General features: G+C 39.7%; 4 protein-coding genes across 4 annotated transcripts in view; 2 read left to right on the forward strand and 2 right to left on the reverse strand.

Annotated features, from left to right (window-relative positions):
* Positions 1-2,853, reverse strand: part of TBP (TATA-box binding protein) — a 7,369-nt gene extending 4,516 nt beyond the window's left edge. The window contains exons 1-2 of the mRNA XM_015819044.1: positions 2,632-2,853; positions 277-608 (exon numbers count right to left, since the gene is read on the reverse strand). Coding sequence (XP_015674530.1) covers positions 277-608; positions 2,632-2,685 — 386 coding nt within the window. The 5' untranslated portion in view covers positions 2,686-2,853. The remainder of the gene's footprint in view (positions 1-276; positions 609-2,631) is intronic.
* Positions 2,854-14,567: 11,714 nt separating this feature from the next.
* On the forward strand, positions 14,568-22,900 carry PSMB1 (proteasome subunit beta 1). The gene is made up of 6 exons (XM_015819045.1): positions 14,568-14,739; positions 16,245-16,352; positions 18,330-18,411; positions 19,246-19,375; positions 20,885-20,991; positions 22,043-22,900. Exons 1-6 carry the CDS (start codon positions 14,633-14,635, stop codon positions 22,226-22,228), a joined length of 720 nt encoding a protein of 239 aa, XP_015674531.1. The 5' UTR covers positions 14,568-14,632; the 3' UTR covers positions 22,229-22,900.
* A 41,129-nt stretch (positions 22,901-64,029) lies between these two features.
* Positions 64,030-100,768, reverse strand: FAM120B (family with sequence similarity 120B). The gene is made up of 11 exons (XM_015819046.1): positions 100,745-100,768; positions 95,174-96,236; positions 94,445-94,625; positions 90,947-91,042; positions 85,823-85,995; positions 83,824-83,916; positions 69,772-69,978; positions 68,210-68,318; positions 67,522-67,659; positions 65,985-66,042; positions 64,030-64,174 (listed from the first exon to the last, which is right to left on the reverse strand). Exons 2-11 carry the CDS (start codon positions 96,197-96,199, stop codon positions 64,162-64,164), a joined length of 2,094 nt encoding a protein of 697 aa, XP_015674532.1. The 5' UTR covers positions 96,200-96,236; positions 100,745-100,768; the 3' UTR covers positions 64,030-64,161.
* An 18,452-nt stretch (positions 100,769-119,220) lies between these two features.
* DLL1 (delta like canonical Notch ligand 1) lies at positions 119,221-134,266 on the forward strand. The gene is made up of 11 exons (XM_015819049.1): positions 119,221-119,280; positions 119,965-120,297; positions 122,010-122,070; positions 122,422-122,679; positions 127,959-128,019; positions 128,814-128,944; positions 129,084-129,253; positions 129,359-129,575; positions 132,316-133,111; positions 133,233-133,347; positions 133,786-134,266. The coding sequence occupies exons 1-11, from the start codon at positions 119,221-119,223 to the stop codon at positions 133,789-133,791; spliced, it is 2,208 nt and encodes a 735-aa protein (XP_015674535.1). The 3' UTR covers positions 133,792-134,266.
* The last annotated feature ends 3,037 nt before the right edge of the window (positions 134,267-137,303 follow it).

A 137,303-nucleotide genomic window follows, 5' to 3' on the forward strand; every position in this document is an offset into this window, starting at 1 on the left:
TTGTAAACAACTGAAAGTATTTTTAAATCCAACTTAATGCATTGGCGTTCTGAATAAATGCCTGCAAGGAACCTGTTTTCAAAAGTGGTTTTGTTTTTTTTTACCAAGCATTCAACATAGCAACATATGCTACTGAAAACATAGCCATTTGGCAGCATGAACTCAGAACGCAGGTTGCCCGTCTTGCTCTAAAAAAATAGCAATATAAAATTCCCTCTTAAAAAGTACCATCATGAAATGTACAGGATCTGTGAGCAGAGTAGAACCTGCACTTACTGGAGCTGCGGTACAATCCCGGAGCTTTCGGAAGCAGGGGTGGCAGGCGTTATAGGAGTCATGGGAGTCATTGGAGAGGGGTAGAGAGGCGTGGTTCCTGGTAAAGGAGCAGTCGTGAGAGTCTGTGAGTGGAAGAGCTGAGGGGTTTGACCAGATGGTGCTTGTGTCGGTTGTGAAGTGGACTGCTGTGCTGCTGCTTGCTGCTGCTGCTGCTGCCTCTGTTGTTCTTCCAGGATAGATAAACTGTTGGTACTCTGAGCAGGTTGGGGTGTGAGCCCAGTGCCGTAGGGCATCATAGGACTAAAAATAGGGATGCCTGGAGTCATTGCACTCTACAAAATAAATACAATTTTAAAAAAATCAAAAGTCTACAACATACATGAACTATCATGAACAAGATTAGGAATCTGCAGAGTTATTTAAGGAATGGCTGTTGTATTCTGGATATCTTGCAATAGCAATAGCACTTATATATCACTTCATAGCGCTTTACAGCCCTCTTTAAGCAGGGCTTACAGAACCACCATATTGCCCCCAACAATCTGGGCCCTCATTTTACCTCATGCTCCCTCCCCTGGGATCCCGACAATTGCTCCCCTGCCCAATCCTGCTGTGTCAGGTCACTTACCTTGTGAAGATCTGTCTCCTCTCCAGCCTCTCTGTTTCTTTCCCTGCTCCTGGCAAGAGCAGAGGGAGGCCTTCAAGGCCCAGAACGGACCTCCGGAGGCCCGTGGAAGCATCCTCCAGGCTCCTTTCTGGGCGACAGCAGCCCGGAAAAGGCGTCTGAGGCTCAGATTGGGCCTCCAGAGGTCCAAAGAAGTGTCCCCCAGCCTCTTTTCCAGTCATCAGCAGCCTAAAAAAGGCCTCTGATGCTCGGATCAGGCCTCCAGAGGTCTGTGGAAGTGTCCCCTGGCCTCTTTTCTGGGCAGCAGTGGCCCGGAAAAGACCTCTAACACCTGGATCAGGCCTCCAGAGGCATGCGGAAGCCTCCCCCGGCTTCCGCTCTGTTGTTATCTGTTGCAGAGGCCTAAAGTACCGTGAGATCAGTAGCATGAGATCTCACGCCACTGATCTCACGTGTTCTTGCATTACATTAGGCCTCCATTCTCTGCGAATGCACCGAAAGCCTGGAGCAGCCAAGAAAGCGAAGGATCTCGATCTTCGCAAGTTGAGTATCCAAGGCTTAGTGCCTAGGTAGTCTCGGGGTGGAGTGGGGCGAGAGAATAACCAGAGTGAATGTTGCAGTGCCTCTGCGGTCATTTATAAGGGTGAACAACTGCCGTGGTGTGACAACATTCAAAATCATGTCCCCCCTCGTCCTTCTCTTCGTTAAACTAGACATACCCAATTCCAGCAACCGTTCCTTATATGTTTTAGCCTCCAGTCCCCTAATCATCTTTGTTGCTCTTCTCTGTACTCTTTCTGGAGTCTCAGCATCTTTTTTACATCGTGGTGACCAAAACTGGATGCAGTATTCCAAGTGTGGCCTTACCAAGGCATTGTAAAGGGGTATTAATACTTCACGTGATCTTGAATCTATCCCTGTTAATGCAGCCTAGCACTGTGTTGGCCTTTTTGGCAGCTGCAGCACACTGCTGGCTCATATTTAAGTGATTGTCCACTAGGACTCTGAGGTCCCTCTCACAGTTACTATACTATATTTTAATAGACAGTGATAAGCTGTTAATGCTGAATAATACTTGCTGGTGATGAAGGGGGAAGTTTCCTTTTCTTACCGTTTAGTTTCTTGGGGGGGGTCTTTCACTTTTTTTCTTTTTTAATATATGTTTGTATTATATTTTTATATCAATTTTATTTGATCAAAATAATATTTAATAAAACCATTAGAAAAAAATTCAAAGAATAAAGAAGGAGAAAATACTTTTTGTTCTGGTTCCAATAAGAAGGTTGTAAAGCCTTAATATAGAGGGACAAAAATCAAGAAATATGTCCATATGTATATCTGAGGCAGATAAACCTGAAGAGTTAGCTGTCAAGCAATTATTGTTCTGTTCATGCCAAGAGTTTCAATAATGAAAATTGTACAACAATAAACAGTTCTTACTGCTTTCATATCCATCACTCATGTCATTGAAAAGATAAGAGATAAGAATTAACAAAAACTTGTCCTAACCTGCAGAGAGGCTGGCATGGCAAGTAACAACCAATCAAATATTGAGCTATAAAGAGATTATAAACAAGGCTGCTTTAAAATTCAGGGAAAAGAAACAGCAAAGAAAGGTTAAAAAAAAAGTGGAATCCACAACCCATTCAACACTACAGGTCTCTAAAAACTGTTTTGAAAATTTTGATTTTCAATAAGTTCATTAGTTTATATATATATATATATATTACCTGTGGGGATGCTAAGCCCTGAGCATAGGGTGGTAAACTGTTGTTTTGATCCATTGTAGCAATCAAGTAAGTGTCCAGTCAAATGAGGATTACTTCCAGAAACTAAATCCAGAAATCAAGCTTCACAACATCTGCCTTAAGGAAGTAGCTTTCCTTGAAGCATCCCAAAAACTAGTTTGCAGTCTGTATTGACATATTTGATAAAACATCAAGTATATAAAATAAAGGTTCCAGACCTGAAAAAGATAAAAAGTCTCAGATTACTATGTTCAAGTAAAATTCATAACATACATTACTGCTGTGCTGGAGTAACTATTTTTTCACAGACAAACTAATGCTATCAAGTTTGTTGTTTCCAGCACCACAGGAATGGGATTCAGTAATTAGTTATATAAGTTAATATACACAAAATGTCAATTAAAAATCTGCAAAGATAAATCTTTGCAGCTTTCATTTAAATGTACGGTATTAGTGCAATATAACATTTAAAATCATAGCAAAAAGTACATAAGGAGAGTACCTGTTTGTGGTGGGGGGTTTTCCCAGAAAATGGGGGAAAAAAAATTACATTACCCAAGACTGAACTTTGAAAACAAAGGGTATACACATTAAAAAAAATTAACTTTTAACTTTAACTCAATAATGCCCTGAATTAAGGAATATAGTTACAGTTTGGAAGCATAACAAGGAACAGCAAATCGGTTTGTCACAGTTTGTTACTTTTATAGTCCATTGTAACTACTGAGAACAAACCAACCAACCAAACCCAGAAATGTCAAACACAAGGCCCGGGGGTCGGATGCGGCCCGCGAAGTGGTTTCATGTGGCCTGCGAAGCCATCCTGGAAACAGTGAGGGAACGGCCCCCACTGCCTTGGCCCTGGCCCAGGCCGGCCGGGAGCCAATGTACAATTTTGTGGTGGCCATCTATGCTGAAATGCATTCAGTCTTAACTCCACAAGGCCGCCTGGAACCAGCGAGGAACCAGCCCCTGCCATGTCGGCCCCGCCCCCTGGGTGCATGCTGGGGAGGTGTCACCCTTTGTGAGGAATGAAGAAATGGACCATGCCTTGGCGCTTGCTCCGGTCCCACCCCCTTCTGCCAGAGACCCTCAGATCTGCCCCACTCCTGCCCAGGCCCCCACAGGCACCCTTGACGCGAACAATGTAGAGCTGGCCATGCCCCCCCAGTAGGCCACACCACCCTGGCCACCCCCCCCCCCGAGGGCAACCGCAATGCTGATGTGGCCCTCAATGAAATTGAGTTTGACATCCCTGAACTAACCTAAAAAAGATGAAATAAATTTCTATTAACCATTACCAAACTGTTTCCAAAGAAAAAAACAAAACTTACTGAGTAAATTAAAAATACTTAAATTAGTTTTATCCTATTTTGTTATTTCACGACTGTCTAATCTACCTTCTCTTGAAGCAAATTTCTAGGCAGAAAGGATCTTGCCCAGTCCTTTCACTTATATCATGCATACAACCATTTTTCTTTGCATACATTTAGCTAGAAAAGGTGAGGTAAACACAGCCAAAGTAAGGTAAAACAAAATATTGTTACGTTTTTTATTTATTTTGTGCCAACTACTTTAATAGCAGCGATTCTTGAACCGTGTTTCATGGAGTGGTCTGCTGCAACCTTCTTGAATTCACCAGCCACAGCCTGCGCATTGTTTCAAATTGTTGCCTCAACTTATTGCCTCCCAAGCCAGAGTGTGTTCATCACCTCAGCTCTCACTTCCCCATTTTGAAGACTAGTCACTGGCTTGCAAAAACGGATTAGTGGCTAAAAACTGGTTTATTAACATTTGGAAAACTGATCGTAATAAAAAGGTCTCAAGCACAGTTCCTGACAATGAGTCCACCTGTGCTGTGTTAAGTGGCACTGTGATTTTGCACAAGCAGTTCCAAAAGAAAAGAGCAAATAGGAAATAGGATGATGAATACCTAAAAACAGGGCTTCATTGGAATGGGAACCTAGTCATTCCTCCACCCTTAGCTCCTCAACATATTTACTGAAGAATGCATTTGACAAAAAGTGTGAAGAATTTTTTTTTGTAATGCCATAAAATAATTGAAATAGTAAATAAATGTTTAATGTTTAATATTTGGTACCGAATTTGGTTTAAAAGGCCTTTAAAAATGAAGGAAATGGCAAATATGCATACATGCAACTAAAAGTATTTCTTCCCAAATATGTGTAATGACTTTAAAGACAAAAATGTAGAGAGGGCTGGATTCACTGGATGATTTTCAATTACAAAATAATTAAGAAACACTGGCTAATAAGTTAATGCCTGATTACTCCAAGTAATTGATAAACCTAATGCAAAGGCTCAGTAAAACAAAATATCAAAATATTCTTAGCAGTAACTGTTTCAAGACGTGGTGTTCTGGCCTCAAAAGGTCTCCTTTGGGGTGAGATCACTCCCAGAACACACTGAACCAGTGCTGATCTAAAGGATGTATTTTTTGCTACTGCTGAATTACCCCAGGAATAATTCACTCCAGAAAGAATAAATATAGCAGCAAAAGGGGCAAATGAATATTGAACATAGTGTCCACCCTTTTGGCTTGCCTGGGTTGCATTAAGTGAAGAGGAATTGTCACAGGCCACATATAAAATATATAATTAATGTATGTAAATCACATAACAATGTTAAAAGTTTATTATCTTGTGGAGCCACCGCATGCAGCCCATGGGCCATAGATTGGATAGGCCTGATATTGAGTGTGCATTTATAGAAATGTAGTAACCATAGGGAAGTGTTCTACATACTTTATTCTCCATGAGGCAAACTCCACTTTGAATTTATGTGACCCATACTGGACAGCGCACTTAAAGAATGATTTAGACTGATTAAAATTGGTTCACAGAAGCATAATAAGGATGATTCAAGGCTAGAATTAAGACCAATAAAGAAAGGTTGAAGGAGCATGAGGACTACAAAACAATGCAATACCACTCTTCAAAACCTGAAAGTATACCACAGAGAAGAAAATTAAGACTTACGGTCCAGAACATTGCACATAGAATAACAGATTTAAGTTACAGGAAGACATATTTTGATTTACAAAATCTTTTTCTAACAGAAAGAACAGTTTAACCAGGAAACTGATTCGCTTCACCAAATGTGTTTTAAGATAAGCCTAACCAATGATTGGAGATGATTAAATTTGAATTCCTACACAAATCATGAGTTGATCAATGGACTATGTGACTCCATCTTAGTCTAAGATTCTAACACCATTTTAATAAACAAGACTTGATTAAGTAGGCCTTTGGATTACTGTACATAGTTCAATTAAATAACTCATCTGTATGTCACTCTTAGCTAGTATTCTGAAGAATTCTAGCTTATCATGACTAGTTCAGTCAGTCTCTTTGTGGTGTTCCTTTTAGCAGAAGGTGATAAAGAATCCAAGAAATCTTTCATTGCATATTTAGCACAAATGGAAGAGAGGATCCTTGTCACTTTCTCCCATCCAGAACAAGTTATAAAAAATCAAGAACTATGTTATCAATTCTAATTTGTTACAAAGGTAGCACAAGAATTCTCTATTGCACCTACTAAATAAATCACAGAATCTATAGTTTGTTTAGTCATCCCCATTAGAACAGCCAATTTATAATAATATTCATTCCCACTACTACCGGTAGGAGAAGTCATTTTTTAAAGAATTATGATTTAACACTGCAGCAGTGAAAATGAAAAATCAAATTTAATGCTTATTCAATTGGATGGATAACTTCAATAATGATCTAGCTAAAAACCATAAATAAATCAGTACTTTAAAAATCTCTTTCCATAAATATTTCTATCTGCAAAAAATGTAATCAGAATGGAAAGGTCTAAATATCCTACCTGTAAAAAGTGAACAAGAAAGTGTGACAAACGGCAAATTCCAATAAAGGAGAATATTTCTAGTTCAGGCTTGAAATGACTGGTTTTTGGTGACCTCTGACCTTGGTTGTTTTCTGGCAGAGGTTTCAGTACCCAAACCAAATATCATCAGTGCTAGTAAGAACTGGAGTTTGCTCTCAATGTATATTCTGGTGGCATGCCCTGCTGGTGGGAGTGGTCTTGGGAGATTCTTTGGTTGGGCTTTTCGCTGTTATCTTGTTTTGCACTTCCTTGATTGGGGTATTGTTTACTTCTTGATTGTTGGTCTGATGTTAATCTTGGTATTAATTTATGCTCATCAGAGTGATGATTGCAGGTGGGGAGATGTTTTGGGTTTTTTGTTCCCTTTTTGGCTTGTTGACTGTTTCTTTTGCACAGCATGTAGATGTTGTTTATGTCTAATGATGGCCAATTTCTAAGAATTCTCTAGACTTTTTGGACTTGGCTTGGTCTAGGATGGTCAATTTGCCAGCTGAAACTATGACAATAAGTCTTAACCAATTACAAGGCAAAAAGGGAACAAAAAAACCAAAATACCTGCCCACCAGCAATCAATACCCCAAAGAGCATAGATTAACATCAGGATTAACATCAGACCAACAATCAAGAAGTAATCAATACCCCAATCAAGGAAGTGCAAAACAAGATAACAATAAAGGGCTCAACCAAAGACCCTCTAGGACCACTCCCACCAACACAGATAGGGCAAGCACTGAGGTTACTAGTTTGGGTAAGGAAACCTCTGCAAGAAAACAACCAAGCTCAGAGAAAACCAACGACCCATCAGCAAAATATTCTAAATTCAAAGGGACTTATTTCTCGTTTATGTATGGTTTTGTGTCTATAAGCAACATTAACCATAGAATTTATACATGCAGAGGACTAAATTATAAAAAGACCTGTTACACTTTGGTTACATTTTATCAATATTTGGAAGAATGTATGTACTGGCATTAATATTTAAACTAATATGTCTGTAGTTTAAATGGGATTAAGAAATCTCATGTATTTCTCTAATTTTTATCAAACACAAAATCAAAGCAAATATTAAACTGCCACAATTAAGTCTACAGTTTTACATTTAAAACAATATATAAATTTATTCTCTTATTCTCAGTTTCACGAGAAAACCAAGCATGACTAAGCTCACTGGTGACAATTAACCCCTTCATTTCCCACAGAATCTCTACATTTTGACCAATTATCTACAGCGGTTTCTAAAATATTGTAAGAAGATAACAAGAATGCTTCTAATGTATAGTAGATTCCCAAAATGGATAAGGGATCACAACAGAAGTGGTATAGGATTTTGCTTTCCTTCCCAGTACACATAAGCAGCCACCAGACAGATCCTAACTTGAATATAAGCTTAAGTAGGGAATATGATGCCTATAAATACCACTACATCTTTGAAGTACATTTAGGGGGAAATTGCAAATGGGGGTTCTCAAAGATATCAAGCAGATTTGTCTGATATACTGAACTTGAAATTCCTTTACCCTTAATACCTTTAGAACAACAATGTAAAGACATTACCAGATTTCTTTCTTTGGTTGATCCATTTACATTAAGTACTTGAACTACTATAGATCCATTGAAAACAGATTTTTGGCTACTGGGGCCATTAAGGAAGAATTTTGGAACAAGATTCCAGAGCTCCACTTAACAGAAAATTTCCCAAACGTAGCAGGACTGTCTCACCAATTTTTGAATAAACCGAATTGCACACATTGCCACCTAAATATGGGGTGACTTTGCATGCATACGTGCAAAGTCTAAAATTGCAAAAGGATTCCATTCTTAAGAGCCCGTGCCATACATCCGCGTTAGCAAAAGTCCTTCAACCATCTCAAGGCAGCTGAAAGTCAATTCAAATGACACCGAGTGAGTTTCAGAGACACAGTCATACTACTCTACACCTCTTTGTTCACCCCAGGGATATTTTTTTCTTTTCTTTTCAAGGACGAGCGCGCCCACTTCTTTGCAAATCAGTCCTACTGGACAGAGGATGAGATGTTTCCAGACAAACATGCCCGAGGATCGGTCTGTTGTTAATATACAGGAGTTACAGGCACGCCAATAGCGTTGACTCTTCAAGGTTGGCCAAACCACCCTGGCAGAAGAAAAAGCGAGGGAGGGAAGAGAAAGCAAAGCGCCTCTTCCAGCGGTTCCATTTGACAAAAGTGAACTCGACCCTGCGGGCCCAAGCAACACTCAACGGACACGCTAACTCTGCGTCCCGAAGTGACCGGGAGTGGGGTGCTTAAGGGTTTGCAACCGCTTTCGGCCAGATCTCCTCCGCTCTTGAGAAGCCCCCTAAAAAAGAGACTCTCGCCCGGGGCCGGCAGACAGAGGCACCCGCGAGAAATAAAGGCTGCCGGGCCCGGCGACTTACCGCTCCAGAAGTTCTCCCGACCTGAGCCGTGCCCCCGCGCTCGGCTCATTCGGCGGCGCACCTCTTCTGCGTCATCAAGCCAGGCGCCGATAGCCTTCACCAGCAGTTACTGCGGGCACCACATTTCTTAAGGGCGGCAGCGAGGGCGACGGTGCGAAGCTGCGTTCTAAAGTTCTGCCTGGAAGAAATCGTTTGCAGCGCCGCGCCCCAGCCAGCGCACGGGAATAATATATTCATTCATGCAAGGGGTAGGTGGGTGGAGGGGAGGCAGCAGTTTAAGAAAAATTATGAAGACCTAAAAGGTAAACGTGGAGGAATGGGGAACCCATCAGACCCATCCCTCGAGTTTCTAAGCGCCCAGGTGCAACGAGGTGGGCGGACTGCTAAAACGCAGTAGAGTTTAAGGGATCGATGAAGGAGAGCACAGAACATGCAAAGATCCCGGGACAGGCAGGTAGAATTACTCCTCTCTGTACTCTGTACTACTTATTTCAGGCAGGCTGGCTTTCAGTGTTCAGAGAAGCTATGGTGTGACTTGGTTCTGCCTATTGTATGAATTTTCTATCAGCGATTCCCATCTTCTAATTTCAAAATGCGGATCCCAAGAATTTCTAGAAAAAGTAATGAATCGGTTGAAGTCTGCATATATATCAGTAGTTGAATTTTTTTCAGGGATAATTTCTGGTTTTTGACAATGCTCCCATTTTATTCCAATGGCTTACCATAGGTATTAAGGAATGCCACCTATACGCGAGCCATCTCTTAGAACAGTCTGTGGAGATATTCAGTCATCCAGGTCATAATTGTCTCAAAAGTACTTTTTTTTAAAAGGCAACTAGACTGTTTTTTCCTTGAGGAAGAAGAACAAAACATTTTTTTCTCATCCTAAGAAATTTCATCAGTTGTGATGGGGGGAGGGATGGAGGATAGGTTCTGACCGGATGGTAGTTTTTACTGATATTTTCCTATCAGTAAAGAGGGAAAAGAAAAAGAACTAAAATATGTTAAGGAATCCCTCAAAACCTGTGATTATCCAAATTGGGCCTTCATCAAATCCAGAAAAAGATCTAGCAGGAGCTCCTCCATTTCAGACAAGAGAACAACAAATGTAGCAACGTCATTCCATATGTTGCAGGAATATTTGAAAAGTTCAGGAGAATTTTCAACCAGCACAACATACATGTACACTTTAAGCCCAAAAATATACTAAGGCAAAAGCTTGTCCACCCCCGGGATAAAACACCCAGACAAAAACTTGAGCAAAGCGATATATGCAGTACAATGCAGTGAGATATGTGCAGATCTGTACATTGGTAAAACAAAACCATTTCACAAGTGCACGACAACATAGTACATCAAACCCATCACGGCAAGATTCAGCTGTCTATCTGCATTTGAAAGACAAAGGTCACTTTTTTGAAGATGGCAAAGACCACATTTTGGATAGAGGATAGAATAGAATAGAGCTGGAAGGGATCTTGGACATCTTCTAGTCCAGCCCCCTGCTCAAGCAGGAGAACCTATGCCATCTCAGACAAGTGACTGTCTAGCCTCTTTTTAAAAATCTCCAGTGATGGAGCATACGATTTCTGGGGGCAAACTATTCCACTGGTTAATTGTCCTCACTGTCAGGAAGTTTCTCCTTAATTCCAGGTTGCTTCTCTCTTTGATCAGTTTCCAACTATTGTTTCTTGTCCTGCCCTTTGGTGCTTTGGTGAATAACGTGACCCCCTCTTCTTTGTGGCAGCCCCTCAAATACTAGAATACTGCTATCATGTCTCCCCTGTTTCTTCTTTTCTTTAGACTAGCCAAACCCAAGTCCTGCAGCCGTTCTTCGTATGTTTTAATATCAAGGTCTTTGATCATCTTAGTTGCTCTTCTCTGAATTTTTTCCAAACATTCAACATCTTTTTTGTGATATGGTGACCAAAATTGGCTGCAGTATGCCAGGTGTGGTCTTACTAGGGTTTTATAAAATACTAATACCTCGCATGATCTTGATTCTATGCCTCTGTTTATACAACCCAGGATTGTATTAGCTTTTTTGGCTGCTGCTGCACACTGCTGGTTCATGGTTAAGTGATCGTCCACTAGGACTCCAAGGTCCCTCTCACAGTTACTGTTTTTAAGCCAGGTCTTGCCCAATCTGTTCTTGTACCTTTGATTTTTCCTACCTAAATGTAAAACTTTGCTTTTCTCCACATTGAAACTCATTTTGTTGGATAGGGCCCATTGTTCAAGTTTGTCAAGATCTTTTTGGATCCTTACTTGGTCTTCTGGGGTGTTGGCTACTCCTGCCAGTTTGGTGTAATCTGCAAATTCGATGAGTTCCCCTTCAATTCCCTCATCTAAGTCATGAATGAAGATATTGAAGAGTACTGGGCCTAGGGCGGAACCTTATGGTACCCCACTGCTTACTTCTTTCCATATGGATGTAGTGCCCTTGAGGACTACTCATTGAGTATAGTTTGCCAGCCAGCTACAGATCCATCTAGTGGTGATGTTGTCTATTACACCTTTTTCTAGCTTACCAAGGAGTAGGTTGTGGTCTACTTTATCAAATGCCTTACTGAAGTCTAAGTATACTACGTCCACAGTATTTCACTGGTCTATTTAGGCACTTTGTTGCAGAATGAAATAAGATTGGTTTGGCATGATCTGTTTTTAACAAACCCGTGCTGGCTACTAGTTATAACTTTGTTTGCTTCTAGTTGTTTGCAGATCTGTTTTTTGATTATCTTTTCTAGGATCTTCCGAGGTATTGATATTAAACTGATTGGTCTGTAGTTTCCTGGGTCTGTTTTTTCTCCCTTTCTTGAAGATGGGAACCACATCAGCCCTTTTCCAATCCTCAGGTACTTCACCTGTGCTCCAGGATTTTTTAAAGATATGGTGCAGTGGTTCTGAGTTAACATCCACCAGCTTCTTCAGAACTGTGGGATGTAATCTGTCAGGCCCCGGTGATTTATATTCATCAAGGTCTGATAAGTGTTCTCTTACCATTTTCTTGCTTATTTTAATTTTTGTTTCTAATTTGTCTTTTGCAGTGGTTTTTTGGGGGTATGTTAGTTTCTTTTTGTGTGAAGACTGACGTAAAGTATGAGTTAAGCAGCTCTGTTTTCTCCCTATTGCCTGTTATTTCCTTGCTATCTTCTCTCTTTAGTGGACCTACAGTTTCCTTGACTTTTTTCTTGTTAATATGTTGGAAGAAACTTTTTTTTTTATTATCCATGATTTCTGTTGCAAGTCTTTGTTCGTTCTGAGCCTTTGCTTTCCTGACTTCATCTTTACATGTTCTGGCTGTCTGCTGATAATCGGCCTTAGTTATGTGCCCCTCTTTCCATTTTTTGTATTTGTCTTTTTTGTCTTTCAGTTTGTCAGAGAGATCTTTGTGCAGCCATGCTGGTTTTTTCTTGAATTTCTTGTTTTTCTTTTTCAGTGCTATTGTGCTGGTCTGGGCTTTTATGATTGCATTTTTTAGAGTTTCCCACGCTTCTTGGGTTTTTTTCTGCTTTAGGATTTTCATCAATGGGATCTTTCCTAGGTTTTCTCTGAGTTTGTTAAAGTCAGCTCTTTTGAAGTTCAAGACACTGGTTGGATTGTTTTCTGTTGCTAGTGTTTGTGCTACATTAAATTCCAGTATGACATGGTCACTTTCGCCCAAGGTTCCGGCAACGTCAACTCCCTCTATCACTTCTTCTCTATTAGTTAGAATTAAGTCCAGTATGGCTTTACATCTAGTTCCCTCCTCCACCTTTTGGATGACAAAGTTGTCAGCTAGGTTGGTTAGGAATCTGTTTGATCTCCCGCTCGCTGCAGAGTTTGTCTCCCAGTTGCTATCTGGATAGTTGAAGTCTCCCGTTACTATTGTGGTATGCTTCCTACATACATTTGTTAACTGGTTGGCAAAGAGTTCATCTATTTGTTCTGATTGGTTGGGTGGTCTGTAATATACACCTATGGTAATGTCACTTTTTTTCTCTGTTATATTGACCCATATGCATTCTGGAGAGATTTTATCTTTGATCATGTGCGTTTCTGTAGATAGTGTTTTCTTACATATAGTGCAACTCCCCCTTCTTTTGAACAATTTATATCTATCCATCAGTCCATTCTGTTCATGGGTTTCATCCCACCAGGTTTCTGTAATACCAACTATGTTATACTCTCCCTCGTATACTGTTGCTTCTAGTTCGCCCTGTTTGTTCCCCAAGCATTGAGCATTTGTATATAAGCATTTAAGGCTTTTGTGCCTGTGCGTGGGTATGTTTCCTGCACCTCCTGAATGTTGTTTGAGTTTTTCTTTTTTCTTTTCATCTCTGCCCACGTCATTGTTTGATTTGTTTTTTTGAGATTTATGATTGGTTGGATTGGATCATTGGTTTGAAAGAGGTGTAAAAGAGGCAATTCATGTCAGCACTGAGCAGCCCTCTCTGAACAGAGGGGGAGGGATAAGATACCACTTATCTCTAGTCTACAACACAGCGTTTGCAGCAGTGCCAAGAAGATTCCACAACCAATTGTACCCTGAGGGATAATCCTCATAGAGAGTTCTAGAGAACCAGATGACTGCAAAGAAATACAATTCTTCCATCCCCCCCTCCACACACTATCCGGTCAGAATCTATCCTCCATCCTTCATAGGGTTGCCAGGTGTCCACTATTTGAGTGGACAGTCCACTTTTTTCACATTATGTTCACTATTTTTTTTTCACAAAATAGTGGACATTTTTTTATTCAAAAGCTTCATGATGAAATGGTACGTAATCTAAAGCTGTACAGTCTACTTTTTTTACTACTTAACACCCCCCCCCCCGCTTGTCCGCTATTTTTTGGAAGCAGACCTGGCAACCCTAATCCTTCACCACCACCACCACCACCACAACTGATGAAGTTTCTTAGATGAGAAATGAAATGTTTTGTTCTTCTTCCTCAAGGAAAAACAGTCCAGTTGCCTTTAAAAAAAACACAACACTTTTGAGATTCTTAGAACAGTGTTTCTCAACCTTGGCAGCTGGAAAATGTGTGTACTTCAACCCTGAGAATTCCCCAACCAGTAAAAGATGGCTGTGGAATTCTGGGAGTTGAAATACCCATATCTTAAACTTGCCGAGGTTGAGAAACACCGTCACAGAACATAATACAATATGGTTGGAAGGGACTTTGGAGGTTTTCTACTCTAGCCCTCCTTGCCCTGATCTCCATCCTGGAAGGATATTGCATCGTTTTTAATTCACAAGCCAACAGTTGCTGGAAACGTTGGAAGCGATTCCCAGCTGCGTGCTCTTCCTTTTCCAAAAATACTCTCTTCCCTAATTATGCTCAAAGTTTACCCAGGCTGACGCCACCCCCCCCCCCCAAACCGTGATCCTTGACAGCTTTCAGCCAGCAAGATCTCCGGAGAGTACCAGTTGCCCACACGCTAGCATCCAACCGCGCTTTAGCCACGGCACGCGTGTTGTGCAAACCCAGCCCCTCTCACGGGACTTGCCTAGCATTAGAAATTCCGCGTCTCGGAGGATCTTCCCCCCTCGCCCCGTTCCGCTGAGCTTTTTCATATCCCGTCTCGTCAGAGGGGGCGCTGTGACGAGTGAGGGCGATCGGAGCCGGGTGGCAACATTAGCCGCTTCCGCTTCCGCTCCCACCATCTTGCCGTGAGACAGCAGCAAGCGGGGAACTGGTGGATTTGGAGCAACGATGCTGTCGACCGCTGGTTACGTTGACCCTGTGTTCGGGTTGCCCAGAGAGATCAGAGAGAGCTCTGCGGTGCAACGTCGCTTCTCTCCGTATACTTTCAATGGCGGGTAAGCGCTTCGTTCGTTGTGCGCCGGTGTTTTTCTTTGGCGCTTCCTCTCCCTTTAGACCAGGGGTCCTCCACCTTGGCAACTTTAAGACTTGTGGACTTCAACTCCCAGAATTCCTCAGCCAGCAAAGCTGGCTGAGGAATTCTGGGAGTTGAAGTCCACAAGTCTTAAAGTTGCCAAGGTGGAGGACCCCTGCTTTAGACTGATCCTGCCTTTCAGCAAAGCTTCTCCGAGTGAGGTTAGTTTCTTTTTCTCGCCCTGCCCTCTCATCCCCCTGTGCAGTAGGAGAATGTGCAGTTATTCTGTTTTTCCTCAAGCTCTTGTTTCTTCCATAACTTAAAACTCGTCTGTAAATCCCTGAAAGGCCTGGATGTGACTTCTAACTAAATGTATATAAAGCATGGTAAAACTCAGTAAGATCATTACAGCCACAAAGGCCATACTTTCACTTTAGAAGCAGCAGCAGAGTATAATAATGTGGATTTAGTGATGCATTAAATGTAGGGATTCTTTCAAAGGCAACCCAGAAATTTAAGCAAGGCTGAATTACCAGTAGCAACTGGTTGAAATTATCTTGTGCCAGGGCTATAGCTCAGGATTGATTTTCTAAACCCAGTGCAACGTGTTGCTTTTGACTTACAAATTCCTAAATATTTAGTACTCTCCAAGAGAAGTTTCCTTGGCGTAAATATTAATGCGCAAAGCAAGAGTGTACAGTAATTTCTGTTTGCCTTTTGGAAACTGACTAAGCAATACTCAATGGACACGCTAACTCCTGGTCCTGAAGTGTTATTTACAGCAGATTTTATTTGCTTCAGATGTCACCTTCAGTTTCCTTATATGCTGCTACTTGTTTGATTCTTTATCCAGCTTATTTAGGGAACTCTTTATCCAGCTTATTTAGGGACCTTTTAAATATAGTAAATGTTAAATGTAAAATTCAAAAGAAAGGCAACTGTTTTCCTTAAAAGCTTGTCGTCTTATTGCTTTCCATAATTTTTAAATGTGGATAAAAAGAGATTACGGAAAACTTCCAAGTAAATAGCATCTAAACCAAAAAGAGGGTATCTTGAGGCTTCAGTGTGGAAGCCTCCATCCATGCATACTTAAGGTAAATTGGAAGAATGATTTCCTGCCAATTTGAGGTGGGAAATGCACATTTTAAGGCAAAGTTAAATAGAATGAATGTTGGAGAACTTCCATAATGTTTCTAAAAAGTAAACCTCTTGAGACAACTCTCTTCTCCCAGCCCATATTGTGCCCCTATGTATCATCAGTGGAAAGTGCTGTTTCGGCTCCCCATAGCTATTGAACTCCGACTGATGTCACACATTTTTACATTTTATGGCTGTGAGCAACTGAGTATAATTCTTACCTTTAAAAAAAAAGTCTAAAGGGCACAAGTAAAACTAAAATGCTGATATGGAAGGTTCCACAGTAAATGTAAATGAATAAAGGCTAAACAATTACAAAAAAAATCAATTCTCTTTTTTTTACCCCTTCAGGACCATATTGGCAATTGCTGGTGAAGACTTTGTTGTTGTCGCTTCAGACACCCGACTGAGTGAAGACTACGCAATTCATAGCCGGGACAGCCCTAAATGTTACAAGCTGTAAGTTTGATCCAGGCTTAGTGATATTTGGAACATGCTCATAAAAAAACATTTATTTTTATTTATAAAATTTATTGGCCACTCATCTTATCACAGGGTAACTCTGGACAGTGTAAAAATATATTTATACAGTACATTAAAGCATAAAGCCAAATATTAGAATCTGATGACATGTAGGGAGGGCGGGGGGTGAAGGGGATAGAGGTGGGATCTGTTGTTATTCTATCAACCACCTCTGCTGCGTTTTTCCCCTGTTGGGACCCCAATCAACTGGCAGAGCTAATTCTGAGATGCTTATGAAAGGATAGGAGGGTTGGGGCCAACCTCACGTGGGGGGGCAAGATGTTCCAGAGGAGCAACAGCAGAGAAGGCCCTCCTCTTGGACCTCACCAGCTGGAATAATCGGGCTATGGGACCCACAGCATGTCTCCTCTGCCGGCACAAGTGTGACGGGCCAATCCCAGTGGGGTGAGACAGGCCCTCAGTAGCCTGGATCCATGCCATGAAGGGTTTTAAAGGTGATCACCATTCTGCACCAGCTGTAGCTTCTGGATGCTCTTCAAGGGTAGCCCCATGTAGAGTGCATTACAATAGCCCAATCATGGGATGACCAGGGACCGAATGATTGAGTGTAGTCTATGTTTTAATTACTAAAACTGTGTTAAAACAATCTGTTCTGTTATATACTTCTTTTTTAATTTATCTATTAAATAGAACAACAGTTGCATTACCAAAAGATTTAGCCTGTTCTTAATACTTCTACTAAGATAATACATTTTTCAGTTGCTCCAGATAGTGTATTCTTTTATCAGAGGGCTTGAGAACTACAGGTTTCAACACCCTGCAGGTCCAGTATTGCATATCAAAAAGATTGTGAAATGTGCACTGATGATGTTACCTAGTTTGGTAATGAAACATCTGCAATAAAACAACCAAGCTGAGAGAGCACCAAGGACCCCACAGTTCAACCCAGAGCTACAAATATTCTTTTCTGATGTAGTTTTTTTTTCTTCCATCCTGGGCAAAAGTGAGCACATGTAGCTTTTTATTGCTATGTGTGTGCTCACTTTAAAGTGTAACAATGATTAAAAATTCATTCACTCAGGATAAGTTTTCCTCTGATTTAATTTCATTTGGAAAAGTAAAATGCTTCACTATAAGTAAATGAAATATTTAACTTGGGGGAGGGAAAATGTATCTTAATAACTTCAGTATTTGCCAGTGTTGTAGAGTAGCACTGCAGTAGTTTAAGTCTAGCATAAGGGGCACCTTGGGTAATATTCCCATACAGCCATTAATTTTAGTATCACTCATTGTCTCTCAGTCTAAAGCAGAAAAGTCCGATAGATTTAGACCAGTGTTTCTTAAGCTCAGCAACTTTAAGATGAACGTTAACTGACTGATGGGCTAGGGAATTCTGGAAGTTGAAGTCCTCACATTTTAAAGTTAGGCTGAGAAACATTGGTTTAAATCGTTTCCCAGTTTGGCTTGGGTGACTGCTAGTGCAAATCCATTAGATTGTGCTTGAAGATTAACTACATAAGGAGTTTTGAACATCTGTTAATTTTGATTAGGATGTGCCCTTTGAAAATTTACCCTGTTTTTCTTCTGTTGGTTGAGATAGTCATTATAAGTAACAATGTGAATGTTTGAAGAAAAAACAGATCTAAAACCCCATGAATTTACAAAAATAGCAATGTGTTTCTTGTACTGTTTGGTGAATAATTCATAATTGTTGGATGTGGAAGGGACCGAGGGGGGGGGGTGTTGTTCACATGCATATAAACAAGGAGGCTTTTGTAACTTCCCTGAAATCAGTTCCTTAGTATATTTAGCACTTGTTCAAAGTGTTATTTTCTATATTTGACATAGTTTACTGCAGTATTGAAAGAAGTATATATAAAATAACCCTAGGAGAATACATTGTTGTAGTGTGTCAAAATTACTTACAATCTTATCAATATTATGTTTGTACAGGACAGATACAACAGTTATTGGCTGCAGTGGATTTCATGGAGACTGTCTTACCCTTACTAAAATCCTCGAAGCAAGATTGAAAGTAGGTTATTGTATATGACTTAGTATTGAAATTGTACTCAATTGTTACATTAATTTGATATGTTGACACTTAAATCCCCTTTTCCTCTTTATACACATAATAAATTCAGTGTTTAATTTGTGCTTGCTCAGGTTGTTACATAAGTATTTATACAACTTTTTCTGCTGAGTGCTATTTTACTTATAATTTGCATCACAGGAAGCTCTAAAAAACAGAAAATACTCAAAATAAATGTCCAAGGTTTCTTACTGTTCTTTTCTTTGCAAGCTTCATCTTTTATATTTTTGTAAACTGTCTGGTTTTATTATTCTTTAAACTGTTGGAATATCATTTCAAAGTGACATGTAGCATTCAAATGAATATGCCTGTTTAAGGAAGTTGCTAAGATATATTTCACTTGTATAGTGTTGTTAAAAAATAGTGCAAGTCACAGCATGAATTTACTTCATTTTCTCTTTACCATTAATCTCAGTTGTATAAATGAGATATAGGAAACATGTAATAATGAGTGATTGTGGCTGTTAAAAAGCTTATTGCAAACTTGTATATAAGAGCTGAATTTGTACCAAAAGTAGAAGTACAGTGCTAACGTATTTTTGTAGCAGAAGAGGAAAATTAATCTTCTGTCTTGGACGCTGGAATATGATAAGTAAATTATCAGCCTAATTTATTTTTTTCATTAACAAATTCTGATTTATTTTTCTTGGTTAGAGCAAATGAGTCCTGTTTTATTTTAATATGTTTTTTCAGTAGATATCTGCTTGCTTGGAAATTCATGTTAGGGACAATTTTAGCAAGAACATTTTGCTTACCTCTGTTGTAAATATGTTCCAGATGTACAAGCATTCCAATAATAAGATCATGACTTCAGGAGCAATTGCAGCCATGCTTTCTACAATCCTGTACTCACGACGCTTCTTCCCTTATTATGTTTACAACATAATTGGTGGATTGGATGAGGAAGGTAAGTTCCATTTGGATTCCTGTAAAAGTGTTAAGGAGATCACTTGCCCAGAGATATCGGACAATAGCTTTGACTGGGAAAATAAAGCAGTTCTTATAATATGATTCTGAAGTTACCGTTTAAAAAGTAAAAGCTTTTTAAACATATAGCAATATGTTTAGCACACATACTAATATAAAGATTATTTAAATTGATTGTAGTTGCCCACTCTAATGGGCTTTCAGTGGCTTACAAAATATAATATTAAATTAAAACAATGAAAAACATAAAACAAGGTGGTCCTGATTAAAAACAGCCATTAAAATAACATGACAGCTTCACCTCTCCAAACATGTAAATCCCAGGATAGTAATTGTGTATTTATAAATGTGTAAATCTTTAGTAGAGCATGTGGTTTCATCATAATAGTTTTCTGTTGTGGTATGAATCACATTTGGGTGGTTAAAATGCAATCCTCTGGTACTTAAACAGCCTGTGATGTTCATTTGTACTTATTCCAAAGGTGGAATTAAACTCTATGGAATTTAAAAGGGGCGAAAACCAATCTCTTCGGATATTTATGTTCAGTTCACAAAAGAAGGAGTTTCTAGTTTTCTTGAAGAGAATTTCATCTTACTAGAAATAAATACAGTTCACACAAACAAAATATGAGGTTAGATCAAAAGATGATGTAATAGGCTAGCGTAGCTGGCTTTTCTCTCCTGATTAAAAACTTCCAAGTTTGAAGAACTCCATGGAGTGTCATGCCCTGCAACAACCCCAAAAGAGAACACTGAACATGGTGCAAAGATTTCCATTTGAATTGTTATATATTCACAAGGATAGATGCAGAATTTTCTTTCTATAGATATGATGATTCTTCATTGTAACCAATTTATTATTTTGTAAACAAGAAAATCTATAGAGTTTGCACAAGATCTAAAATAACAGGCAGAAATATTTAATATTTATCATTAAATTGTAAGCACCTAGTGTGCTCTTAGCAATTGCTATGAGTCTTTGATTTAAAAAAAAAATCAGGGAAGATCAGTCATTGTGATCTAAAGTGTTTTGCCTATGTTAAAGAAAAGAAGCAAACAGACTCTTATTGTTTCATTTTCTCCATTTAGCAGTATAAATTCTGTGAGACAAAAAGTATGTGGGAACTTTACATGATACAGACTTTACATTATACTTTTACATAGTGTTAAATTTTTATTTAGTCCCTGATTTGTATGCCTTTCTTTTTGCAAGTTAGTGATCATACCTGTTCAGTTTTGTTACACCTGTTTAACAGGTATACCTGTTAAAAGTGCAGGGTTAAATTAAACTTCTGTTTAAACTAAAGTTCTGTTTAGGAAACACAAATCTTTGGTTTCCATTAGGTGGTTTAACTTGGTTCATTATTTTGTATTGTGTTCTCACTTTATTAATGACTATCATTTTGAATCAATTTTATTACACTGTACTTAACTGTCAAGTCCTTGTTCCAGCATGTGACATTCCTATACACCTATTTTACTTTTCTAGGGAAAGGTGCGGTATACAGTTTTGATCCAGTAGGATCTTACCAGAGAGATAGTTTCAAAGCTGGTGGATCAGCTAGTGCTATGCTGCAACCTCTGCTGGACAATCAGGTAAGTGTTCTTCCATTGTTGTGCATCTATTGATACAGTGATGTCTGGGCCCTTAACTCTTTCTAAAATATTATTTGGGAGCCATCAGAATAATTTTTCAGAAGATGAAAGAATCCTTCACCCTAAGCCATAATGTGGTTTATTCATTTTGGATTATATATTGTGAAAAATAGTAGGAATAAGAAAGGTAAATTCATAACCACTGACATTTTATTGCCACTCTGCTTATGGCAGTTAAAAATGAGCCTTATAAGCCTAGATTGAATAGTTTTACACAACTTGGTTTTTCGCTCTCGCTTACTAGCTTTAGGTACGGTTAAGATATTTAAATTTTAATAGCTGGAGCAGTGAAGGATTGGACAATGAGTAAGAACACACAATTATAGCTTATTGATTGAAGAGAGCTGGCCACTGCATGAAGGAATCTGAACTATGATTGGTTATTGTGAGTGTAAAGGGGGAGTGCCTTGTTTCCCACTTTTTTCCTCTGTGTGCCTTGTATGCTCTCTGTGATTTACCTCATGATGTTCCTGTTGTGTTGATTTACCTGACGATGCTCCTGTTTACCTACCTTGTTTACTCTAAATATATTTATTTATATAAAATTGGTTCTTGTCAGCGTCTCTGACTCCATTTGGACCCCAGCTGTGCAATTCCCTGTCAGATTCTCTTTGAATAAGTGAGAGGGGAATCATTTCTGCAGAGGCGTTTGGTAGAATGTGTGTGTGTTCCTACAAAACCGTGCTACAGTCTAATGAACTGTGTTCAGCCATAGACATTGGAAGGCTGCTCGTGTACAAGCGAAGAACGAAGCAACTTCATTCCTCTTAATACAACTCATTGATCTGAATGCTACTTTTGTTTAAATGATAAGAACACCTTCGCTTTTGCAGAATGTTGATTTGCTATCTTCAGATGATAGTTGTATTAATGCATCTGAACAGGTGAAATTATTATAATGTAATGCTGAATCATTGCTGTTGTAATCAACACGGTAGACTTGTTCTACCAAGCTATAAACTATTTAAAATGTTTTTTTTCTCTTTAAAAGGTTGGCCTCAAGAACATGCAGGGTGTGAAACAATTGCCTTTGTCCTTGGAAAAGGCTTTGCAGCTGGTAAAGGATGTCTTCATTTCTGCTGCAGAAAGAGATGTTTATACAGGAGATGCACTAAAGATCTGCATTATCACAAAAGATGGAATTAAAGAAGAAAGCTTTCCACTGAGAAGAGATTAATCGCTGCACCATTCAGTTAAAATGCTTGATCTCTAACAGTCATTTTTATGCAGATTGTTTACAGGTAGCATGTTAACATTTGATAAATTAAAATAAGGGGAAAAATTGATGCTTCATGTGTAATGTTTCATGACATGTTCTACAAATAGAATTTGGGTTATGTGACCTCAGCTTATGGAGAGAATCTATTCATTTGTACAATCTACAAGTTTATTATTTGATGCAGAATACAAAGAATTTCTTAAACATCCCAGGGTTCATTCCTTGTGTATTTCTATAGGCAAGCTGATTGGGGATTCTGGAAATTTCAACATTTCTAGAAGTTACATTACCTAAAAGTAGCCATGTGAATGAAGTTAAATGCATATCTATATATAATATGCATTTTTTAAAAAATGAAATAGTAGCAGTTGAGGAACTGACATTTCTTGGTACCAATTATTAAAAAAATAAGATGGATGATGTGTAATTTTCCTGTCAGCATTATACAGTAGAAGTGAGGATTTTTTTTAACTGCCTTGCCCTGTCTAAAGTCCTGGAATTCCCTACCGGGCTTCTAATTAAGTACTAGCTTCTAAGCATAGATACCAACCATATGATGCCACATAGCATAAATGCAATATATGTTAATGTATTTGATTGGCTGAAAATATATTTTAACATCTCTAATACACATGTCCTTCCCATGAAATATCTTCTAGGCACATGGGCAAGATTTAAAAAAAAAAATTGCCCCTAAGGTTAATTATTTAAACATTGTTTCCTAATGTTTAGTTAAAAGGTTCAGCAAATTATACTACGGTGCCATGGGTGTCTGCAGAAAAACCAAGGTTTTGTCAAAGCGAAGAAACTTGTATAATGACATCATAAAGCAAGTTCCATCCCTTACATACTTGAAAGCAAGTGATGAAGCAAATAAGGAAGAAGTAGACTTTGCATTGTGATACTGCAGTGTGTATTTCTTCATTTGCTTTTCTTCCTCCGTTTCCCAGATTTCCATGTACAGTGTCATGTATCTCACTCACTCTGGCTTGGGAATTGTTTCAGAATATTTTTGCAAGTTATCAGCAAACTTCTGATTATGATATTAGGGTGCTTGACACCTTTGGTAATCTATTAAGGACTGTAGATATAAGCACCCCGTTGTTGGCTAATTGCTAATTGCAGCTAAACGATGCATGGACATGGCTGCAACTTGGCAATAAAGGTCATGTTATCTGTACAGAAGAACTCCATATTAAGTCTCCAGCATCTCCAGAACAAAACTGGACAAATGGTCTGAATGCCATCATTCATCAGTGTTGATAATACTGGATTAGATTAGGATGGGCAACTATGACAACATTGCAACCTGTGGACTTTAACTCCCAGAATTTCTGAGCCAACATGCGTAAAGTTACCATAGTTGGTCACCACTGGGCTAGATCGTTCTTTATTTAACAGGAAGAACGTCTTGTATATATTTGCTTTTGTAAGTACAATATGAATGGAATTCAGGTACCTTTTACCTAGAACTTCAACTTACATTCTTCTATGATACTGTACATAAAAGCAGAGAGTAAGATATGTGCCTCTCTAAAGAGGTGGTTCTTTCATTAAAATTGGAAACTAGATTTCTGTTCTAAAACGATGGCTCATCTGAAGCTAGATAATTGATTTAAAATGCTATGTGGCTTGGCAGTTTCACTTATTCACCTGGAATGGTGAAAGTGCACTCATTTTTATGTACTAAAATCAGTAAAAGAGGTAGTCTGTGAGTAGTTTTTATACATTGGTATATCTCAAGACCGTGATGAAAAAAACTCCTTTTTTTTTTCTTTCGTTGTATGTGACAGATGAGAAAATGCTACATTCCCCATATTCTTTGACTTGTTTAAAGGCCTTGTGTTTACTATTCAAGGATAGTGCTTTTCTACCAAAGGGTTTGGCAAAGCTGTTGCATTAGTGACCATTAGGTGGCAACATTGCTATTTTAAAGTGAAGAGGTCCTGTGATTAAGAAGCATGGAAAATCTTTCTGAATGGTAGTTATCTAAACAGAATAAATAGCTCATGAAAATTAAACATACTATGTATCTATATCACTGTTAACATCTTCCTAGGCAGGTATTTTCATATGAGAATATTTGTCTTAGCATTAAGCTCTTATCGGGAAAATATAGACGGTATCTTTATTTTTCATAGATAGATAGAAATCAGGATGAGGTAATATAAATACAATATTGCCTTGAATTGCCTACCAGTCAGTTTTATTTGGTGACCCCAAGTTTTAGTATTATGGCAATGGAAGTCCAAATTTCTCCCTAAGTAGTATGTATGATTTTATCCACCTTTGCCATATATTCTCTTATTAATATGTCTAAATACCAAAACATTACAGATTCTCCGACCTTTTCTTTCTAGATGTTGTCCTTTTATACCTTGTTCTTTTCTGTACTTGATATCTTTTGGTAATTTGGAGAAACCCAGAACTGATCTTGTGGTTTCCCACAAGCAGAATCAATGGGGAAGCTAGCGGGAAGTTGCAAGTTACATGAGGTCCTTACTTAACAACAGCAACCAGGACCACATGAAATATATATCAACCTTTGCCAACCTGTTGTCACATGGTTTTTCAGCTTATGATTGTGCCATATAATGATAGAGTTTCCAGTGACAATTAGTGTTGTTAAGTGAGGACTAGTACAACCATCAAAACAAACTTTAAACTAGTTACTAGTAATTTCCCAGCTTAACCTGTTTTACAGAAGTATTGTAAAGACAAATAGGAAGGGTACACAATATGTATAAACTATTTGGAACAGAGACACAATAAGAACATAAAGTTAAAAATTCTAAAACACTTGTTTGGTGGGATTTTTGATTTTGGTTCCTTTTAGTCAGTGTTGACTCCTAGCAGTTGGCCAGACAAATGCCTGCAAATTTCTTGGCATAATTTCAGAAGTGGTTTGCTACTGCCTGCTTCCTAGGGCTGAGAGAGAATGACTGACCCATGGTTATCCAGCTGGCTTTGTGCCCTATGGTGGGAATAGAACTCACAGTTTCCAGGTTTCTAGCCTAATGCCTTAACCATTACATCAAACTGGCTATTGAACAGTTGCTTATCCTTGTAAATGCAAATCTATGAAGCTTTCAGTTCAAGTGACAAGTTGGGTATGCATATTTCAGGCACATCCCCCTTTTGCAATTCATACACTCATCTTGTTGCCTGATTTTGTTTTATTGTGGTAAAAGTCTATTTATCATACACTATTTAGTAAAATTTGAAGTTAACATTTGCTGCTGTCATAAATCCTTAAACATAACAACCTCCATCACCTAGTAATGTCCCTCCTCAAACAAGCTCAGCCATTATGATAATCAAACATAGATAATAGCCCCTGAATGACTGAAAGTTCAGCAGTCAATCTATTCTATGTAAATACCAAGGCAAAGTCATATTCTGGACCAAAGGATTCAGAAATCCCCCATTTTAATTGGTTAATGAATTTATTTTTTTGTTAATGGATCATCTTCCTAAATAGGCCATCTGATACAGCAATCATACAATGCTCTTTCATATTTGTGTAATGTCAACCCACAGAGACATTCAATTTTAATCCTAAGTAGTTTTCAAACAAGCACATGAATGTTCAAGTTATCAGTGCATAGTTTAGGATCTCAAAAAGTACTGGGCTTACAATTACCTTTGGCCATGTTCTACCAGTTGTAAGTTGGATCCAGATGTTCTCAGAGGAGCTACTGAATCAATTTGCTTTGATGTGTAGTTTTCAACCTTTATTCTGAGGAGGTAAGGTATATACAGGATTAAGCATTGTTCTCAATATATTTTGTATAACTTTAATGAAAGTCTTACAATATACATGATTTATGATGTCCAGAAGCCTATATTAGGCTTCAGTACAGTGCCAACTAACAATTTAATCAGTAAGCGATCATCTCTTTACCACAGCCAGAACATAGGTTAACATTTATCTCTAAGTATAAATGGGAAGAAGGGAACATGAATACTTTAATGTAACCTTTGAAAGCCATAGTCACCACAAATGGGGAGGCAATGACCACTTTAAATTTGATCTGAAAATAATCCAGAGCAATGAATGGGTTCATTTGTAATCTTCATTGTTCAATACTTCTCAGTGAGCATTTTGCCATTTAGCTGATAAGATTTCAGTAGGCCAGAAGATGGATCTATGTGCCCTCTCCCTCTCATCCCTCCCTCCCTCCTTCTCTCTCTCTCTCCCTTCCTCTTCCTCTCCCTCTCCCGACTGAGCAAACACGTGTCACAGAGTAGCAGCAACCCCCTGCTAGCTAAATGTGAACTAATAGTACAGCTTCAGAAAAAAAAAACCACATCTTCTTGTCATTTTGATAATTAAACGAGTGAATATATGTGATCACTAAAAGCAAAGATAACCATGTTTGTTGATGGGGAAAATATCTAAAATGTTAAACCATAGTGCTTTGGTATCTTTATCTCCAAGTTCTACAGAACCTGAAAGCTTACTGCTTCTTTTTGGTTCAATTTGTTTGATCTCAAGGTATCAAATTCTTACGCATATTCCGTTTCTCTTCCTGTTCCATCCCACATTAATGACATTTATAGATAGAGCACAGTTCTAAACAGGTCAAATAAAAATGCCTTTCCTTTTTCCAACATCATTTTTAAATAGGGCTCTTAAAGCAAGTCTTTTACAGGGTAGGATGGTTAGAATCTATTTGATCTCAGCTATAGAATGAAAAAAAATTTAAACTCTTTTTTCAAATTTATCCCATAAAAATATTTTTTATTTGAATGTACATTTGGTTTAGAGTATTATATGTGGGGTATTGTATCAGCTAAGTTTTTCTTAAATGGCAGTGGTTTGTCACAATTGATCTGTTGCTTCCCAATAGTTCCCTGACTAATAGGTCCTGTCATCTGCTATCAGATCATTTTGGATACCATGAGAAATACCTCTGAGATGTTACTGGCTGAGTTTGAAATCTTCAATTTCCAGAGCATATCACTGAATCATGTTTCCTTCTCTGAACATACATTTAGGGAATATTCTTATCTTATGTATACAAAGTTCTGATAACTACTGACTCAAATGAACTGAAAATGGGAGGTAGAATGTACCACCCTTTGAGACTGTCACGTTTTCACAGTAGAAGCTTCCTCCTGCCTCTCCTCCTCCTCCTCCCCTTCCAGACCTTCTCTACAAAAATTTTACTTAGAAATAGTAAATTGAAGTGAATTCAGTCCCCTAATAAATCTTAATATGGGAGGATGTGATCCAAACATGCAGAAGGATTAAATGGAAACCAGAGCCCTGAACTACCCTGTACAAAGACTATGGACGGTATTAAAAGTTACAGGAAATGACAACCCCCCCCCTTCCCATATCCTTCAGTCCTTCAGATCCTGGTCATTTTTGATCTCTATCTCTACCATCATTGAAAATAAGCTGTTTTTCTAATCTGAAGGGGCTTGGGGGAACTTGATATTGCCTACATGCCAGTAACAAAAGCTATTACCGTCCCTTCCATGCATGGGGTATTTCTGTTCCGATTAGATTTCAGGAAAGCCACCCTTCTCACAAATCTCATGCTTAGCAATTGGTTTCCCTTCTCAAATTTGGCTGGAAGGATCTTTTAAACGCAGGATAATGATGTGTGACATTAAGCAGATAGTTAATCCCATCCTTTAAGCAGATGTGGCAACAAACATACCAGGGTGATAAGTGTTTATTTGCTAGCTGTAGTGTAGAATCACAATCTTGCTGGTGCTACATTTACTCCTTCGGCCAAATGGAGAGGGAAATGGACAGTTTTAACAGCTGCCCAGACTAAAAGTTTCCCTAACTCCTTCCTCAGTGGCAACCTCTATGATGTTTGAATAGGTAGAATACATGTTTAAAATAAACTTTAGAAAGACTTTGCCTCTCTTCTCACAACTATCTTTTTCCATTGTTGTGCAGCATTAAAATTAGATTCAGTTTCATACCTCAAAGGATGAGTTAGGAGAAAAGGTCAGCTTCCTTCAAGGTCAAAGAAATTACTCTTCTAGCACTGTCAGTCAGAAAGACCAGATAAGTATCTTTCTTTTAGAGAAGGTTGTAGTCTGGGATATTGAGGAAAAGTTAATTTCTGCTAGTATTATAACAGATTTGGAACAATAGTGTTTATTTTATTTTATTTGCTCAGTTTCTATAGCTGTCCCTATCAAATACACCATTAAAACAATTAAAGCATATAGAAACATTAAAAGAAAACAAACTGACAGCAACCAGAGCATTAAACAGAGTTGGAAGGGACCTTGGAGATCTTCTAGGCCAAGCATGTCGAACTTGCGATGTCACGTGATGTCACGTGACATATCGTGACTTTTTCCCCATTGCCGGCAATGGGGTGGGCTGTTTCAGTATGATGCATCCAGCCCACGGGCTGGCAGTTTGACATGCCTGTTCTAGGCAACCCCCTGCTCAAGCAGGAAACTATACCATTTCAAACAAATGGTTGTTTAATCTCTTCTTTAAAACCTTTTGTGTTGGAGCACCCTCAACTTCTGGAGCAAGTCATTCTACTGATTAATTATTCTAATTGTCAGGAAATTCCTCCTTAGTTCTAGGTTGCTTCTGTTTTTGATTAGTTTCCATCCCTTGCTTCTTGTCCTGCCTTCAGGTGCTTTGGAGAATAGATTGACTCCCTCTTCTTTTGGCAGTCCCTTAGATATTGGAACACTGCTATCATATCACCCTAGTACTTCTTTTCATTAAACTAGACATTGTAGCAACCTCTCAATTGTAACAACCCTCAACATAGCCAAGATATGGACTCTGTCATTCATCTAGGGCGCCAGGCTCTGGCACAGAACCTGGTCTTCAAAGCTTTATCAAAGGCCAGCATGGCGGGGGGTCAACCTAGTATCAGATATGCCAGATGGCAGGCAGATCAACAGAAAAGGGTCTTCTTCGGGGCCCTGCCAGCCAACATTCTTTGGCTGATGGAACCTACAATATGCCACTCCTGCCAAGTTAGACAGGACAGATAGAAACACCTGGAAGAGTTGGTCCTGTAACGTTAATATTCATACATCTATCTAATGTTGCTCCTGTGAGAATACCTTGCAGCATGGTATGCTATATAGCTACCTAGATTTATTTGTTTATTCAATCAATCAATCAATTAAATTATAGAGCCACCCATCTATAACTCTGGGTGGCTCACAACATTAAAATAAATAAAAATATACACAAATACAAAATAAACAAGAAATAAAACACATAGCAGCAGAGAAACATAAAAAGCCCTCAACACAGCCAGAAAACAGCTCATGAATTGCTTCATCATATGCCCAGATCAGGAGTAGAAAGTCAGCAATTGATATTCTATTCAATGTCGTTGGGTTTTAAAATGAGTTAGTTAAAAATGTAAAAAAAAGAATAAAATATCTTTGCTGTCCCATGAAAAATATTTTCCACAATTATTAATTTTCTGAGATTTTGTGTCAATGTTAAGTAGACTGCTCCTTTTTTTTAACGATGGTAGTAGCCATGGGGATATTGTACAGTCACCCATCTTTTCTCGTAATGTTTTTTTTTCCGTTGCTGTGTGACGGATCCTCATTTCACATGTTGATAGACAACCTTCCACTATATTGGGATTGTTTGACAATCTTGCCAAGCTAAATGTTTCACCTGATCAGATTCTGAAGTCCGATTCACATTATTATCACCCCATGGGTCTAAGAACAGGCAAAGATTGTACACATGGATGAATTGCTGCAGATTGAACTAGTGGCTAGAACCAAAATGATATATAGCTATTGTCAATAGAATCAGAATCAGCATAGAGCTGGAAGGGACCTTGGAAATCTTCTAGTCCAGCCCCCTGCTTGAGCAGGAGACCCTATATCAGAGGTAGGCAACCTTGGCTCTTTTATGACTCGTGGACTTCAACTCCCAGAATTCCTGAGCCAGCATGGCTGGCTCAGGAATTCTGGGAGTTGAAGTCCAGGAGTCATAAAAGAGCCAAGGTTGCCTACCCCTGCCCTATATCAACCTAATTATTCCACAGGAAGTCAGTAATATTGCGTGATCCAGTGTAGAGCCAAATCTGAATGGGCTAGCTTGGTATTTTTAAAACTTAGCAACTTTAAGATGTGTGGACTTCAACTCCCAGAATTCCCAGCTTGCTTATGGTTGCCAAGTTTCAAAAACCCTGGGTGAGATGAAATAATTGGGATTCTATGAGATAATCTTTGCCAAGATCCAGATTAGTCACGATGATCATATCTTCCGACAATATCAGACCTATAAAAATGTAAAATAATCTGCTTATGAGCAGCATCACAAGAACAATAGAAAGGGGGGGTAAGATGCAGATACTGTATGTATGCAAAGTTCAATCAACTCTCCTGATTGAAATGACTGAACTAGAATTGCAACCTGCCCTACAAAGATCATTTGTATAAAGATAACACATCCTGTTGTAACTTGCCTGACTTTACTGATACCTGCTTGGTAACTTAATACATTTTTCTGAACTTTATATATCTTGTGGAGGGTTGCAGCTCTTGTACACAACATATGTGCTTATCTAAGGCTAATTTAACTCATGGCTTAGGCTTTGATTCTCCTACCATGAACAATAAAGTAAGCACAGAAGTTGGGTTCAGATAACATGCTAAATGCTACTTCATTGCTCAGCAAGCCAATTGCCTCTTAATGCACTCGAAGCTCAGCACATTATTTGCTTGTCGATATACTTAGAGCTTCCTACATGGGTCTTTTGGCCTTTGCTGGAAACACAATGTTGGATTAGTCAGGTTTAATCCAGCAGAATTATTCTTGTCTTTCTGAAAAGATTAAAAACCATATAAGGCAGCAAGTAACACAAAGCACTCCAGGTTAAAGAAGACAACAACTAAATAAATGGGATACGGATTCATCCAGCCTAACATCTGTGCGGTGCGCGTAGTCACATTCAGATGTATACCTTTGTTCCATCCCTAGATCTATTGTTCAGATCAAGCCAAAATCAGCTTAGAGAAGTGGCAGGGCCTCTCGTCCCCAAGGGCTTTCCTGTTTCAAATGACATGTCAGGACACATCAAGACACATCATCACATCTGCCTCTTTTGACAGAATTTCATCTGGGCCGTACCCTCGGCCCCACGCTTGCTGCCCTTTAAAATTGTATGGTCAGCCCAAGTAAAGGAAGATACGATTTCCCCTGGGGCTGCACAGTAGGAGGTGTCCCAGTTCAGGTATCAATATGTAGATGTCAAAGAGAGCAGAAAAAGGGAGGGGACAGGAGGGGGGGGATCTTTAGAGGCTCTGAAGCCAGGCCTGCCTTGAGTGGGTGCCAGAAGAAGCAGGGGGAGATTCAGAAATCAATAAGCTGATGGATCACAAGGCCTGGCAACTCTTTGGAGGAGCCGTTCCGTGCACCCGCACAGAGGCTGAACATCTGTCAGGCAAACAAAAAGCAAGCCGGGGGTCGAACAAAAGAAAGGATTATTTTCACTCAAGTTCTTCTTCAGACTCAGCAGGCAACGTTCAAGTCATTCTAGCCTTCGAGCTCTGCAGCCTTATGGAGTCCAGGCTGTCCAGGAAATGCCAAATGGTGTTATCCTAAGACAAAGGCAGGGATGAAAAGGGGAGCAGAGGCGGGAAGTTCAGAAAAGCTGCAGAATTCAACTGTAGGGTGCGGAATCAACCGAACGGAGCGCTGGCTGATAGAACTTCTTAGTAGGGACAGCAAAACTTATTTCTTCTTAAATTTAAGTCTCATAGTCTACAGTGAACTTCACTGCATATATTTTAATGTCGGTAATGCCTATAGTCTTTCCTTTTGCTGTTTCGAATAATGGTCCTCAAAGCACTTAAATTTATCTTCAATAAATTAATTGCTTTACTGAAACAGCAATTGTGTATGGATCCGGTGTTTCCCTTTCAAAACAACCAATGGTTCTAAACAGTTTGCGTTTATAGCGGGTATTTCCCCCACTATATTTGGGAAATTTCCATATATTCTTACCAAGAAAATAGTTTTCCCTCCATCATTTCAGATGCATGAAGATTTGCTTTCACTTGAAAGCAAGGCCTTTTAACTAGGTTTGAAGTTAACAGAATATGGGTTTTGCACCACAACCCTTTTTTAGCCATGTTTCCTCAGTCTGAAAGTTTGTGCGATCAAAACTTTACTTATTCAGAGCGTTTACCAACAATCCTTTCCAACTATGTAAAAATGAAAGAGATTCAGCAGGACGGGATCTTTAATCAAACTTTCCTTAATTTCACATATTAAAATAGTGGCATAGACTGTCAGGCAGCTTATACAAATCTACGCAAATTCCTCTTTGAAAAGGGGAAAAAAAGCAACCTCCCCATACATACAAAAGTATGGAATCTTGTTATTAAGGAAAACTAAAACAGTTTTTATGAAAGAGAAAAAACAAATCTGCTTTGGCTTCCACTGCATTAAAAATCAGAGAGAAGCTGAATCCAAGTGACGTTTTTGCCTCTCTTTTTTTTTTTTTGGTTAACTATATGTAGTAATGTATTTATTTCTGCACTCAGATGTGAACAACTATTTTTTCTTTTGAGTGTTGTGATATGCTTTTGGCCATATCTATCTATTAAACTACTAGAGCAGGGGTCCCCAACCCCTGGTCTGTGGACCGGCACTGGGCCATGGCATGCCAGAAACCCGGGCTGCACAAACAAGCAAAGCCCTATCCATGGGATGCAGGCACACACGAAACCACTCTCCCTTCCCAGGTCTGCAGAGTTAATGTGTCATTTTATTGACCATAATGTCCTTCAAATTGTGGAAATGCCATATAATAATAATTACTAGCTAAGTGTTTCACATTATTGATATGAAACGATCATATAGTTTAGTGGTGGCGAACCTGTGGCACTCAGAGCCCTCTCTGGGGGCACGCGTGCCGTCACCCCAGTCCTAGGTCTTCAGCTGGGTTTTATAAAACCTTTTCGCTTTAGGCCTCCACCACCATGTGCAAAAAAAAAAGAAGGTTCAATCAATCAGTCAATTTCAACTTCTCGCGGGAAAAAAAATCTTGCAAAGTTGGAATTGATTGAACTTTTTAGTCCCACCCAGTCTGCCGTTACCACCTCAGCCACGCCCAGCCAATGGGCCACGCCCAGCCAATGGGCCACACCCAGCCAATGGGCCATACCCACCCAGCACCCTACGATGCATAAGTGGGTTTTGGGTGGCAGTTTGGGTACTCAGTCTCTAAAAGGTTCGCCATCACTGATATAGTTAATGTATATGGATGAATTGCCTTCCTTCTTTTTCGTTTTGCATACTCTTCCATTGCTTGCTCATAGTTCTTTCTTGTTACTGACCTACAGTCTACATATAATTACTCAAGATGAACAGAAAAATATGAATAAACCAAGTTGGGGGGGGAGGGAAGGAGTCTAAATCTTTTAAGGGGTTTCTGAAGTTTATTTGATAACATTTCTCTACTAACCAAATCCCAGCTTACCTCTACAGTCAAACTCGTGATGTCACGTGACATTGCGCAACATATCGGGACGGTTTTGCCATTGCCAGCAATGGGGTGGGCGCGGCTTCCGGATGACGCATCTGGCCCACGGGCCGGCAGTTTGACACCCCTGCATGATACTTTTGTTCCAATTTTATTCCAACACAAAATATTCCTATTTATGTACCCTGAACTGATGGGAGGAAATGTAGAATTAAAATGAGAAAGGGATAGTTTCAATTCTGCACCAATTTTGGTCGGCTGTTGTTTTTATAGTTTTGGTTAAATAGCAGATCCTTTTGCCATTGACCAACTTCTGTTGGAAGTCATCTCATTGCAGTTTAAGGAGTGGCTTGTCAGGAGGACAAGATCTTTTACTGTCTGAAGTGAAGGAAGGGAGTCCCCTTAACTCCACTTCTGCATTCTACACAGAAAAATTGAACCGTCGAAATCTGAATAGTTGAAATGAGGTTTGGTTTTGGCAGAAGATAGCATCCTCCACTACAGTTAAAGGCTTCAGGGCAAACCTGAGGAAAACACAATTCTGTTCTCCAAGGCTTCATGAAACCCATTCTCTCTGCTATCTATCAACTTTTATCCAGTCTGAGGTAGTCATTACATTCTGTTCATTGATAGGACCTGCATGGAACATATTTGTTTGGATCCTTGCCATGTTAGGCTATCAGGGGTAGGCAACCTTGGCTCTTTTATGACTCGTGGACTTCAACTCCCAGAATTCCTGAGCCAGCATGGCTGGCTCAGGAATTCTGGGAGTTGAAGTCCACGAGTCATAAAAGAGCCAAGGTTGCCTACCCCTGGGCTAGCTCAACTACAGGTAGTCCTCAACTTATGATCACAATTGAGCCCAAAATTCCTGTTGCTAAGCGAATTTTGCCCCATTTTATGGCTTTTTTTCTCACAGTTGTTAAGCGAATCACTGCAGTTGTTAAATTAATAACAGGGTTGTTAAGTGAATCTGGTTTCCCCATTGACTTTGCTTGTCAGAAGGTTGCAGAAACTGACCACATGACCCCGGGGCACTGAAAGCATCATAAATATGAATCGGTTGCCAAGCGTCTGAATTTTGATCCCCTGGCCATGGGGATGCTGCAGCGGTCGTAAGTGTGAAAAACGGTCATAAGTCACTTTTTTCAGTGCCATTGTAACTTCGAACAGTCACTAAATGAAATGTTGTAAGTTGAGGACTTACCTGCATTGCAGGAGTAAATAGTAAATGACAGATGCTACTTTAGTCTTCTAACACATTCATAGCTATTGTGCTTGCAAGAAACACAGTTTTGTTTACATCTAATTTGGTGGGTAAAACCTTTTTCCAGAAAATGCTAATGATCATTTTGTGGGTAAGATCGACTCCCAGTGAAATACAGGTTGTGGAAAAAAAATCACTTCAGAGGTCAGTCTAAATCAGACATGTCAAACACAAGGCCCGGGGGCCGGATGTGGCCTGCGAAGTGGTTTCATGTGGCCCGCGAAGCCATCCTGGAAACAGTGATGGAACTGCCCCCTCTGCCTTGGCCCTGGCCCAGGCCAGCTGGGAGCCAATGTACAATTTTGTGGTGGCCATCTATGCTGAAACACATTCAGTCCTAGCTCCATAAGTCCCCCCCCCCGCATGGCCTGAGAGGAACAGTGAGGCTCCTCCAGTGGACCATGCCTTGGCACTTGCCCTGGTCCCACCCCCTTCTGCCAGAGACCCTCAGATCCCGTTCCTGCCCAGGCCCCCACAGGCATCCTTGACGCAAATGATGTAGAGCTGGCCACACCCACCTAGTAGGCCACACCCACTCCATCCATGCCCACCCAGTAGGCCGCACCCACCCTGGCCAACCCACCCAGCCCCCTGAGGGCAACCACAATGCTGATGCGGCCCTCAATGAAATTGAGTTTGTCACCCCTGGTCTAAATCAATTAGAAGACAACTGACTGGCAAATCTCAACTGTGGTGGGATAGGATATATAACAGTGATGGCGAACCTTTTAGAGACCGAGTGCCCAAACTGCAACCCAAAACCCACTTATGCATCGTCGGGTGCCAGGTGTGTGTGGCCCATTGGGTGGGCATGGCCCATTGGGTGGGCGTGGCTGCTGTGGTAACAGCAGACTGGGTGGGACTAAAAAGTTCAATCAATCAATTCCAACTTTGCAAGATCTTTTTTTTCCTGAAGAAGTTGAAATTGACTGATTGAACCTTTTTTTTGTACATGGCGGCAGAGGCCTAAAGCGAAAAGGTTTTATAAAACCCAGATGAAAACCTAGGACTGGGACAACGGCGCGCGTGCCCACAGAGAGGGCTCTGAGTGCCACAGGTTCGCCACCACTGATACATAATAACTTCCTTTGCACTTTAGGAAGTGACTTTCGGGAAAGCTAGACAGGTTGGTTTGTTTTAAATATATATATAATTAAATCCGCAACCAAGGCAGAGAAAAGGGGAGCTTTCTGAGCTGGAAGCAATTCCTCTTAAATGTGTTTCATGGTAGTTGAAAGGCAAACGAGTGAAGGAACTGTGAGCAGCTGGTAGATGGCAGCCTGTGCCAACAAGGGGGCAGGGAGGAAATGGGTGGGGGAGATGAGGAAGAGGATGGCATAAAGGAAAAGTGGCAAAAATGAATGATTCCTAACTGAATTATTTCTTAAAGTTCAGCTTTGTGCTAGAATTGTCAGTAACAGGGATTCACCCAGTAAGATGACTGTTGTCCTCTTTTAGGGGTGAGGGCACATAGCAAAAAAAAATACTGGGCTGAGAAATGAAAATGCTCTCACTCCCATTCTACAATGAAAAAGCCCATGGACAGCCCTCATTGTGAAAATAATATATTGGAGAGGACATCTCTCTTCCCAGTAATCTTTCAGCAATTCCCAGCAATCTGAAAATCTCTTTTCAAAGGCTTCCTACCTAATCTTGTAAGATATATTTCCTCGTTTTTTTAATCACTTGAATTTTCTTTAGTTAATTCCTTACTTAGCCTGTAACTTTCTCCTCCTTTCAATCATTATTTCTTTGAGCTGATAGACTGGCATTTGTGTGGCAACTTTGGAAAAGGCGATGGAGACCCTTTATTTCAGATTTCCTAGCTCCATAATAATATAATCCTATATATCTCAGTCAGGGACAATAATTCTAATTTAATTCTACATAGTGGAGCTTATCCTAGCTCAGGGGTAGGCAACCTTGGCTCTTTTATGACCCGTGGACTTCAATTCCCAGAATTCCTGAGCCAGCCCTATCCCTGTCCTAGATCAATGGGAATGGGATGTCACTGCATTCGTCAGGACATCAAAACATCTCTTTCTCTACAAAATAGGTAAATTAAATTACTTCGAATAAATGCATCAGTAATTTCTCCATCTTATTGTGCAATGTAAATTGCTCTGTGAAAATCAAGTAATAATTTACAGTTTAAGTGTGAATTGAATTTATTGTGCCTATATCTCAAGTCTTCTCAGCCTTGTGTCCCTGCAGCTCTGATGGGTAATAGTTATCACATTCCACATCTCTTGATATTGGTGACTGGGGATGATGGAAGCTATAGTGTAATATATTTGAAGGAAGTTAAGTTGGGGAAATTTGCTTCAAGTGATGTGCATTTTTTTCTTAATTTCCAAAATGAACATTAAGGATGTTCTCCTAAAAGTGCCCTTGCATAATACTATAAAGCTCACATCACTTAAATTAAGTAAAAGATATAGTAAAATCATTGGAAAATAATTCCTTACAATATACTGCAAGAAAATTCTTCTAGGTTACCCTATGTGGGGTGCAAGATCCATCTAATCTTAGATAGCTATAAAAAAATTAAAACTATTATGTAACTTTTTTCCAACTAAAGTCTACTAAGGTTATAAAATTCTGATATAATAGGTCCAGATGCATATTCTCTCCTAAAAAAAAATATTTTAAAAATGTAAATCTTCTCAAAGGAGAAAGAAACTCTCTAGCAGAGAAATATTACACTGTGGAGAATAAATCGCGTATATCAGCATATATATGACTAATCTATTTGAACTGAGAAATGTTGATTTATTAATTAGCAAGACCACCTCACAAACGGACTAATATTCCTTTGACATGAACAAAAGGTACCTGAGGTCATTGCAGCTTTCTCTTTTGGCTTTTAACTATATTGTGAGGAAATCCTAAGAAAGCCAACACCTTTTCCTTTGCCATCTCTCTCTCAGATCATTCAACTCCTGGGCCATATCCATATCCCACATGGGTGCTAAATCCCATCAGTAGCTCAGTCAAATTAGTATGAAAGGTGGGGGAAGGGTAGAAGCTGATACTTTGATCTCCAAAGGCTCTTTCATGGTTCATTTGAGAGGCAATGGCTATAGAAGGTGAGCATTCCCAGTTTATCCTCAGTTAGGTGTTGATGGCCTTTAGATAGGCTGGGAACATAATAGAGGGAAAATATTTACAAAACAAAGACCGGCCCAGCATTAACATTGTTAATGGGCTCTGGAAAGGATGGATGTGTAAATAATATGTAAACTTTAGCCTCTTGGGTCTGTATTCCTTAAAAAGATAGAATGATAACACTGCCTTCTTTATTCTGGGCTACCACTGACAACTCATTATAATTTATATGTGAAAGAGTAAGTGTATACTTACGCCTTCTGTCATGGGAAAATGGGTGGAGAAATGTTAAAGATCTACAGGTGCTGGTGGAGAGGAAGGTCTTTTGTGAGCAATGAGTTTGTTGAAAGAGGCAAAATGGTTCTGCTCACTTTGATATAGGAAAGTAAAAGCTGGGTGTTTCGGGACAAACATAGAATTAAATAGAATGCAATGGGAAGGACTTACCATAGTGAAAACATAGAAGGAAAATTAAGAAGATAGATCAAGGAGAAATGGTGCTGATGGGCCTAATATAAAAGTGAAAATAAATAAGATACTGAGTTGGTTTGGTTATACAGAAACAATGAATGAAGCTCATTTCCCCAAATAAATGTATGAAGCCCAAGGAGAGGGAGAAGACAGAGAAGGCTGTGGGTGGATCAAGTTGATGAAATCCTCAAACAAAGAGGTGAAAAGTTCAAGATAAAATAAAAAGCAACCTATGATAGAAGCCAGGATGGTCTGCAAGGATAGAAAGATATTAAAGTATTCATGTCTATTGAATACTAATTTTATTAAGTTCAATAGGACTAAATGGGTAGAAGCGATCACTGCTGAAGTAGCAGTTAAAAAATTTCTCTTATGAAAGATGTTCAGTAGCGTAAGTCCACGTTTTTCATATACAATTCAAATTACATTAGATTCAAATTATATAGAGATTTCCAACATTCCTTTAAAAATAGCATAAGTATTAAACCAAAAGGGGAAAACTGTAGGACAAGCTTAAATGAAGCTGTGTCAAGAAGGCATGCCACAGCTTCATTCACCAATAAACTTTGCAATATAGATGAATTTCATATATCCTTGCATTCTAAATATGTGTTGTACATTGCATATACTTCCTAGTTGGTGGGGTGTAGGCAACAGTGTGTCAGTGTGTAAAGAAGTCTGTGTAGATTAAAGGCCTAAGTTCTAGATTCATGGAACAGTATGAGCATGGTGTGGGGGGGGAAAAAGGATTTTGGTTGAACTTGTGGCATGCCGGCCAAAATATGACTGGTTCTTTTGAAGTTTGGAATGTATGAGGAGTAAAGAGCAGGATTTAGCACATGAAAGACGTGAAATAAAAAGAGAGATGCTGGGTGTCTCTCAGCATCTCTAAGAGAAATGTATTATTTCTGAATGAAAGAAGCCTGACCTTATGGAGTGGAATTGACAACTACACGCAAGAAAGTGACGGTGATGCTTTAAGTATGAATGAAAGTTTTAAACCATGTGTCAGAAAGTATCTTTGCATGTAGTTGCATAAAATTATGCCTAATAATTTAGAGTACTTCTACACCTTCTATACCCAAATTTGAAGGAATCTAAGCTGCTGCAGGTGCTGCACCAACCCAAATCCCCTCACCTCCGCTCCACACAAGGCAGGCAGGTACCTTGGCCGAAGCCAAGGGAGAAACTGGCAACACACTTGTTACTTTCATTTCTGCTTGCTGCAGCTAGGCCAGGAGTAGGCAACCTTGGCTCTTTTATGACTCATGGATTTCAACTCCCAGAATTCCTGAGCCAGCATAGCATAGCTGGCTCAGGAATTCTGGGAGTTGAAGTCCATGAGTCATAAAAGAGCCAAGGTGGCCTACCCCTGAGCTAGGCTATTGAGAGGAGTTTGCAAAACCACCAAGCTAGCATTTCTCTTACAGGTTCTGGAAGGAAGGATAAGGTAAGAGTTCTCCCAATGGTGAAAAAACATATAGTACCTTTAAAAACAAAGCAAACCCCACACCAAGCACAATGCAGCTGAGTCAGAAATCAATCATCTTATCTTTCTAACCCAAAGGCTCAGAGCTGCTAGCAAAGAGGCTCAAAATCTTGTAGAACCTATGGACTCCTATTTACAATATTGGCAAATTCAGGTTGAAAGAAGAGGATTTGAAGTCCTGATTAGGGCACTGAGTGATCTGATTAACATTTTTGTTTGCCCCTTCTGATACTTACGTGGTGCTTATTCCATAGCCCGCTAGCAAAGAGCAGAACTATCCCAATAATAGCATGTTTGCTGTCATATATCTAGTAGGTTATGGACACATTTTTGTTGACTTTAGCTAAAAACATTTAGTTAGCTGTTCCTAATCTTTTAATTCTGAGGCATCTCAGGATGAGGTTACCTGTTAAACATCTTTCTCTGAGGAAGTTCCACCAAATGGTCATGGTGCTTATTTTTGGATAAACGTGTTCAGGATTGCAGTATTAATCTTCACAACAATCTTCTGATATGTATAATATGTAGACCCAAGGACCTTGACAGCTAGCCCTTGCTTTCCCAATGCCTCTAATTCAGGCCAGTTATGCATCTGGCTATATTACATGTACATTTAATATGCAGGAACAGTTGTAATGGGCTGTATCTATTTCATTTATCATTTCCAGTATTAGATTAGATTATCAGCAAAGTATAATCTGAGGATCACAGCGTCCCGTCCTGCAAATTAATCTTAATAAGGTGAGAATGGGACTTTATGTCTTGGATGAAATAATTGTAGGAAAATACTGTGTTTTTAAAAAGCTTTGAGTATCAAGGACCCCTTATTTCAACCCTGAGCTACAAATATTCTCCTTTATCAGCTTTTTAGCTTTACTTAGTTATCTGCTGTTGTCATAGCCAAGTCTTTCTTGGGGGAGCTGGGAGAACTTTTCACATCCTTGTTAAATGCTTCAGACCACAAAGCTTTCTATGAATTCCCTTGATCATGTCATTGCTATGGTGTAAAATTGAATTACTTTTTACAATGCAAGTAGCACCCTGACAAACCATGGGTTCTTTTTTTCCCACACTTAGAAGAAGCAAAAGGAATGAGAAATAGATGGGTACAGATGAAGAGAGGGGAAACAGGATTTTCATTTTAAGGGGACAAAAAGCCTTAAATTTACCTTGAAAATGAAGATGACAAAAATTTTAAAAAAAACATTCTCAACCTCTATTGCAGTGCAAAAGTTCCTTGTTTTTTTTTTAACAAAAATTTAAAGGAAAAAAACCCCCTAGACTGTAAATGTTAGCATTTATATTGTAAAATATGATGTGCCTGAAATGAACTTAGGGGGGGGAAAGCCTATACCCAACTGGCAGCACGTTGAAGAGACATGGTTCAGAGTAACCCTGTAAATTGAACACCATTGGCCCTGTACCAATTGGAACATGGCTTGGACCTCAGTTGCAGCAGCAAAATGTCTTGAGCGAGTCCCACATGGCGTCCCTGAAATTTGAGATAAGCAAATGAGACTTTGCTTCAAGCTCTTTTCTGTTTGGATGGTTAAATGAGGTGTTCAAAAGAAACAGAATATTTTTATCAGTATTCTGTGCTCTGGGCAATTGACTCTAGTTGGTCCTGTTTGTTAATGACTGTGTTTATGATATTTGTTTTATTCTTTAATTAGAATGTTAAACAGAGTTAAGATTCTTTCCCTTCTGTATTTTTATTTAGTTTTTATTTTTTTTTAAAAAAAATCCAGATACAATTTCTTATAACGATTTTATAAATATGCAAGAATTTTAATATTCTCCTCCACCTCTTTCTCCTCCTCACAGTCCGGTCAAGATTGATCATGAGTGTCGCCTGACTTAGACAAGGTTTGAATCCCAGCATTGCCAGTTTCACATCTCAGATACCCCAGGACACCTCAGGTTTCATTTCCAGAGGTGAATTGCTCAAAGGTACTTTGGGAGATGGGACATGTGAAACTAGTCTGTCCCATTTCAGAAGTTTCTGCCACCTTCCCCTTAGTAAGAAAAGGAGAAGGGGGGGAAAGTAACTTGTACCTTTCTTTTTCTTTCTGTGTTTTTTCCTCCCCTCATCACTGTCCCCTTTGGTTCTCCCAAGGAAAGTTGTGAATAATGAAGGGTCACCATAATCTCACCTTTAAGCTTTGTAGGTGATGAGATGTTGCTTGTTCACACTGATGTGAGAACAACCCCTCAGCGGGGGAACTGTGTTGTTAGAAAGTCAAGATAAAGTTATAATGCCCTGACACCTCTTTCAGTTTGCATCCCTCCCTTGAAATTCACACAGTGAAGATGAACCTGTGTGTTAGCTTTAATTGACAGGGATGAAACAGTTCTTCTAAGCTGGCATGAGGCTCTTTTTACTAAATTTAAACATAGTGTTTTGTTTCCATTTCTCATTTCAAAATAAGATTGGGATTTTAAGGCCAGATGACCTATCATAAATCTGCTCAATAGAAACTCTTCTGTACCTGGTGTAGAATAAGAAAATAAATACCAGGAGTGGGGAGAAAGCATTGTTTCTTGTTCTGAAATGCTGCTGGTATGGAGAAGTTGCTTTCAACAGGTGATCCCTGTTGAATACTATTTCTACATTCCAAAAAACGGGAAAGAAAATGAGCTTTTTCTGCTCTGAAATAGATTCAGCTTGCGTAGAAAGTAAAAAATGTTACTATTACTTTTAGGATGGAATTTTCCACAATGTGGATTATATAAGTGAGGTCAATTAATGTTCTCCAGGATGTGTCCATTTTCTAGTCTCTGATGGATTAAATTGTAGTCTCTGTATGGATTAAATTCTCTCTTCTCTCTCAAATTCTCCATTCTCTCTCAATGCAGGCTACCTTGATGGGTCTTTATTTTGTGGGTAGCATCAGGAAGACTTCAATGTATGCTTGGTGTTTCCTAAAATCCATACAATCCATTTATATTCCATAAATTTTATAAATAAACAAACAATCAAACAAACAAACAAACAACTTGCCTTGAACGTTCAGAAAAAAAGAAAAGGCCTATATTGTTAGGTCAGGTGGTCTCTCTATTGTAGAAGCTTACGAATCTATTAAATTGACCAGCACCATCCAACGTAATCTGACAATAAACAGCTTGTGTCAGTTACCTTCTCAATTTTTTCCAGAGCACTTCTGCTTCCTTCATGCTCCTCCTTTCAACAGATCAAGCTAGTATCTTTTTTTTCCCTGTTTAGTTCCTTGGGAAAAAAACAACGAAAGAAAGAATTGGCTTCAAGTGCATACTTGGCTATTCTATGTGGCTTGAGTTCTGCTATATCTTGCCTAGGCCAGAAAAACATTATATTTTTGAAAGTGTGATATTCAATTCTGTGCTACCAACTTTTTTACTTCCACTTCCAATAATCTATTGGCCCTTGGGGTAATGGGAGGTGCAACTGGGAGCATTTCAAAGCTCCGGAAGTCCTCTATTCTATTTGGTGTGAGTCCAAAGGACAAAAAGAAGTCATCAGCACAAGAATGTTATCTAACACCTTCCAATAATGGTGATCTGTACCACAAACCTAGACATAAGGACAGGTCTGTTTTCTTCTGCATTTGTTTTAAATTCTTCCAGATGTGAACAGGGCCTAGAAATAGCTACACCCTAACAAATACATCAGAATGTAATGGCAGAAAACAGTTAAGTTTCTTTAATATGAGCAACTGATAGGAATCTCTAGTGTAGGATCATATGATTTAGTATCAAATTGAATTGCATTTCTATTGCACCATTCCTAAAATAAGCTAAAAATGATATTTTAATCTCACAGTTACACAGAATTAATTCATTTGTTTTCGGTATACACATTAGGGCTATCAAATCTGGGCCACACAAATTAAGATCACCGCTAGATAGCTACAAAAACATTCAAACAACAATTTTTTTCCTATCTAGTGGTCATCTGGATTTTTGCACCTCAGGTATAGTTGCCATTTTATACCACTTTGTAGTTAAGCCATGCCATTATTTGAGTCTGGAATCCCCATGTTTAAAAATGGCACTCTAGCTACGTATTGAGTCACAGGGTCTGTGTAATTCAGATGTATTTCAGCTCTTGATAGAAGGTCTTGTTTGCCTGCCTTTCAATATGGCTTTTGAAGTAATGCTTTTGCAGGTTTATGGAAGCTGCCGGTGGTGGTGATGATGATTTTTAAACAGAAGGGAATGATTAAAATTCAGGCAATAAATCATAGGGGAATAAAAAGGGCAATGTCTTAATCCAATGCCAGAACAATCGACATCATGCTTTAAATATCAAAAGTATTATTACACTGGTAATGATCTTTGCTGTCCAAATTCATTGGCTGCTCTGTCTTGGAAAACTCATGGGCATGGAACAAGGAATCATGTAGCCCTTATCAATAAGAGAAATTAGTAAAAATAATTCAGTCCTTGAACAAAGGACTGTTAAATTGCATATGCTACTAAAAATCACAGCACAGTGTAGAGCTGAAATAGTGGCATATATAATGATTTCATAAAGTAATTACTTGTATGCTGCCCAGAGTCCCTCTGTGATGGACGGTTTCTAAATTCAATAAATCAATAATAAAACAAATACAGGATTTGACCACTTCATTGTTGGAAGAACTCTCATCATCTGATCATCAACATGGTAAAGGTAAGTGGAGGACACCAAGTTGAGAAGATGGGGATAGATAGACCATTTGCTCAGCTGGTTTATTTGTCAGTATGAAAAACTCTGCCATTACATTTTCGGTTGCCATGTAAATTAGGCCTGCCTGTTGTGATACATCAATTAAGCTGTTTGAATAAATTAATCTGAAAATTCTATGAGGACGTGTCTTTGCTTTGGGATTAGACGGGGGAAAAATCAAAACAAAGCAAAATAATCCTGACCCAGTCACTTTGGCGGGAGAGATCTGTTTTGTGATTTGTTTTCCTCAGCAGATAATTCATGGGTTGAACATCTTTCATGCATATATTGTTGTGTTTAAATAAGGAGTCAAAAGCTTCACCATTTGGTTTAAAAGGCCTCAAACACTTCTCATAATTTAACTTAATAGACTTCAGCAATGTGCCAGCTAAACAAAATGCCATGTGCATATTGAAATGGAGCAGCAGTTTGCAGCTGACTATTGCTTCATTATTTCTGCTGATTACATATTCATCCCGCCTCATGGAGCAGCCTTGCTGATGATTTGAGTGAAAACTCTTTAAGCTGTGCCAAGTGAAATGACTGCCACACTGGCTTCAAATCCCAGTTTTAACGATGAACGTAGAAGCATAGTGAGGTACAAAATCCAAGTGCACAATCCCCTGCATTGAAAGGTATGGATGGTTAAATGGGTTTAAGCTATATCATGCTAACAGATTAACTCGATGTAAGACACACAGATCTTGTTTGGCTGTCTTTAAGACTCCATAGCAAAACAAAATAAAAAATAAAAAATTAACGAGCCAAATTATGCAGTCATTATAAGGGCCTTGACTGCCAAAAATGTTTTGCTTTGGGTCTTTTGTGATTGTGATTTCAGAAAGGGAGCTTCAAGGTCTGCTGTGAGGATGGAATCTACTCAGCAGCCATAGAATTCTTATAAACACAGCTCTGTGGGTCTCTAAATCAGGGGTCCCCAATCCCCAGTCCATGGACCAGTACCAGGCCACGGCATGCCATCAACCGGTCCGCACAAACAAGCAAAGCCTCATCCATGGGATGCAGGTAGCATACAAAACCTCGAAAAAAACCTTTCTCCAAGGAACCAGTCCCTGGTGCCCAAAAGGTTGGGGACCTCTGGTCTAAATCATACAACTGTTACTTCCCCTGTGAAGAGAGAATAGCTTTTCAGGTGTTCAGTGATTATCAATGGCTACTAGTCATGACAGTAATATGAGTCCTCCAGAATCAAAGATTTCTAATTTGCAGAGTACTGAAAATTCCACTTTTTTATTGCCTCTAGGGCTGAAGGATCATAGTGGCCCATCATCAACTACAGGCAAGACCCAGTTTTCAACAGGGTTAGAGAAACCAGGAATTTTGAGAAAGTCTTAGTGGAGAAAACCCCTACCACCAAGCATGCAGTGAGGGTTGCGTGTGTTCAGTGGGCATTTAGTTGGCTGAGCATTGTGGTTGAGATGACAGATTTATTTCTTTAGTATCTTTTCAATCTATCTTCCCTCTAAAGAGCTCACTGAGGTCTTTGAGATAACACAACAAGCCTGTGAGATGGGTTGGCCTAAAAGATAGCAACTGACCTAAAGTCACTGAAGGAACCTCATTTTATGATGCATGGAGGTTAATGTTTGGGTAGCTAACCAGAATCCCTAACATGATGTTAAGTGTAATCGTATGTTCTACAGAATAGATATACCTATATAAACAAAACTTGAGGATAAGGACAAAGATATTCTTTGATGTGGCATCACCAAAATTAGCCATTTTACTAAAATCTAGGTAAAATTGCTTTTTACATAGCCCTTTAGCAAAAGAGGATAATTTTATAATCCCTCCTTTTGAAAATAACTTGTTACAAACCCACTAGAAACAAAACAGCATGTCTAATAAAGCAAGTATATCTCTGAATCTTTGCTCTCATGGATTAGATTTAGTCCACTATAGTTTTGTTTATGGCCCAGGATCAAGACTGTGTAACTTTTTGCCCAGATAAAGATGTATAGTACATGCCCCACCTTATTTGAAAAGATTCAAGAATAGTTGTAATGTACACTTGTACTAACAAGGTGCACATACTGATCTCTAGAGCTGGAGCATAGCTGTTTATATTTTCTATATCTCTGATAATTCTGGACACAATGGAACATATTGGGGTTGGGTGGGAAATTACTAGTAAGATTAATTGCCAAAAAACTCTTTTTAACACATGAAAGATTCCCTCTGGAATTGTGTCTCTACATCACATTCTGGCAAAATAATAAGCATGAAGGTTGAGAAACAATGCCTGCTTTGGAGAAAAGGGTGGTGGCGGTAAAAGGGTGGTTGGTAAATATTGCAGACCAATTATTCAAATACCCCATTCACAGTTCTTTATTAAAGCCAGACTAAATTAGCAGGTCACCTCCCCACTCAAGTCATGTCTGTTTACTCTCAATAATGACAAAATGTAGACGACTGTCTGCTAGGACCAGGGTAGAGTTGGCACATGCATCCCAGACTAGCAGAATGTTGTGGGAAACAGAAATGGAAGCATCTTGATATATGAGAAAAAATTGTCATGGGAATTATTGTTTCTCAGTGCAACAGCTATAATAAATAGTTGCCATATGCTAAGCACAGATGCCACTTTGAAAAGCATCTCAGTGGCAGCCCAGCCAATGTTCTCTAGAGTGTCGGATCTTTTATCAAACAATTGCCTCATTGCAATATGAGCTAGTGCCCCCAAGGAAAGGTATCTCTCTCTCTCTTTTTTCTCTTTTTTTTTTTAAAAAAGCTTTAGCTACAGAGCATACTACCAGTTTAACATGAGTGGCAATGTTCTGTGGGCTTTCTATAGAAACTGAAACGGAATCATTTCAGCAAGGTGGAAGATGTTGCAAAACATATTCTTAGATTTCCAAATATTTCTTAGCGTATCTAGGAGAAGATAATGCTAGCATTCATTTTCAGAAGAGGAAAAAAGCCCCGTAACCAAATAAAATGAGAAGGAAGGAGAAGTGCCAAGTTTATTTGGGTGTACGTACAGGATGGGATAAACCTAAGTAAGTGACTTCAGTAGGATTGCATCTTGGAAACTAAGATTTGGAGCTTAATGTAAAATATTACAATTTGTCCTCAGGAATCCATCCATATCTCAAGGTTTAAATAAATTTCTCCAGAAAGTAAGAACTGCTAATCCAGAAATTCTCAAACTGTGGGTCACAATTCCTGGGGTAATTCTGAGCAGCTTTGGAAGAGAGTCACAAACTGTGGGTGGGAGGTGATATTCAAAATGATTTTGACTTTCCCTGGACCAGCTGGTTAGCTCAAGAGTCCTGGGGAATGAAATCTGACACAAATTTTGACAACACCATTTCTTACAGGACCCAAGAAAAGAGTCGCCTCTGCAAACAAACTCTTAGCAGGGACCAGCATGACACTAGTTTGAAGGACATAGCTCAGTCTTCCATCTGATTGACAGTAGCCATGGAGATGCCGCTGTCACTGAGGGACAGACCGGGGCCAGACTGTTGCTGGAGTTGGACATATTGGTCTTACGCAGCGTGAGGTCTTTCCTCATCCTTCTCAACCATTTTCATGATCATCCATACTATTGCCATTTAGATTTATAGGAGAAAGCTGGTTGCATTTGAGATGCTAAGAAGGAATAACTTTGTTCAACAATCAACCTAGAAAATGGAGAAAAGCCATTCTCTGCCCTCAGTCTCACAAAGGGGTGTTTCAGGCAGTGCTGAATTACTCAAGATGGGAGGACCAACAACCTAAGCCATTTCCTGCCCTATGTGCACTGAAGCACAGAAACAACAGGTGCCATGCGCAGAGAGGCTTTGGCAGAGAGGTTACTTAGCACCCAGGCCATCTCTTCTTTGTAGCGTAACTTCTGCTGTACAAATATCATAGCCCCAACAAGCACAGCAGCAGAAGTGGGACATGAGATTTAAGCAGTCATGGGCAGCAGACTAGACATAGAAAGAGGACAAAGCCTTCTCTGCTCAGAGCTTTCCCACCTGGAAGACAAAGCTGCCTTTTGCCTGTTTTAACATGGTGTGAGGTTTTTCTGCAGACAAAAGCTGAGCACCTCATGGTCCTCCCCGCCAGTTCTGCAGCTGTCAGCTTATATGGACCCTTCAGGACTGCTAGTACATATATATATGGGATGCCTCTTGGTAGTCATTGTAACTAAAAATGCCACACAGTATATGCACTACGTAAAAATAGAGAAATCATAGAAATCATAAAAAAAATCTCTGTACATGCAGACATGATGTAATATATCAGCTGAATCTCTCTGCTCTAAGAGCTTAAGGGAAGGTGAACTGTAGATACCTGTCATGGCCCCATTGGAGCCTGGTTCGGAGGAGGAGGAGGAGGAGGAGGAACCGGGACTATCCAACAGGGATGGCATGTTTCTCCTTGGCATGTTTGGAGAGCAGGGGCTGAGGGCGGCTGCTGATAGGCAGTGGTGCTGATAGGCAGCAGATCCCCTCTGATGAGGAACAGCTGCCTCCTCCACTCAATCTAAGGACATGAAGAGTAGAGCACAAACAAGCTCAGAGAAGGGCTTCAAGGCTACTCGGGAGAAGGTTGCTCCACCCCTCCTCACAAGAAAGAACTGGAGTGGAGTGACTTATGGAGAAGCCATGGGGAGTTAGCTTTTGCCTGGAACAATTGTTTGTTTTGGCTTACACTCTCTTGGCTTTGACTCCTGCCTTTTGCCTTTGCCTTGCCTTGAAGATTGCTTGTTGCCTCTTGCTTTGCCTAGCTGTAAGGACGGCCTTCTGCCTTTTATCTTGGACTTTGCCCTTATCTTGTGGAGTGCTGTTTGCTCTTTGCTTTGTTGTCTTAGGAACTGCCTTTGCCTTGTACCTTGTCTTTGGTCTGAGGACTGCTATGTATCTTGTGCCTGAACTTTACCTTGTGGACTACAGTTTGACTCATAGACTTGCTCAGGTGGGTAGACTGGACTTGGAACCCTGGACCTTGCCCTGTGAGGGTGTCTTTGTATTATAGGGGCTGTTGTTTGGGTGACTGAGCGTGGCTGCCTTCAGGGTAGCGTGGGGTGGAGCCTGACCAGTCGTTGGAGGGCCATTCATTTGAACATTTATTGAGAGCAATAAAGAACTTTCTAGAGCAGGGGTAGTCAACCTTGGCCCTTTTATGACTCGTGGACTTCAACTCCCAGAATTCCTGAGCCAGCACAGCTGGCTCAGGAATTCTGGGAGTTGAAGTCCACGAGTCATAAAAGAGCCAAGGTTGACTACCCCTGCTCTAGAGGCCTGCCTTGCCTTGACCACTGGGTCATAACAATACCATTCTGAGATATTCCTACTTTATTTCTGAGACACCACCCTGCCTCTTGCTACATGAACCTGGAGCTGTCCAGTAACATATCACAAACAGTTCTGTCAGCAAAACAGATCTGAATTTTATTAGACAGTTGTTAATCAATTTCAAAATCCTTGCAAAAATATAGAGATTGATTTTCCCACTTCTGTAACTGACATGCACTGACCACAGCTTTCAAGTCTCAAAAAGAGTCAAGCAAGTTGTTATTCTCTTTTCTGAACATGCACAGAAGCCCTGCTATGGACTTTCAGTGTGCTTGCAGTTTCTTTAGCAATTTTTTAGCTTTACGGGGTAGGGCATAACCCTATGCCCGACCCTTATCCAGACTTAGGACTGGCTGGGTTGCCTTAAAACAGAGATGGCTCAGGTGGAGTTATGTGCAGATGCGTGGTGAAACAAAGGGGGGGGGGGGCTTGGAAGAAATAACCACCAGTTTAGATAAGGAGGCCAATAAGAGTGACTTACCTATGGATTTTGAGAAGAGCAGGTTTATGCAAGTCAGGATTAGTTTATGCTGAGTTTATGCTCAGGATTATATGCCTATAACAATCTATGGCCAGGCTGTAGAACAAGTCCAACAATTTATTTATCTTGGTAGCATTGTATCTATCGATGGAGGTATAGGTAAGAATATTAACTATCAAATTGGAATGGCAGCAGCCATGTTTCAATGCATGCACTCAATTTGGTCTATGGCAGCCTTAAGTATTACCACAAAGATAAAACTCTTCAAGAGTGTTGTTCAACTGCAGTATATGCTTGTGAAACATGGAAGTGTACAACCAAGATGATTAAATGTTTTCCAACAATGCTGCTTGAGAAGAATCTTCTGCACCTCATATTGTGACCACATCACTAATGAACAGGTACTACAAAGATCAGATTTAGAACATCTACTGAGAACTGTGAATGCAAGTTGAACGAGGCTCATTGGTTATATCTTACGTATGCCTAAAAACTGACATCCAAAAATTGCACTATGTTGGATAGCTTCTGGAAGAAATGAGTCCAGCCTCAGAAAACCTGGCACCAAACACTTAAGAAAGATCTTAAGATTATTAGTATCCCTTGGGATGATGCTGAAGATGCTGCAAACTGTGGGGACACACTTGCTGTCTAATGTGCTCTGCACAGGACTTAATGATGGTGGTGGTGATGATGATGATGATGATGATGATGATGATGATGATGATGATAGAAGCACTGTTCTGTAAGCTATAACCATGATTTTAGCTGTTGGAAAAGTGCTTTACTGGAACACTACAGCAGCATTGCTCAACCCTGGCAATTTTAAGATAGGTGGACTTCAACTCCCAGAATCCCCCAGCCAGCTACATGAATATATACTGTAATTCATACGCTTGTTTTGTATTACCTGATTTTAAAAAGTTATATTTTTTAAAAAGTTATATTTTCAAAAAGTAAGCCACCTCTAGAGTGGTTTTTTTTCTTTGAATGGAGCTGAAGGAAGTGATTTTGGCCAATACCTCTTTTTGTGTCCTGTCCCCATACTACCTCATCTTCCAACACCAAGCCTATTGAGTACATTGTCATGAAAAAGGAAATAGGTAAAATTATTATTTCTTATCAACAGTCTGAACAGCATTCCACTCATGAGAAGCCATAATTGTTGATTTAAACATTCTTAAATGTGAACCTAATAATAAACCTTCCAAAAGTTCATAACTTTGTGCAACCAGTTCCATGTGCCATGACTCTCTTGTCTTAAGCTGCAGAAAAAAAAACAGTTTAAAAAGTAATTTAACATAGGGTGGGATGCTTTCTTCTTCCCTCATGTGTGAAAAGCGAAATACCACAACTCCAAGCATCATCTGCCAAGATGGGAGCTGAAGATGAAGACACCTGCAACCCATCTAGAAGATGACTTGGTTATACACAGCCCAAAGTCTCTCTCTCTGTCTCTGAGGGAGATGGGTGGTTCAAATATGTGAACAATAAATACATGAAATTAAAATAAATAAGGTTGGGAATGACCAATCTACCAAACCATTAAGCCATCTGCATTCAGTAGCGTAGATTACACTGTGAGGTCCAGGAATCCATTTAGAAATCTGTGGAGAAAAACAAACAAACCAGGGAACCATTATGTTGCACCTAGAATACCAAAATGAAAGCAGACTCATTTGTTGGTGGATATGCCAGGAGGAGTGAAAGGATTTAAGCAGCATGGGAATGTAAATACCTAATAGCCCAAAGGTGGAACTAGGTTTAAAAAAAAAGGGGGAAATTCTGGCTAATACTGCTACTGGTGTGAATAGAGCTATAAAAGTCTTTAAAAAGCAAATGGCACCAAGAAAACAAATCACACTTTGTTTCACACTTCACTTTCCAAGGATGACTTGAAGGCATACTCTGGCTGAGGGATAAGGAAGACCATGAAGCTTAACTAGAATCAGGGCCAACCCTGTAAAAATTAACACAATCTCTACCAAAAGTCTTTCTTCCCCCTTCAGTAAATATACATGTTGATATATAAATGCCTAATATCAAACACCCATATATTTGCAGCTGAGAGTTCTCTATCCTGCAGCTAAACAATCGGTGTGCATTATTTCAGGTAAGTCTGGGATAATTTAGTGCTGATGGGGTTCACATCAGGATAACAGCAAAGCATCTGTGCTGGTGAGGAAGTATGAATAGAGCCCCTCTCCCCCCTCCCATGCTTCTCTTTGGAATGACCAGATGGCCCTGAATGGCAGATAGTTTAAAAAAAAAAAACAGACAGGCTCCATCTATTCCTCTTCTCACTCTAATCAAGGATGATTGTTGTTATTTAAAAACAAAAACAAAACAGCTCAAACCCAAGACTAAATCTCCTAGATGTTTTATCAGAAACTATTTTGCCTCATTTATTCATTGTCCAGGAGACCACTGCCATTAAAATAGCTGTAACTTCACCAATATGTTAATTAATGTGTTTGGCCAGAGAGTGAAAAAGGAGCTGCACAAGCAGGCTGCAATTTGTTATCAAACAGAGGGTTATATATCCATAAGAATTATGTGGAACCATTGAGTTATTTCACTTCTCATGTACTGTAATAGCCAGTGGCATAACTGAGCTTCAGGCCTTAGAAACAGATTCTTGCTTTCACATTATGTGACTGGCACTTGTTTTGTCTCAGCCTAGAGAAATGCTGAGAGGACAGTTTTGCACGACGTTGATGGGACTCCTGTTTCATCTTATGTCTTGGCTACTTGCAGCCAACTTCAAGAATAGACACTCATGCTGTGTTAAGTTAGTAAGACGATGTTTTGTGTAATAATAGGTGTGTTCCTTTTTTTTAGACATGATAATTATTTGAATGAGATTTAAATGCTATCTGAAGAAATAAGAGAGATTTGTGATAAAATCAATGATTTATGAGATTATGAATTAGAATATATCTGGATTAGTATTTTAGAAGGGATACCCGAAGTGATAATACGTTTATCTAAGATTAAATTGGACTATGGTAACTGTAAATTAATAAAGTTCAAAACAGGATTAGGATTTATAGATATGTAATGTAGAAATGGATTATGTTAAATAGGTTATATTATTTGAGGGGAAAAGAGAGGGAACATTTAATGTATTTACTTGAGCTATTATATGATTTTGTTTTTGGATGATTGATCACCTAACCACCATGGTGTGTCTTGAGCGTTCTGTTGTAAAAGTTAAAAAAAACCAATAAAATTTGTTATATATATAAAAAAAAGAATAGACACTCATGGCTCTTTCATTTCCCTTGTCTCTCCACCACCACCACCATCACCATTTGCTAGGAAAGAAGAAACATCAAAGAAATTCCATAGTAAGGATGCTAATTTTCCCTCTTCCTTCATAGCTGACTAAATAGACCTTCCTTCCTCTCCTCATCTACTGAAGTCTAAGAGAACAGCCATGAGGACATCTGTGCAGAAATGCTCAACCGTAGTGGAAACCCAGAGAGTGGGGCCAAGGGCTGGATGAAAATGCCCAGATGCCTCAGCTTTTCTATTAGCTGAATGCTGCATGCATCAATATATCTGAGGCCACACCCCTGAACCGTGAAGAGTACAGTCAGCCATTTTAGAACAATGGTCACAAAGCAGCTAATTCTTGTTGCAGCAAGCAAAAAGTTAACAAGTCCTAAAATTGACTCCAGAGTTCAACCCCTGTGCTACATATATTCTGTTCTATGTTGGTACTCCTAGAATTCTCAATCAGCACAACTGAAAGTTAGGAAACTTTGGAAGACATATAAATGACCTCACACAAAAAGGTGCCAGGCTTTGAACTACCAGGTCAGCAGTGGACAATCCTGAACAGGATTCGCACCTCACATGGCATTTGCTGGGATTTACTGCATAAATGGGTTATAATATCCTCCCCTCAGTGTGACTATGGAGACCCTCATCAAACTGGAGATCACATAGTGACCGGCTATAAGCTGAGAGCATATACTGATCCAGTATCTGATTTCTTTCATATAAAATAATGATGCTGCACCTCCATTGATATTTAAACATAGATCTTTCTAATATTTATATTTGATATTGATATTTATTTACTAATCTAGGTAAAATGTTAATATATATTGCTAGTCCATGTATAGTATGCCACATGCTAAATAAATAAATGGAGACTTTTAAAAGTTTGACCAGCAGCATCCCTGGAGCGGTGTGGGTGAGTGCCAAACCAGTCAATCTGACAAGAGTAGCATCACACTGGGGATGCACCTGAAAAGCAAAGCTTGCAGCATGATGGTGTGACCCTACTTTCTTCATTTAGAGGAAAGCAGCAGGAGATGCAGATGCCTAAGATCTCAACACTTCTTGGAGGGTGATGCTTTGAGGAAGACTAATTTGTCCTGTTACCCCCTGAACACAGTAAGGTGGCTGTATTGTCATAGATTTTTCTAAAAGTAAGGAACACAACACTGAGAAGCATGTTTATTGTAATGATTATTAAAGGCCTCCTTGAGAAGAAAGAGGGACTCTGAACAATGGAAAAGCAAAGGTTTTTTGTTACATATTTAGAAGTTGAGGGCTATAAGGTGGGAAATCCTAAGGATCTGATTCGTGGGCCAGTTTGGAGAACTGTGGGCCAGTCCTTGTCCATGTACTTGGGATTATTTTCATTGTTGGGCAAAATGGACCTTTCAGGAAGGCAGCAGAGCCAAAGAAGTCCATTGTTAAGGAGATGGAATGTTGAAGTCATCAGCTGATAAGAAGATGGAAGGCTGTGGCTTCTCCAGGTTGCAATTTCCTTGTAAGTGTTGACCTTGGGTTGGGCTGTGAGCTGGTAGGGAGCTTCTATTTTGAGGTCTAGATGGGATTAAAAGATATTGTCTGCAGTGTGTGTGTGTGTCATTTGGGGTCTGATGGAATTAGGCAAAGAGAGGAGTTCAAGAGTGGGCTTGAGTGTAATCATATCCAAAAGATGGAGTTTGGGAGAAAGAGTGCAGTCTCCATTTACTGAATTAGGATACATAAATGAACACTGAACACTAGAGGGAACTAGAAGGAACTAAAGATTACAATTAAAGGAGAACACTTAAACTCAGCCTACAAATACAGAACCAGGCAAATTACATTAATACTGAAGGATATTTGTGAACAATGGACCCATAAATTAATTTTAAGAGTGTCTGTCTCTATAGTGTTTAAAAGATGTTATGGAAGAGGAACAAGTTTGACCTGACAAGATTGATTTGAAAGTGGATTTAAAAATGACAACCTAGAAGAATGACATGGGAAAAAATGTTACATTGTACAATTAAAAGAAAGTAGCTGATGTTTTAATAGTAGAAGCATATCAAGAATGTAAAAGATTTCTGGAAATGAGTGTTTAGAGTGATCCCAGTTTGAAAACACCAGTTTGTCAACTTCATCCTGATATCAACTGTTTAAAAATTCTTATTAAATACTGAACACTTACAGGTAGAAATGTAAAAAAAAAGTTTAAACATGTAAAAAAGATATTCTTAAAAATCTGTCTATTATCACTCTCTGGGGAATTTGGTTAAATGTCCCTAAGCAAATACAAGGGAAAAAAGAGTAAAATACAGTATAAATGTCTATGGAGATTCTCAACTCATCCAAGTCATAGTTGTTTCAAAGGTGCTTTTTCAAGGTCATAGTTGTCTCAGTCCAGTTGCCTTTGGAAAAAGCACCTTTGAGTAAAAGATTAAAGTCTTCATTTCCACAACTGTGGAAATTGTCAGCCAGCTATTGCCGTTGCAATTTGTAGCAATGCCTAAAAATTAGACCAAGTGATTTTGTCAAAAGTTCAGTGAATAGAATGGATCCCACACTTTTATATTTAACATATTTTTCCTCCCCTTCAAAATCAGTCAGCGTCACATAAACTATTTGGTTCCTGACAAACATCTTTAAATTCATAAAGGAAAGGCAATTTTCCTGCTCTCAAATAAATGAGTAAATTTCCAATACAATCACAACAATTGTATTGTATAGCCAAATGAGGGCTATAATAAAATTCAGGAAACAGGACTTTCGGAAAAATCCCGGGGCTCTGAATGAGTTCAGTAAGGCTTATTTCCCACTAAATGTAAAATAACTAACATATATTTTCTGTGCAATCACAGTGACATATCTGAGGGTCATTACAGCAACCAGGGAAACTGTAGGAACCCCTCCCCCTTTTAAAAACCAAAAAGAGCTACAACAGCGCAGTTACACTGGGTATGCAACTTGCATAGGATAACCTTCTGTTGAGTTCAGTGGGGTGTGTTCCCTCAAAACCCCCTAGAGCACTGGAGCCTTAAACCCCTTGGTTACTTTAACCTGGCCTTCTCTGGAAGAGAGGCGAGCCTGAGCAGCCCATCCCCTCCTTGCCATTCCTTAGCAGGGATAAAAGTGAAACCAGAGCAGAGAATGTTTGTGGTGCCCTTAGCAATGGAGGGTTCCGTTGCCCCAGTAACTGGAACACTTCATCAGCTCAGCTAACAGATGGCCAGTGAGCAACAGGCAGCATATGTTCCAATAAGCCCTGACATCAGCACAGATGGAGGGTGGGCAGGAGGCTGGCCCTGCAACATAACCTGACATTTCCTTCTCACTTGGTGCTGCATTGTTATAGCTCACACAGGAAGATCAGCAGGGAAAAGTGAATAGCATTAGAGAAACTGCTCAAGAACCAATTACTCACACTTCAGTGCCATTTTAGATTTTTTACTTCACCAGAATGCAACATTGTTAACAACATTCAGCTGCACAAAAGGAAATGCAGTGGGTTTAACGGAAGGGCTTTTATCTTCATCCGTGGAAGGTTTTCCCAGGAACACTAATTAACAGGGAATGCCAAAGCATTCCCTTATCTACCTTATCTATTTTTCTTTCTCTGTCAGATAGAGATAGATGGATAGATAGATGGATAGATGGATGGATGGATAGATAGATAGATAGATAGATAGATAGATAGATAGATAGATAGATAGATAGATAGATAGATAGATAGATAGATAGATAGATAGATAGATAAACCCAAACCATATACAGAACTTAGTATCATATCAGATTGTTTCTATTCAAGTTTTTCAGGAACTGATCTGATAGCAGTATCCTTTTACAAGTACAGCTTGGCTTGTAATTTTGATTCTAGTTTTCTTCTTTGTAATAGAAGCCAGCAGCTTCAATATCACCATTTAAAAACTTTAAGGGCAACGAGACTTTCCTCAAGATTTCCTCAAGCCTTGCTAATGGTCTGGGAAGATGCTTATTTGGCTGCAATGCCTTTCCTAACAAAGCCAAAACATGCTGAGAAAATAATGGTGAAAAGAAGTAAAATATTCACGTGTAGTTCCCCCCTCCGATATAATAGCTAGGTGATGCCTTTCAGGGTGTGGGAGATGTTTACAGGTGCTTTTCTCTAATGTATCTCCACCCATCTTCTTTCTGTCAGTAAGGGAACAGACTTAAGGTGCTTTCGCACAACCTAGCAATGGGCCAACCTAGGGACCTTTATAGCAGAGGTCCTCAACCTTGGCAACTTTAAGTAACACAGTTGTTAAGTGAATCTGGCTTCCCCATTGACTTTGCTTGTCAGAAGGCCACAAAAAGTGATCACATGACTCTGGGACATTGTAACCGTCATAAATATGAACCAGTTGTCAAGCATCTGAATGTAAATCATGTGACCCTGGGGATGCTGCAACGGCCATAAATTCAAAAATGGTCATAAATCACTTTTTTCAATGCCATTGTAACTTTGAACGGTCACTAAATGAACTATTGTAAGTCGAGGTTTACCTATATAGTAACTGTGACAGGAAGAAGAGCAAAGGGTCTACTAAATTCCAACCAACGTTATTGTTGTGTTGCTACAGTATTATTATGATTTTTATTGAACAGATTAACTGATATAATTAATCAGCGATAGTATCAATTGTATAATGGTGGGAGTATCATATATGAGATACTAGTGTACCATTCCATTACCGTTGAAAACCCAGATTCAACAACCTGACCCACCTTTTCCTGTTTCATAGAAAACAGTTTGTATTGCAAAGGATATTTTTTTTCTGGGTCTTCCAGGAAACTTTATGATAATATAATTCATGGACCAACGGTTATGTCCAAAAGATGTCTAAGCTTTTTTTTTCTCTCTTTCATTCTGGGGCAAAGTCTTAGTTGTAGTCTCAGACCCTGTAGATATTTGGTTTCCGATGAACCTGACTCATTTTCTACATGCCTCTTTCCTTTGTTGGAGATTCACAATTTTTGGCAAAATGAATGTTATACGTTGTATGAATCAAAACACTGCTGTTACAGAATAGTCATTGGGACTAGAGTCTTAGCTAAACTATGCCAATGTTAAGCCTAGTAAGTAGGCCTCTCCCTAGCACAGTGGTTCTCAACCTAGGGGTCGCGACCCCATTTGGGGTTGATCGACCGTTTCACGGGGGTCACCAAGCAAGGCTGTCCGCCATTTTTTTCCCCTTTTCCGGCGGGTGCCTTACCACCCTTGAGCTGGGCCAGCTGGTGGTCGGCCTGCTCCGTCTTTGCCACTTGCCAGCTACGCCTCAGCCGGCACAGGGGGCGGAACCACACATGCGCAGCGCTCCCGGGCAGGGAAAGTCCTCGACTTACGACCGGTTTAGTCCTCGACTTACGACCGGTTGGGGGTCGCGGCATTAAAAAGGTTGAGAACCACTGCCCTAGCAGTTCCCCTGAAAGGGTTGTCTATGTAATGTTGAATCTTTCGATTATTCTTACTCAGGGTTGATCTTTACAGAGAAATCTAAAATACAAATAATAATAATGAGGAAGACTGCTGACTTTCTCAATGCAATCTCTTTCTCTCTCAGCCTTAGCCTCCTTGTCAGCAACATGGGAGAAAATACTATTGTGTTTTGCTTAAAAGGTCATTATGGGGCTTATAACTAGATAATGAAAGTATTAGGACCACTTTGGTATGAGTTATACCTCTGTGGTTTAAACTCAAAGGAATAGATTTATACACACGCCAACCCTATGTTATTTGATATTGTATTCAAGGAAGTAATTTTCTCCTTTATAATTGAATCTCATTTTTTAAAAAATATCAGCATTCTTAGCTAATGTTAACAATATAGCACATCTGCAAAACCTAACATATATTTGCCGATAATGCTGCAATTGGCCTTTTATGGATATTCTAGCACTGGTAAAGAGATGAAAGATGAGAAGTGTTTGTTTAATTCCTGGAGGGGTGAAGGCAATTATTTTCTTGAAAGGGAGATTCTTAGTATGCTGCATCACCAGACCACTGCTGGTGGGTGAAAAATGCATAACTGTTCCTAGATTTTGCATACATAACAGAGCTGTTTTTGCCCTGGTCCTATAAAAAGCATGTTGCCTTGAAGTCCTTTTACAAGTCTTGCAGGTGCCTGAAAACAGCAATTGGGGGGGGGATGTGGTGGTGGTGGTGTAGAGAGTCTCCCTCCTTCTCTTCTCCTACTAACCAGCTCTTTACTGTAGTTATAGGACTAAGAGACTGAATGCTTTGTAATGAAGGTATATTGTAACATTTCTCACCAGGTGGCACTTTGTTAGCAACAATTAGATCCTGATTGATCTTTGAAGAGCTAATTCTTACACAGTTTTGCAAGGGTCCTAGAAGGAGCAAGTGTTGAGTGGGAGCACTTTAAGAGTATTAGTGGGGTGGGAGAAAAGAAGAATAGAGCCTCAAGACATTTGCAATACAATGGCTGGGTCTCCTTTGCACCCCTTTAGCAAGCATTAGTTAGCACAGTAATTTGCTCTTACTCCTGTTATTATCCCCTTGGGCACTAATGGTCACTTTATTAATTAGTTGAAAATTGTATTCTAGGTCAAATGGCAGCTTTGTTCCTCCATTGTTGCGAATTGCTACTGGCAGAGCCCAGATAAATAGGAGGGCTATTGTGAATTGAGAGTGATCCTTTGCTGTTCAAGATAAAGGCCAGGGACCAGCTGCACTTTCTAGGACTCCAGAAACGATTTTGAACAACACCTTTCCCAAAATTGGTTTTTAAATAGTTACATCCATTTTGTTGGTACAATTTCTAATCATGGTTTGATCCAGCTCTACTCTATGTGCCAGCCTTATATAGCAAACTTTCTAAGGTTCAGAAGTACTCCTGGCTTATTGGTAACAAAAAAAATCACAGCTCTTGCTTGGTATTTTCAATGTTTAATGTTTCTTCTTCTTCAGTTTGATCCAAAGCTGAAACTGCCTTACCACACTTTCTACCAGCCTTTCCAACCTGGTGTCCTCCATTGCTTTCCCAACAGCAAGGAACAGATGATGCCTTGGCAGCCCTTTCCCATTCCTACCACTCTTTTCTTTTGGGAAAATACCAAGCAGATGCACACAAAGGTAGGTGGAGATAGAAGAAAATTAACTGAATGCTGCTGTTAGCCATCTCCAACCAGTCAGATGCAGGGAGCAATGGTTGATTTATGGTATTCTCAGCACTTGAGAGTTTTGCAAATCATTGGATGTGTGTTGGTTTCAAATGGTTTTTGAAAAAAAAAATTGGGAACTGGAAATTGGGGTACTTGGAGGTGGCCATGGCTACTTATTAAGAACCTTGGCCTCCCACGGCAGATTATAACATAAATGTCAATTTATAAAAGCATGTTAAAATATGTAAACTAAATGAACCCATAATAATGAAATCAAACTGAAGACCAACTGGGCATGACATAATTAGGTTGGCATTTCAACATTTAAAAAGTTAATTTGGCCTGACGTACAGGGGCAATTAAAATAAAAGTCACAAAAATAACAACATAAAGAGTTGATCCTGAGTTATATTAAAGTTCCTGAATAAATAAAAATAGGTATTTCCATATAGTTTCATGGAAAATAACACAATATAGGTACTATAGATAGGTAAGGATTTTTATAGGAAAATTTCAGATAATAAGCTATAATTATCAAGACATAAACATATCTAATACAGACACAATTCCTAAGAACTTTTGTATTGTAAATATTCTCAATTTATCTGAATGGAATACTCTCTACTTACCTTCAGTTAAATGTACAGTATTTTATAACTGTACAGTAGTTCATTTCATTAATTTTAAGTGCTTCTTTTGTACGCGTGACAATAAATTCTTATTTTGCAATTATGTCCAAAAGGACAATTAGATACAAGCTATACTGACATGGACACGTGCTAGAGATCAGCTACAGTATGCCAAAAAAATGTGTGTGTAAACATAAAAAACTTTATTCAATACTGGGCTTTCGTCAGCAACTGCTGATGTTATCAAAGTATGAGCTAGCAACTGGAGGTACTCATTCTTATAGCCCTTTGGTTGTTAATGATCGGGTCATTGAACGCGTCGTAGGTCTATCTGCCCCCCGCTCTCCTCTAATTGATTGCATTAATCCTGATTCGGCTGCGCTGGCCAACATCCACTTCGATTTTACTGTTCCCCCCACCTGCCTTGCCCGCTGATCCGTCTTGTCCCGCAAAATGTGGCTGTCAGGCGTTGCCGCCAGATCGCACCCCTCACTGTCATGTTTAGATGCACCGTCGGTATGTGGGGTGATTGTGTCGGTTAGTAGTCTATCCGCTGTGTTGATCGTGTTAGCCGCGTTGGTCTGTTGTTTCCTCTTTGATCTTGTGACGGGTCCTGTCTGTGCTTCCGTATTTCCGCTCCCTGTAGCCCTCTGCCGCGCCGATGTCTCCGTGGGTCTGTAGCTGGAATCTTTCACTTTCCTATTTGCCGTGGAGAGGGGTGGTCGATGGTTTGTCCGTTTTAACCCACTGCACGACTGTTCATGTTGACTCAGCACTTGGTATGCCGGTAATAACTTGACATGCCGGTTGATAGAGTGCTGGATAGCCAGGCCTCCTTCAGTAAATGGCTGCCCTTCGTTGGATCTTGGGCAATAACCTCAGCCCCCGCGAAATTAAATGTGTGGCCATGCTCACTCATGTGTGTCCACACCTGAGACCGTTGTTCTTTGGCCGCCAGCTCATGCTCATGGACCCTTGTCTGAAGGTGTTTTGTGGTCTCTCCAACATAATTGCATGGACAATTGTTACAATTAATCCGGTAGATCACGGATGACTTTTCGCCTTCCGACAGGGGTTCTTTGGGGCGCATTATTTTTGTCCATAGGGTCTGGCTGGATTTATGTGCTACTTTGATGTCGTGGGTCGTATCCGTGCAGCGGCCTCGGATACTCCATTTATATACGGCAGTGTCACCCAAGTAGCAGTCGTTGGTCCATCACCGGTTGATCGTGGTTCACAGTGTTGGCAGCAGCATTGGATGAAGTTTGTTGAATATCCATTTTGCATGCATACCTGATAAAGACGTGCCCCTTCTTTAAACTTATCTGCTGTTGTGTTGCAATGGGTGTTGACCCTGTTAAATAACGGTCATCACCTTGTGTTCCAGTTTTTGCAGGACTGCTTCGGTAATAACCCCTGAGATGGGAGACCCCATGGGCATGCCTTTTATCTGTTCATATATGGTACTGTCAAACGTAAAGTACATTTTGAGGCAAAACTTCAGTAACTGGAACAAGTCCTCTGTATTGAGTAGGCTGGGGTTCAGTGGCTCCTCATCCTGTAGCAGCTCTCTTATAACAGACTCAGCCAACCTTTGAGGGATAGATGCTGCTGCCGGCTGATTTTTGCCAGAAACCAGCAAAAAAAATCTGGAAACTTGCTTAACCCCCCCCCCCTCAAATCATGGTCACATGACCATGGGATGCTGCACCAATTGTAAATAGGAGCTGGTTGCCAAGTGCTCAAAATATGGTCACATGAACACTGGGGGGGGGGATGGGGCAGTGCAACATTTTAAGATGGTCAGAGTGCTCTGTAGCCCATAAAGCACCCTTTCCAAAGCTTTTGTGACTTCGAATTGTCATTTAACAATCAATTATAAGCTGAGGACTATGACAACTTGCAACCACTTACATTACAACAACTTACAACCCACAACCAGTTGGTATCAGAATTTCTATTTCTAAAGCTAGAAAGCTGTTAAATGAGTTGCACTCGATTCTATAATCTTTTCTGTCATGGTTATTAAGCAAATCACCACAGTTGTTAAATAACTTACTCAATGGTTAAGTGAATCCACTTTCCCCCATTGACTTCGCTTGTCAGAAGCTGGCTGGGAAGATCCCAAATGGCAGTCTTATGAATCCGGGAGAGTCTGATTGCTGTAAATACATGTGTTGCCAGCGTCGAAATTTTGATCATGTGTCCGTGGGGACGCCGCAACAGTTGTAAGCATGAAAACTGGTTGTAAGTCATTTTTCAGTGCTGTTGTAACTTCAGTCACTAAATGAATAATTGCAAGTCAAGGACCACCTCTACTTGTATATTTCAGTTGTAGATTTTGAAAACTATTTCTTTAGAAAGAAAGCCTATTGTCAATGGTGCAAATATATGAGAACATGCAACTTTAAAGGGAAAGGCATCTTATTTTGTGAAATATATATGGTGCCTCGTTATGCTTTACAAATCATAAAAACAAATCGATCAATAACCCCATTTATTCAAACTGCGTATATTATAAGAACAGAACTTCTCTGCTCAAACTCGTCTTATTCATTCATAGACTTGAGGAGTGTCATCTTGGCCATCTAAAATCAAAAGAAAATAGTTATGAAGCAAAAATGAACAATTCATTCTAGTAAGAGAGAACCTCTCCCCTGCAAACATTTGCATGGGAGATAACAAAACAATAATTCAGATAAATCCTCATTTAGCAACCACAATTGGGATAAATCTTCCATAATACAACTGGCACAATGGTGACCATTCACTCCTCAAAAACTTTCAGGAACAGCTACCGGTATTTTGAAAACCTCTTGAATGGCAACAACAAGGGAACCAAATTAAATACCTAGAGCAGTGTTGGTCAACCTCAACCACTTTAATGTGTGGACCAACTGGCTGGTGGGAAATACTGGGAGTTGGAACCCACTTATCTTCAAGTTGCTGAGGTTGAGAAACACTGCTCTAGAGCAGGGTTTCCGAACCTTGGCATCTTTTAAGATGTGTGGACTTCAACTCCCAGAATTCCCCAGCCAACTAGGAAATTCTGGAAGCTGAAGTCCATGCATTTTAAAGTTGTCAAGATTGGGAAGCCTAGTCCATAACATGAGGGCTGCAACTGAAAAAACAGCCCGTGAGCTGCATATCTGAGAGACCATGAAAATATGGTGGCAGCATGGATGCAATGGGAAAGACAGGCAGACTGCTTCACTGTGAGGTGAAGGCAGTTCTGTAAGCATCTTGATGCCAAGCCATAGGAGGCTTTATAGGTTGAAATCAGCACTCTGAATTGCACCCAATTGACTGTACAATTAGATGCTACAATTAGATGCTACATGATTCTAGTGATTTTTGATGCTCTAATATAGGAGGTACCATAGTTAGTACTTCTGCCAGTTTCGGAATGGTCTTCTGAGCAGAGTGTAAACCAACAAGTAGGGATAAAGGTGTGGGTTACTATGACTAGGACCTCTCACTCCTTCCTCAAACTAGGCTAAGGTTCCTAGGCCACAGCCTCCATATAGTTATCTAGTAACAGTCATCAGTTCAGGAGGAAGTCATGGATTTGCTGCTTTGGGGAAGTGTCCCCCCCTTTCAAGAGTTATCACTGGAGCTGGCAGAGATCCCTTCTGTACAAATGATAACTCTACAGATAATGCTCGACTTACAACCCTTTATTTAGTGACCATTCAAAGTTACAACAGCATTGAAAAAAGTGGCCATTTTTAACACTTACGGGTGTTGCGGTCCACATGAACAAAATTCAGGCACTTGGCAACTGGCATGTATTTATGACGGTTGCAATGTCCTGGGGTTATATGATCACCTTTTGCAATGTTCTGACCAGCAAAATCAAGGGGGAAGCCAGATTCATTTAACAACTATGTTACTAACAACTGCAGCAATTCACTTAACAACTGTGCAAGAAAGCTTGTGAAATGGAGCACATTTTACGACTCTTGGTTAGCAGTGGAAATTATTCAATTGTGATCATAAGCCGAGGACTACCTGTATCATGTTTGGGTTCACTTTCAGTCTGTTTTATTCCACCCAGATCTGAACAGCCTCCATTTACCAGGTCAAGATTCACATAGCATCTGCAGCTTGGCCCAGGGCAGGGGTAGGCAACCTTGGCTCTTTTATGACTCGTGGACTTCAACTCCCAGAATTCCTGAGCCAGCATGGCTGGCTCAGGAATTCTGGGAGTTGAAGTCCACGAGTCATAAAAGAGCCAAGGTTGCCTACCCCTGGCCCAGGGTAAAGATGTACAGCTGAGTATCATCAGAACACTGATGACATCTCACCTGAATCAACAGATGACCTCTCCCAGGGACTTTATACAGATGTTAAAGACGGTTTTCCTTCCCTTATCCCGTTTCTTCAAAACCTACTTACCTAGGAACAAATTGGCATTGTCCCCTCAAGGATTGGTGTCTTGGTCTATATTGTGAACCTGAGGTGTGGGAACAGATTAATTTATAACATGCGAAGAAACATGTTCTTTAGAACTTTGCAAATACTATTTCTTTATTTTAGGAAGTCACAGTCCCTCAAAATGCTCAGAGTGATGTCTGTTCTTGACCCATGTGGTGTTTTTGTTTCAGTCCTTGCTATTTTACCTCATATGTAACTGAAAGCCTTCCCATCAGTCACAAAACATCTCAGAACTATAATGACATGACTGGAAAAAGAAACTGGAAGGACAGATTTTACAATTTGTCATGGAACATGTGATCTATAATCTGAGAAAAGGATGTTCATTTTTAGGGGAGGGAGGGAGGGAGAAAGAGATTGAAGAAGTAACACAACAAACAATAAACCCAATATTCCACACATATTTCCTCTCTTACCCAGCAAGATTCTCTAAACCACCCTTCTCCATTCTGGGGCCATCTAAGTATATTGACACTGTAAATCTTGGAATTAGCCATCAGTGTTGTTTCAAAAAGTATGATAAATGTCTAGCAAAAATATTGCCGAGGGATCATCTGTCTTCAAAATGATTTGAGTAAAGTAGTTGGGAAGTCCCGGATGAATTCTATTACTCTTCCAAGGAGCTTGGAAGCAGGTTAAGCTAAAAAGTTATATCCATTAAAAAGCCTTCCTAATGTTACTATATATATAAAAAAATCTTTTCACTAGTATCCTATTCTGCCACTGCACCTCTCTCTCTCTCAACCCTTAAACAGCTAAGAAGTGCTAGAGAGAGAGAGAGACTTGATCAGACCGTTGTTTAAAATGGTAAATCACACTTTTGTCATTTCAGCTGATAAATTAACAGATGCTCTAAGCTTGATGTTTTAAGAGGACTAATATAAGGCTGCCAACCACAGACAATTACAGAGCCAAATTGCAGACAATTAAGTGTGATATTTTAATTGTCCCATTGAAAAACTGAAGAAAACTCAAGCTTGAAAGTGGGAACCGCCTTTATTGCAATTCAGAGCTCACTTTCAAGTATGTCCAAGAACCATTCAACAGAGATTCTGGACAAAAGCTTTACTGATCTGAGGAACAAATAAGGACAAGAGAAGACAGGCAATTGGCGGACTGGCTAGTGAAATTCCTTAAGAATTTGATACAAAACAAACACAGAATGTCTTTGCTTAAGCAGGGAAATCCTGCTGATACGTGAGAAAGAAAGATACGCTGCAATAAGATAACTTTGTTTTGACATGGATATTTTTTTCTGTCCTTCTTAGAAAAGTTAGCTTTGCCTCATAATTAAAATAAGCCCTCTTCTTGTTTACTCACTATTTTCACTCTATAAAAATCAATTGACCACTCTCAGGGTTACGATCAAGACCTTGACTCATACTTTAACTTAAAAAAAAAAAGTGAGATGAAAAAAACTATAAGTAAATAATTTCAAAATTATAGCTTGGTATTTCAGTTGTAAAATGTGTGATTTTTTTTATTTTTATTTTTTTACCTGAGGGCTGAAATTCAGAGAAGGAACCAGATTGTTGAGGCCCTCTCCACTGGCTTTCCCTGCACTGGGGCTGATGAAAAGGAGAAGGATTTCTGTTCAGAAGCCTCCGGTGAGAACCTCTGCCCCTTCCAGGATTCCCTAAAGAAAATGTTGGCCAGTGACAATATACTGATGAAAAAAATAGCCCCATATTTGCATTTAAAATGAAGTTTCTGTAGATGAAAGCCTTTTGGTTTTTAAGCTAGAATGGAAAAAATGTGGAACATGTAATTACTACCTCTTTAAAATATAGAAGCAACAGAGGTGAGGTTTATTATACACATGTTTCAAGCAAAATTAAGATTTTATCAATTTCTTGTATAAACAGGATTTGGTATACTCTGAGTGCATCCTGTCCTACATGAAGAATGCATATCTCTTTTTCCAAAAGAACGTTCTCACATGTACATGGAGCACCCTCATTCTTTTGATTGGAGTTCTATTGATACAGGAAATCAAATAAGGCATTTATTTCCAATTTACTTCTTTCATGACTACTCGGTTTTTATAACAAATATTGTTGGACTACAGCACATCAACATTTTATCTGCGAAGCTTTGTACCATTGGATCTTACATCTTGGCAAAGGTGGATATATTCTCATGAGTCACATGCAGTGAGTTTTCTGAAGAATTCAGGTAGTACCTACCTATGACAAAGCTGCTTGGTCGTGGTCTGCTCTGGATTTTCCTCCCATTTGCTGAGCTTACTTTGGAAATAAGGTCCATCAGATTCTGAAACTTTGTGCATCGTAATTCCTGTAGGCGAAGTAGTATTGGTAACTCTGAGAAATGTTCACTTCTTTTGAGGCAAATTAAAATGAAATCATAAAGGTTTGGTTCAGATGTTAATGATAAAAGTATGTGCTAGTAACCCAGTCCATCCCTAGACCATCCAAAGAGATGGATAAAATATGGTTACACCAGGCTTTCTCAGTGTGGACAATTTTTAAGATGGATGGACTTCCCCAGCCAACGTGGGCATTGAAGTCCATCTAGCTTAAAAGTTCCCTAGGTTGAGAAACACTGGATTAGACTAAAGCAGCTTGTCTACTTTTCCAATTCCGGGTATGGCTTCCTTTAAAAAATGGCTTATTGTCCAATTATGAATGAATCAAAACTCAATAGTTTTTTTAAACCTTCCTCATGCACAAGGAAAAGATTGAAATGGTGAGCATGAATCTTAGATTCATTCAGCAACTACTGAATCATGATTTAGAACTATGTCCATAAAGCCTCTGCTAACTTAAAAGGCTAGTGTCAACGCTGCTAATATTGAATATTCTTGCTTTGACAAAATATGCAGAACTGTCTGGTATTTTTAGAGTTAATTCAGATGACAGAGAAAAGGGAGATTAGTAAGGAAAGCCCGGGAAAAGGAACGGAAGTGAATCTTTGCCCTCCAGGTTAATTGGAAGATGTGAATCATGACCCCAAAATAGGGGAGGGGAAATGCCTGGAATGTTATGTGCAAAGGGAAGGGAAATTCAGATCTTGGCATCCATCATGCCGTGCTGACACGCCTCTACATCAATAAAGGCTTTTTTAGGTTAAACCATGCCTGAAAGTTCTTTGAAGTGTTTCATTAGTCAGACACATGACAGCTAGTTTTAATATATAAAAGCCTGGGCTTTTTCTAACCGAAGTGTTATTTCAGATAGAAGTGTTTTGTTCATTTTTATGAAACTTATTGAAATAGCAATATATCAGCTCTCTAGTGGACAGTTGTCCTTGCATCAACATTTCAGTATTTATATAGTCCAGTGTTTCTTGATCTTAGCCACTTTAAGATATCTGGACTTCAATTGCAGATTGAAGTCCAAACATTTTGTAGTTGCCATGGTTGAGAAATGCTGATCTAGTCCTTCCTTTATAAACATAGAGTATTCTTTGAAGTATCTGAAGAGATTACAAATATTCCATGACTGTACAGCACTTCTAAAACTAGAACCATGATTAGTAAATGCTTAGAGAAGATTGTGACAAACCTATGTCCTACTGAATTCATTATGTCAACTCTAATTGTGACTAAAGCTGAGTCCATTTCTCCACATTAACCAAACATTAGCCAGGAAAGTCTGGGAGATTGCAGGTGCTAAATGTAATACATACATAATACACACATAGACACAGACACAGACACAGACACATTGCTGACCTTTTTAAGTACAAAAAGGTTTTACTCAACCTAAAACCAAAACTGTATACTTGCATTGTGTTCCAGGAGCTGATATAAAGGGCATCCTCTATGAACTTGGTGGTATTTTTCCTGAAAAAGTTTTCCATCAAATATATGCCATGGCATCAAATCTTCCATTCGAAAGGGGAAACCGCAGGCACTATTGGCCATCACCAGCACACCCAGGCCCCGGACAAAGACAGAACCAAGCTGTACTGCTCTTGAATCAATTTGGGCAAGCTGTTAAAAAGAGAAAGGGAGAGCAGCAATTAATGGCCTTTAATATGGTTCCTGTAGGTAAGAATGGTAGTTTTTTACATTTAATACAATACATTAATGGCTTGTCAGGAAAGAAAAATACAGTAGTTCCATGTTCTGCAACAAAATCTGGAAGAAATATAAAAATGTGTCTTACTGGCTTCCTCCATCAAGCATGAATCGTGTGGTTACCAGTATCACCCTGCATCCTGGATACAGTTGGAATACATCACATAGAATTTCCAGGCTACTAAGGAAGGAAATTTATCATCCATCCATTTGTCCGTCCGTCCGTCCATCCATCCAATTTAAGAACTCTAGGGTGTTACAACCATCCAGACCTGTAGTCTATCCACAGTTGGTCAAGAACTGCTAGGGAACATGGCAGTGAAACTACCATTGTGCTCATGTCTTGTTTGTGGGCTTCCAATCAGATTCACTGGTATTAGTAGGAACCCTTGTTTATTGTTACAGTATGTCCTATGTCCCTATTCTCTAGTTGTCTGGATGTCAGTATGGGAGGATTTTTAATAAAACCACAGAATATATGGCTGTTTCCAAAGGTAGTAGTGACACAGAACCATCTACCTGGCAAATATAAAAGTTGTATTAACCCAGAATGGTAGATGTAGAAGCCATTTCCAGACAACACAACGCAATCAGACAACGATAGTATGATGAACCCTACAAGAATTTGTACTACAAACACATACAATGTTAAGGTTATTGGCAGCACCAGCATGGTATGGCTGGCAGAACTGAATTCTGATTACCAATAATTGGATTAAGATGCTTGCTTAACTATGAAACTCCCTAGATAGAGACAGTTTAATTTTACCTTACAAAATTATCTAGCAAAAGAACATATTGAATTTAATTTATTATGAGCATGTTAACAAAGGAGAATGCTGAAGCAAGGATATGATGATAGAAAGCTTTCAGGTACTGTTCATCTGCTTTGGACATTCTGGTAAAATTAATTCACTTTGTGCAGAAAGATCAGTAATATCTTAAAATAATTATTTTCTTCTTAATGCTACCCATTATCTAAGACCATGGAAACTTATAGGCTACTAACATATATTTTGTTGACCCCCTTCTCCAAAGAGGTGGTAAGTTCAGTTCCCTTCAGTCAGTTTAAGTGACATCAATCAAACATACAGAATATTATAGCTCTGTGTTCCCTTTTCCCACCAGAATGCAGTGCTATTTATTTTGAAAATACAGTTATATTATGTGTGTGTTAAAGATTAGAGCTCACGTTAGTCCTTCCTGCCTAATCAAAGAAGTAGCCCAGACAAGAGGGCTAAAAATAAGAAAGATCTTAAAACCTCAGCATTGGCTAGAAGGGACAAACTAGAATAACCAGTTCCATAATGCGTCACAGTAAATATTTAACAGTAAACAAATCAGCAGTTTGGGGTTTATATGCTAGAAAGGTTTATTTGCTGAGCTCCACAAAGGCAGATTTGTGTAAAGTGATACTTTGGTAGGACAAAACTCATATTTACTGTAAGCTGAGGCTCAGAGTGAACCTAAACAGACAACCCAATATCGCTTTACATTTCAGTGTCCCAACGAAGAAGAATTCAAAAATCAAAACAGACCAAGGAACTCACTACAAATAAAGCCATGTTTATTCATCAAACTCAAGCCAATTAAATTCCTTTCCAAAGTTCAAAGGGATTTCTGTTTGAACCAACCCCCAGAAGAGTTTCCTGTACTCCTGTTTTGACCAAAGGTGATGCAGAGAATCAGTGGATGGCAAGTGGAATATTGAAACTACAGCAGGAATAGGCCCCTTTTCATTTGAGAAAAAGGGGAAGCCACATGTCACCTACCATTTGGGTGAGCTGCTAATCAGCACAAGTTGAGAACATTTTCTCCCCCAGTGAACACAATGGAGATTGCAATATATATGCTAAATTATGTCCTAAATTAGAACTGCATAGACATTTTTTAAAAAATCAGTTCCCTTGAATCTCATATACAGTGTGTGTGAGTGTGTATATATCCTTAATAACATTAAAAATGCAAATCCTGGGTATACACATATCAATAAAAATCTAGAAAAACGAACACTAGGATAAAAATAAACAAGACCGTTTAATATAAACAAGCATGTCGGCAGTCTGGCCGACGAAAGCTCAGTAACTCTTTTACTTTATATATATATATTCAAAATTTTGTGGCTGACAAAGAGTTAAAGGGAGACTACTATAGCTATTTCAAGCTCTTTAGCTCTCATCAGCAAGTCATACCCCTCTGGGATTCGAACCTGGGCAACTTGCATGTTAGGCAGCTGTATTAACCTCTAGGCCACAGGCTCCCCCTCACTCTTGTCAGCAGAAACCAGGGAGGAGATATACATATATACTCTCAGAATCCCCCAGCCAATATGGCTGTTACCAAGAATTCTAGAAATTAAAATCCATACATTGGAGGGCACCCAGATCAGACAAAACTGATGCAGAAATGACAAATCCCCAATTTTCAATTCTAGTCTAATGCTAGGATGTCACTACATGTATTTCAGGAAGGCCACTCCCACTAACGTCCCTTCCCCTCCTTCTCAAATAAGGAACAGAAAATCCTAATTTGACAGGGCTGTTTGTTATGTAAGTTGGAACTCAAGCCTGCTAAACAAAAGCTATTTTGTTATTGCAAAATCTGATAGCAAATTTATGTATTCGTTTTCTGAAACTCAAAAATTGAGGCCTTTGCTTTTCTGATGCCACTTAATTTTTTTTTAAAAAAAATAGGGTTTAGCTTTAATGCTACATATTTAACATTGTCAATGGACCATGCCTTCATTTCATACCTAAGTTTGTAAACATAAGCAGAAAAGATAAAATTAAAAACTAGAGTTCAACTTGGAAAACACATTTTTTTAAAAAAAAAATCACATTAGCAACATTATAGATAGAATAATACAAATACTCTATACAGATAGTCCTTGACTTACAACCACAACCACAACTGAGGCCAAAATTTCATTGGCAAGCAAGACAGTTGTTAAGTGAGTTTTGCCCCATTTTATGACCTTTCTTGCCACTGTTGTTAAGCGAATCAATGTAGTTGTTAAGTTAGTAACATGGCTGTTAAATGTATCTGGTTTCCCCATTGACTTTGCTTGTCAGAAGGTTGCAAAAGGTTATCATCACGTGACCTTGGGATTGCTGCAACAGTCGTAAATGTGAAAAACAGTCATAAACCACTTTTTTCAGTGCTGCTGTAACTTTGAACGGTCACTAAATGCATGATTGTAAGTCAAGGACTAGCTGTAAATTGGTTTCAGTGTAGAATTGAAGGTGGGTGTTGGTAGGACCGAGGATCAACACGAAGTAAGAGATCCGAAGTGTGGGAGTGTGTTCCCTGATCCTCAGCTAATACTGGATTCATAGGAAGGAACTGTAGTTAGGAGGGCTTCTGCACTATTACATCCACTATGGCAGTGGTGGCGAACCTATGGCACGCGTGCCAGAGGCAGCACTCAGAGCCCTCTCTGTGGGCACACACGCCATTGCCCCAGCCCCGCATCCCCCTCACCAGCAGCACCCCTGGAGGAGAGTCAGCCCGAGCATGGCCTGCGCGGAGCAGCATAACCAACGACATGGCAGCTGGCCAGCGGGGACAAGACTCCGCCCTCACGCCCCATCACGCGCAGTTGATGCTGCGGGGCACAGGTGGAGGGCGTGGCCACCATGGCGCTGCTGGGCCACCTGGGTGATCTGCGGCAGGCCATGGAGGTGGTGAGTGGCTCTGCGAATGGGTGGGGTGGGGACGGAGTGGGGGCGGGCTGGGGGCAGGGTGGGGCAAAGCGGGGACAGAGCAGAGGCGGGCTGGGGCAGTTTTTGGGCACTTGGTCTCTAAACGGTTCGCCATCACTGTACCATGGTAACAACAGTCTTTATTACTGCAATGGGTTACCATTAAAAGGTGTTTAGGAATCATATAATGCAAAATATGGCAGCTAGCTGATACAGGTACAAGGATCGCATAATGCATGAAATTAAAGATCTGCAATTTAAGATGCTTGTATTCACTTTTAAATTCAATAGAAATTTTAAAAAAGCAGAATGACATTGAGTATCATAGCTATACTCATGATATGGACAACTTTCTGTCCTCTTGGGGTGGAACATGTCTAGAGCCATCTGTAGGTGATACAGTGAGTGGGGCCATTCAAACTGCTTCCCTCCCTTTGTCCTTCTCCCCTGCTCTTATATAGCCATACTGTAAGGGCTGAAGTTGATGAACAGGCAACCAATGTTGCTTGGATTAGACAGACTTATGTCCTTAGACAGTGGTGGCGAACCTATGGCACGTGTGCCAGAGGCAGCACTCAGAGCCCTCTCTGTGGGCACGCGTGCCGTGCCCCGGAGATGGCAAGGGACTGGCCCCCGCCACCCTGGCCCCGCCCACCGAGTCTGCCATGACCAGTGTGGCCATGCCCACCCGGCACCCGGTGATAAGTGGGCTTTGGGTTGCAGTTTGGGCACTGAGTCTCTAAAAGGTTCACCATCACTGTCCTTAGGTGTCTTTTAGTCTCAAGGGGGGCTAAATCTCTCTCTCTCTCTCTCTCTCCTTCTATCATCATCAGTCAATACACTCTCAACTTTTTAACTAAGCTATCATCACTCTCTCTCCCTCTCTCATCTATCACTAGAGTTCTGTGTTATGTAATGGGAAAAAATCTTTTACATTTTCGTTACTATTTCGTGACTGGAGGATGGGCTTCTGGAGTACAGAGATTTATAGCAGCACTTCATACATCAACATTCTACTTCTTCTCCACAAAGTCATAAATATTCAAGCTAAGAAAAAAAAACCTAACAGGAGAGGCAAAGGATGCATCCCTCTACCTTTGTATATGTCAAACATTATATAAACAAACCTTTACCAGGTTGTGGGGAGCACAACATTCCTGGGAGAATATGTGGGAAACAGATTGGGAAATTTAGAAGGCTTGAATGCCTCTGATGGGCTGTAAGGGAGGCTTCGAACAGGCTATGCTGTCCACCGAAATAAATCCTGAGATAAAGAAAGCCACAAATATCTTTTTTTCACATTACATTCTCTGATGCAGTTTTAAAATGGTAGAGGAAATGCCAGTTGACAAAGCAGCAACCATCCATACAATACTCATACAATCATGAATGAAAAAATGAAACAATATGTTTGATACATTGAAATATGTTTCACTCCTGAAACAATAGTGAGAAGTGGAGGCATATAAATAATTCCTTTTCCTTATTTTGACTTGGGGCAGTTCCACACCACCAAACTTTTCACTCTTCAATCTTTCACAAAGTAGTTTGCAACTGATCTGCAACAATTTTCCCTTCTCCTGACCTTGAAACACAGAGAACACTATGAACCAATCAGTGTTTACCCACTCCAGCTGGCCAACAGAAAAACACAAAAAGTATAATCAAATCAGTATCTTGCCTCCAGAGCTACCATCAATCATGGAGTAATAAACATTTCATTTTCACTTTGCATAGAAAGAAAAGAAAATGCTAGGACTCTGTCCTTATTTGTTGACAAAAACAAAATATTTATTTGTGCATAGCCATCTGCTAGCGAAAAAAATATATATGAGAAGTTACTGTGAGTGGGAGCTACATAGATGTTGGGGTTTAGAAAAGAAAGCAGACAAAAGGACTGAAAAACTCAACTGCTTCCTGGCTGTTGTGCCATCATCCTTACAGTACATTACAAAAAAAAGCCTAGGGATGTTGAAAATGAAATAATAACAAGTCGGCAATTTTACAAGTAAGCACTTTAGCTAATAGTTGTGACCACGGGACAGGCTCTTATGGCACTTGGATTGAGGAAGATATCAACACAAAAGGAACAGAATGCTAAACCCCTACCAAGTGGTGGCAGTTATTAATAATAACTACCAGTAATTAACTGGTTGAGACAAGGTGAATAGGGTGAAAGAATTCCTCCCAAGTGGAAAACAAATGGATCACTGACAATAGGGGTCTCCAACCTTGGCAACTTTAAGGCTTGTGGACCTCAACTCCCAGAATTCCTCAGCCAGCTTGGCTGAGGAATTCTGGGAGTTGAAGTCCACAAGTCTTAAAGTTGCCAAGGTTGGGGACCTCTGGCTCACAAGATATGCAAAGAAAATATCAGCTTTGTGGGGGTTATTAATGAACAGCAGCATGAAATTGACTTTGCTCTCCAAAACAGATACAGCTAGTCCTCGACTTACAACCACAATTGACCCCAAAATTTCTGTTGCTAAGACAGTAGTTGTTTTACGAACTTTTCTTGCCACAGTTGTTAAGTGTTTGGCTGAAGTTGTTCGGTTAGTAACACGGTTGTTAAGTGAATCTGGCTTCCCCCTTGATTTTGCTTGTCAGAAGGTCACAAAAGGGGATCACATGACCCCGGGATGCTGCAACCGTCATAAATGTCAGTTGCCAAGGGTCTGAATTTTGATCATGCCAACCACGAGATGCTACAATGGTCGCAAGTATGAAAAGCAGTCGTAAGTCACTTTTTTTCAGTGCCACTGTAACTTTGAATGAACAACCTGTTGTAAGTCAAGGAGTACCTTAGTACAATGAGATCAGCTGGGTCCAGAGCCGATCCCAAAGACTTCCAAAACACAGGTGTGAATGCGTACTTACTATGATTACCCTGCAATGGCATTCACAGAACACCACGTCAGTCTTTTGACTAACTTTCTCTACTTTTGAGCCATCCTGGTATATTAGCTGGAAAGCTGAATTCCAATATGTTTGAAGGCACCATTTGGGAAATGACTAGACAGTAGAGGCTTGATAGTATAGGAACATCGTATAGGGATAGTTTGAGTGTAGATGTAATAGCAGCAATATTGCCTTTAGAGAGAGCAGGTGAAGAAGGAGAGTGCAAAAGTTGGCTTGAAACTCAACATTAAGAAAACCAAGATCATGGCATTTGGCCCTCTCAATTCCTGGCAAATAGATGGGGAAGAAATGGAGGTAGTGACAGATATTGTCTTCCTGGGCTCCAAGATCACCACAGATGGGGACTGCAGCCAAGAAATCAAAAGACGCTTGCTCCTGGGGAGGAAAGCTATGGTAAATCTAGACAGCATACTAAAAAGCAGAGACATCACCCTACCAACAAAAGTGTGTATAGTCAAGGCCATGGTTTTCCCAGTTGCAATGTATGGATGTGAAAGTTGGACCATAAGAAAGGCTGAGTGCCAAAGAATTGAGGCCTTTGAACTATGGTGCTGGAGAAGACTCCTGCAAGTCCCTTGGACTGCAAGGTGTTGAAATTGGTCAGTCTTAGAAGAGATCAACCCCGACTGCTCTTTAGAAGGCCAGATCCTGAAGTTGAAACTCAAGTACTTTGGCCACCTAATGAGAAGGAAGGACTCACTGGAGAAGAGCCTAATGCTGGGAAAGATTGAGGGCAATAGAAGAAGGGGCGACAGAGAATGAGGTGGCTGGATGGAGTCATTGAAGCAGTAGGAGTGAGCTTAAATGGATTCCAGAAGATGGTAGAGGACAGGAAGACCTGGAGGAACATTGTCCATAGGGTCACAATGAGTCGGACACGACTTCACAACTAACAACAACAACAAAATTAATCTTCTGATTTCATCTCAACACAATTCACCAAACATTGTAGTTAGGCTAGCACAGTCTTACCTGACAATACGCCTAACTTCAGATGTTGTGCCCATGACTGATATGGAACAGTACATGAAAGAATGCTTTTCTATGTACTTTCCTATGCTTTCCTATAATATAAAGTCATGGTCCAAGTAACTGTACCTGGAATGGGAATAGTTGTCATAGGAATGTTTCAGTCCCCACTGAATATTCAGCAAATAGGTTATCCTACTTGAATTTTAATTATTGCTAGGATTATATAATTGTTTTAAGTTTTTATGCACTTTGAGTTTTTTGACTGTCAGCACAGAAACTATACCAGTAAATATGTAGAATGTGCCATGCAATATTCTTCATCTTCTTGAGTTTCACCACTAGGCTTCTTATACTATCACTCCACCTCAAGCATAGGCAGATGTGAAGATCTGCATTCCTGCTCTTGTATAACAAAGATAGGAAGACAGGTGCAGAAGAATGCAAGAGCAGATGTCAAGCAGGTGTGCCTGCTGTGACTTGTTTACTACTGGCTCCCTTCCCCCCATACCACACCTGCCAAGCACAGGTCACTGCTGGTGCAGTAGACATTAGCCCAATAAATGCTATCTTCTCTCTTTATCCAACCCTTTTCCGATTAGCCTAAAGAAAGAATGTATTTCAGATTCTCAACTACCTAGTCATTATATACCAGAAGTTGGTATAATATTTAACAGGTAATGTCAACTGATATGCAGTTGTTAATTGTATCCATCAGTTAAGTACTAGTTTTTGGAAGCTAGCCTTCTCCATATTTTTAATTGATGGGAGTTGACAAAAAGAAATAGCTGACATATGTCCTGCCGGGTTTGAGAATGTAATCTTAAATCTTGTAATAAACTTTACTTATCATAAACCTTATAGCTCAACGGAACTTTCTTCCTAGTTCAATAATACATTGACCTGGGAGTAAGTCTAACTAAACAAAATGGAATTTGCTTCTGATTAGCTAAGCCCACCATTACCTGCCAAATGAATTATTCCAGTGAGCAAAGTTATCCCTCTCCATTTGTTGAAATACACTTCAGAACCTAGGCATAGAATGCAGAGTAGTATCTGCTCCACTGGAAAGCAAATATAAGAGATGCACTGTACTAACCCAGTGAGTTCAAGGAAAATGTAATAAATCATCAATAAAATCCCAAGGTGGTGAAGTATATTTTGAATAACAAGGAAATTGTCCACATGCCTTAAAAACCACATTTTAAAAACATACTTAGATGCATTCCGAAAATAGCAGTCAAGAGAATTTGTAAAACTACCAAAAACTGGAAGGAATAGAAAGAGAGAAGCTGAAACATCCAAACATTTATTAGACACCAAAATCTGTTTTTCCAGGGCTATTTGGAACTACAAAATTATAGTATTTGGATCAAAAACAATCCAAAATGTTAGGCACACCAGTCCTATAATCAGTAAGAATTTATTTATTAAGGGACAAAAGAAAATTAACCAATAAAATGGACCAAACTTGGGGAATGACCCAGGTTCCATTTTGTGGGGTAAGATTACCATATTTTTGCGTCTTTAAGACGCACCCTTGTATAAGATGCTCTCTGGGCCGATCAGCTGTTCGGCGGCACAAACAGCTGAGCCAGCAAATCCGGAAGTTCGTCCGGCCGAAGATCTTGCCCCCTCCCGTTAGTGGCAAGCCCACAGGGGCTTAACACCTGCACCAGGCGGCATGGCAACCCACACAGACATGCCCTGGGCTGCGGAGGTTACCATTATTTTTCCATGTATAAGACACACCTGATTTTTGAAGAGGGTGTTTGCAAGAAAAAATAGCATCTTATACACGGAAAAATACGGTATTTAATAGGAAAGACCTTTGTTTTGTCTCATTCTTTTTCTTATACACATTTAGAATTCTACAGAATGCTTAATGAAAGAAACAAAAGAAAGTATGATCTCTATTTTCTTCAAAAGCTATCTGGATACAGCACTTAGACTTATATATCGCTTCACAGTGCTTTACAGCCCTCTCTAAGCTATTTACAGAGTCAATATATTGTCCCCAACAATCTGGGTTCTCATTTTACCGAAGGTTGGGTCAATCTTGAGCCTCATCAGGATCAAACTCTTGGCTGTGGGCAAGATTTTTCTGCAATACTACACTCTAAACACTGTGCCACCACAGCACCGTAGTTTTAGTTACTTCTCCGAATGGTTTTCTGATCATTGTATTAGCAATGATCAGCAGTAATCAATGTAATTTAACAAGTTTAACTCTAGTTTAACTAGAATTTAACTAATTTAATTTAAAGTATTCAACTGAGATGAAATGCTTCAAGTTATGTTATTATTATTATTAATAATAATAATAGTAAAGTTGGAAGGGAACTTGGAGGTCATCAAGTCCAACCCCCTGCTCAGGCAGGTAACCATATACCGTTTCAGACAAATGGCTGTCCAGTTTCTTCTTTAAAACTTCCAGTGTTGGAGCATTCACTGCTTCTGGAGGCAGGTTGTTCCATTGGTTAATTGTTCTAACTGTCAGGAAGTTTCTCCTTAGTTCTAGGTTGCTTCTCCCTTTGGTTAGTTTCCACCCGTTGCTTCTTGTCCTGCCCTCAGGCGCTTTGCAAAATAGCTTGACTCCCTCTTCTTTGTGGCAGCCCCTGAGATATTGGAACACTGCTATCATGTCCCCCCTCGTCCTTCTCTTCATTAAACTAGACATACCCAATTCCAGCAACCGTTCCTTATATGTTTTAGCCTCCAGTCCCCTAATCATCTTTGTTGCTCTTCTCTGTACTCTTTCTAGAGTCTCAACATCCTTTTTACATCATGGTGACCAAAACTGGATGCAGTATTCCAAGTGTGACCTTACCAAGGCATTGTAAAGTGGTATTAATACCACTTAATATGGTATTTAATATGCCGTAACACTAGTTTTACATGTAAATGCTCTTCCAAAAATCATGATTTACAAACCACGATGTCTAAAGTTGCTCACCACAGTAAGGCAAAACAATGAATTATTCTCATGTCTTAGTATGTCTTAGGATGTCTAAATAAATTTGAATATGCATTGGTCTTCTGTTATGGACAGTAGAAGGAAAAACCAAAGTTAAGCTAAGAATGCCTGATGATACTGCACTTAAAATAGGAAAATAGGCCTTACACTTACTGAGAATACACGTATTTATTTCAATGTATTTCTTTACTTATTTAGTTAGTTAATGTATAGAATGTAGTGATGAAGGCAAATATAGGTGCAATATTCCTTTTTAGCTAACTTAAATTGAGGATAATTCTCTTTTCAATGAAACATATTAAGCAATTTTAATCTTAGCTATTCATTTTTATATTGGTTTTAGCATGGTACTTCATAGATATTGATTTCTGTAAATATTTACATGATTTCTATAATTTTTCTTGTGGAATACAAATTCACCAAAGTTGATTATGTAATTCTTGTGCCGAAAACAGAAGCATTTTAGCCCCAATTCCCCACCAGAATAAGACAGAAATTGCACAGGCATACTTGATAATGTTTTGTTGACTTATTGCCATCATTATTTGATGATTTTTCATTTACAATCACAATAGCAAATGTGAAATGTGGGGGGGGGGAAGGAACATTGTTCGCAGCTTTCTGATTTTAGTAGGAGGCATCATGTATACAGACTTTAGGAACGGTTATCCAGGAACAGCTGCTTCCGAGCAATTTGTAAGCCTATCTAAAAAATGCTCATAAATATGCCAATAAAATATGTCAACATTACATGTTCTCATTTATTTGCTTTAGGGTTTTTTACAACTTAAGGCCATAAAGTCAGGCAGTTAACAGCTCTGTAATATAAAGTCTTTGGCTGTATGACACATGCTTCTCTCCCCCCCCCCCCAATTAAATTAAAAGCCCACATTGTTTTAAATACAACCCTGGGTCTTTTTCTTACATGATGCAGATATATGACCCCAAATTCTTTGTTTGACAGAGCAGCTAGAACTGCCAAATTAAAAAAAAAATCCCAACAATAATGTTTTTAGCTGTCAGAACAAGACAAGTACTGACAAGATATAGAAGGAAGGCAAAAGATGCTTGGAATTTCAGAGTAAATACAGTATATCAGAGAAATAGCGTGGACACACGACCTGTGGGAGGCTCATTTACCTTGAAGTCAAACAAGGGAGTGTTAAAAGAGAATGAACAATCAGTTCAAAGCAGCCAACATTCCAAAGGTGGGGCTGGCTGGTAAAAATGCCCCACCCAGTGCCTTCCCCAAGAAGTGGCACATGCCCAAAACTACTAAGCATGCAGTCATTAAAAGAAAAAAAAGACATACACACACACACTGTTTACCAGACAAGTGTATCACAAGTCCACAATATATGTTAAATGCATATTGTGTAGTTTGCTTGACTGCAACACAAACCATAACAAGTTAACTTGTGATTGCAAAATGATTTTTCATACAGGCATATACAATTAACTAAAGGCTAGCTGAACTTGCATATTTTGAGTAGGCAGTACTATAGATACAGGCTATGTACATAAAGGCATGCTTATCTTAGTAAACTAAACCACAGTTTTACAGAATTGCCTGAATTGGAACAACAATGTAAATAATAATATTCAGTTGGGTTTCTGCAACACAGTGAGTTACAGGCTAGTCGGCACATCAGGGCTTAATATGTTATGCAAACCCAGTCGTAGGGAATTCAGGTTATCAACCAAGAAATGCCGTTCATGCTCTTCCATAGAAATGTCTAAAAATTCAATTATGGGCTAAAACCAACATAAGAAATATTTGCCCTAGGAAGACTTTTTTTTTTAAAAAAAAAATATTTTATTGATTTTTTTATAATAACAATCCTTAGTGCCTAGTGTACAGGATGTTGTCTTGGTTCATAAATTTTGAAAAAAAACCCCGATCAATGGTGGTTAATTAACAGTCAATAATAATTAATTTTTATACTCCCATAATATATTAATTAATAGTATATTTCTTTGATCTTCCCTTCTCCCAATAATATTCTCCTTCTTCAATCTTAAACAAATACAATTGTTAATATTTTCAGTGCATAAATGGTTAAATATAAACATTTTTTTATGTTTGTAAAAATAATAATAGCGTCCATATATAACATTTTTTTCTTATCAACTTGTGTTGTTTTTATAAAAATCATCTTATTAGTTCACCAGATATTCTATTTTTATAATTCTCATTTAAGCTTAATTTCTCCTTAATAAAATGTAAAAATATTGGGATGATGTATGTATGTGAAAAGTTTGAAATGCCCTGGGAAGTCTTAATGATTGTCAACCAATGGCCATGCCATTTGAGAACCCTGTGCAGGTAAATGGGAACCAAGATCCAATGTACCTAGAAGAATTAAGAAACCTATCTTAAGAGGATGATGAAAATTTGGAAGAAGTTGCTCTTATCAAAATGCAAGTGAAAGTACTTGACCTTTCTATGGTTTGATACTTCTGATTTGTTCAAAAAATGGTATACAGATAGTCCTCGACTTACAACAGTTCATTTCATAACTGTTCCAAGTTATAACAGCACTGAAAAAAGTGACTTATGACTGTTTTTCATACTTACGACCGTTGCAGCGTCCCCATGGTCATGTGATCACTATTCAGACGCTTGGCAACTGATTCATATTTATGATGGTTGCTGTGTCCCAGGGTCATGTGATCCCCCCTTTTGTGACCTTCTGACAAGCAAAATCAATGGGAAAGCCAGATTCACTTAACAACCGTACTACTGACTTAACAACTGCAGCGATTCACTTAACCACCGTGGTGGCAAGAAAAGTTGTAAAATGGGGCAAAACCTAACAAATGTCTCACTTAGCACCAAAAATGTTGGGCTCAATTGTGGTCATAGGTTGAGGACTACCTGTACAAACAAGTACTGACAGATAATGGAGAAATGAGAGTCTGAATTACTTTCCAACTACACCCTCTGGGTCACAGTCATTGAGAAGCAAGGGTTCCAATATGGCGGATCTTTCTAAAGTTTTAGCCAGGTCAAAATGAAGTTAAGAATTTCAGATAAATAGTTCATCAGCAAAACAAAGCAGGAGAGACAAGAGACCTCCTGACCCCCAAATTTAATCTCCTGCATATCTGAGTTAAGTCAAGAGAACGCCATGCAATGTTCACCTTAGGGATATCGCGAGTATTACATTAAGGGTTGTGTCGAGTCTATACCTGCAGGTCGGCAAGCTGAGCAGCTGATTTCTCCTGGAGGCACAGAGCCTGAGCCATAAATGCATTCAGATCTTCTAAAGAGAGGCTGTCCACCTGTCCCAAGAGACAAAGTTTTAAGATAGAAGCTTAGCTTATAAGCAGAAAAATTCAAGCTTTGTTCATTATCTGCATTCCTTTCCAAGGGAATGTCAGTCTTATACCTTATCTTAATTTGTACATGCTGATTTTAATAGCTGAATCTGCCTCAGAATTCTTCACAACTATAGTTGCTATACTCTGCTGTACGTGCTTTCATTTTTCCCTACAGTCATAGTAAACTTTAAAGATGTGTAGTATATGTATAAACACACATCCATACCTGTACACACACCACTTTGGCTGTAAATCAGGAGAAGTACAATCCAACATTAAGAACTTTAGCAATGCTATTTTTGCTCAATTTTAATTTTATTTTGAAAAAAAAAAGGTTGGTTTGGTCTTTGTTATTTTATGCAACATTAAAAAACGGAGTTACCTTTTAAAAAAAATAACTTCCTTAATGTCTTGACTAAATTAATAGACACATGACAGAAGGGTGATGGAGTGAAAGCAATCTGATCTGAATGTTTGCTACCAAGGCAAGAATAAAGATCCAAGTCACGGCAATTTTCTTTAGTTAGCTTACAATGGGAATTTACAATTTGGTAATATGTGAATTGCGAGAGCCTTGAACTATAATTTCACTTTCCCCAGTCTGGTATTCTTCAGATGCGCTGGAACTGCAATTTGCAGAATTCCCAACTAGCAAGTATGAAGATCAGGATGGGTAGGAATTCTGGGATTCACAGCTCTGGATACAGCATCCAGTGAGGACTATCAATGGAAAGTTGGGCAGCATGTAAATTTAATGAATTATTATTATTCTGAATAAAAACACATGATAAAATACAATTACATGGTGAGCATTGTGACCCAGCAGTATGGCAAATAAATATCAAATAATCTGTAAACAGGCAGAGCTTACATTTTCAACATTTATTTCACTATCCCTTCAATGGATTTCATGTATGTAAACTCCAAGGACTATTTGTATTCAGACTTGTATTTGTCTGCCAATGCTCTAGTTCAGGGGTAGGCAATCTTGGCTCTTTTAAGACTCGTGGACTTCAAGTCCCAGAATTCCTGAGCCAGCCATGCTGGCTCAGGAATTCTGGGAGTTGAAGTCCACGAGTCATAAAAGAGCCAAGGTTGCCTACCCCTGCTCTAGTTGCTGAAATAATAATGGAACCCCTTAACAAAATCCTTACAGCCTATTTTTTCCAATAGATTTTCTTTTTATAAACCATCTCCATTATTCCAACCCCATTCTGGGCTCCACAGATGTGAGGTGGATTTTACATAACTAGAAGCCAATGTCAATGCTGCTAATATTGAATATTCTTGCTTTGACAATATATGCAGAACTGTCTGGTATTTTTAGAGTTAAATCAGGTGACAGGGAAAGGGGAGGAGAATATAAGGAAAGCCCGGGAGGAAGTGAATCTTTGCCCTCCAAGTTAATTGGAAGATGTGAATCATGACCCCAAAATAGGGGAGGGGAAATGCCTGGAATGTTATGAGCAAAGGAAGGGAAATTCAGATCTTAGCATCCACCATGTTGTGCTGACACTCTGTAATACTAATAAAAGTTTTTTAGGTTAAAAAAATGCCTGAAAGTTCTTTGAAGTGTTTTGTTAACCAGACACATGACAGCCATATTAAAAAGGGGTGGTGATATCTTTCAGGAAAAATGCTTATCATAACCATAATCTTACATTGCACAACCTTCCACAGGGGTAAAGGGTGGAAGCCATAATTTCAAGATAGGGAAATCCCATTACATGTCCTCTTCCATAATTCAGTTTATGGTTAGAGACAGACCCAATTCAAGACATCAAGTAATTTAATTTGCAATTTACTTATTCTAGAGTGCATAGAAAAATAGGTTGAATGTGGAAGGAAGAGCTAGGATTTTCTTTACTTGCAAAACAAGGTAGAGTAACAAGGAACAGATAACGAAGAAGGGAATTTCCAGAGCCTGGAGTTCCTCTGCTGCATCTTGAAGTTGAAAGCATGCCAGAAAGGTCCAAAGACGTTGCTTCTCAGCCTCAGCACTCCTGTTGAGCCAGAGTGTTCTCAAATTAGGAGTGCCATCTGGGAAAGAAATCCATTACAGGGGTCACCATCACAGAAGCAAGCTATGGAAAGTAAGGCCATGGCATTTCAATGAGAAACCTCAAGCTTGCAATAACTGTAATGAGCTACTAAGAGTATCAGAGAAGGGAGCTGTGACAGGTAGTCCTCAACTTACAACAGTTCATTTAGTGACTATTCCAAGTTACAACGGCACTGAAAAAAGTGAGTTATGATTGTTTCTCACACTTACAACCATTGCAGCATTCCCCCATGGCCACATGAGTAAAATTCAAACACTTGGGAACTGACTCGCATTTATGATGCTCGCAGTGCCCCGGGGGGGTGTCACGTGTTCACCTTTTGCAACCTTCTGACAAGCAAAGTCAATGGGAAAGCCAGGTTCACTTAACAACCGTGTTACTAATTTAACAACTGCAGTGATTCACTTAACAACTGCGGCAAGAAAGGTCATAAGATGGGGTAAAATTCTCTCAAATGTCTCATTTAGCAACAAAAAATTTGGGCTCAATTGTGGCTGTACGTTGAGGACTCACCTGTACTGAGATCAGAACACCTGCTCTGGTTCTTTGTGAATTGCTGCACTGGTGCTATGAGGCTGCATGTTAGAGGGCAGAGGATTATGAAGCTGAAATAATTTGCACAATTCCCCAAATAAATTTGTTGCCATATGTAAATAACATAACTCCACTGAAAATGTAACAAATACTTGGCAGAGGGGGAGCCACTTTGCCTTTTCTCATAGTATTTTGATCTGGAACCCAATCATTTATGAAATGACCTCGGAAGGATCCATTTTAACCTTTCATTTTTCTTCACCACACACGTCCCCTCCATGACAATCATCTTTGTATTTTGCATACAGTTACAATTTCAAACATGCGGCTAATTGATAGTCTTCTTCCTTGAAAGAGAGAATCTTACAGATCTTTATAGCATCTACCAACTGGTTCCACCCCTCTGCCTCACCCCAATGTGGCTTTATTCCTCTAGCATGGAAGGGGTCAGAAAAGCGAATAAACTGTCAAATGTGGCATTCTGCTGATACAGGGTGATCATAACATGCATTTGTAAACTGCAACTGAGGTTCCCTGCTGCATCCCACTCAATGGCTTTTGATACAGTCAAAAGAAATGTGGGCACTCTGCAGTGCATATATTTTCTCATTCATTTCAAAAGTGGCTGATCACGGAGTATTAAAGAATGGGAGAGGGCATCCTGCTTTTTTATAAAATAGCAAACCACATGTTCACATGTGTACCTGTCTAAGCTTTAAGATTGCACCATTTGTCCTTTATAACAGTATCTATTTTACAAGAGGATTTAATCTGCATTTTGGAAATAGTCTCAAAATAAAGACACAATGCCTTATTAACTCTATTACCTAAGGGATAATTAGAGAATGCAAAACCAGAGTACCTCCATGAAGCTATTATATATTTAACAAGAACACTTTTAAGTCTCTTATATTATACTGCATTTTATATCTCTTATAATGAGATACTGCCTCCCCAAAACAAAGTTTCAAATGTTACTGTTTATCATTTTAACTGCCAAAATACTGATGAATATGAAATTAAAATTTGACATCTAGTAAGTGAATAATTTCTTGCCAGACAGTATTTTAATTCTGTATTTCAGATAAACCATTTTAAGACCCAATTGTCCAAGCTACATTTGGTAGCTTATCTTTTTTCTTTTTTCTTTATTGTTACAAACAGAAGTTGCATTCCTCTGAATAAACTACTTGGCTGCTATAAATGATTGCAGTGTTAAGATATAACTGAGTGAAAAAAGAGCCTGTTTATTTAGCAAACAAAACTCACTTAACCAAATGGTATTTTTTTCTGAAGATCCAAAACAGAAAATAAATATTTTGTTCTTCACCCTTAAGACTAGTTTCTTTCCAAGTGTGAATTTTCTTAAGTATAAGGCCCCAGGTTTAAAGAAAATGTGTACTTTCCCACCCAAAGCTGTATGGAGTTCAGGAGTATTATTGCAAGAATATCTAAATATCCCACAATTAAAGACATTTCTGTTTTTTCTGTCTTTCACTCTTTATATATATTGCTAGAATTTTTCTTTTCTTTTCTAAAAGAACAAAGATCATATGGGCAAATTTCTGCAGGGGCCTTTGAACTGAGAAGCAATTCAGGAATACTTTTAATTAACAAAATAAGACATGAGCAAAAAGTAATAAAACAGAAAAAGGAGTTCATCATTAAGAGCTAATGTGACAGTCTTCAGGTAACCTCTGACACTAATAATGGTGGCAATAACATAAATATTTTAGGAGGCAATCTTAAATGTGTTCGTGCAAAAGCCTTACTGAATTCCACAGGGCTTTCTTCCTAATAAATATATTTAATATTGCAATCTAGGCTATTGAGGAATAAGTCCCACTAAAATATTATATAAAATCTCAAATCTTTACATCCCTGAACAGCCTGAGGTATGATTATCTGAAAAAAGATTTTGTCCCATGTATACCAACACAAACTCTTCAGAAGTCCTTTTCCAGATACCGCTGACAAATCTGATGAGGCAAGTGGCTATTAAGAACTGGGCCTTTTCAGGAGTATCATATTAGTGTTTGAATGCTGGGCTAGACAGTTACTGGGGTCTCTACTTTTTAGAACCAAATAAAGCTTATCGGTCTTTTTATTCAGAGAAGTCAAGATCAGACGTTCAAATTTTAGAATGTGAACTTTAGGCGAAGGAGAAAGAGCATATTGATTTTTCATGAAGGCTAATAAATGCCTTAGAGTCCTGGCTCACAATTTTCTATCTGATTCTGTCCAGGATTTTAGCGGGGAAAAAAATAGATTGTAGAACCCTCAAATGATGCTCATTTCCTTGTAGGTTGCTACACAGCTGCTTGGCAATCTTCCTTGCAAGCATCTTAATGTGCTCTCACCAAAGAATTACCGGTATGTAAGATATAGATATACAGTTGATATGGAATGCTGCTATTGACATTGGTCTTAGATTGAAGAAACATGTCCCTTGAGAATTAGCATCTGTCAATACCTCATGCAAATATACGTAGTACAAAAGTTTTTTTTTCTACTAAATCAAATTTAAAAAAATCAGAAAAAAAATCATTAGGTCTACCAATTTAATTACAACTCAGTAAATTAGTAAAGGCTGGATTGGATTGGACCAGTCACAATATGGTTTTCTTGCTATGGATTATTATTTTCTGGAAGCCAAAAATGTTGTCTTATTAAATAGACATTTATTAAGCAAACTATGATTAGCATGAGGTTGTGAGTTTAATCGTTGTTAAATAGCAACAAAGTTTAATGGAACATGATTTGAACTAGTTTTGTTTTGTCCTGCGTGCAACTACATGTATGTGTGTTGATTCCAAAAAATACTGTTTAAACAAATGTGAACTTAAATTTGTTTTCCTTCATTGACTTCAACTGAAATGCAGTAGTAAAGCATTTTATTTAATTTAAAGTGTCCAGTGCTAAACTCCTTATTTGGTGAGTTATAGTTTCATCCTGCAGAAAAAAAAGAGCATGAGAAAATTTCAGGCATACAAAATTAGACGGCTCACTTTTTAGAAAAAAATACTTGCTTTGGAATATTGTACTAAAAATGAACTGGAACTCTTCTGGACTAGTCTGAAAAAGAACACGGAAATAGCAAACACTGCTCAGAGGCAACCTGTACTATAAATCCTCCTTTTCAGGGAATGTTTTATTGAAATTTCTCATGCTTGGTGTTGTTGCAGCCATAGAAGGAAAAAATAGCAGAGTATAAAATTCTTTCCAAATGCTACGTGCTGCCTGCAAATAAAAAGCATTTTAAAAAAAAGCTATCCCATTTTTCACCATGTTCAATCCTCTCTCTAGATTTAGGGCAGATATTGTCTGCCCTAATTGAAATTGACTCACTCCCACCCAAAGAATAGTCCATTCCTCAGCAGTCCGGGTATTTGTAGCTGGCCCAACAAGAGAAACAGGCTCAGTTTTTAAGATTTCTTAATTTCAAGGCATATTACTCAGGCAGAGTATTGAGAACAAAAATGAGAATTAGAATTAAGAGTTCATCCAGCCCGACTTTTTAAAAAAAATATCAAGAAATTTAAGAAAAAGCTGACTCTTCTCACTTTAAAATAGGATAACGATAAATATTTTAATCTATTTACATATGATAATTGACTCTTGCTTCCTCCCCTTATGTTTTACTTAAAAACAGTGCTGTTTGATTTTTTTAAAAAATTATTATAGAGTTGTTCTTTTGGTTCTTGATATATGGAATTTTACTGATGTTTATTATGTAACAGTAACAAAGTTGGAAGAGACCTTGGAGGTCATCTAATCCAACTCCCTGCTCTCGTAGGAGATCCTTACTATTTTTGATAAATGCTTGTCCAGTCTCTTCTTAAAAGCCTCCAGTGATGGGGCACCCACAACTTCCAAAGGCAATTTGCTCCATTGATTAAGTGTTGTCATGGTTAGGAATTTTCTCCTTAGTTCTAGGTTGCTTGTCTCCTTGGTTAGTTTCCATGCATTGTTTCTTATCCTGCCTACAGGTGCTTTGGTAAATAAGTTGGCCCCTCTTCCTTATGGCAGCCCTGGAAGACTGCTATCATGTCACCCCTGGTCTTCTTTTCACTAGACTAGGTATCTCCAGTTCTTCATATGTTTTAGCTTCTACGCCCCTAATCATTTTTGTTGCTCTTCTCTGAATTCTTTCCAAAGACTCAACATCCTTCTTGTATTATTGTATGTTTTTGTATTATTATTGTATGTTTAGAGGTCACAAGCTTTTCTGAGACTTACAACATCTTCTTAGCATACACTACAATTAAAACAAATATGTAACTTGACTTCTCAGAAATGCCTGATTCTCAAAACTACAACGTCTGATAGGATATTTTTCAACACACATTTTATATTTAGTTCACATTTTAACACAGAAGGAAATCTTGTTCTACCTGGAAGTTGTTTGGGTTGCACTAGGTCTGGCTGCTGCAGGGAATTTCCAGCATAGACAAACCACTCCTTGACCACAGGGTAAGCTCCCCTGGCATCTAAAGAATAAAGAATTGGTTCAATGAGTTTAGATGAGAACAGACATTGTACTATTTGTAAACCTTTAAACAGAAGGGTATGATGATTTAGACTCAATTCTCATATCAACTTAGAATAGATTAAACCCCAATGGACCTTATACATTTTTTTCCAGAATAGTACATTTAAAGCCGAGATTCCCAGAACTTTTGCCATCACACCTTCCTTTATCGTAATCTTAATGTACCTGCTTCCCCTAAAAATCCAAACACCAAAATGGAGAAAAATAAATAAAAAATGCACTGAAAACTTTGGAAACATTTATGGTAACAACATCACTAAAAGGGCCTTCACACCTCCCCTGGACTCTGTCTGCACCTATCCAAGGGAGGAACACAGTATTCCATATTTCAGGAGCCAGTATTGGTCTGTTAACCTGGGAAGAATCCAAGCAGTCCTTAAGGAAGCAAACTGCTGCATTCTGTCTTTTCAAAATACAGTAGGTGATGTATTGAGATTGCTTATTATTAGTATTGTATATTGCCATAATCAACATGGATTTCGCAATGATTAAAACTAAATCTCTTTGATTGTTCTGCAATTTTCAGTACCACTGAATGTGGTATCCCTCTTGATCATCCAGGAGGGTCAGGAAATAGGGCATGTGACTTTGCAGATTTCAGGTCCCATCTGCCAAGTAAATTTCAGATAGGGCCCCTTGCAAAACAGATATTCCTCAAAACAGGAAAAAAAATCTGCACAGTGCCTATTTGAATTCAGCATGTCAAGAGTTTTTGTGTTACCCCACATCAAAATCGTGCAAAATTACCATCGGTTTTGAGCTGTCACGATCCAAATGGACAGAAAAGAAGATTCAGTGGGCTGCATGCTGTCCTGAGTATAAAATGCTCACCCTAGTCCTACATCAGGAACAAAGGAACTGTGAAATTGTCCTTAAAAAAAAGTGCCATGTGCTTTTGAAGGATGCAATCAAATCTTCACATGGATGTTATTAGCTGCTGAAGTCTACAGCTTGTATCGAAGATATGATTATTCACGCATGCAGCATTTCAAAACTGTTGCCAACTGAGGGACTATTGGGGTTTCCCCCAAACAAAGTTTAACTTCAGAGCATGCTGGAGCCTTAGAACCTCTCCTTCCCTTTTTAATATTCCATGAGGGATATTCCATTCATGATAAAGGCTACGTGGTATATGGAAACCATTGGTAACAAACCACTTCTTAGCCAAAGATGATAAGCCTTCTAACATTCGTGTTACTCTTGAGACATTGCCAGAATGGAATGGAATTAAAAATAAAAGTAATAAAATTATATGAAACTGAAGGAAGGAATGATGTATTGTACAGAAACAAAATTATAGCATTTTATCAAAAATGCAGAAATGGAACAAAAAAACATAAAAGTTAGTGTCCAAGAGGGAAAAAAACCTATGCTATGAAAATGTTGACAAATGTTAAGGCTGCATCTGTAGAGATGCAGCTGGAAAAATGTTAAAATCTGAATGTGGTTTCTAACAGAGTGGTTGGGTAGCTTGTTTAACGTGTGTGGGAAAGCTGCATTTGTACCTCATGATGGGAACAATGCTGTACACAAAGGAGAAAGTAATACAAAACGGAAAGGGGGTCAGTTTTTCAATTGTAACTGGGAATATATTGAGCAGAAATCTGATTGAAATAACAGAATAAATAAGTGAGCAAAACGTGTAACATTTATTTATTTAATTTATTTATTTAATTTAATTTATATGCCGCCCTTCTCCCAACAGGGACTCAGGGCGGCGCACAACATATTTAAAACCAGAACGTATATACAATCCCCCCCTTAAAACCGAATTAAACCGAATTTTAATGTTGCGTCTTCCGAATATTTAAAACCCAATATAAAATCCACCCTAGGTCAGGTCCGCTTGCTGAAAGAGCCATGTCTTGAGGGCGCGACGGAAGGTAAGGAGATCCGGAATTATCCGGATCTCGGGGGGGTAGTTCATTCCAGAGGGTAGGGGCACCCACAGAGAAGGCCCTCCCCCTGGGGGTCGCCAGCCGACACTGCTTGGCCGACGGCACCCTGAGGAGACCCACTCTGTGGGAGCGTACCGGTCTGTGGGAAGGAATCTGCGGCAGAAGGCGGTCTCGGAGGTATGCAAAAAAAAATCTTACACCCAGCAAGGGTATGCAGGCCATGTTTTTGGACACAAGTGTGTAATGGGAAAAAGTATGAATGTGAGAAATGCATTGCATATATGTTTAGAGAAAGTAATAAAACAAATACGTTTAAATAAAATTTAAATAAAATTTAAATTAAAGGTTTTTAAGAAGAGACTGGACAGCCACTTGTCTGGAATGGTATAGGATCTCCTGCTTAAGCAGGAGGCTGGACTAGAAGACCCCCAAGGTCCCTTCCAGCTTTATTCTATTCTAAATTCTGAAACATTTGGCATGATTACAGGGTTGATGATTGCTTGATCAATGTTGTGAGAATGGCATATGATGGAACTAAAGTATGCCGGAGAATAGAATAATTAGTGAATGGTTCAGTACTCAGCTGGAAGTAAGTCAAAGGGTATTCCCTTGGCTCTTTAATGCATTTATGAATACAGTACATTCACAAAGAATTATTTGTGGAGGTGTTTGGCTGGGAACATGAAAGTACAAGTATTTTGTAGCAGATAATACCACGTTAGCTGGCAAACTGAGTGAGAGGTATCTATTTGAAAATTAATCTATCAAAGATCAATATAGCTGTGTTCCATATACCTGGAATAAAAATGTATGTTTCCAAAAATTAAAAAATCATATTGTTTCTGTTTCATCCCAGGTTTTGTGCTAACTAATATAACTGTGCAATCCATTTGCAGAATTGCTTCACCTTACGTTGCACTATTTGTTTCTGTTAAATTTCTACTAAAATTTGTTTTCCTTCATTATTATTCTAAAGATAATTTTGAAAAAAAAAAAGAGTTAATATCTTAAGGACAACTTTCCAATCTCATTTAGGATTATTATTTCAACACTCTGGAGGAAAGTACACATTTTTGTTAAAGAAACATTTTAAAAACTCTGTTGTACTAGGCTACACTGTTTTGCTCTGCTTGCTAATTATTAACAGCTTTCATAAGTATTTGATTATGGAGGGTTTTACAAGATCTCCTTAAAAGGTTCAAAAATGCACCAGCCTTCAAGTGCACACCATTTCCTTCAATTATTTCCAATGGTCTTCTTCTAACTAATTACATGTGGCTTGCCTACAGTATCAAGGACTAAATCTTGTATTTAAGTGAGCCTTGCATTTAGAAACTGCACAAATAACTTTTTCAAAACTTGTGCATAAGGATGTGACCTAATTGTAGTTCACTACTCCCAGCTTCAAGGATTCAATAGTACATTTCTGTTGCACCTTTTACCTTTTGCAGATTCCAGCAGGATAGAATAGATGTGCTGGCGAGCAGGGCAGTAGATAAGTGCCTGTCCAGGAAGTGATGTATCATATTCATCTTCCAACGTGTTGCTGCACTCAATTTCTGCACAGCTTAGGATATTGTATATCATATGATTTTCGGCTCGCATGTGTTGTTCTTTAGCTATCTGTCACAAGCAGAATAAAAAGAAACATTTGCTTTTGCTGTTGTCATTTTACGCTTAAGACTGAGATGGACTTCAGAACACGCTTTTAATTCTTTTTCTTTTTTTTCCAGTTTATGAGTGCCACAGAGACCCTAGAAGTGATGTGACATCTAGAGGGAATGAAATTTTCAGCCCTTTTGTTATGGAAGACTAAGATAAAGCAGGTGGACTAAACCTAGCATTTATTTTCTGTATTTATGTTAGTGTTTGTTTCATTGACGTTTGCAAAAAAAAAAAAAGCATACCATCCAAAATAGCCTCTTGTGTCACCTTCAACACAATTGAACTGTTCCACAAAGGCCATAAAAATGAACCTAAGGGCCATAAGTGGACTGAGTTGTATATCATCGGGAGACTAATGGGGATTTAATGCAAAAGGAGAACAGATTATCCTATACAACATATAGAAGTATTAATAGTCAACGTGGTAGATAAAATATCCATCTGTGTAGGCAAAGAACCAGCTCTTTGTGATTGCCTGAATTCAGATAACCTAGGTAAGGAATTACCTGAAAGATCTCTTGATCTAAACAAATAGGGAAATCTTTCTTCTGCTCTGCTGCTAAATGTAATGTAGATGTAAAGTCACAAGGAAGCCACGGAGAATGCTGTCCAGGCAACAGATAAGATTCTATTCCTTTGCGCAATATTAATTTGTCTGATCCCAAAGGCAGCATTTTTTCCAGATCCATCAAACTCTCATAGACATGTGGAATAGCTGAAATATAATTTGCCACAGCAAGAATAATATCTCTTTTCTTGTCACAGCTTTGCCTTTTTGCCTGATGAGAAGATAAACATTGATTCCGAAAAGTTTCCATAGCTCTTTCTGGGACAGTGTCTGTGCCAAGGAGACAAGCAAAAAGGGGAAGGTCTGGGACACTGAGACCAAGCCAATGGCAGAGATTTTGTCTTGAGTACATTACTGTTTCCAGTGAATCCAAGTGTAGCTTACTAATGGAAAAATAAGGAACGGTATCATAAATCAGGTAATCTGTGTCTTCTCCAAGAATTCCCATGCAATTGTTCTTTTGTGCATAAGTTGCTATTTCATAGTCTGCTTCTTGCAATGAACATATCGTCTCCTGACCAAGAATTTTCAAGGCAAAACGTGTAAATGTGGCCAGCCCAGATGGTATAAAGAACATTCCTCTTCCAGGTTGTTGCTTATTAGCTTTGATGAACTCAAAGATCTTAGCTATTTCTTTGTTATTTCTCAGTCTTCGTTTGATCCATTCATTTCGCTTTTTTTGCTCTACAAGGCCATCAAAACAGAATACTAGTTTGATACCAGCAGTTGTAAAGCGATTTACAAAACTATCCAAATTGGAAAGATATTCACGCCATTGGCCCCCACAGACCCAAGATTCTGGTGTATACCATTGTCGAAGACAAGACATAGCATCTACTACAAGAACAGGAACAGATCCAGGATAAGTCCTACAATGGTTTTCAGCCACTTCTTTCAGATTTATCACTAGGCATCCATCCGGACAGGCAGTGACCACAAACGAATACAAGCCTTTAACACCCATACTTGTATTGCATGGAAAACTCTTTTTCTTCCACCAGCTAAAAAAGAGAAAGAAGAGAATAGTTGTTATAGTTGTTTACTAAGTGCAATTTTTATCCATTTCAATTTCATCCTAAGGAGAGATAAGATGATAGGATTTTAAAGAAGTGTTCTATTAAGCTGAAAATGACGAGCTCAGCATTATTTTTCACTCTTTAACATACAAATGATTTTCACAAATCTTCAGATAATATTTTTATTCACAGTACCACATAAAAGATCAAAGAGTCTTTACATTTTGAGAAATATGTTTAATTTTGGGAAGTATATACTGTTTTTCAGTGCTTTTTTTGAAAAAAAAAAAAGGTGCCGGAACTCACACATGTCATACAACCGGCCTTGCCTACCCTACAAGGTTCCATCCAAAAAAGATGCCGGAACTCCGTTCTGGGCGTTCTATGACAAAAAAAGCCCTGCTGTTTTTGAAAAATGTTGAGGAATGCTTTCAAGGGTATGATAAAGTCAAAGTAAATGTGAACTTTAAAAATAATGTTAGACATGTCATATAAGGCAAAATTGTCTCCTAAAATGCCTTTATGGTTGTCACCCCAAGAAGCTTTTTATAGAAAGGTAATGATAGTTAAGCAAAATTGGTTAACCTATGCTGAATTGCTAAACTTTGTAAAGAAGAATTTAATTTAAAAATAAGAGAAAACTTGGAGTTAAGTTTTATTTGCCATTGGTTTCCCTGTGCTCAGCTAATGGAAAGTTGGATAAAAAGAATTACGATTTGAAAACGATAAAACTGAATTTGATGTAGAACTCTGTACAGATGATGACCATATTATTGTTAGTATGTATAAAGTTATTGAAAATCATACAGAAGATAAACAAGTTATAGACTGTTGGATCAATGGGACAGTATGGGCAAGAATGGATTGAAATTTAGATTGAACTATAATCTTACAGAGAATGTTTATAAAATGATGTTCGTTGGTACTGTATAAATTATCAAGAATGCATAAGGGAATTTCAAATATTTATTGGAATTGTAATCAAACTGAGGGAACAATTTTTCACCTTTGGTGGACATGTAACAAAGCTAGAAAATGACAAGATCAAATATGTATTTTGATGCAGAAGATTTTAAAAGTGAATGTAAAATACAAACCAGAAGCTTTTCCTTGGGGCTTCATGGACAAATAAATAGTAACATTCTATGGGAACTTTGTTTTTATATATGATAATGGCAGTGGGACTTTAATATGCTCAAAGATGGAAGAACTTATAAATACCTACAAAGGAGCAGTGCTTTTTTTGTCATAGAGCGCATGGAACAGCATTCCGGCACCTTTTTTTGAACGGAAGAACCGGTTCCTTCTAAGCTGCCAGTGCGAATACAGTTAATCCCCTAATGCTCTCATGCTTCCCCCTCCCTTCCTGCCTTGCGGGACTCACCTGGAAAAGGTCTGTAGCTCCTCTCTGCCACGGTTCTTGCTGTTGCTATGATCTGAGGCCAGGGGAATCAATGGCTGTGGAGCAATTTTGCAGCCCCCCAGCGGCCCGATCGGGGCTCTGGAGGCCTGAAAAAGACCTCCAGAGCCCAGATCTAAGGCCGCAAAATGATTTTGTGCCTCCCCAGCGGCCCGATCCGGGCTCCGGAGGCCTTTTTCAAGCCACCGAAGCCCAGATCAGGCCGCTGGGGGACTGCAAAATCACTCTGTGGCCATAGATCTGGGCTCCAGAGGTCTTGATGCGTCCCCTGGCCTCAGATTGGAGCGGCGGCAGGAATCGCAGCAGAAAGGAGACAGACCTTTTCCAGGTGAATGATCTGCGCCTCGGAAACTCCCTAAAACGGTTTCTTCTCCCCCCATCCCGCTCTGTAAAGAGCGTTCGACTGGAGCCGGAGCTGTGCATGAGTTCCGGCACTTTTTAATTTTTTACAAAAAAAGCACGGCAGAAGAGGAATGAATAGTGAACCCAATGGAATTGGCAGAGATGACAAAATTGACAGCCTTGTTAGATAGAGCCCAATGTTCAAGTCTGTCAAGATCCTTCTGTATCTTAAGCCTGGAGTGTTGGCTATTCCTGCCAGCTTAGTGTCGTCTGCAAATTTGATGAGTTCCACATCTATCCCCTCATCCAAATAATTGATGAAGATGTTGAAGAGCACTGGACCTTGCTGGCAATTTGCCATTTGTACAAATATAAATATAATGCATTATTGATAGAAGACAATATTTCTAGCTCAGGTTGAACTGTGGGGTTCTTGGTGCTCTCTAAGCTTGGTGGTCTTCTTGAAGACATTTCATTACCAAACTGGGTAACATCATCAGTGCCAGATAGAAGTGTGGTTTGGTCTTAATTTTATATACGGGTGGCTTGCCCTGTCAATATTGGTAGGAGGGGTTCCTTGATTAGGCTGTTGTTTACTATTAGCTTATTTGTGCTGGCATTTCCTTGATTGGGGTATTATTTACTTCTCGATTGTTGGTCTAGTGTTAACGCAGACAAACAATGCAAAAACAGAAAAGTTTTCATAGCATGTACAATGAGAAAAAATTAAATTTCAAATTAAAAATATATTTAAGTCTTTATTATTTTTTTAACCAAAAGCAAGCCTTATAATTCTGGTACAAAAAACAACAACTTCTTTCTTTTATACTACTGAAAATAAAGTCTCCTCATTTCTAATACAGAGTAGAAATTAGCAGCACTTAATTAGTGCCACATCATTCTTTCACACTGCTGATTTCTCACATTTTCATTACTGTACAAACTACTTCGGAAGTGTTATATTCAGTGTCTTCTATTCATGAAGGTAACTGTGGATTTTTAACCTGCAACTTTAAAAGATGCCTCTAGGTTTTCTTTAATCATTTCTACCTCTTATGTGCTACTTTCACATTCCTTTTTACTATAGTGCAAAAATAAATGTTTCAATCGGTCTAGAAACAACATGAAGCTGCTGATGGTTGCTTTCTAATATATTCTTGGGAACACAATATTCTGTTCTTTAATCTGAACACTATTTATGAACTTAGTCTGTGTCACAAGAGTCTTAATTTATAGCTGGTTCTTTATGTGAAAATATCAGAATAAGGAGTTTTTCTTACAATCTGTCCAAGATAGACAACCAGATTTAATTCTAAGTGATAACCAGGATTTTACTATGAGATAATGTGTTGGCTTCCAACTTGGGTGTCTTCAAAACAGGGATGAACCAATTCATATAAAGTAATGGGGATCACTGCTTAAGCCTTGATGATAGCAAGACTACAGTACTTTTGAAGGCCATTTGCTGGGAGACTAGTGGGCTTCCCTGTGAAGTTGCCTGACCATTGTGAGAACAGATTGCTGGATTAAGTAGGTCAGGGGTCCAATAAGGGCAGTGGCAATTTTTATGTTCTTATACTCACCAGACACCGGGGCACTTATAGCCATTATAAATACATGTCAATTGCAAAGTGGCTGAAATTTGATCAACTGACCGTGGAGAGGCTGTGATGGTTGTAAATTCAAGGACCAGTTATAAGTCACTTTTTTCAGTGCTGCTGTAACTCAAACAGTTAGTTGTAAGTCAAGGACCACCTGTACTCAAAATGGCGGTTTTCCCCTCATTCTAAACTCAAAGCTCTTCCACAATAGTCATCACAACTCACTCTGAATGTGAAATAATTGCTTCAGACATTTGGCACACAAAGAGGTCCTTCTCAAAAGCCTGCTGCTGGGTGGGGGAGGGAGCCAGAGATTGTGAGTGTGGCTGGGGAAGCACCATGGGATGTTCAAAATGAGCATCACGTGACCACAGAAAAACAGCCTAGCAGCACTGAAGTAGTCACAATTTCCCCAAATTTCATTAACTCGGGTGTCATGGATCCAATATTTTGGATGTATTCTGCAAGTTAGTCCACTTGAGGTACCTTGGTTCAGAAATTGTTGCCTATCATGCACCATTTCACCAAGTTAGAGGTTACAGAACCAAGAGCACTATACAGACCATTAGTGAGTAAGAACTGGCAACTAGTAGATAAAATACAACAGCAAAGCTGTTCTGGATAACTGTTAATTTAGCAAAGAAACAAAGGGTATACAAGTGCAAGGGAAAGGGAGATTGAACATAAGGAGTTTAACCCATTGATCTACATTAATGCACAAAGTATGGATAACAAGCTAGCTGAAAGTCCTGAAGCACAAATATAATACAAAGGGAATTACCGAAACATGGTAAGATAAATTCTGCCAGTGGAACATTAGGCTTGAGCAACAGCAATATAACTACTGATGTAATGCAGCCCATCAGCAATGAACTCACTTGTCAGAAATCTACTTGGCTGATGGTAGCATTAACGTTGAAAGCACCTGGGCTAAGATAAAAGCAAGCCAAAAGAAGAAATATATTGCTAATAGTCCACTGGAACCATCAAACCAGTCAGAAGGAGATGGAGCACATAAAAACAATTCTGCACTTGCACTAAAGCATCTGTCTACTTGAAGAACACAAGACATCCCAGAAAATATTATGCCATTTCATTTCCACCCTCTGACACCCTGATAGAGTACTAACCAGATGTAATGGCCTCTTTGATTTCCTTTCCTTTACTAGGATGAGAAGGGCTCCAGTCTGCATGTATTTCTAGAGACTTCTGGTTCCTGATTGTCTTTCATACATGTGTTTTATATTTAAAATATAAAACTTTAAATAAAGCAAATAGCATTTTGAAACAAAACTAAAAACAAATACCAACTCCTTTCAGCTCTCTATAAGGACATTTTATTTCAATGGTATTTACTTTTCTTCTGGTTTTTAATCTCAAAGCAAAAATTGTAAAAGGTGGGAATGTTACTTATGAAAAGGGTTTTGTTCATTTGTTGAATGTCTATATCTGGTTTCAAGTGTAAAGGCACAGTAATACAGCACATTTAGCTACTAAGCACAAATGATGTCCTCTCTACCAATAAATAAACTAGATAAATAAGATTAAAATAATGTCAATAGGATATAAGTTCCTACTACATTCAGGAATGTGTGACAACCAAAAATTCAATCAGTGCATAATGGAAATACAATAAAGAAATCAGGAGTTGGATCTATATTTTTCATATATACCATTACATTGTTGGTGAACATCGATCTTCATTTCATTTCATTTTTGACACAAGGGCACATGATGCTAAATCAGAAGTTAATTACAATTTTTGAAAATATCTGGGCATAAATGCCTGGCTGAGCTACGGTGTATAATAATGTTCATGCACCACATTATAGCTTACTGTAATATCTGCATACAATAAAATAGTTCATGTATATTACTCAACAATAAGGAGAACTCAGTTTAGTCTGACATGTTCTCATGCTTACTACTGAGTAAGCCAACACAAGATTTCAGGTTTTGATTGATGCCTAGCCAACAAACTTCATTAAACTTGAAATGTATTTAAGTTTTAAATGTCATCTGATGAGCAAATGTATTTATGATTGCATCTGACCACAGCATGAATGACCAAACTTCCTGACAGTTAGAACAATGAACCAGTGGAACAACCTGCCTCCAGAAGCGGTGAATGCTTCAACACTGGAAGTTTTTAAGAAGAGACTGGACAGCCATTTGTCCGAAATGGTGTAGGGTTTCCTGCCTGAGCAGGGGGTTGGACTCGATGACCTCCAAGGTCCCTTCCAACTTTATTATTATTATTAATAATAATAATAATAATAATAATAATAATAATAATTATTATTACTACTACTACTACTACTACTACTACTACTACTACTACTACTACTACTACTACTACAACAGCCAAGAAAGGTAAATACTCAGACATGCAGCATAATGACCACTGAACCTTTGGCAATTTTGGTTTGCCTTGCACATGCATCACATATAAAAGCACACAAAATTTTGATCACACCCTATGGCTGCCATCTTGACGTTTTCAACCACATCCTGTGGACATCCCTGAAATCTGAGGTCCTGCCTTCCATGCTGCCCCTTGCAGCGTTTTCCTCACCTTGAAAAATATCTCAATGTCCAAGATGCATATTGTTTATAATTGCCTTCAATAAATCATTGCATTTGCTGGAGGCTCCTCCATGGTTCACCCCAAAATACTTAACTCAATGAACCTGGGTTCATTTTCTAGCTGCCCACAACTCACTGGATCCTTACAACACAATCAAGTACAATGTTGCATGAACCCAGCTATTCCCTATTATCATCAGCTCTTAGGTTCTTCTTTGTCTCAGCAGCCCCAAATTCCACGAGCCGGAAGAAACAGGCTTAGTTCTGAGCCGGGAGGGACGGGAACAACCCTGCAAAGGACAGTGTTCCCCTTGGACAGATTGTTAAGCAAAGCCCTTATAGGGGGCTGCAACGTCCTACCAGCCTCCCGGGCAACTCTTGAGTGTACGATTCTCCCAAAAGAGTTTTAATTCCACCCTACAGCATATTCACGACCCTTTATTTAAAAATCTGTTCGTGGGGAAGAAGTATTCTTAGGACAGCAGCCTTAAAATTCTACCTTATGTCTCTTAACTCTCGGGACTCTAGGCCGGAATACTAAGACGTCAACTTAGAGCCAGATACCGGGTTTGCGCTGAACGCTTCCTTTCAATGTATCCCTTTACAGTGCTGTTGACGGAGCGTGCGCACACTTAAAGTCTCTATGGTTCTTTCCCCGGGAAGAGGGGATCGGCGGCGGTCACGTGATCCTCTACTAGACGCTCTCCTTGCCCCTAAAGCATAAAGAGCTGGCGGACGAGAAGGCAGTTGACAAATACAAAATGTAGTGTTTAGAGAAAGGACGTGTGTCTCTGTTACATGCCTCTACAGCGTGGAAGTTAAGTCTCTGGCAGCTACAGTAATTTATAGAAACAGAGCAAGAGCGCAAGAGCGCTCTGCGTGTGATGTCCATACGTAACTTGCTACATTTTGTATAGTTTTTGTTTTGGACATAAATACTATTTTCATATTGTATTTCTCTTAAACAATTAGTTATCCATGTATAACTTTATCTACCCTTCCATTTGAAGCAATAAAATAATGCTTACAGATGTTTTTAATCTCACTTATACATTGTAGTTAAGGTTCCCAGTGAAATAGTTCAGTGCATAAGATGTTTAATGTGAAAAGGCTGACTGTTTTGATGTTAGTCACTGATGCAAGAGGTGAGGAATTGGATATTTCTAAAAAGATGCACGCCCTCAAATATTCTGCTGCTGCAGGATATATTTTTTTTAAAGACTTGTTTAAACAAAGCAACAGGAAAACTATTTTTTGCTTTATTTTTTATTGGGGGCTGTCCCTTTTTTGAAGCTAGGCTTTAAAAAGATGGTTTCCTAGCAGCAGAATGCAGAAGGGCCATTCATACAACAATAGACAGAGGAAAGAAAGAGGCTGGTTTGTTTAAACTGCTTCTGTCTTCATTCACAGCCTGATATCCATGGGCATTGTGCGGGCTACAATGGAGCTAAAGGATGCATTGTGGGTGAAAACAAATCAAAACAGAGGAAGCGATGATCAGAGAAGAGTAGTGGAACAAAATTGTTCCTAAATTAAAATCTTACACCTGAGATTACGATTACTTTTTAGCTGCTTGGCATATTGACTGAAGTTTCTATTAGCTACAGTATTAAAAGTTTAATAAACAAAACTTTACATCAGGACTTTGACCATTTGCAAAAGGCAAAAGGTGCACTCACAGTGATGTTTTGTTCCTTCGCCATTGTCCTAATGTTACAGGAATTTTGCACAAAAGGGCATTAGGAATTTCTCCAGAAAGTTTCCTTATTGGTGATTAGGTAAATTTTTACTAAATTTTAAAATATTATCTATGCCTTCTGTTCCCTTACCATAGCAAAACCATGAGTATCTTTCTGAAATTTTCTGATAATCCCATAATTGACTTCAGTCCAATAGGCAACAGGTGGAAACTTGAATAACTTCACATATTTTTCCAGGGGAAAATGGGCACAGTAGGGAGCCAATGGGAGAATTAGATCAGATGTTATTGCCAATGAAGAAATTAAATAGGGCAGTGCTCAGGGGAACACAGATTAATATATTTAGTGACTTTGCATATACAAAAGCTTACCATTGTAGCCACATCTGAATGCCTATGAATAGTGTGGACCATGTGCAGCCTGTCACTGCAGGTGCCCACATCTGTTCTTCTACAGGCAGATGCTCACAGAAAAAAGACACTCCCCCATTCCAGAAGCGGAGGACCTATATCATTCTCAAACTCTTTCATAATCACATCTGAAAAGGACTGAAAATCACTTTCTGAAAAGAATTTATGCTTTAGATGAAAAACAAAAGTATGAGAAAAGTATTAAAAGTAATTGGTATATTCAAATTTTCTGCAATGACAAAAAAGCAAAAGGTATTTTTAAACAAATTTTGATTTTCTGTGCATTTTAAGTGCATTTAGTTTGAATATAGTTCCAATGAATTCTGAAGAAAATATAATATGTTTGAATTATATTAGCAGAAAAAATGAATAAGTAAATATCTCGTTAATAATGCAATTCATCCCATGCTTAATTGCATATGCAGTAGCAGATCATATTCTCTATTTGCTATTAAAAGCTTCATGTTGAAAAACCTTGTATAAAAATATCTCCTTGGATATGACCTTTGTATGTATTTCACAATGAAGTCTGTACAAGCAGAATAACACATTATTACAATAACAACCCAATATTTAAACTTAATGTTTAATAGAACTAAATGAGATTTTTGAAGTTTAAGTCAAAACAGACACATTAAGAAACTAATATGGTTAAGTTACACAAATAATATACATTGTGATATGTGATAGGTTTGTTAATATTGTTGTAAGCCACCCAGAATATTCCTTCCATAAGATGGGCTGCAAATGATTTTAACAAACAAACAAATATCAATAATACAATACACTAAACATTCTTGATAACTTTTCAGGGTGACATGGGTGGGGCATATTACATAAAATGGAAATATCTTTATGTTAAAACAAGTCTTCCAGATATTAAGATAATATTTTGTTGCTAAGAAAAATTCACATTTCTACCACAGGTAATAAAAAAAAAATCCAAATTGCATGGGAAGTTTTTCAAAAAACATGCGATCCCATCATTTTATTTTTTGTGATGAGTATCACTGAATCTTATAAAGATATTCATTCTAAGGCCTGGTTCTTGTGGCAAACAGTTATTTTTTAAAAGCAATATACTAGCACATGTTCAGAGGGATAATGAACACAATTTAAAAATTCAAACCTACATTTTTACATAAGTTTGAGTCCTGCACATGCTTATTGCTTATCTCCAAAGTTATTGTGTTCACAAGTTATGCCAAGCCATGGTTTAGATCCCCTATTGTCTACAATCACTAGAACTTTTTCATCCACAGTGTGCCTAATGTCTTGCTTACTCCAGGAGTCACAAACATAATCTAAACATGTTATATTGGAGCTTAAATGTTGCTGCATGATTCTAAATATATTTCCTCTGCACACACTTCGTTTAAAGCAAGTCCAACGTGGGAAGATAGGATTTCAATACAGTTTATTATGTGAGTTCCATGAACAGATTGCACTTCAGATGCCCTTATATAGTGAACTTTATTGTGTTGTATTCTTACTCTTTTTATTTTGGTTTATAACAGATATTGTTAACTGCTTTTTCTGGTTTTAATGGGGGAGGGGGGATTGTACCTTGCTCTGGATTCTTAGAGGAGGAAAAAGTTGATACTAATGATTATACTAATGTATACATAAGGTCTGGCTGTGGCTTCTTTTGATTTCTTAAGAAATTGTGGACTCTAGATTTAACAGTCTAGAGCCCATCCCTCTTTTCAATAATAATAATAATAATAATAATAATAATAATAATAATAATAATAATAATAATAATAATAATAATAATAATAATGATGATGATGATGATAAGTCAACAAGCTCATCTGCTAGTGAAATATTCTAACAACAAACCAGTGCTTTTGTTCCTATTGCAGCCATATAATATATCTAATTAGAATGGGTACAAAAATCAAGCCTGAGTGAGCTCACATCATCTGATGACATCACAGATGTTCTAGAGAAGAGTTTTATAAGCAAAAATTGCTGCCAAGTTATTGTTTATGTGACAAAGGAAAACTTATTTCTAAAATATGTTTAATTTTTATTTAGTTTCAGGTCAGAGTCTGTTTTAGGTTATACTTGAAAGCCTAAAATTGTAGGCCCTCTACAGTACAAGAGGAAAAATGAGAGGAGAGCTCTAATTTTACATGTTTTGTACATGTAATATTTTAGTAGATTGCAAGTAGATTGAAAACATATTTGATAAATTGTGATAATATTTTTTCTTCCTAGTGTTTTCCTTTTTTCAGATCAGCCAAATGTTATAGGAATTGACCAGCTTGTTGTCAGGCATCATGGACTGAGAGAGAATGAATGGCCCAAGGTCAACCAGCTGTCTTACATGACGCTAAAGTGGGATTAGAATTCAGCCAGTCTCCTGGCTTCTAGCTTGGTGCTTTAACCATTAGAAAAAACTGCTCTCCTATTTGATACATTTTGAAATGATCTACGAAAAGTATTGTTTAATGTGAAAATTTGGATTTGGAAAAACAGTCTACAATGCAGATTTTAGGACCACATTTCTGCCCACCATGGGCAAAATGTGCTGGAATAAACATTCTAAGAGGAAGCATTCATACCATTATTTGCATCCAGTTCTTTCCAATTATTAATTTTACTTGATTTCTTTCCTCCTTTTCTCCCATTAACCTGTTGGGTGGTTAAGGTGCGTTAAGTCCAGGGAATCAACTCAGATCAACTCAAATACTAGGTAGATAATGAATGCATTATGCATTATGCATCCAAGTATCCCCCTGCCCCCTACCCACCAAGAAATCTACACTTCCATCTTCCGCTGGGGAGCCCTACAAGCAATCTGGGGAGAAGTTGATACAGGATCCTGTGGGAAATAGCATCCTGCCTTAGTAGGTGGACCTGCAATGTTTACTAAGCCTCAGAGAGGTCTCTTCTCGTGGCCCTGGCAACTAGTTTTTGATTTGCTCAGCACCCCCCCCCCCCAGATGCTCCCTGGGTCGATGTCCAGGCACGCGACTGACCTCAGGTTGGGGGGGGGAAAACCAACCCAAAGTCCTTTCTGAGATGGAGAATTTTTTTTGGGGGGGGGGGGAAATGGCCCTAAGTAGGCTCCTCCAATGGCGCAAGTTTATCAGAAACTAAAAAAATCGGAAGGAGAGAGCGAGACTTCCTAGCCAAATGTTCCTTCCTTCTTTCCTTCCTTCCTAATTCAAAGACTTCTCCCTGGACGCCCTTGTCAGGGCCACAGCCTAGGCTGGCCCCCCGATCAGATTTGCTGAAGCAAGGGCCGGAAAGAGCAGCTGGCGGCAGCAATCTGATGAAGAAACAAAGGAATGCCGCGCCGGTTCTGGGATCCCAGGTAAACACGCCTGCTTTATTACGGAGAGGACAGGAGCAGATGATTTGCGATTGGAAAACGGGGAGGGAGAGGCGGAGAGAGGGAGAAGCGGAGCCGGGGGGGGGGAGTCGCGGGGGAAAGGGGGGGGCGGCCGCAGGGAGCTGGTGCTTATCTGTCATCTGGCTTCTGTGTGCCAGCTGAGCCACGCGACCGCCCTTTCTTATTCTAATCAGCACATGCCTTTACAACTTTCGACAAACCTGCAGAGCAGGCGAAACTTATTCAGCCGGCTCTCTCAAAATCAATACGTGGGCTCCAACCTTTCCAACGTGGGTATGTGGGAAAGGGAAGCCCTAATTCGGTGGGTGCCGGCTCACTGTGATCCCCATTTTCTCCCTTCCCCAACTCTCTCTCTCACCCATTTCATTTTTGCAGCGTGTGAAAGTCCTGAGTGGCTGGTGTACCAAGTCTGGGGAGAGGATTCCTTTCCCACATTAATTCTCAGTGACCTGCACGTGTGAAGCAGGAGAAGGAGAAGGGGGAAAGGAGAGAGGAAGATTGAGGATTGTTGCAGGAAAGGATAAGTAGGTTGCCTGAAGCCAAGAAACCACATTTAATAATGATATTATATATTCGAAGCCAGATCCTGTGCAAATCAGGGAAGTTTAATTGCCATTGCATTTAATTGGGATTACTCTCAAGTGAAGTGTGCTGTGAACTACATGTTAACTCCCCTTTGGACTTGTTTCCTCCCAGAGATCACGGGGATCACATCTGAATGTGGACTGTTTCTGTTCATTCGGTTTGTCTTTGCAGCCATCTTATCATTGGCACTCCATTCTAAATAATAATAATAATAATAATAATAATAATAATAAAGTTGAAATAATAATAATAATAATAACAATAACAACAATAATAATAATCTGAATGCTCAGTTGACTGAGGTTCATGTTTAATGAATAAAAGATAATAATAATTATTTTATTGTCACTTTGAATGTACACCAATCAGCACACTTCAAAATGAAATTTTGTTGCATACAGCTCTCAAAGGGCCACCACCTCCGATATATGCTCCTTGTTCGTGGCCAGCTCAAATTTCAGAACATCCCTGAAACAGATGGGCAACTGAGGCAGTGGCTTCAAGTGAGCACACTGAGGAATAAATTTGATCCCTGGAGATGATTTAGTGTGAGACACTGTCAAAACAAACATAATCTTGGTGACAATTTTTGTTTTTATGATTGAGCAGCTAAAAAGACACCCAACTGGCTAGGTGTGGCTGCTTAAAATCCATTTTTGTGGTGAAACTAAGATCTTTATCAAAAATGTATCCCTAGTTTCCTGTAAATCTTGTCAATCACTGTGATTGTTAGAGCTGGCGCAAAATCTGCTGATGCAGGAAGATAAATGTGCAAGAGCCTTTTCTTCCAGTTAAGTAATGTCAGTATCTAGAGCAGAAAAAGAAGTCATACAACTCCCTTGGTAGTTGTCATTAAAAACAGATGTGGAATAACCAAAAACTGTTTTCAAAGAAACACCCAAGCTCATCCCTCTGAGGCATTTTTTGGGGGCCTAACGACAGAGCTGACCTTAAAGCAGAGGTCTTCAAACTTGGCCCTTTTATGACTTGTGGACTTCAACTCCCAGAATTCCTCAGCTGGGCATGTTGGCTGAGGAATTCTGGGAGTTGAAGTCCACAAGTCATAAAAGGGCCAAGTTTGAAGACCCCTGCCTTAAAGATTATTATATCTACAAGGCAACCAATACTACTTAGTACAACATCCCTCTCCCATAGTTAATAGCTGTTTAGAACTTCCAGATTGGCATGTGTGGGCTTTCTCTGCTCTGAATTCTGACAATGTCAGATGGATATTCTGGATTCATAGAAAGGAGACTTGTTGGAGGATCAACACTTCTCAGAACTTCCATCTCTCATGAAGAAATAAATGTCTCATTCACCTTTGAGCTAGTCTTGCAGGCACTAGTTATGCCTTCACATGTTTTACCAAAGTGGAAGACTATCACTGTAGGTACACCTCCTCCTGTTTTCATTTTTTTTATTCCGTTCAATTGTGTCAGATTCTTGTACACTGCCTGGACAAATCCCTGCATTTTTTGTCATGTTTTGCCACTGAAGTGGTTTGCCATTGCCTCTTTCCTAGGGTTTAGAGAAGATCACCCAGTTGGCTTTGTGCCTAAGGTGGGTATAGATAGAAGCTTTCATCTTAATAGCAGCTAAATATTCCACACTGTGCTCAACCCATATGAAATTTGGGGACCTATCACAAACATGTTTAAGACAATATTGGGGAGCATCTACTTCATTTCCACGTTTCTGCACATAACTGATTGATGTCCATTTTTCAATGATTTGGAATTATTATTATGATCTATATACCATTGTTCACTTCAGCAGAATTGAACTCCAAAGCATATAGCCTTCACGATCCATTTAAGCTATGTAGCTGGGGAATTCCAAAAGAGCTGGAGTTACCATGTTTCTTGTCTTGAACTGAATCAGAGTTTACCCAGCCAGTGTACATGGAAATATCTACTTTTGTTATACCAATCAATGGCTTAGACCTCAAAGCAATTTCCTCCATGTCAATACCTCATGCCTTGGAGTTATCTTTTGTGGGTGGGGAGCCTTCCAAGAGATTAAATTCATGGCAAGCTGATGCTATGACTAATAACAATCTTTTGGGTTGATTTTTGATTTTTTTTTTGCCATCCAATGGCATTTTTCTAAACCATCTAACCCTATTTTAGCTCACTGTCTAATCTGCTGAGGAAGGTGATGGAAGTTGCTGCCTGTTTCTTTTGGAAGACGCTGGAATTGGGAAGGATGGTGGTTTTAGGCAAGTCCAATATCAAGGGAAGCCATCCCACAGTGAATAAGCCATTACAGAATCAGTATCTCAAGTAAGCAATGTTAGCCATATCATCCTTCTTAAAAATGTCATTTTGCCTACTCAGTGGATACATATGGGATGGGGGAAAAACATTGATTAATCCTAAGAGTCAAAAGCTTCCAAATGGAATTAGAGTAATTTTGCAGATTTGGATTCTGTGGCTATAATGGAGTAAACGTAATTTGTTGCTATAACCACATAGTGGTTTAATGTTCATCTAACCCAGGGGTTCCCAACCAGGGGTGATCACATACCCCTGGGGGTGTGAGATGATATTCCAGGGGGTGCGAAAACTTGAGTTTTCAAAGTTATAGTGTATATGCATAATTTGTTGCCCTTATTTCGAACTTTTGTAAGGGGTGCAAGAATATATCAGAAGCATTCTAGGGGTGCGAAGTATAGAAAAGGTTGGGAACCACTGCTCTAGCCCATACTGTATCAGGAAATAGAAGTGATATCATAACTGGGTTGCCCAGATTGCAGCTCATCTTGTGTTCATATCACCTTACCAAGCATGTTATCATGATGTAGATTCCAGTATTTTTAGGTCAATGATTGTTCAGTGTCCAGTTAGCAGCATGACTCTTATAGTCTACTAGTCATTAACCTAGTGGTAGTGGCCGAGCACATGCCCACGTCACACTTCTGATTGTATCCTACAAGAAAATCACCTGATTTTACTTCTCCCAAACTGGCAGGCAAATGGGCAGTTCTTGGTTGGGGGCTTCAGTTTTCCACTAGCCAGGAGAAATGAGATCTTTTGCAATGTGATGCAATCTTGCTTGTAGGGTGCCTGCTGGCCACCCATATCCATACCCTTCTCTAGAAGGCTCCATTCCATCCTCTTTTCCATGTCCCTTCAACAATCTGCGTCCTGTGCTCCTTAACTCAGTTTTTGTTTATAGTTTTTAAAAAATATCTGCACGTTTTGCTATTTCCTTTTTTAAACGAATGCTTCCTTTTTGTATTATGTCCATAGCTATCTTATTTCTGGTTATGTACTGTACAGACCCATACAAATTCAATATGAATATGATAGTTAAATTGAACCCTCTATGTTCAAGAAACTAAATGGGAGAAGAAAGAGATGTTTCCTTCATGCTTATAAACATAAGCTTGGTTTTGCATATTGTGTGGAACTATCTTTTGCTTAACTCTAGTTCCTCGAGTAAGCCTCAGTTGATTGGATTCACATTGCCTCATGATTTAAGAATATAGAAATGTATATATCATATTAAGTTGAATCCAGGTAGCCCCCTTATCATTTATATCCAGAACAGGTACCACTTGACCAAGGGCTCCCTAAAGCAGTGGTTCTCAACCTTTTTAATGCCGAGACCCCAACCGGTCGTAAGTCGAGGACTAAACCGGTCGTAAGTCGAGGACTACCCAACCGGTCGTAAGTCGAGGACTTTCCCTGCCCGGGAGCACCGCACATGCGTGGTTCCGCCCCCTGCGCCGGCCGAGGCGTAGCTGGCAAACGGCAGAGACGGAGCAGGCCGACCACCAGCTGGCCCAGCTCAAGGGAGGTAAGGCACCCGCCGGAAAAGGGGAAAAAATTGGCGGACAAAAAAAATGGCAGACAAAAAAATGGCGGACAGCCTTGCTTGGCGACCCCCATGAAATGGTCGATCGACCCCAAATGGGGTCCCAACCCACAGGTTGAGAAGCACTGCCCTAAAGCTTCTTACCTGGAGTTGTCTTGGGCTGAACTTTCTCCAGACCAGATAAGTTCTCTACCCCTTAGTTATGACTGTTGCGTGGCAGAGGAAATGCTCCAGCAAGATACATTCTTGATCTACTCTTATAGTTTGTCTTGGCTATTTCCGGCCTCAGAAAGGCTGCTCACAGTCTTGCTGGAGAAGGATAACTACAAAGGTTTTTGCATCCTCCCCAGAAGGAAGTTGCGAATCTCCCACTTCTCAGATCACCAGACTCTCCAATCTGAAATTCTTTCAGAGCCTTTTGGAGCCAACTGGGCAAATTCTCAGGCTGCTCAAAGGACAGGGATTCTTTTCTCTCCGCTCCCCCTCCACAGAAAAAGCTCCAGGTCCCCACCCTCTCTGATCTTGCTTCCTTCCCCTCTTCCCCCCCCCCACTTAAATAGGAACAAATTCACATTGTCTTCTGCGTCTAACATTTTGTCCGTGCTGGTTAATGAGTTCAACGTAGTACAGTAAATTTGCTGAGGAATCAAAAAGTATTTAAAAGGGGGTTATGGTGCTGCCTTAATGAAAAAGGTAAGGATTTATCACTTTTTTTTTCCTGCCTGGGTTTTTCTTCCAATCACCCTCCTTTCTCTCTCACTCTCTCCCCCCCCCCATTCAACATACTTTAACTTAAGCTGCCTTTGCATTGAGTTTTTGGGGAGGGGGTGGGGTGGGGAAGAGCCAGCTAGAGAGACTGAAGCTGAAAGTGTGAGAGCGGAATCTAGAGACACACAGCAGCTAGGATGAAAAAACGCCATTTGGTTAGGAGCAGATGGCTGGCCAGGGGGGTGGATTGCATCTAAAGGCGTGTCATCCCCCTTCAGCTCGAATCCCTGAGGGCTCCCCTTGTCTTCAAAATCAATGAAAATTAAAGCACAGAGAAAGGATGAATGGAGAGACCTCGAGTCTCTTCTTTGTTCAGCCCAGCTACTGGTGGGCAGGAGTTAAACTACAACAGCCTCCTATAGAAACACTTAAGTTAAACAGTCTCCCCGTTAGCCCAGAAGCATCTGAGAAGAAGGGGCGGGGGAGCAAAGCAAAGAGGAAGGGGAGAGTCAAGAAAAAAAGAGCTTTCTGCTTGATTTCCCCAATACAGAATCGCGTGGCATAAATTAAGTTGGAAGAGAATAAGCGCTTTGGGCAGGATTCTGATGGATTTTATGACGCCTTTCAGTTCCGCTTTGCAGACCTAATCGAGAAATCTGTGCTGCGTCAATTTAACAAATCCTTGAGAGCGAAGGCAGGTTAGTCAAAAAGGTTTGGAAAGACTTTTTTTTTTAATGGGGGGGCAGGGGTTGATCCAGGGGAAGTAGGCTTTTAAGCCCTTGCACGCGCTAACTTTGATTCACACTCCTTCCCATAACAGGAATGTCAAATGAATCTCCAGAAAGTCTGGCTTCTAAGATCAAATCACCATGCATCCTCAATCTACTACTCCTTTATTCTACCACACCCCTGACTTAACCAGCCTAGGAAAAGATGCCACCACAACAAATTTCTCTTTGCATTTCTCTTCACCCTCCAGCCTGGCAATTGTCTTATGAAAAACAGATAAAGAGGGATTCTCTTGCATAAGAGGGCATGTTTTGCACAAGGGCCTTTGGTATTAATGAGATACAGAAGGGTGTTTTTTTTAATCTTTTGTGTTCCAACTCAACTTCCTTTTGATAGTAGCTGGTGATAGAAATGTTTCTGGCTCAGTTTTCTGGGGCATTTCCAAGATATTTCTTAGTTGTTGTAGATCAGACATGTAAAACACAAGGCCCGGGGGCTGGATGTGGCCCGCGAAGTGGTTTCATGTGGCCCGCGAAGCCATCCTGGAAACAGTGAGGGAACGGTCCCCGATGCCTTGGCCCTGGCCCAGGCCGGCCGGGAGCCAATGTACAATTTTGTGGTGGCCATCTATGCTGAAACGCAGTCTTAGCTCCACAAGGCCCCCACAGGCACCCTTGACACAAACGATGTAGAGCTGGCCATGCCCATCCAGTAGGCCACACCCACTCTATCCACACCCACCCAGTAGGCCGCACCCACCCGGCCCCCCAAGGGCAACCGCAATGCTGATGCGGCCCTCAATGAAATTAAGTTTGACACCCCTGTTGTAGATTGTACACTTATCTGATGATAGTTTCTCTGAACATTGCCTCAAAGACCAATAGGGAACCTAAAGTGTTTGAGAAATGAGTCTTACTTACCCTTTCTGTTTACAATCCCTGACAACTGCTACAATGAAATCTCTGAGCTTTTACAAAAACTGTGAATAATTGAGAGTAACAGAAAAATAATTTTACTTCAGTGTATAGAATTACAGATGAATAGATGATATCCCCCTTTTAAATAAATCTTTACATGAATTAGTGGTATAGAATTAAAATATGTGTCCAAACTTGAAAAACTTAAATTTGACAGTACAGGATTTCACCCAATGGGTTCAAGAGGAAGTGCTGCCCATGGCCTATTTTAACTTACATAAAGTAGTTAAATAATTCCCTTTCCTTCTAAACAGGCTGCATCAAGCCAAGAATGTATTGCAACCACAATTATTTTCTTCAGAAAACATTTACATTTGCAATACACAACTACAAATATATCTGCTGTTTTGCTATCCTGAGCAGCAAAGATCCATTTATGCTTCTGTGGAAACGCACTTATCTAGGCATATTTTAATTTATTCCACGCTCAAATTTCGTTCTGTACCCCATTCCTTGTGTTTTTTCACAGGCCTCTCATTTTAGACCAGTCTGTCTGCCACATACTTTCTTCATCAGCATTCCCCATCCAGATGCTCGTTATTCATTGGACTACAATCCCCATCGTCTTATAGGCCAACATACATGAAAAGCACCAAATGCAGAAAGTTTACAGTAAGGTATAGGCTAGCAGAATAACCAGATGAACTTTCAAAAGACACCTGGATGATGATTCTCAGACTAATTTATTTCCCAGAGTTATTGGGTTTTTTCTTTTTTTTTTAAAAAAAGAATCACTGCCCTGTAAGAAAAGACAAATACAAAGCTATATTTACAAACCCCAGTGTCCATGCATTTGACATGCAAACTTCAATAAACAACAATATTTCTTCACTCTGGTTCTGTGGTATATTTGAATCATTTATTTTCCTGGAGGAACTGGAGCAGCCTGCATTCCTTAAATATTGGACCTGTTAAAAGCAGGCATTCATACTGTGGCTAGAGTGAAAATCACTGCCTGTGCCACTTTGAGGAGGTTATTTTCAGGTGAAGATGTGAAGGCCATTTTATAGTTTTGACTTGGTTGGCGTTCTGAGTGTGCCTTTAATGAACTCAGGGTGCTTGGTGCAAGACGAGTCCATCATTTCCAAAATCAGATCATTGGGCCTCTAGTCAATGTCCGTTCCAACTAATAGACTATGTGCACTGAGGCAAAAACCCATTCAGACCTATCAGAGACCAAACCACAAGGCTGGGATGTTGTCTATGCTTATAAACCACCATACACTTTCCTATTCCCTCCAGTGCAAACCTCAGCAGAAAAAACCAAAAATTAAGATATTTGATCAGAATGAGCCAACATTTTGCAAAAAGTGCATTCTCCATGCCATGTTTGACACCTTGCATTAAACTAAGGTTTGTTTAACAACAGTCTTCTCTCCTCCCTCCCAAAACTACCCCCTTAATTGGCTAAATGTACATAATCAAAAACATAACTATTTTATGGCATACCACGCTGGGTAAACTCAACTATTATATTCAACGTTAAAATTCTCATATGCCACCAGGAAAAGTAGACTTGTCTTCTCCAATGCATATCCAATTAGTGATTTTCTTTTAATTGACCTTCAACAGCAATTGGATTTGATGAAGTGGTTTAGATTTTTTTTTTCTCTTTCGTTACTCACTCCCCCCCCCCCCGCCCAACACGCACATTGTAAGGCAATTTGTGATCAAGCCATCTGCTTCAATGAAAGTCGCATTTTATCATTGGAAAGGCCGTTCAAATCCTATAATGCGACCATAAAGATTTCCAGCGGGCCATACATACAGGGAAGCTACCACTTCGTGGCCAAATCTCTCTTTCACCATCTTAAGCTGCCCCGGAATCTCTAGCACAGTGTTTCTCAACCTTGACAATTTTAAGGCATGTGGACTTCAACTCCCAGAATTCCACAGCCAGCATTGCTGGCTGTGGAATTCTGGGAGTTGAAGTCCACATGCCTTAAAATTGTCAAGGTTGAGAAACACTGCCTAGCACTTCAAATGATGTTTGCGCAGATAGTTAAGGCTGCCCTAAAACTGCCTGTTTGTGGAGGGGTTTTGCAACGAGGCCCATCTTCCTTTCCCTATCAGTGCCAACTTCCTGGCGTTGCTGTTGCTTAATTCTTTCTAAGTTCTTGCTTCCAGGAAGGCAGACTTACTAAATTTTGCTCTGATAGCAGAGCGTTCCTTTCTCTATACGCGTGTTTTTTTAACCAATATAAAAGCTTCCGCGTTGATAGATGCGTTAAAAGGAAAAAGGGGGGAGGAAAAAAAAAGGTAAAGATTGACACAAGAGTAGGTTCCCCCCCCCTCATTTCGGATAAGGTAGGGAGGGGAAGGAAGGCCGTGGAAAGGGATTTCTTTTTTAAAATGGGCGCACATTGTTGTAGAGTCAGTAGCGTGCGCTGAGGGGAGCTCTTTCTCTCGGTTGCATTGTGCAGAGAGCAGGTGCTTGTCCACATTACCATACAGCTGAGGGCACAAAGCGCCAACTGATGCAGGCCTCCCATAATAACAAACTGCCTTAATGACAGCCACGCGAACGACCCACACCGCTCACGTTAAACACACACACGCACACAACACAAAAAGTACGCTCAGAGAAGGAGAAGAAAAAAAAAAAGGCAGAAAGAGACAGCTAAAGGCACGGGGAAAGAAGAGGAGAAGAAACGAAGTTGGGGGCCTCGATCGTTGCAAGTTCGCCAAGAATTCAAGGGAAAGGGTGTGTGTGTGTGTGCGTGTGTGAATGGAGCGAGGGACTGAAAGAGCTTCTTTTGGGGTCTTTAAAAAGCAAGACTGTTTACCCAGCCAAACTTCCCTCGTCCGTCCCTCCCCCTCTTGGAACTTAACACAAGGCAAGAGTCTTTTCCGGATTGTTTGCAACTGAAAGTCTTCGGGGTTTGTTGCGCGTAAGGATCAAGGAAAGGCGCGCAGGGACTTTTTGAAACCTTCCTATCCAACTCATCCCCCCCCCCCATCTCTGGCTCTAGGGTCCCCCAACTCCACAGCGCAAGCAACCGAGGGTTTAACCGCCTTTGAAAAACCAACAAGCTTACAACAGACACTTTGGGAAGTCTGACTGGGTCTACGTCTCCCGAATTGGCGTTTCCTTCCCTTGTCCTGTTTCTCCCAGACCTCCAGAGTTCAAGGGATGCCGGTTCCCAGCGGAAGAGACTCCCCTGCGCTAGATAAATGCGTTGTGTACTACAGTTCTCATCGCTTTGGGTCAAGGTGAGGGGAATTGTAACCCGACATCGAAAAGGGTCGAGGACTGCCCCACTGCGGACGGCTTTACGCACCCCCGCAGACTATGCTTTTAAGAAAAGAAGCGAGAAGAAAAAGCGCAACGCGCGCACGTTAATATATACATATATACACATTTGAAGACGTTCCCAAAACTCAAGCGTTTTTCCGATGCTCGACAGGTTTCCTGCATTTTTCCTATTCGGAGAAGAAAAAGCGCGAGCGAGACGCTCTTATTGGGAAAGAAGAGCCAAGGGTGTGCGTGTGGCGGGGAGGGTCGCTTCTTGCGGTTGCCAAATTTGCAGGCATGTAAATCTGCTCCCCCTCCCCCTTTAGATTTTGGTGAGAGCTGGAGGGGAGGGGAAAGAGGACGAGGGTTGCCCATTTTACAGCTCACTGACCATTTGGTGATCCATTGAGCGGGAGGCTCGGAAAAGTGGTTCCTTTGTGACCGCTCTAGCCAGATTGGGGGGCTGCTCATTTGCATCTCATTAGCCATGCAGGCGGCCGGCGAGATATAAGGCACGCAGGCGCCCGAACACAAGGCAGATCCTTAGCGCTACAGAGCAAGCCGGCGAGCAAAAAATTAAAAAAAAAAACCCCGAAAAAAAAACCGGAAAAAAAAGAAAAAGAAAAAAAAAAAAGGGAATAATTTTACTCCAATCCAGCAGGCGGTTTTCAAGGCGAAAGCAAAGCTCACCCATGACTAAAGCGGAGAGCAGACATTAACGCGGGCACCGCTAGCCATCGATTTTGGAAAACCCACGAAGCAACAACATTTTGCTTGGTTTTTTTTGCGGGCGTGGGGGGGGGGGAAAGGCTTGGATTTCTTTGTTTAAAAAAAAACCAAAAAAGCAACACATCGATCGGAATTCATAGCCAGAAAAGTGGCGACCAGCAAAGCTTGGGGGAGATTTGCAAACGGCTGCTTGTGCGTAATCGCCAACCCCTCCGCAAACACATGCACGCCAAAACAAAAAACCCGCCACTCTTCGCCTGAAGCCACCGGGAATTATCTTCTCGTCCCCTGAGAGATTTCCAGATCGTTGATTATTTTAATCTGCTTTGGGAAAGTCTTTTCTTCGTCCCTGGGAATTAAGTGGCTTTTCTCTCCTTTGCTTTGGTTGGAGCTAGAGAAACCAAAGCGCCAAGAACTGTATCTGGAAGGGGAAGCCAAGAAGGAGGGTAGTCCTTTCCTTGAGCCTAATTCATCTTTAAAACGAGATCTGTCAGTCAACTAAAGGGCGTATCTGAAACGCATCGACGAGGGGGGTCGCGGGGGGAGAAAGAGAGAGAGAGAGAGAGAAAGACTCCAAACAAATAAATCTTCATTCTAATCCCCCTCCGGCCAGGCTCGGAGCGGAGCACCGTCCGGACCCCTCGGCTTGACAGAAGCTCGTCTTGGTTTGCCGTTTTTGTCCCCTTTGGAAAGGAAAGCCGGGGACAAGAAGGGAAGAAGCCCAGATCTCTTCCCTATTCCCCCGTTTCACCAGCCCTGACAAAATGGGAGGACGGTCCACGCTGGCTTTAGTTGTCTTTTGCGTGCTTCAGCTTCCCTACCAGGTAAGCCTCAGGGGGATGAGGGGGGGGGGGTGCGTGCCGACGGGGCTCTGGCATTCCACCACCCAAAAAGTTGGCGGCCCCTCTCCGGGAGCGCAGCGGCGCTCACCCTTCCAGCTCTGGCCAAGGTTGGGGTGGGGAGCGCGCGAGGAGAAGCGTCTGTCCTCCTCCCGAGTGAAAGAGAGCCCAGCACCGCTTCCTCGCGCGTTCCCACGAGAAGCTTCCGCGTTCTCGGGAAGGAAAGCGCGGCTCGAGCGCTTCCTTAGCATTCCCGGGACTGCGATACTCGGGACACGTGCTCTCCTCCGCGCGTTTCTCTCTCTCTCTCTCTCTCTCTCTCCCTCCCTCCCACCCCCGGTCGGAGCGTCGTGAGGTGCTGGGTGGGCATCAACTGGGCGCATCGCCCTGGGGAATTCGGCCTCCGCGCTCGGCTCGGCGGGAGGTTGCCCATTATGCGCGGCGGCGGGGGAGGGGGGGGCGCATCGGACGAGCGCCGCAGTCCGCCTGCAGCGCCGGGGAGGCAGAACTTTCATTGATCCATTTGCCCCGCCCCTTCGAGGTGATCCCGGCCCAACTGCGGCGCTGCCCCCGAACAACCCTCGTTGCTCCAGCCTCTAGTCTAACCGTATGCCGTTACCTCTCTCCACCACTCCCAACTCCCTCCCCCCCCACGGCCCTTCTCTGCAGGTTTGGACCTCCGGCGTCTTCGAGCTGAAGCTGCAGGAGTTTGTCAATAAGAAGGGGCTTCTGGGCAACCGCAACTGCTGCCGAGAGGGCCTGGGCTCCGCCAGTGCTGGCGCCGGCGCTCCGGCTGGCTTGCAACAGTGCGACTGCAAAACTTTCTTCCGCGTGTGCCTTAAGCACTACCAAGCTAGCGTGTCCCCAGAGCCGCCTTGTACCTACGGCAGTACCGTCACTCCGGTTCTTGGAGCTAACTCGTTCAGCGTCCCCGACGGCGCCGACGCCAGCGAACCGTCTTTCAACAACCCCATCCGGTTCCCCTTCGGCTTCACCTGGCCGGTAACGTCGCCGGAACCTCTTAGGGAGGGTCTCCTGGGATTGAGAGGCGGAGGGTTACATGCAAGAGGGTAGACTTAAGTCCATATCGAAGAGGCTTAAATTGTATTACACATTTGTAATCGGGTAGCGTTTTGAATGCAGGGGAAGAATGTGCCAATCATTTGGAAATGACAATGCCACTCTGTTTATTTGGTCACAGATACAGATGAGAGCCATCTTGTAATTAGGGAGTTAGGATTGTCTTGCCAGAGGTAAAAAGTCTAACTGTTACTTTGGTGATCTGTATTGGGATGACACCGCTATAATATATACAATACATACATTTTACACACAGACTGCTATAAATCACCAGTGAGGAAATGACCTTGGAATGCCATTCTATCTAGTTTAGGAAATGGATGTTCACAATGGAAAATGCATGGTCCAGAAGTCCAGAGAGGATGGATTATTTTTAGTCTTTCCAGAAGATGGAACACTTAATGGTACTCTTGAATGCACTTAAATAGAGGGATTCTGGGTTTAGAACCAAGGGATCCAATTTATTTTAAGTCATGTTATACAGAAAGAAGTTTTTATGGGACGCTTTTATTGTGCACTTATTCCTCTTGTTCACAGAATATTATATGGCCTCAGGTGTTATTTGCCTCTGTCACCTCCTGTGCCTTTTTTTCCTTTTTCCTCATGATTTCCTTCATGCCAAAGGAAAGGAACAGCTCTGCACCCATTTAAAATGCTAGAAGCCACTTGTTTGCATGCTGTAAGAGCAGGCAACAGGTTATCCTCTGATCAGCATTTCTGCAACCAGGCAACTTTTAAGATGTGTGGACTGCATGGCTGCCTGGAGGATTCTGGGAGTTGAAGTCTACACATCTGACAGTTGCCAAGCTGGAGAAACACTGATCTAAATGTTTTGGTCTACATTTCCTGCAGTCCACTGCCATTGGCTTTTCCGGCTGTAGTTGATGGGAGTTGAAATCTCAAAATCCTGGATGGTACCAGATTGTCCTTCGTTGATGTAATCAAAATGGGTGCCTGTTTTGTAAACATAGAACTTTTTCCTCATCCTGCAAAAAGTGTCTGACCCTTTCTCAAGACCTTCAGTTAAGTGGCTGCTTTCCTGGTGTTTCCTGGAGTATTCAGTGCAGCTGAATACTGAAATTCTGCCACTGGAACTGCAAAACTTTTTGCAGACTGCAATTTGGCAGTGGCAAGTTGACAGTTGATCATCACTAGGAGCCACAGCCGATCCATTGAAGGGAATGTTAAAGACAGGATTGACAGATTATCTGAACATAATCCCACTCCCCTTGTCTGCCTACTGTGGAAATACCAAAGTTGTTGCCAGTTTGGCCCACCACACTTCTAGCATATTTTCTCCCCTCCTCCCCTTGGCATTTCTCTTCATTATTCTCAATTCTCAGAATAAGAATAAGCAGAGGGGGAGGATTGGCAGTCGTGGCTCTTCCCAGCCCCTCCCCATTTCCCCTTGCTGCTCCATTTTAATACCATATCCTGTATGAACAGGCTGAAAAAACAGGCCAGGAAGCAAGTTTTGAAAAAGTGCTGCCATTTCCTTGAGGGGAAAAAAAGAGGCCTGAGTCAGGAGATCAGAGAGTCATGCTGGCTGTTGTGGCTGTAGTCTCCTGTGATTATATTATTCTGCTGACTGCAGGCCTTCACATTCATTGTTTCTCCTTTTCTGTATTGTGCAGGGCACTTTCTCTCTCATCATTGAAGCTCTGCACACTGACTCTCCTGATGACCTCAGCACAGGTAAATAATGATTTCCCAAGTGGTATATTCAGGAGTCTTTCTTAACCTGGGGGCCTTCCTAGGTCATGACCTCTATGTTACCTTTGGGGAAAACAGCCTGGCACACCTGGAGGGCAACGGTTGGGAAGACAATTTTACACATTCCTTCTAATCTAACTGCCTGTTCAATGGACTTGTTTTCCATTGTGATCTTCAGCCACTTGGCTAGAGGTCAAGCCCAATAGCATTCTTAGAAATACCCAGTCCTTCCCAAAGATTATCTAGGTCTCCAGGAGTACCATCACCTTTTTTATTTAATGAACTGTTGTGCTATTCCATTTTTTTGTTCCACCCTACCCCTTCCCTCTTCAGAGAATCCAGAACGTCTCATTAGCCGCCTGGCTACACAGAGACATTTGACTGTTGGGGAAGAATGGTCCAGTGACCTGCATACCAGTGGTCGCACTGACCTCAAATATTCCTACCGATTTGTGTGTGATGAGCATTACTATGGAGAAGGCTGTTCTGTCTTTTGTCGCCCTCGGGATGATGCCTTTGGCCACTTCACTTGTGGAGAACGTGGGGAGAAGGTCTGCAACCCAGGCTGGAAGGGACTATACTGCACTGACCGTGAGTATCCACAGATGAAAACTTCACCTTTCTTTCTAAACTTCTATTTATTCTGATTACTCTGCATAAATCCAAACATACCCCCACTCAACGAATAATGAGGGAAATGATCTCTCTTCCCTTTTGGACAAAATGATGGTGGTTTCTCTTGGGAGATTGTCTGTTGGTATAGCCCAGGGGTAGGCAACCTTGGCTCTTTTATGACTCGTGGACTTCAACTCCAGAATTCCTGAGCCAGCTATGCTTTAATTTATGACTCGTGGACTTCAATTCTGGGAGTTGAAGTCCACGAGTCATAAAAGAGCCAAGGTTGCCTACCCTTGGTATAGCCCATTTTCATGTCCAAATGCTAAGAAGTAAATCAGTGCAAATAAATTATGTACATAAACACAAACTGTACATATATACATATGCATATATATACATACATATGTATATATATGTACAGTATGTGTTTATGTACATACATAAACATAAAACTATGAATCTACTCATTAAGATATGGGGCAAGGATCCAATATAACATGAATAGAATTTGATCCTGAAATGAGGTAAATCAACACACAGCAATGATAAAAATGATATCACTATATTATATTATATCATATATAATTATTAAACATATAATTATCATTATGTATGATGACTTCACTTACAGGGACAAAAGAATAAAAGCTTGTACAGATCTTTCATTATTTACAAGATTATGATCACAGTCCAGCTAACATTATGTCTTAAGACTGTGTTTGTTTTTAAGAGTGATTTGGAAGAATAAAACTGACTCTCATTGTTTTAAGAATTGCCCTAATTCCATTGAGTTGATTCCTTAAAACAAACATCTGTTTTCAAATTTTCAGAGAATCCTGAAAAAATCAAGCTGCTATAATGAATAGCAGAGATATGCTGCAAGATCCAAAACAATTCTTTGTAATTTTGAATGCACAGATCTATTAAGTATTAATCAGTTTTAATCCCCATGGTTCTTGCTGGGAGACTTGTGTTCTCCCACTAAAATCTGAGAATTGCAAGTGCTTAACATCAATGCTAGCTGGATTCTATTCTTTGAAATTGCAAGTGAAACAATATCTCTGCAAAATGTAGGATCCTATCCTAGATTCAAAATTTCCTTCATGCACATCAGCCAAGCTATGTACAGCAGCTTCCTCAGCCTAGTAGCCTCTAGCAGTTTTAGTCCTCAGCTTCCATAATTCCCAACCACAATACTATAGTCCAACACAGCTGGAGGGCATTACACTGGGAAAGGCTGATATAAAAGCTTTGGAAAAAGTTGATAGTGTTTTAGAATTCCTATTCCATCTTTCAAAAAGTGAAGAATTTCATATTCTTTCTTGATCAGTAAAAAAGTAGCCATTAGGGAATCAGAGTAAGAGTCAAATTATTTTACTCGGAGGCCTGACTGTTCTTTATTATTCAGTGAATGAAGCAAAGTTAAAGAAACTCGCATACATATTCAGTGACAATTTGAACTAATTTGCTATAGAATAATGCTTCTTGAAGATCATAATTTTTCTCTTGAATAAATACGATTACATTTAATGGACATTAAATGAATTTAGCCATACCATAAGCATGATGAAGAGATTCCTCAAGTGGGGAACCAGTGGGAGGGGGGATGAGTAGGAGTGCCAGTGTCCCTGTTGCAATTCTTAGTCTCCTCAGCTGGTCTTTTCGGCTGTGGGAGAAGACCCTGGATGCTAAACTAAACTGAATCAAATATTAATGCCAAAATCAAAGGAAAGAGGTATCTTGTTAGCTTCTTTATATGGGAAAGGAAGATAATGCCATCTTGTTATTCATCTCAGGTGGCCAAATGTCTCAAACAACCCTGACATTAAAGCTTACAAATCCCTCAAAGGGGGCTTTATTGTTCATTAATTAATTAGCAATGAAAGCCAAATGGATCCACCTATTTCCCTCTATTATTTATTATGTTCAGCAAACTGACATGCATCGAAATGGTTATCATAATGTAGCTGTCCAATAAATGCACTTTGCAAGCATTTTGTTATGAGCAAAGAAGGCAGTTCTTATTTCTTTTACCTGCCGTTCCAATGTTTCTATTAGATGGCATGTTTGTTTATTGGACCATTAGACCATCAAATTAGACCAGATGACTGTTCCAGCTTTCAGATCCTGTAGAATTAATTATTCATTGCTGGATAGTAAACGATCCAAGATATGGGTAAGGTAGTGGTGGGGAGAGGAACAGAAAAAAGTGACAACATTTTCCCTTTTTCTTAATTTTATCTCCCCTTTCCCACCTGTATCCTTCACTTACTGTCTAGCATGTAGTTCTGTGACATCCTGGTGACTTAGTAAATATATTGTGGCAATCTGGTATTTGGAAAAGCTATTAAAACAACAACAAAAACCTAACTCCCTCCCCTATTTTCTGCATTTGGTATTTTAATATTATTCAAAACTATCCTTTCTGAAAGCTTAGTAAGACGAAACTAACATACACTGGCTTAGGGAAGGCCTGGCTGGCATAGGGTGACAGAGGGAAGGCCTAATAGGGGATGTTTATAAAAGGGAAGATCCCCCAAATATAAGTTTGGCCCTAGATTTCAATGGGTTGTCAGTCATGCCATCCATAAAAGCAAAAAAAAAAAGTCTTTCTGAAATCAGTTTGTTCTCTAAGCAATTTTATTAAATGCCAATATTGATAGAGAAACTCAGAAAAGCAAAGTTACAAACATATCCAATTAAACCCAGATCTACTTCCAAGTAACTTGGATTACATTTTCCAGAATTTCTGGCTATCTTCTATGCCAGCTGCAGTTTATAAGGGTCGTAGCTCAAAACATCTGGAGGGCATCAGGTGGCCTAACCTTGAACTAGACTCTCTTCATTCAAAGTCACACATTGGCTGCATTACAGGGACATAGCTGCAAATATAAATATCCAGGAAACAGAACAAGCAAGCACTCATATACTTAACTAGCCAGAGTGGATCATAAATAACATTGAAAACAGCCAGGGGCAATATTGGCGAGAATCCAAGAAATTGCATGATTAATTCTTATACTCAAGAGGTTTTAGGTTTGTGCCTCTTAGCAGAGTTAAGTAATGTTGGTATCTGGACTTTATGGAATTTGCCCCTCCTCCCAGTTTAGCTCTTTATTGTTTCATTAATTTTTAGATATGTCCAGCCAGCCCTAATCAGTTTGGGGCTATCCTTATGTACCTTTGCGTCTTAAAAAATTTTTTCCTTCACATTGGATGTCAACCATTTGAATTCACAGACTTTCCTAAATAGATTATGATTGAGCATGAAAACCTCCGTTCTTTAAGGAGAAATAAGTCTATTTCCTTCTGGAAGTCCCTTGGGTTTAAAGTTGCTTGATACTTTGCCTGGTGGGAGAGTGTTTAAAAGTAGTGGTGAAGTGAGGGCAGGAAAAATAATGTCACTGGAAATTTAACATTTTTACTGTATGGCTCAAGTAACTCTCTAGATTCTGGCTATTACGATAAGCCATAGCCAGGGTGATTATCACCACTGAGAACTAGCACAGCATACCGATTTAATTATTGGTCTAGGAACTGTATGTTGGCCTTGAGCTCCTGGAGGAAATAGAACAAATAAAACACTGTTACGACTTCATAGGCCCAACATCTACTGGGTTTGTGCAGATATCGGAAGGGGAATTTCAGCTGGATGAAGCTTTGATCGAAGTACTTTGGCAAAGCACTGAATCGAATTGTCTCTCGTCAAAGTGATGAATCAGAACAGTTGGCCATTTTAGTCTAGGCTCTAAAAAGGCCTTTTCTGTTCACGTACAGGCCCTTTTCCAATGGATGGAAGGAGCCAGCTGAATTGAGTTGGCCTAGTTGGATGGATGCTTCCATTTGCTCTGTCCAAGTGGAGTCGCTTGATTTTCCCCAATCTGGATGCTGCCTTAATGAATGCTTCAATGGTCCAGATAAAGGGGTTGCCACAGGATGCAGAGAAGCTGCTTTTTACAGGCCCAAACAAACTCTTGTCTTTGGCCGGAGGGCCACCATGATTCTGATTTGCTTATGGGTCAAGTTAGTAAGACCCCCCCCATGTAACATGATCCCCCTTTCATTAGATTTAGGGGAGGAGATGAGAAATAAGATATTGTTGGAAGCATTTGAAGAAAAAAAAAAACCCCTTCCTGCTTTTCTTTCCAGAATTCTGAACCTTGTGAGCAAGTTGTTAGAAATGCACGGTGCATTTACTTGGTGGGCCTGGGGGAGAGGGAAATGATGTCAGCCCAAAAGCCTGTCCCCAAATTGGCAGGCTTGTCTCGTCCACACGCTTGCCCCCATTCATTCCTTCTCCTCTCCCCACCTCCCCCTTTAACAATCTGATGATCAGTCCTGTTCTTCTTCCGTCTTCTGTTTCTCCTTCTGGGCTTGTCATTGTCTCTGGCTTGCTTTGTGGGGTTAAAACTCACAGTGCCTGCTTAATGAGTTCCATAACCAGGCAAAGTAATGAGCAGAAGTCTTCCCTCCCCGCCCTGCTCCCAACCTCCCTCCTGCTGGCCTGCTTACCTCCTTCCTACGTCTGTGTTCTTCAGGCTCCACTCCCCCTCCTTCCCTTTGGGGGTGTGTGTGAAAGAACTTTAGACTTAATTATTTGAATAAGAAAAACCCTTCCCCTTTGCCCAGAAATCATGCGCGTGCCATAGATTAGATCTGGGCAGGGATAGGCTGATGAGAAAGCACGTCTTGGCTCTGATTGGTTGTAAGGAATTGGGGTATTGTTGCAGTGGGGCAGCTGCTGGGAGAGAATAGACAATGGAGCAGCTGTCCCGGCTGGCACCCTGCACACCAGCTGTCTATCCTTATCTGTGCATGCTCTCTCTTACTCTCTCTCTCTCTCTCTCTCTCTCTCTCTCTTGCTCTCTCTCTCTCTCTCTTAAAGTTGCTGAGGATGCTGAGGATACCAAGAGGAGGAACTCTGGTATTGAATGGGGGTGGGGGGAGGAAATAGGACTTTTGACCCTTTCTGGGAAGAAAAGGCGAATGGGATTTTGTGCGGGATTTTGTGCGGAAGGGAGTTATTGTGTGCTCTCTTTTGTTTGTGTGCAACTGCGTTAAAGGGAATGTTCATTCCTAGTGATAAGTAAAGCCCCCCCCTGTTACAAAAGCACGATCACTACTCTTAGCAAGCTCCGAAGATTCATTTAGCTGCTGTCACTAACTCGACTGTCATGAAAAGAGTTTGACCTAAGCTCATAAGGCTCCAGAAGGCTTATGGATATATTTTGTGTTTCTTTTGTGTTTTGCAGCAATTTGCTTGCCAGGCTGTGATGACCAGCATGGATTCTGTGACAAGCCTGGAGAATGCAAGTAAGTTTCCAGATCTCTCCTTCTCCTGCTCCCACCCCCATCCTTCTGCCCGCAAACTTGATTTGAGAATCCCAGATTTGATTATTTTCAGGCCTGCTTTACTTCTTACCTAATATCCGTGTAAGTCAAATAAGAGGGAGCCCCAAAGTACCACACCACTCCAGAATTTATGGATATTTAGAAGAAGTTGAATGGGGCTTAGTGTCTAGTAGGAGCACATTAGCTTTCAAACATAATGGATGCACTGTGCCTTGTATCTAGCCTTTTCAAATCATAGAAGAATTATAATTAATTTGATGGAATAATTAGGTGGTGGTTTATGGGTGTGATTACTGGAATAACTCAATCAAGGGGAGAATGGGTGTGTTTTAGTTCGGAGCAGGGAAGTCTGTCTCTCTGATGAACTATAAAAATATGTGGCCCTTGGGAAATCAATTTCTCTGTCAGCATAATCGTCCTTACAGAGTTAATGTGGAGATTAAATGGGATTAGCATCCTTAACGTCTTGGAAGAAGGGTGATTTATAAAAGTGACGGTTAATAAATCAAGGCTACCAGCAGAAGGAACTTGAACCCAGAAATAAGGACAACAAAAATTAAAGACATTAACTTTTTCACCTACCTAAAAACTATTTCAGGTAGTGAAAAAGCTTCTGAGCTTAATAAGATTGATAACATTGTAAGAAGTACAATATGCTTAAGAAGTTTGACTTTTGTTTGGTTTTAATTTAAATAATTTTCAGTTTGCGACAGGACTGCCTGTACTAAAATTGTTTAAAATTTGTTTTTTCACAGATGCCGTGTTGGTTGGCAAGGACGTTACTGTGATGAATGCATCCGATACCCAGGTTGTCTTCATGGTACCTGCCAACAACCTTGGCAGTGCAATTGTCAGGAAGGATGGGGTGGTCTTTTTTGTAACCAGGGTAAGTTCTTCATTTGTAACTTTTACACAGTCCAGTTTTCTAGGCTTGGATCTCTCTTAAACTAAACTTACACAACAATCTTTCAGAGCCACAGGCAATTCTATGGATGTAACCTTTTTGTCTGTAACTTCTCCTACAGATCTAAATTACTGTACACACCATAAGCCTTGCAAAAATGGCGCCACTTGTACCAATACGGGCCAAGGAAGCTACACCTGCTCTTGCCGTCCTGGTTACACTGGTTCCAACTGTGAGATTGAAATCAATGAATGTGATGTCAATCCTTGCAAGAATGGAGGAAGCTGTACTGTAAGTTAATGCCGCTGCTACAATGAGTCTGAAAAGAGGGTTGTGTCCCAATTGTTAAGATACATAGCAAAGATTGCTAAATAGGTTGGGTCTTTTTTCCAACAGGACCTTGAGAACAGCTATTCCTGTACCTGTCCACCTGGCTTTTATGGTAAAAACTGTGAGCTGGGTGCAATGACCTGTGCCGATGGGCCTTGCTTCAATGGAGGACGATGTACAGACAACCCCGAAGGTGGATATAGTTGCCGTTGCCCCGTGGGTTACTCTGGATTTAACTGCGAAAAGAAAATTGACTATTGCAGCTCCAGTCCTTGTGCTAATGGTAAGCCGAATCGGTACCTGTGTTTGATCACCCATTCAAGTTAATGGCCGTTTTGCCATAAACATCCATGGGAAATGAATGACCTTCCTGCTGCAGTTCACTTAACTTCTAAGGGGAAGTGAGTAAACTTCTCACTGCAGTTCACTTGACATGCTATAATGGGAGGTCTTGATTTAATGGAGGAAGAGAGAGATCCAAGCAACACTGAAGCTTGCTAAGCCACACTGGTTTCTGTGGGAGAGAAGCAACAGTTTTGTGGGTGTGGTCTTCGGAGTAAACCTGACACTCTTCAGTGATTGTTAAAACAATTCTGAAACTGTTATGCAGCTTTTTTTAAAACTGGGAAACTGGTAAGAACACAAAAGACACCAACTCAATTTTCCCCTGTTTGGAGAAGTTTTACTTTGGCTTTTAATGAGGAAAAGGGTGCATTTAATAGGAATGGCTTTGCTGTGGTAACGTTTCTGAGACGTTTTATCTGCCTTGCCCAGCTTCCTCTAATCATGTTGGATTTCAATTCTTACAATTCTCCAATTCAGCCACCATTGAGCCATGCTAGGTGAGGGATTATGGGAGATAAGGTTCAACATAGCGAGAGGGCATTGGATTCAGAAAAGCTGAGTTACATGTCAGTTTCGGTTCTTCTTCCCATACTGGGCTAAAGGCAGAATCCAGAAAGAAACCTAGATATAAAATGTCAATCTGAAAATTTAAATCAGTACAATTGCCAGCTGAAATCATACAGTCATTGTGTAATAGTGTGCATCCAGACTAAAATTTGTCCCTCGCTTTTGTCTGAAGTAGCCCAAAAGGCTTGTCTGTCCTTTAACCTAACATTGAAAGCTTGTAACCTTTAATTATCAATCTACATGCGAAATAATGCCAAAAGAACCTGAAATCCTATTTGTAAGATTGCAAACCTATACTGTACGTGGGAATTTCCATTTAAGTGAGCCCTTTTAGGATGGTAGGGCATACCGTAAAAATAAAGTCCTTATAAATGTGATGCCTAATGCCACCAAGTCCCCCACAGGATGCCTACTAGAGGTGTTGGGGGTCTCAGTCCATCTGATTGGTGATGAGACTGGCTGTACCAGGCTTAATGACACTGACTTGATGAATCAGTTTATCCTTTTCAGTTAAAGCAGGCAATAACAATGTTTTCTTGAATGCTCCACTTTAATCTATGGGTGGAAAATTCATATTTGGAAGTTTCTTACACGTCGGTCTTTCCCAAAGGTGCTTTTTCCGAAAGGCAACTGGACTTTCTTGGTTTTTTTTCCTTTGATGAAAACTGAAGAGGCTTCTTGGATGAGAAATGAAATGTTTTCAAAGGAAAAAAAAACAAGTCCAGTTGCCTTTCGGAAAAAGCACCTTTAGGATAACTATGATCTGGATGATTAAAAATCTCCATAGACAGTTGATCCTTTCCCCACAAGTTTGCTGGTGGATTCTCATAGCAAATAGTCATACTGAATCTGGGAAGAGCAGAATCCCCACCCTGTGCCTTTAGGAAGTGCTTGGGACTTTGAGACCTGAACCCAAAGGCTACTGGCAAAGCTGTATTCCCTTCTCTTTGCCTAGAGATGCAGCAAAGAGGGAGCACTTCAGTCAGAGGGTTTGGAAGGAATAGTGTGTGCTGATAACATTTATGGTGCCTTCTATAAGGGGGAGGTTAGCTTTTTCAGGGGCATGTGCTCTCCCACCCTTCATGGTGGGGTAGTTGTGCAAAATAGGGCAATTTAGGATTTGGCATTCCACAGCAAGGCAGCTGAGAGGAAATAGTTTATATTCAGCACTGGATCTGATTTAGGCTAAATGTAGTCTTGGAGTTAGTTAACTGACTGAATTAACCTCTTTTTAATGTCCCCAGAATACATTAAGCCCCACTTTAGTTAAGAAAGTTGTGGGAACAGGTTGTAGAAAACAAGAAATTAGGGTGAGAAAGATCATCTTATTTTTAATACGTTTTGGGAGATTTCATTTGTTCATGTGTGAAAAAAGCATCTTTTCTGTGGTGTACAAAATTAGCCTGAGGTGGCCAGCTCAGAATATGTGCTGCCACATGGTTCTGTTGTGTAGGCTTTTATTCTGTTTTAAGGCTGTTGGTCACTTATTTTGCTCTTAGTTGCTCGGGCAATATTATTTTAATCAAGGAGAAACCCCTACAACATTTAAAAACAGCCAGATAAGTGACCTGATTTTTAAATTCTCCAAGCATCCATTCATTAGAGTAGGTGAGGGGAACTATGTTCTCTTTATGACTTGTGGACTTCAACTCCCAGAATTCCTGAGCCAGCCATGTCATAAAGTTCCACACCTCTGCATTAGAATAATAGTTCCCCAACTCTGCATTAGAACAATCGAAGCTTGCTTTTAAAATAGTCATAAAAATACCTAGACTGATTGTCATACAAGTAATATGGTTGCCTAGAAGAATGTGCCATCTATTTATTCATTCCTGACTGGTCTGTTCTTATGAAGATTAACTAGAGCGAAAAGCTCTATAGCAGTAAGCTCTGAGGTACTGATTTTGTAAATCTTGATCCTCTTGAATCCATCAAACTATTTTGGTGATCTTGAATGGACACTGTCTCTTATTCTTTGTAGGCTTGTTGTAAAGATGAAATAGGCAGCACCCTGGATAGGATGCAAAGATAATAGATAATAGATCAACAGCCCTGTCAGTCCCTGTGACTATTTCCTCCTAGTTATCATTGTCCTATTCAAACCTTTGCAGGAGCTCAGTGTGTGGATCTTACGAATTCCTACATATGCCAATGTCAAGCTGGCTTCACGGGAAGACACTGTAATGATAACATGGATGACTGCGCCTCCTTTCCTTGCTTAAACGGAGGGACCTGTCAAGATGGAGTCAATGACTATTCCTGCACCTGCCCTCCTGGATACAATGGAAAGAACTGCAGCACTCCTGTCAGCAAATGCGAGCATGGTCCCTGCCACAATGGGGCTACTTGCCACGAAAGAAACAATCGTTATGTGTGTGAATGTGCACGTGGTTATGGGGGCCCAAACTGCCAGTTCTTGCTTCCTGAACCCCCTCAAGGGGCAGTCATTGTTGACATCACCGAGAAGTACACCGAAGGTCAGAGCTCCCAATTCCCGTGGATTGCAGTGTGTGCTGGAATTATCCTGGTCCTTATGCTCTTGCTGGGCTGTGCTGCCGTTGTGGTCTGTTTTCGTCTCAAAACACAAAAGCGGCAGCCTCAGCAAGATGCCTGCAGGAGTAGTGAAGTTGAGACCATGAACAACCTGGCCAACTGTCAGCGAGAGAAGGACATCTCCATAAGTGTCATTGGTGCCACCCAGATTAAGAATACTAATAAGAAAATAGACTTCCACAGCGAAAATGCTGACAAAAATGGCTACAAAGCCAGATATCCGTCAGTGGATTACAATTTGGTCCATGACCTCAAACAGGAGGACACTGTTAAAGAGGATCATGGCAGATGCGAAGCTAAGGGTGAAACATACGATTTGGAAGCAGAAGAGAAAAACATAGTACAGCCCAAAAGGTATGGTGGTAGCAAAGGGGCATGGCTGAATGGGTCAGGTCTTTAATTTGCCAAAAGTGTGGGAGGGGGTGTATTGAAATTCGTTGCAAAACCAACCTCATCTGAAATTTTCTCTTTGCAGTGAAATATCTGAAAGGAAACGGCCAGAATCGGTATATTCCACTTCAAAAGACACAAAGTACCAGTCAGTGTATGTCATATCAGAAGAGAAAGATGAATGCATCATAGCAACGGAGGTAGATATATTCTCTCCCAGGCTCAAAACCCATCCCGTTGCACTAATTGATCACTTCCTCTGATGCAGCTCAGTTCTTTTAATTTGTTCTAATGGAAGCCCTAATGATGGTTGGTTTGCTTTGTAGGACGAGTTAGTAGGCCAATTGCAAAATTACGGCCCATAAGACTGTGAATCTTCTCCATAATATGTGGTATTGTCATCCCATCAATAGCCATGGGCAGATAGATTCCAATCTTTCAGTTCAGTCCAATTAGATGCATTAGTCACCCTGTCCATGCAGGAATGTGGGTGGGTGGGGAATAAAACCACTTTCCTTAAAATGTCTCACCAGGAGCAGGTATTTGATTCTCCTAATGATCAAGGGAATACCTTTTTATGTCTTAATGGGTATCCTTGGATTATTTTTTCATCTTGCCTCTCTTCTGAACTTTTGCAGGTGTAAAAAGAAAGATGACATGGCAAAATTGTTGTTTTGAAACAATTTTCAAAGGTTATATGCCCCAGTGAATGCTGCTGAATAAGGAAAGGGAGAAAGATTCCTTCACTGACTGCTGCTGAGAAAACTAAATTCAGACTGAGCTGGTTCTCTACTGAAGTTAGCAAAAGGGACTGCAAATAATACATGATGGACGCTAGGTCAGGCTCTGTGTTCAAAGATACCTGTTGCACTGCCTTTTATGAAGATTTATCATTGCACTATGGCCAGTTGATTTTTTCCCCCCTATATGTATTTAAATGAACGGACTGAATTCCTACACAAAAAATGTGCACTGCCTGGAGTGTGTATTTTGGATTCTATGAGCCAGTTGATTCTTGAGATACAGACACTGCCTTTACTGCCCTTTTTTATACTAAAATGTGTTTTTATTAGGTGGGGAAAGAAAGTGTGTTATTTTTTTTAAAACTGTAAAAATTATTTTCAGGATATTTGTAAAGCTGGGGTATTTTGTGATTTTTTTTTAATAATTTAATTTTTTGGTAAATATGTACAAAGGCACTTCGGGTCTATGTGACTATTTTTTTTGTTTGTATATAATGTATTTATGAAACATTGTGCAAAATGTTATTTGAGGGTTTTTTTTACTGTTTTTGTTAATAAAGAAATTCATTTTTAAAATATTTTTCCAAAATAAATATTATTAATGATATCCAAGGCATATGCTTTTTTTGCAAAACACTTCTGCACATTCACAGTTGAGAAGCTGCTATTGGTACAGGAGCAACAACATAGAAAACATTGTTGGCAGTGTATGTGATCAGGTCCAGATGTGAAGGTCTGATTTATTGCTAATCATGCCTATGCACAGGAATCTTCTCAACTAATAGCATCTGTTTGGGGTTGGATAAATATCAACAGAATTCAAGGGAGGTTGGGTTTGTTTATGACTATGTAGGGATTCTAGGCTGATCCCTCTTTTAACTACGCCCCCCAGATTCTGCCATTCCTTCTCCTACAGTTTGAAATTTCATGTTTCATTACTAATTAATCTTAGAATTTAAAAGGCCTTAGCAGTAGGGGTCCTGGGGAGGTCAAGGAAGGCAAGATGGTAGCTGTGCAGTGTAATCAAAGCCTTATCCCTTTATGCTTCCATAGGACAGTAATCAACAGGAAAGCAAAACAAGGGGCATATGAAAGGGCAGGGCTATAATAGAATTATTGTGTCATTGAGAAAGAGCAAACAGATTCAGCACTGGGCTGGGTAGATCAGTTTTATAAATTATATGAATACAGTTTCTCACAAATAAATGAGTTATTGGCCATAAAGCACTGAGCGGGAGATTGGATTAAATGATCTCCATAGCTCCTTCCAAATTCTATTGTTTTATTACTATTACTAATTGTATTCAATTAGAATTTTTCCAGGTTTGGTGGTAGAACATGAAGACTTGCCCGTTCACTGAATATAGCTATTCTATTTATTCACTGTGTAGAATTTTTTTTAAAAAAAACCTTGGGCTTTGGAGTTTTACCTGCAAAAAAACTCTTTGAGTGCCTAGTTTATTAGAAAATCACAAGACTTGCAGTGGAATAAATTAGTAGACTTAACCTATTGGAAATTTTTTATGGCTTTCCGTTTCTTGCTAATACCTAACAAGTAGACACTTTCTGGAAACTTTATGAAAGATCTAACACTAGACTATGTGATGACAAGCTCACTGTACAGAATGGTGGGTAAAGCACATACTAAACAATCCTTTCACACAATGAATTTTTCAACGCTGATTCCAAGTTCTAGCTTTAATAAGGGCCCAGTTAAATTAAAAGACTTCCTGCCATACTTCTAAAACATCCTATATACTATCACGCTTTCAATTCCGTTTTGTTTTGTTTTGAAATAGTATTTAATAAGTCTATCTGTACCAGAATGCAGTACATAGCAGTGAAACGGTTTACTTTTGAATAAATATGGATCATAAATGGATGCCTGTAGCCTTATTTTTTGATACGGTGTGTGCATAATCTTGTTTCTCTCTTTAAAGAAAAAACTTTTTAAGAAATCCTGATCTTGTCTTCTGCAAGAATCCTTCTTTATATACATTTTTAACCAGATAGTTTTTATTAACCCATATCCAAACAAACAATGGAAGATAAAATAAACAAAAATATTTTTGCTGTTCTTAATTAAAAACCCACATTGGTTGTAAAAATGTTAAATTCCAATTTAAATTGTACTAAATTCTAGTATAATTTAGTACAATACACATGTCTTTAAACCCAGAGTTTTCTCGATAATTCTGTCAACACATTGTACGATCTTTCTCCAAAATGGAGCATAACGAAGAACATGACTACAACATATGACTTAAAGTGTCCTCAAATTTCTTGAAACACCCATATGTGTTGAACTTGGCTTAATGAATACTACTCTGAACAGATTATGAAGACAATCCAAATAATCTTTCCACATGAAAGAAACCAAAATAGGAATATTAAAAGAGGAAGAAAGGAAAATGAGAAAGATGAATATTTTACCTTTATTATTACTGCTGATGTCATAGCTGCACAAAGGAATATAATTAAGATGTGCAACATCAAATTTAGTAATCTAACAAAAAAAAAATGGCCAGATGTAAGGATTCTGAATCTTACAACTGCAATCGCATGTCACTGCTAGTGCTTCTATCAAAGCTCTGGAATTTTCAACTCTGTTGCAAAGTTTGTGTAGATGTGAATATCTATCTGTTAAAAAATTCCCTCAATAGAGTTGAAACCTGTGCTATTTCTTTTTTTTTAATTCAAGAAAATTAAAAACTTTGAAAGACTGATGTTGGCTATCTTAGTGACACAGTATAATAAACCCTAATCTGGCCAAAGGAGGAGACTTCTTTTCAAAATGAAAGTGGACATGGAGAACAGGCCTTCCATGTAGAATCAGTGGTCTTCCAAATCCGTTGGGTTCTCAATGGAACTGGGAAAACATTTGCTGATTATTAACAGAACTGTTGCCAAACTAAATAGCATAAACAATCTAGCTGCATAGTCCAAGGACCCAGTACAATATAAGGCAACCTCATACAAGTAGTCCTCTTTTAGCGATCACACATGGGACCAGTAATTTGGTTGTTAAATGAATGAGTTGCTAAATGAAGCCATGACTGCCTCTATGATCTTACTTCAACTGTCCTTTGCTTTACAGACCAACAAAGTTGCTTTTTCATCATTATTATAACTGTGAACAGTTGCTGTATGAGGCAATCACTTAATCAGGACAATCTGTATAGTATATATTTATCCAGAAAGCCCATATTTCACAGCAACCAAGAATCAGCCCAGTTCATCACTGTAGGAACAGCAGCATGTTGTGACAGGATAGCCACAACTTTAGCATTCTAATTCCTGATCCCAGGTCCAGGATCATTACACGTAAATCACATATTCCTCAAGGGATACTGCAACATGTAATTTTATTGAATTTTAGTTTCCTTGTTTTGGTCATAGCAGAGGACATATTT

Source organism: Protobothrops mucrosquamatus, unplaced genomic scaffold (assembly GCF_001527695.2).
Source record: "Protobothrops mucrosquamatus isolate PMUCROS unplaced genomic scaffold, P.Mucros_1.0 scaffold853, whole genome shotgun sequence".
NCBI classification, from domain to species: Eukaryota; Metazoa; Chordata; class Lepidosauria; order Squamata; family Viperidae; genus Protobothrops; species Protobothrops mucrosquamatus.

What these genes read in the sequence shown, in the direction of transcription:
- PSMB1 (XM_015819045.1), top strand. Translation starts at nt 14,633, where the DNA reads ATGCTGTCGACCGCTGGTTACGTTGACCCTGTGTTCGGGTTGCCCAGA. An exon ending in TCCTCGAAGCAAGATTGAAA is followed by an intron (nt 18,412 to 19,245) that starts GTAGGTTATTGT and finishes AATATGTTCCAG; the next exon opens with ATGTACAAGCATTCCAATAA. An exon ending in AACCTCTGCTGGACAATCAG is followed by an intron (nt 20,992 to 22,042) that starts GTAAGTGTTCTT and finishes TCTCTTTAAAAG; the next exon opens with GTTGGCCTCAAGAACATGCA.
- FAM120B (XM_015819046.1), bottom strand. Translation starts at nt 96,199, where the DNA reads ATGGGTGTTAAAGGCTTGTATTCGTTTGTGGTCACTGCCTGTCCGGAT. An exon ending in TACTCTACCTTGTTTTGCAA is followed by an intron (nt 83,917 to 85,822) that starts GTAAAGAAAATC and finishes CTCTTGGGACAG; the next exon opens with GTGGACAGCCTCTCTTTAGA. An exon ending in CTCAGCTTGCCGACCTGCAG is followed by an intron (nt 69,979 to 83,823) that starts GTATAGACTCGA and finishes TCTTTTTAACAG; the next exon opens with CTTGCCCAAATTGATTCAAG.
- DLL1 (XM_015819049.1), top strand. Translation starts at nt 119,221, where the DNA reads ATGGGAGGACGGTCCACGCTGGCTTTAGTTGTCTTTTGCGTGCTTCAG. An exon ending in TCCTGATGACCTCAGCACAG is followed by an intron (nt 122,071 to 122,421) that starts GTAAATAATGAT and finishes TTCCCTCTTCAG; the next exon opens with AGAATCCAGAACGTCTCATT. An exon ending in GACAAGCCTGGAGAATGCAA is followed by an intron (nt 128,020 to 128,813) that starts GTAAGTTTCCAG and finishes GTTTTTTCACAG; the next exon opens with ATGCCGTGTTGGTTGGCAAG.